The sequence below is a fragment of the Sitodiplosis mosellana genome, unplaced genomic scaffold (assembly GCF_009176505.1).
Source record: "Sitodiplosis mosellana isolate CC-2019 unplaced genomic scaffold, AAFC_SMos_1.0 Smas_scaffold_6099, whole genome shotgun sequence".
NCBI lineage: Eukaryota > Metazoa > Arthropoda > Insecta > Diptera > Cecidomyiidae > Sitodiplosis > Sitodiplosis mosellana.
This window is the reverse complement of record NW_022601340.1, coordinates 794895-937647: the sequence shown is the minus strand read 5'-3', so window position 1 is coordinate 937647 and position 142753 is coordinate 794895. Positions and strand designations below refer to the sequence as shown.

At 36.9% G+C, this 142753-nt stretch overlaps 13 protein-coding genes and 1 long non-coding RNA gene across 43 annotated transcripts in view; 9 read left to right on the top strand and 5 right to left on the bottom strand.

Moving 5' to 3' along the window:
• Positions 1-21471: 21471 nt before the first annotated feature.
• Positions 21472-61127, top strand: LOC129573512 (5-hydroxytryptamine receptor 2A-like). 8 transcript variants are annotated; one of them, XM_055454051.1, is made up of 11 exons: positions 21477-21551; positions 23218-23516; positions 30177-30775; positions 38690-38950; positions 39342-39475; positions 39660-39769; positions 40432-40621; positions 40833-40967; positions 41156-41368; positions 41919-42230; positions 52741-61127. In XM_055454051.1, the coding sequence occupies exons 3-11, from the start codon at positions 30703-30705 to the stop codon at positions 53050-53052; spliced, it is 1740 nt and encodes a 579-aa protein (XP_055310026.1). In that variant the 5' UTR covers positions 21477-21551; positions 23218-23516; positions 30177-30702; the 3' UTR covers positions 53053-61127. The 8 variants fall into 8 exon arrangements, with proteins under 8 accessions (XP_055310031.1, XP_055310025.1, XP_055310026.1 ...); XM_055454052.1 differs by having other exon boundaries at positions 21479-21709; positions 30180-30775; XM_055454049.1 differs by having other exon boundaries at positions 21479-21709.
• A 692-nt stretch (positions 61128-61819) lies between these two features.
• LOC129573516 (NADPH:adrenodoxin oxidoreductase, mitochondrial) lies at positions 61820-64231 on the bottom strand. The gene is made up of 4 exons (XM_055454063.1): positions 64129-64231; positions 63629-64044; positions 63305-63461; positions 61820-63124 (listed from the first exon to the last, which is right to left on the bottom strand). Exons 2-4 carry the CDS (start codon positions 63901-63903, stop codon positions 62018-62020), a joined length of 1539 nt encoding a protein of 512 aa, XP_055310038.1. The 5' UTR covers positions 63904-64044; positions 64129-64231; the 3' UTR covers positions 61820-62017.
• Positions 64232-65927: 1696 nt separating this feature from the next.
• LOC129573517 (cytochrome P450 4g15-like) lies at positions 65928-69935 on the top strand. Its single transcript, XM_055454064.1, has 9 exons — positions 65928-66619; positions 66799-66999; positions 67174-67221; positions 67343-67544; positions 68065-68191; positions 68513-68644; positions 68814-68990; positions 69248-69500; positions 69634-69935. The coding sequence occupies exons 1-9, from the start codon at positions 66472-66474 to the stop codon at positions 69795-69797; spliced, it is 1452 nt and encodes a 483-aa protein (XP_055310039.1). The 5' UTR covers positions 65928-66471; the 3' UTR covers positions 69798-69935.
• Positions 69936-70097: 162 nt separating this feature from the next.
• On the top strand, positions 70098-71690 carry LOC129573518 (vacuolar protein sorting-associated protein 72 homolog). The gene is made up of 2 exons (XM_055454065.1): positions 70098-70258; positions 70379-71690. The coding sequence occupies exon 2, from the start codon at positions 70393-70395 to the stop codon at positions 71548-71550; it is 1158 nt and encodes a 385-aa protein (XP_055310040.1). The 5' UTR covers positions 70098-70258; positions 70379-70392; the 3' UTR covers positions 71551-71690.
• On the bottom strand, positions 71686-74798 carry LOC129573520 (cytosolic Fe-S cluster assembly factor NUBP2 homolog). Of its 2 annotated transcripts, none has more exons than XM_055454068.1 (5): positions 74662-74798; positions 72824-73002; positions 72600-72669; positions 72004-72435; positions 71686-71917 (listed from the first exon to the last, which is right to left on the bottom strand). In XM_055454068.1, exons 2-5 carry the CDS (start codon positions 72932-72934, stop codon positions 71745-71747), a joined length of 786 nt encoding a protein of 261 aa, XP_055310043.1. In that variant the 5' UTR covers positions 72935-73002; positions 74662-74798; the 3' UTR covers positions 71686-71744. The 2 variants fall into 2 exon arrangements, with proteins under 2 accessions (XP_055310043.1, XP_055310042.1); XM_055454067.1 differs by having other exon boundaries at positions 73137-74663.
• Positions 74799-74995: 197 nt separating this feature from the next.
• Positions 74996-89527, top strand: LOC129573509 (serine-rich adhesin for platelets-like). Of its 11 annotated transcripts, none has more exons than XM_055454035.1 (9): positions 74996-75146; positions 79530-79704; positions 81319-82324; positions 82411-82546; positions 82686-82976; positions 83096-84875; positions 84954-86451; positions 86557-86804; positions 87049-89527. In XM_055454035.1, exons 2-9 carry the CDS (start codon positions 79674-79676, stop codon positions 89211-89213), a joined length of 7155 nt encoding a protein of 2384 aa, XP_055310010.1. In that variant the 5' UTR covers positions 74996-75146; positions 79530-79673; the 3' UTR covers positions 89214-89527. The 11 variants fall into 11 exon arrangements, with proteins under 11 accessions (XP_055310010.1, XP_055310013.1, XP_055310009.1 ...); XM_055454038.1 differs by having other exon boundaries at positions 75035-76003; XM_055454034.1 differs by having other exon boundaries at positions 75035-76308.
• A 1054-nt stretch (positions 89528-90581) lies between these two features.
• Positions 90582-91949, bottom strand: LOC129573519 (la protein homolog). Its single transcript, XM_055454066.1, has one exon. The coding sequence runs from the start codon at positions 91821-91823 to the stop codon at positions 90729-90731; it is 1095 nt and encodes a 364-aa protein (XP_055310041.1). The 5' UTR covers positions 91824-91949; the 3' UTR covers positions 90582-90728.
• A 238-nt stretch (positions 91950-92187) lies between these two features.
• Positions 92188-100017, top strand: LOC129573511 (ATP-dependent 6-phosphofructokinase). Of its 3 annotated transcripts, none has more exons than XM_055454045.1 (12): positions 92188-92534; positions 93171-93335; positions 93520-93617; positions 93727-93826; positions 94199-94497; positions 95349-95457; positions 96575-96763; positions 97009-97098; positions 97248-97430; positions 97517-97680; positions 97761-98603; positions 98823-100017. In XM_055454045.1, exons 1-12 carry the CDS (start codon positions 92532-92534, stop codon positions 98962-98964), a joined length of 2385 nt encoding a protein of 794 aa, XP_055310020.1. In that variant the 5' UTR covers positions 92188-92531; the 3' UTR covers positions 98965-100017. The 3 variants fall into 3 exon arrangements, with proteins under 3 accessions (XP_055310020.1, XP_055310023.1, XP_055310022.1); XM_055454048.1 differs by having other exon boundaries at positions 92279-92418; XM_055454047.1 differs by having other exon boundaries at positions 92299-92418; positions 93149-93335.
• On the bottom strand, positions 99808-102503 carry LOC129573521 (uncharacterized). 2 transcript variants are annotated; one of them, XR_008688597.1, is made up of 3 exons: positions 101901-102503; positions 101595-101806; positions 99808-101502 (listed from the first exon to the last, which is right to left on the bottom strand). It is a non-coding gene; the product is annotated as an uncharacterized LOC129573521 (long non-coding RNA). The 2 variants fall into 2 exon arrangements; XR_008688598.1 differs by having other exon boundaries at positions 101629-101806; positions 101901-102481.
• Positions 102504-102532: 29 nt separating this feature from the next.
• On the top strand, positions 102533-105295 carry LOC129573515 (GPI mannosyltransferase 3-like). 2 transcript variants are annotated; one of them, XM_055454060.1, is made up of 3 exons: positions 102533-102676; positions 102756-102928; positions 103048-105295. In XM_055454060.1, exon 3 carries the CDS (start codon positions 103081-103083, stop codon positions 104659-104661), a length of 1581 nt encoding a protein of 526 aa, XP_055310035.1. In that variant the 5' UTR covers positions 102533-102676; positions 102756-102928; positions 103048-103080; the 3' UTR covers positions 104662-105295. The 2 variants fall into 2 exon arrangements, with proteins under 2 accessions (XP_055310035.1, XP_055310034.1); XM_055454059.1 differs by having other exon boundaries at positions 102533-102928.
• Positions 105287-116354, bottom strand: LOC129573514 (protein spinster). Of its 2 annotated transcripts, none has more exons than XM_055454058.1 (9): positions 115004-116354; positions 111357-111714; positions 110579-110754; positions 110310-110457; positions 109564-109825; positions 106461-106559; positions 106142-106258; positions 105911-106052; positions 105287-105817 (listed from the first exon to the last, which is right to left on the bottom strand). In XM_055454058.1, the coding sequence occupies exons 1-9, from the start codon at positions 115260-115262 to the stop codon at positions 105717-105719; spliced, it is 1662 nt and encodes a 553-aa protein (XP_055310033.1). In that variant the 5' UTR covers positions 115263-116354; the 3' UTR covers positions 105287-105716. The 2 variants fall into 2 exon arrangements, with proteins under 2 accessions (XP_055310033.1, XP_055310032.1); XM_055454057.1 differs by lacking the exon at positions 109564-109825 and adding an exon at positions 108419-108680.
• Positions 116355-117234: 880 nt separating this feature from the next.
• LOC129573503 (uncharacterized) lies at positions 117235-125014 on the top strand. The gene is made up of 10 exons (XM_055454025.1): positions 117235-117625; positions 119545-119728; positions 119878-121664; positions 121856-122123; positions 122318-122481; positions 122624-122894; positions 123084-123613; positions 123710-123855; positions 124069-124165; positions 124311-125014. The coding sequence occupies exons 2-10, from the start codon at positions 119632-119634 to the stop codon at positions 124488-124490; spliced, it is 3540 nt and encodes a 1179-aa protein (XP_055310000.1). The 5' UTR covers positions 117235-117625; positions 119545-119631; the 3' UTR covers positions 124491-125014.
• Positions 125015-130241: 5227 nt separating this feature from the next.
• On the top strand, positions 130242-139878 carry LOC129573502 (uncharacterized). Of its 7 annotated transcripts, none has more exons than XM_055454023.1 (8): positions 130242-130362; positions 131078-131165; positions 131219-131305; positions 137718-137932; positions 138089-138246; positions 138623-138853; positions 138937-139208; positions 139291-139878. In XM_055454023.1, the coding sequence occupies exons 3-8, from the start codon at positions 131242-131244 to the stop codon at positions 139542-139544; spliced, it is 1194 nt and encodes a 397-aa protein (XP_055309998.1). In that variant the 5' UTR covers positions 130242-130362; positions 131078-131165; positions 131219-131241; the 3' UTR covers positions 139545-139878. The 7 variants fall into 7 exon arrangements, with proteins under 7 accessions (XP_055309998.1, XP_055309994.1, XP_055309995.1 ...); XM_055454017.1 differs by lacking the exon at positions 130242-130362 and adding an exon at positions 130392-131008; XM_055454019.1 differs by having other exon boundaries at positions 131078-131305.
• A 359-nt stretch (positions 139879-140237) lies between these two features.
• The window catches only part of LOC129573551 (alpha-1,3-mannosyl-glycoprotein 2-beta-N-acetylglucosaminyltransferase), a 4483-nt gene continuing 1967 nt past the window's right edge, over positions 140238-142753 (top strand). Inside the window, exons 1-3 of the mRNA XM_055454196.1 lie at positions 140238-141949; positions 142460-142658; positions 142749-142753. The exon at positions 142749-142753 is cut by the window's right edge and continues 224 nt beyond it. Coding sequence (XP_055310171.1) covers positions 141329-141949; positions 142460-142658; positions 142749-142753 — 825 coding nt within the window. The 5' untranslated portion in view covers positions 140238-141328. The remainder of the gene's footprint in view (positions 141950-142459; positions 142659-142748) is intronic.

The following is a 142753-nucleotide window of genomic DNA, read 5'->3' as shown; positions in this document are numbered from 1 at the left end:
GAGCGTACAAAACACGCGTATACCACTCCGAAAATGTAACGGGTATAAAATGCGCTTTAGTTCTAAATTGACTAGCCACAAATATGCAACTTTACAGAAGAAAGGTGCGTGTATTTCAAAACAAGGAACAAAAACATACAAACACACACAAGTGTGTCTCAGATACAGTTCCATTAATATGGATTCGAGATGCTGAGAATATTCATAAATTTTGGGCAATATTTTGAATTTCTCAAGCAAAACACATTTTAGTTAATTCGTTTTCATTTCAGCTTCATTTATCAGCCGACAGCACAAACTTCTCCTAACTTGATTCATCCATCGTCGTGTTTTGATACAGTAAAATATGCCGTAGCCAACACACGCCAGAGAGTATGAGAGAAAAGTGTGTGTATACAATATTGCTTTTGAGCCAAGTGGCGGCAATCGATTTCATGGCTTAGGCTCATTGAATGATAGAATCGTTACAATTTAGAAGAAGGATATCCGCCAATATTCGAGTCAGTGAAGTGTACCTCTTGTATACATCCACGCTTCACGTGCTTATGCACATTACGAATGTTGTTGCTTTTTTTTCTCTTCAGCGTGTGCTGCTGCTTCGTCAGAATGGTATAAGTCCAAAGGTATGTTGGCATCCAATTTTTATGGCTTAAAATCATTGTAATAGACTTAACTCAATCGAATGTAATTAATGCCGTGCAACCCAATTAAATAATACATGGCTTGTTGTTTTTCGTCATTCTTTTTTCTCGTTCTTCATTTGACTCGTTGAGATGCTCAACGGTCAAAAGGAATTGTTACACCGAACCAAGCAATTTGATCGCATGACGTTACACCAGCCACATACACACACAAAATGCCTGTTTAGGCACTTATGCGTTTAATTCTACCGTTTCGCAATTGGTCTGAAGTGTTCTCTTCCTCTCTCTCTCTCTCTCTCTCTCTCTCTCTCTCTCTCTCTCTCTCACTCTCACTCTCTCTTCATATAGTTGAACAAGTTGATTGTTTCGATTTTTCACGGGCAATCAATTTGGCAATTTGCTTCGTGAATGGAATGGAACAGTGTTACTGCTTTCAGCTTAAAAAGAAACAGAAGCAGCAGAAGAGAAAAAAATCGCTGAGCCCACCAAGAACATACACACCCACACAAAAGAGGTACAACAACAACAACAACACAACAACAAGTGACACACAAAATGAGCGCAAGACATGCGAAAATCGCAGATCTGCGATTATTAATAATAATAACAATTCCACATCTCTCTTTCTCACGATGAGCATTTACAAAAGATGATTGGCAAAAGACAAAACACTTTCATCTGCCATTGTTTCACACATACCACTCACTCTCACTCTCACGGAATTGCAACAATCGCCTCAATAGTGCTCACGTTCGACACATTTTTTACATGCCGCATAACGATTGAAAAGGAATGTCGAGCCAAGCGATTCAATGAGAACAATGGATTTTCACGCGTATGTAATTGTCTATCGAAACGAGCTGTTGCTTTGTTTTTTCTCTCTCTCTCTCTCTCTCTCTCTCTCTCTCTCTCTCTCTTTCTTACTCTTCCTGGTGCGCTCTCGATGATGACAAACCCAACGTGATGACAAACCCAACGAGCACATACAGCCCATATCTCGTTTTCAATAGAATGCACAGAGAGCAAATGAACGAAGGAAAGAGGGAGCAAGCAGATAACGAATGTGAGCTGATGCTAAAAACAGAGATTTAGCGAATCATTGAAATTTTCGCCAATGTGATTTGAAACTATAATGTGTGTGTTGAATGTGATAAAACTTTTGCCATGCGTTCGCTGAATCCAATGTTTCGCGGTGCTTAATCTTCCTTGTGTACTTCTTATTCTGGCCAATGTCGGGCCACCCAACAATCTTTTAGTCTTTCCAATTGCTCGTAGATTTGTATGCGAATGTAGTTAAGTGGGTGTGTGTGTGTAGTGCTCTTTCGAAAAGACAATCAACAAGAACATGTGTGCCGTGAAAACGGATAACAAAGCTTAATGGCTATGAAAAACTTCGAATCAGCTATTAACCAAATTTCGGACAAGTGGCGTCGTCATGGTAATTTGGCCATTTGTATTTTGAAAAAAAGAAGAAGAAGGAGAAAAGAAAAAAAAAGATAAAAGATAGAATGAAATAAGTGTTTATTTTCTTAAGCCATAAGAAGGAAGATGTGTGTACCGCCAACACCGTATAGACATAAAGGAACATTTACGCAAGTTTTCGCTCACTTGTTCCTTCCATAGTCCATGTAGCATAACGGAGGCTGCTTTTGCGTCGTATCATACACAATTTTTTTTCTTTCGTTCTTCGCTTCTTCATCCCTGTGCTTTTCAAAACGGTAATTTCGATTGTGTTTCAGTGGAGCACAACATCATAGTCTTCGTGGAAATCCATTGAACGAAACAAGTGAGAGCACGAATGTTTTTTGGCTCTCACACGAAAGATACTCTCGCTCGGTCGGTCGGTCGGTCGGTCGCTCGCTCGCACTCTACCTCTCTCCACCAAAAATGAAACATGAAATTTCGACACCGCTGTTCTTCATATACACAGCATGACAGTGGAGACGTTCATTTCTTTTTTTATCCAAGGTGTGTTAAATTGCCATTTTTCACAGTTTTTTTTTTGCTATTTAGGAAATTTTTCCACTAGTTATACCCTTGATTCTGCAAAAATGCCAGACAATTTGATGGCACAGAGGACAATTTACTCCTCTTCTATATTTTTTTGTGTGTCTCTCTCGCTTGCTGAAATTTAATTAACACTTGGCCTCTGTTTCATTTATTTTTGTCTTATCCGCTGCTTATGGAGTCAAAATTGATTCCGTTGCGTGTAACCAGGCGAACATGATGCCATTCATATTTGACATCCTCAGTAACAAACAAAACAACACAAAGAAAGGCAGTCAATGACAGATAGCTGAGGATATATGCTAAGCATAGAAACTCAGTAAGCTGAGATTAGGACATTTTGACTTTATGACGTGTGATCCATATAAATGCATGATGAAATGCACGAAATTGTATGTGTGCCATCATAAATTTGTATGGACTACACGTCATAAAGTCAAAATGTCCCAATCTCAGGTTGCTGAGTTTCTATGCTTAGCATATATCCACAGCTATCTATCATTGACTGAAGAAAGGTGACAATTTATTCAGTGTTTTCTTTTTTGCTTTCATTTCAATTTGAATGTGAATTTTTCCAAATAGAGAACAGATTTTTAACAGTTGATTAGGCAGTTGATACGAAACATTTTGGTTGCAATGTCAAAACCCAAAATCGAGAGTTTCGGTTTTGACTGTTTCGCCACAGCTTAATTTTTTTTTTTCATTTTGTAAGCTTAAATAATAAGCTTCCAATCTCTTTGTTCATCGAGCCTATTCACTCCTCAATATGCATGGCTGTTTTCGCATATGTTTTGCATGATTTAACATTTTTATTTATATTTGTTCATTGCGTACTGTATTAATAAATTGACGATGATGTCGAACATAATTCAGACGGCAGACGGATTCTTAACAGGCAAAAAGAAGCATGCGTTCTGAATGCGAACGAGTGTGAGTGGAATCGGCTTAAGTTCGAAGGATAAGTGTTAAAAATAAGCCTAATCACAAAGGTCAAAAGAATATTGAGTAATTGGCAAGGTCGTCGTGCACATCGTCTATCACATAGAATCAAAAGAAGACGCAAATTTGTTTTTGCCATGAGAAGGAAAAAAAAAATCCACATATATGAAATCAAGTGATTCTGTGAAGAAAGCTTTTGAGTATGCTCAAAATTACGTGGTACTTAAGCGCCATATTGCGTGGCGCCATTTCATATTGAAACAACTCTTACGTAAAACCAAGTGAAATTCTCTTTGACACACGAGTAAAGTGAATGTGAAGCGCTTTTCGACTTTTAGCGGAACGAGGAAGATGCAATAGCATGCGAGAGCGCTCGGCCGAGAGTTCTTTCAAGAAGCAGCACCGAAAGACGGAGAGAAAGAGAGAAAGGGAGAGAGAGAGAGTGAGTTGTTTAGAGAGAAAGAGGCAGCAGCTAATTGAAAATATCCAACCTTTATTTAATTTTCATTTTTTGGGTCATATGAAACCCCGTGACATCTTTTGCATTGTATTCAATATTCATCATGAATATCACTCGACAAATATTAATCAGGTGTCGCTTTCTCATAATCAGAACGCCTCCAATTAACACGCGGGTTAAAACACGCATCAAGGCTGGATTTGGATATGTCGCGACATTTGAGGTGGCGAAACTTTCGGCTTAAAAAACAATTTGCTTCGATATATTCCACGAGAATTTCATATACGTGCGTGTCTGTATGGAAAGAGGCATTAAGGCTGCTGTTGCTGGCTGGCTGGCTGGCTGCATGTGAGAATGAGAAGAGAGATTTCAAAAGAACGAATAATCCAATTTGTTTATCGGGAGCTCACATGCGACACTCGTTGGCTCATTGTGTTTGAGACAAGGTATTTTCCGAATGGCAAAATAGAACAAAGCAACATTGCTTTTTTTCTCTCGTCCGATACTATTCAATGGAAGCAATGTTTACGTTGAAATTATAAAGCGTGACATCTCGATTTTCGTCGTGATTTTTTTTTTCCGCGTCGTTCTTGTTGCTTTTATTTCAAATGTTTTTGGAACGCTTGAGAATTTAGAGTCAATTTGACTGGTGCTCAACTGAATAAAATAAACAGGGGAAAAAATGCCGAAATTTCAAATCAAATTGAATAAAAAAAAATTGACAAAGACTCAAAAAGAGAAGAAGAAAAAAAATTCCGCTGTGTGCTAAAATGAATCAACACCAAAAGACCACTTGAAATCCTAACCAAAATGAAGATCTAAATACAATACCAAAACAATTTGAGAGGACTTAAAGCAATTGCCAGTGACTGCCAGTTCCCTCGAAAAATCGAAATCTATAGGCCGCTTTGTGAAATATCGTGCCCGGATTTATTTTATCCACCGTCAATCACTGCATTATCGAGTATATATATTTTGGTAAAACGTCTACAAAGCTTATTGCAATAAAATTGAAAAATAATGAAGAGATTTTGAACTCTTTTATGCGATGTGTTGTGCTCCATTTTTTATGCGTGTTTGGCACACACACACACACACTAGATATCTATATGTACTACATACACATAAAATTTATTTCCTACAGGATGAGTAAATCGATATGGAAATAATCATGACCATTATAGCAATTCGTCACCTGTGCTCACGACGATGATGACAACAACGAAAATCGCGTATGTACCATAATTACAGGAAGTGTTGTGTTTTTTTTCGCGCGCTTTTTTCTATCCTAGAATCTAGCGCCCTCACTTCCCTCCACCCCATACACGGTAGTAACCAGCGTGCCATCAACAGTATGTATCCATGGCAACCCCATTGCCATTTGCCAATCGATTTCGCACATTTTATTATGTCGTTATCAATTATTGCATGATTCAATGTTATAAAGCACGAGAATTGTATTCATAGAGCTGTGAAAACAATAAAATATACGCCTACAATTCGCCGTTGTGCTTGTGCTCGCTCTCATATTTTCGGAGCAACAACGTAGCACGTATAAATGTGTATAAATTCTTTTCTCTTTGTTTTTTTCTTCTCATCTTGTTCCAGTGGCGCGTTGTGCGCAGTTTTCCGAAACTGCACATTTATTTCCACTAAAGTCACATGTGCCATCCTCAGGGCAAAAGAAAAGTATGCCTTTTATTTACTGTATAAGTTGTTCATTTTATCCAGCAAACTCTCCTCCTTTGGCAATGTAGCGCATTTGTACAGCCGATAACAGAGACGAACACTCATCCGTTTCGGTTGCTTTCTCTCACTCTCATTGTTTTTTTTCCATCATCATCATCTTCTTCTTTTTCTATTTCGTTTCGTTAGTTTCGAATAACTTAAATCGATATGAATGTGCCAGAGAGTTCGAAGGGAACTTACTTGGCACATTCGTTCATTTACTGCAACTTAGTTCGCTTCAGTATTTTTGCGGGCATTTCTCACAGAATTCGGAATATTTTCATATGGTTGTGAATGCTGTGAAAGAAGCACACACACATACATACACACATACATAGACGCTCCATGCGACATCCGACTTGTAAATTCTTGTATCGTCCAAAAATTAGACGCATCCATTTAAAGATTTAATGAGTTTACGCATACAATGGCCCCCGGTTTTATTCAGTAATTTTCAGTAAAACAATTCACGAAACTCATTCAAGCGCCAAGTGCATTGGAATGCTTGTATCGCCGTCGTCATTGTCGTCGTCGTCGTCGTCGTCGTCATCGTAGTCTTTGTCGGCAGTCTCTCTCTGTATCTGTACTACGTTTAGTTCTGAAATTGTCGTACCGAAATGTTTTTCTTCGGTGAAGCGTACAAAGCAACAAAGTACTGCATTAAATGTTTTAACCTTAATGCATAGCCAAAAATGTTGTTTGGGGTGGAGACCGGGATGAGAATGGCAAACGTTTGACCCGCACATAAATAATTGCATTGAGAACAAAGACATCAGTGGTAGAACATTGTATATGTTCATGGTGTGGTATCTGTTATACATGTTGCATTCCTCCTTTGAATGCCTTCAAATGCGGTTTCACATACTGTAAAATTAGGGAATACGAAGAGCCAGTGTGTCTCGCGTTTCATCGAAATAACTGTTGCTTATTAGCAGCTGTTACTGTTTGACTTTTTTGTGTCTTCCTTTTGCCTGCTCTCTCTCAATCTCTCTCTCTCTCTCTCTCTCTCTCTCTCTCTCTCTCTCTCTATCTCTGCGTGTGTTCCGATCGAGGTTTTTGTGGGGTAGAGTAAATTTGCTGTGGTGGCGTGTAGTGTTGACATGGAAATACTGTAAAACACGGAAATATTTCGCGAATGAATGAGTTTAATACCAACTGGCGCACAAATGACGGGATATAGTATCGACCGCGTTTTTTTGTTCAGCAAACGATAAACAGAATAACGGAAGAGAAGAGTAGAAGGAACAACCAGATTTTACGAACAAAAACATTAAAATTGGTGGGAAAAAACTAGGAAAGCAGAGTGTTTTAATATTCCGTTGTAGACGAAAACATCACATTTGTGTGATGTAAACGATGCGATGAATAAATGATTTTACGGATTTTTGAACTTGACTGCATGTTCGCTGGATGCGTCATCACTGTGATTATGGCATTGCAAACGATCACATTGGAATTATTCAATTGGCACAATCAAAAGTAGTATATGTAATTATACTCTATCTCTCTCTCTCTCTCTCTCTCTCTCTCCCTACGTAATAACTGGTATTCATTTAATCAATACAGCAATTAACTTTAAAACTTAAAATCGTTCGATCGACTTGTTATGAATAGTAGATGGAGAATGGGAAAGTGAGTGGATCTTTTTTTCAACTTATCAACTTAAGCACTATCAAATGACATTGAACTCACTCTGGTGGGTGTTGTCTGCCACGAAATTATAACTTGCATCGCGTGGTGTGTGTGTATCATGCGTGGTGGATGGAGTTATGTGATGTGGATCTAGCCTCAAGGTTGTCGACAACATAGAAAAATAACACCAGAGAGTCGACCACGATTCCGAACGAGGGGAAAATCATTGAAAATTAATAGCGCATAGCAAAGCGATTGTCGATTGGTTGATAACAGTAAACATATTGTATTATTGTTTGTGTTAGTTGCTATTATTCATAAAATCCTCGGTATTTTTCGTTGTTAATTACTTTTCCTTTTAACAGTTCTGTACATGGTACAAAGTATTAACACTGATTGGAAGCTGATGGAAATGAATAAAGAAACAATGCCATTGAATAGAAAAGTGTGATAGAGCTGAAATGATGTTGCTTCCCCTTGAAATTGAAACTATTAGATTACAAACAGCGTAAGGCCAACAAAATGAAGCTTGACAGTAAATATTTGCGTTTTACGTGGGACGAACTGTCGCTGTCATTAAATATTACACGGTAGTGTTTATGAATTTGAGTCGCAGCTGATTTTAAATCCTGACAACACAACGTAGATTTTCAAATAAAATACGTGTGCGTGTATGTGAAGCTAATGTTTTGTATTTGAAGGCAGCAATTTTGAAATTCAAGCAACTGGTTTCTTGTAATGCGTGCGTCTAATAAAAAAATTCGACACCTCGTCGAGATCATGTGGTGGTGTTGCCATCACCACACAGGCAAATTGTTTCCCTTATAATTTCGCACCCTACCGCCCATTCCTTCTTCCAACTCACCCCATCTCGAACTAATAAGCTGTCAAGAGTTATCGAGCTTGCGTGTAGTGTGCGTGTGTGTGTGTGTGTGTGTGCGAGTGAGTGTGCTTTACTACAACGAATATGATGGTTGAGCCGTCAAAACAAAAAGTTTTTGTGAAAAGTTTGCTTTGACAGTTCGAAGCAACCAAAGGCACAAACTTTTTACAAAAACTTTTACTAAAAACTTGAACAATTGTATTCGAGTGGCCGATACCACAGAAGAAAACAATACATACACACACAAAATGCGTAACCCAGTCAAATATTTCGCTTTCTCTTTCATTCTTTCTTAATACGTTCCCAATGAGAAAACACATTACAGACGAAATACGTGTTTTACCGTTGCTATTCTTAAATGCCGTACATGGCATCCAACCACCTTTGGTTCACTCTCATACATATGTTAAATGACACACAAACACTGCGGATTTCCAAGTTTAATGAAATCGGGCCCGTCTCTTCGTTCAGCTCAAAAGAAACACAATTTCAAAAGAAAGATAAATGCTCAATCTATTCGAGATAAAGAGGGAACCATTGCTGTGTGTCATTTGGACACGGTGTAGAATGAATGTATGTGCGTATGCCACTTGCTGCTCCCACTCCTGTCGTTGCTGCTATTTTTTCCTCTACTGTTTGATGTTGTTATTTAACTTCTTAAAACTTATTCTTCTGACTTCTTAAACTTGTTTTGGCGCTCGCATGTCATACAAAAACATAAAGTCTACCGTCCTAATAAATCAAATCACGCACCGTTGAAACGCATTTATCCGAATCGATACTACTATCGATTCACACAGACAATCATGCTGCTCAATGTCAATTTGATGTAGCAACCGTGGTTTATATTATTTTTTTTTTCATTCGCTTTCGCTTTCATATGACAATTCTTTGTCGATTTTGTCAAGAGAGGCAGAGGGAGACAAACCTACAAAATCAGATACTAAAAAGTCAGATGGCAAAAAAAGAGAAATGAAAATGAACCCGAAAAAAAAACATACTCGTTAATTGATTTCAACATTGTTCACAGACAGAGCGATATAACAAACGAGTATACTTGTGTAAGAATGATAGGAAAAAATACGCGTGTAGTCCATGGATATGGGGAAAAAGCGGATAAATTGTACTCGATGGGTACTTTTCGATACAGCCGAGCAAAAATGAAAGAGTGTGCATGAGAGTGAGGAAGAGTAACAAAACAAGACCGCAGAGCTTCGCTTCGCTCCGCTCTGCGTTCTTGAGTTTTTAGTTACTTAATCTATTTTGTTGTTTCACAACAAACTATTTTTTGGCGCACTACATGAAATGTATTTCATCAAAGTAACTTTGAAGTAATATATTTATTTGCAAAATGAATTACAAGATCTTGGTTTTATTTCTTTTTTGAAATATACTGCCCTTGGTTATTAAATAAAAAATATGAGCATTGAATCTAAAATCACTTTAATTCTGTACAAGACACAGAAAATATTATACGAAAAATTAATGTAATTTTTAAACAACATTTGATAATAAAAATTTGATTGGCGCTTTGAGATATTATGCACTTATTTGTCGTTACTGCCACTGTTTTAAATTAAATAAAAAATATGAGCATAAAATTCAAATTCACCATAATTTGTTTCAACACTCAAAAAGTCAAATCTAGACGAAAAAAAAGCAGATTAGTAGCTCTACATTTCATGTAGTGCTAAAAAAGGACACAATAATAAGCGTGTACTTGTCCTTTTTGCCCACAGCAGACGTCGAAAAAGGGAGCTTTCTCGAAATGTCGATTTTCCAAGCCATTTTTCTCACATTTCATGTGTTCGAAAAAGGAATCGCCTGAAAAATGTAGTCATCCGAGTTTGGACATTGCTTCACCAGGCCACTATTAAACGCGCGACCGCTTTTTCTTTTTCTTCTTCTTCTTCTTCTTCCCTCGGCCGGGGTACGAAAACAAAGCAAATTTTATTCAACGCACTTCAAAGTACCGCAACGTTAGATTTATGCATCTTAGCGGACGGAATTTAAGATATTCCGTCTTTTGTTGCTATTATAGCGGGCTTGAAAGAGGATGAGGAGGTAGTGGACGGAGCGGTCGCAAGAGGATGGGAGAGAAGGGAGAAATAAGTGTGCCATTGGTCAATGAAGCTTGTAACAATTTATGTCGATTGCAAGATGGATTCTATGGCTGCGAATGAATAAAAGCAAACCTGCCATTGAGAAAGCGTATTGATAAAATGACCATACAAAAAAAAAAATCAAAGATGGCCAAAGCAAAAGAAAAGAATCATATATATTATATTGTGTACACAGTTGATTCGGCCATAGGGAATCGAACGCACAAATATTGAAGTGCCAAACATCAGCAGAGAAACGATACCATCAGAAATTATTATATGGTATAATCGATCAGATTAAATGGAAACCACCCACTCTCTCTCTCTCTCTCTCTCTCTCTCTCTCTCTCTCGAATCCAAAGCGTCTTGCATGCGCCCGCACAATTATTTTCTGTTTATTCAAAAATATTTGTGCACATTAGCCAATAGCTGCGGCGTTGTGTCATCACAAAGAGAATATGACATTAATATAACATCTAACACCAAACTGCAATAGTTATTTGTTATGCGAACACTCAAACGGCTATTGTTGATGTACGGACTAATTCAGTAATCCACAGACATGCAATGGCTACTGGATGACAAATCTACAACACACTCAAGTGCGTGTATTTGCGCGCACATTAACAGTGGCCGTTTGAGCGTTCGCATAACAAATAACTCATTGCAGTTTACTTTTGAGATAATTTCGCCCAAAAGTAGTTGAAACCGCTATATTCAGTCTAGGTAATATTACTCACTAAAATACAACTGCTGGAAAGAGTTCTAGGTGGAGTTAAATGTTCACACCTAATCTTATGTATTGAAACTCCATATACATGCTCGGAGTATGTGTGTCATTGACAACGAATTATCGAACGAAATCTCGGTCGCGTTCCAACCGAAATTCCAAATAATTATTTATGAATTATTCAAATATGTACAAACCAAGAGCAGAGATCACTTGGCGATATATATATACATTACACGAGCAACAAGTTGATTTAAGATATGGTCAATCTAAACTAATAAATAAAAAACAACCACCACCGACATCAATTAAGTGAATATGAAAAATAATAGATACATGAGTGGTTCCAGAGACGTCTTTCAAGTGATACTTCAGATGAATTCTATCATAACATTTCTTTGGCCACTTTGCACAAGCGCATAAATTCAGCTCTTTAGCTATTTCTGAACAGAGTGTTTTTTTCACTTGAATTTCGTCCAATTTTTTGCTTCTTTGTCGTCGTCATCGCCTCACAACGATGAAAAAACGTTAATGATAGAAAGGAGAGAGAAAGAAAGAAAGAGAGAGAGGCTTAGAGTGAAAGAGGTTGAGAGAGAGAGAGAGAGAGAGCGGAAGAGATAAAGAAGGGAAGCTCGCTTCACTGTTTAATCAATTACGGCAGATCATTTGAGAGCTCTCAAAGATGCATCCGAATATCCAAAGGCATTTCGTATTTGCAAGGAAATTTATAAACCGTATATTGATGTCGTTTCTGTTCGAATTCTGCTTGCTCGATTTCCTACATTTCGTCTTATAAATCACATGGCTATATTCTCTTCTTCTCCCTACCGTCTAGGTAGGTTTTGATATTTTGGAGCAGGAATGTGAAGTTAAATCCCCGATGTTATAAATATGGTTGAGTCTATACATTGATATTTCAATTGGACCAACTCATTAAAACGTTCTAAATATAGATTTTCAGCTATATTTCATTTTGATCTTTGATTACATACAGTCTATCCATTTCATCATAAAATCGACACTCTGAAAGTAAGAGTGGCACTTATGGGAGAAACACACATGGGAAAAAAACTGCGCGGAAAAAAGAAACAAATAAAATTGTGAGCCAAATTGGCACATCTCCAACGTAAATCAATTGATAGAACTCAATAAAAAAAAACTACGCTACAAATATACCGCGTGTATTCCCTACGCACGCTACGTTTATACCATTTTAACGCTTACGCTTATTTTATACATAGTTTAATACAGAGTCGAAGGTATATTTAAGGCATATTTTTAGCGAATACGCTAAGTCAAAGTATTCTATCCGTATGCTTTGCATACGATTCACGCTAAAAATATGCCTTAAATATACCTTCGACTCTGTATTAAACTATGTATAAAATAAGCGTAAGCGTGAAAATGGTATAAACGTAGCGTGCGCAGGGAATACACGCGGTCTATTTGTAGCGTAGTCTTTTTATTGAGAAGAACAAAAAGACAACAAAATCATTGAATATTTCGAGCAACTTGTTTCAATCGTGTGTGGCTTGACTTGAAAACAATTAACTTTACGGCGATACAGCTTCTCTGCATAACTCTGTACAAACATCAACCGATGGTCACTGAAGTTTCACAGCACTTGCTCTAACAACATGAACCAAAAGTACGAAAATCATAGCATTTCGATAAATGCATTGAGTAAACAATGTTTACTAAACATTTCAAAACATCAATGCGTATTGGCTAGTGCGTGGTTATAGCTCACACACAAACGGCTATTGTCGCTATAAAGTTGATTGTGTTCTAGTCCAAGCCACACACGATTGAAACAAGTTACTCGAAATGTTCAATTATTCAATGAGTTGGTTTAGAGTCGGTATTGAGTACAAAAGACTCACATTTAAAATGTATTCTGGCAATTTCTCTATGATCTTAAAATAAAGTTGAACTCAGAACAAAGAACACCCTCTCCCAAAATATTCTAAATGAGAATTTCTCATAAGTTTGACTCTTACTTTCAGGGTGTCAATTGTATATTGTGTTCGGTTCGGCAAAAAAGAACGAGCAAAAAAAAAATTGCATGTTTAGATGTGTGCAGCTTAGAATGCGAGTACTAGAGCGGTGTTACCCTGCTAAGTATATATTTTAACATTTTGCGTTGTTTCAATTGATTGCCCGTATCGCATGATCTGGGAATCGGTTGTGGAGAAAATTCTGTTCGTTGGTTTCCTTAGTGAAGAGTCGCGCGCGTTTTATATGTCGTACTATCGGTGTGTGTGTGTGTGTGTGTCTCTTATTTTTTTATCTTTCCTTCTTTTTCTTCTTCCTTTTCTTCCTTCACACAGTTGAAATCTCAAATTTCCACCTTAAGAAATAGACGACGCGAGTGACAACAAAGTTTTTTTTCTTCCCGGGTTTTTTTTTGTCCGCTCATCTCGGCATTCAATACCGTTTGGTTGGTGCCGTTGGCGCTTTCATTAGAAAAAGGATATTTATCGGCAAACAGAATAAAGAAAAACGGAAACATGACGCTGATTCTCTATGTAAAAGTACTCTATGCAATTGCCAACACTTTTCGCACAGTTGCGTAGCGGATGTTCTATGAGTCGTGAACGAAACGAACGATTGTCGACGCTTCCTTTGAAACTATTTTTTCAAGCGAGCGCGACATACACACACACACACACACGCACACACATACACACACACACACAAGCGGAAGTTCGTCAAAGAAAATTTTCTCAATCGAACAGCAAACGAACACGAAACACTCTTTTGCATTTAAAAACAAACCAATTGACATATGTTTGTTCTCTTTTGACGAATATATCAAATTGTTTTTCCATTGCTACATGCATAACACTTTGTGTCTCATTTCATCCCTAAACAGTAATATAATGCAAATGCTAAATTGAGGGAATTTCTCTCTCTCTCTTTCGCTTTCGTTTTCTCCTTTCCCATCATTTCTGTTTCTCTGTCGTTCTTTTTTTTTTTGTTCGCATCTAATTTTTTTTTTTGTTTCACCCAGATGAATAATACCACATGGCATTTTCGATTCTGTATTTGCTTGACTCAGGTGGTTCTTAGTGTTTTGTGGGCTTATGTCTTCTATTCAAAATAAGCATAGAAGTTATCACTCAAGTTTTCGAGGAAGATGGTCTCTAAGGGCTTTGTTCAGAAAACAGTCACTTTGTAATTGAAGTATTTTATCTCACAAATCGTTCCCTATTCGGTTAGTATAGAAGATAGTTTAACAAAAAAGAAAAAAAAAACGGGAGAGAAAGAGAGTGAGTCCCATAAAATCTTTCTGTGGGACCAGTTAACTGCAATTTAAATTCATTTTTTTCTTTTTTCTTGATGGTGTGGTTGTGGCGAGTTGCCACTTTCATTTGAAGATAGAGGTAAATGGTAGAACACCGAAAATATCCTCTAACATCCGCAACACAACGCAAAGCGTCATACTTGATTTACCAGACACAATTCAGACACAATTGCTACAGTCGAACGACCACCACATTCACACAACAAACCACATACATCCCCATCCACCGTTCAAACTGTATTACATGAAAAATTCCGTGCTGCAACTTCCTCCGTTGAATTTTCAACAAGTTGGGCAAAAGTGAGCGCAAAATTTCACACGCTCTTCCACCTCTGAGCCAGTGGTTTTTTGATCTTTTTTTGAAAAACCCAACATTTTATTTGAAATTTATAGCGCGCGCAACGCCAGAACAGAAGTTTATCAATTACATCAGGTTTGGTAGAGTGAAAGTGGTTTTCACACATGAACAAGTTAATTTAATCGTCATGTACTGGAGAGAGAGCGAGAGAGAGAGAGAGAGAGAGAGAGAGCGAGAGAGAAAGAGAATGAGTGAAAAGTTTTGGATATTTCCACTGAATTTCAATAGCATGTCATTTTAATTTCCTTTTCCGAGCACTTCACTCATTTACATGGTCTTTAAAACATGTATTATTGGTTTTGTTGTTGATGTACTCCTCTGTGTTGTGTTGTTGTTATGTTGTATTGTAACCCATTCTCACTTCTTTTTAATAAAACAGCGTTGATTACCGCACAATGGAATGGTTGTTAGTATAAAAAAATTTGGAAAAGGTTTTTTGTCAGTCCAACCATATCAATTGCATGGGAAAATACGAAGAGAGCATACGAGCATTCCTTTTTCGAAACAAATGTCATGTTTTATTCATATTTTCCATATTTTCCATACGGTAAAGGAAGAGAGGGAAAAATGGGGTATATTAAGATTTTTCTTCTCTTTTCCAAAATAAATTGCATAAGGTTACAGAACATTTAACATGATTAAAAATTCATTTTGAAATAAATCAATTATACCATTGGAAAAATGGGGAATCATAACAAACCGTCCACACTTTTCGCCCCCTCAAGCCATTTGCTCTCGCTGCTCCAACAAATTTCACATAATTTCTTGCACAACGAAGGAACAAACACACGCAACACCTGGCATACACTAGAAAAATCCTGCCTGATTGCATAAATTTGTGCGCCGTTGTTTTTTGTGTATGTGCGTGTGTGCGTGTGTGTGCTTGTGTGTGTGGCGAAGTGAGCCGCGCATGTATTGGCATATAAAGGTGAGAAATGATTTCACGACTTCTTCGTATTGTAAAGTCGATGTAAGCATATTTTAACGCACATGTTTTCTCTTTCTCTGACTTGAAAACGATCGAAAACGGGAATATTGGGTTTCACACACAGTGCGAGTGAGTGAGTGAGTGAGTTTGTAATGTGTTGATACATGCAAATGAGGATAATACAAGGTAAAATGGTGTAAGAACATAAGTTATTCTCGGTTTGGTTCATCTCTTTTCTGGTTTTGTGAACTTTCTATGTCATGCCGTGTGTTTTGCGCGCGTTGCTTTGCTCCAAACGTTTTCAAACACAAATCTTAATCCATTTTACACATTTTCACTCACTTTCTCTCTCTCTCTCTCTCTCTCTCTCTCTCTCTCTCTCTCCCGTTTCTCTCTCATTCTCTCTGTCAGACTCGATGGGAGCCCGCATTAGACGCGGACGCACACATCCTCATGGGTGTAAGTCATCATAACATTTATATGGCATTTCAAGGCTTCAGCACTTCACATTCAATTTCATTTCAATAAGAATTTTATATGAATGTGTTGCGATTTTTGACTATAAAATCGTCGTAGAAAACTTTCCCAAAACGAATGAAAAGTAAAAAGACAAACTAAAAAGGACTCTCTCTGTATGTGTTTCATGTTTGTTTTTTATTTCTCTCTCTCTCTCTCTCTCTCTCTCTCTCTCTCTCTCTCTCTCTCACTCTTTCTCTTTCTCTGTATCCAATACTTCTCTCCAGTGTATTTTGGTTTGTCATTCTCGAATTTGGAGTGCATTTTAATCAAATTTGATTTAAGAACTTAGTGTTTGTGTCGGTGACAGCAGAATAAAATAGCTCATATATATATTGACATGAAGGGTGTGCGCCTTCTCGGTCGGAAAGTTCATAAAAGCGTTATAAAAGTTCAATGAAAACTTTCGATACATGCTCTCGAATGTCAAGCCTTTGAATTTTCATGCCCCAAGAGTGCTGAGTTTATTCATTTGAAAGTTCTTTTTTTATGTGAATAGTTCCGTGCTCCGACCATTTCCACCATCACCAAGCAGCACAAGCACACCAAAATAAGCTGCTTTCACTTCATTAAAGAAATCCGCTTTGCAAATTATCACAAAACACTTGAAAAAAAAAAAACAATCTGGTAGTAAACTTTGCATGAAAAATCAAAGTGACACATTCATTTTCGATGTTATGTTTGATTTCCACACACACAGCCACGGAGAGAGAGAGAAAGAGAGCTAAATAAAGTTGAATTCGAAAGCGGCGAATGTAAAAACAACTAACGGTCTAATTAAATCGGAAGAACTATTACAAAAGTCAGAAAATAGAATTAGCAATTGTCCCAATCTAATTAGGCAAGTTTGTGAATTAAACATTAACTTTATTGCCATCGAAAAGTTGTGCGCTAAGTTTGTAGTCAATGTTTCAAGCGAAATATCCCAAGGTTGACTGTTCTGCTTGACGAAGCCATAAAATATACAAAACGTCTGAACGTGATTTTTTCTTTCTTTCTCGCTCTGCCTCGTTTCTTTTTCACTTTTTCTTTCGGCTTTTGTTGTTGTTGTTGTTTTTTTTTTTTCTCGCTTCTTTGGTGAATCTGACGCTCGAAGAGAACTTGAAGTCCGATTCAATTTCATGCATACGAAATGCTAAATGCTCCATGTGCGCCTGCTCATTGAAACTGCCATCGGTTTAAGACATTTCCAATTGAGTGCTATCGCACGTGATTCGATGCCTCGCTTTCTTTTCTTCTTCTTCTTCTTCATCATCATCATCATCATCATGTTGTCATTTAGAGGGAGCAAGTTCGTTTGATTCATTCCATTCAAGTTCCTGGGGTTAAACAGCGAATTTTTCCCTGTTTCAGCTATGTATGTATTGATTCGCACAGAGTAATAATAAGGTATTTCCGATATCTATTCCAATTTCCTTTCGCAAAGTATCGCATTTCCACTTGGAAAGTATCATTTCTTGTATGCATTTTTATCCTTTTTTTGGCGCGCATAATTTCATTCCGATAATGATGATAGGCATAGCACAGAGTAAAAAGCGAAAAGCGATGATATTTCAGATCGCATTCCGGTGACCCTCCCACGAAGAGAGATAAAAGGGTTCGGCAAAAATTTGGAGCCATCGAAAAGCAATTTTTGTTGCGTAACAGTGGTTAGCATTCGAAAATTTTTCATTTTGAAAAAGCGATCGGCATTTTTGAGCGGATTTGCTAACCAATGCGATTTATTTGATGATTTAACAATTTGGAATGTGATGGCTGACATTTTCATTAACTAAGTTCCAGCGAACGAACAATAGATTTAAAAATAAACGCACACACACACACCAACAAACGTTGATATAAGATACGTTGATGAGTTCTCATCATCAAAAGCTGTGCAATCGGTTGACAAGATGTGTGTATGTGTTGATGATGATGCCTGTGACTCATTCACTTTTCACATGCGTTCCAAATGAAATGTGCGAGATATTTCAGTTTCATGTCCACTGAATCTGGGGAAAAATCTGTGACTGAAGTGGTTGTGATGCGATAATTTGGCGTAATCTGAAAATCGTCATCAGACTCTGTTTAATGTCACTGCTGCTGCTGTTGCTGCCACTGCGGTGATGGGGACCATTTCATTTTAATTGTTGCGCGCGTGTTTCATAGAGAGATTGGCGAGCGCACCAGTGTCAAGAATAAAAGAAAAATGAAAATGCGAAAAAAATAAACACATTCTTCAAACTTATCACCAAATCTGTTTTTCCCTCGGAATAAGTAATGTTTTCCATAAAAATTCCGTAATCTAATAAGTTTTCGAGTGGATGATTTGAATGTGTTTAGAGTGAGAGAGAGTGTGAGGGAAAGAAAGCGACGACAAGGTTCAATGTTCCATATTAAAAATCGTGATACATTCCAAAATCCGTTTGTTGAAGCCGTGTGCTGATGCGATGATAAACATTTTTAAATGGCGCCTTTTTAAATGATCATGTAGTCTCCCGCTCCCTCACGATTCGATGTGGAAGGCGGAGGCTCTCTCTCTCTCTCTCTATGTGTCTCTCGCATATTTTCGCCAGCAAGCGTGAGAGAAAATGATACATTTGTAAAAGCATTCCGAGCGTTCGTTCATTGCGCACGGTCTAATTTATTACAATCATTTAAAGAAAATCGCTCCAAAACTCTCGTCCCGCTCGCTCAAAAGTGTTTTTAAGAAGAAAAAGCAAAAGAATAAAAATAACAACAACAACAACAACAACAACAATACCAACGACTACGACAACGACGACGTCCAAAAACGAAAAATAAAAGCGATGAAGAAGAAAAAAAAAAATTCCACACTCGAAATGTCATTTGCAATGGAAGTGAGAAAAAGATTGAAACTGACACTGAAACTGGAACTGAAACTGAAACTGAAAAGGCAATTGTCAGTGCTCTCAAAATAAAGGTTTACAATTTGCTTTCATCCTGGCTTATAGAATGTAGATAAAAGCTCGTATTAATGTGTAAATGAGTTATAAACTCAAGGCTGGTGGAAAAACATGCTGAACATTCGTTCAAATTTTCACACAAAGAAAAGAGAGATACGATATACATAGAGAGAGGCCACAGCAGCAGCCTCTCTTTCCAACGCTTGAACGAAAAGGTAGACGACGACGACAACGACGACGATGCCGAATGGGAATTGCGCGCGAAAACGGGACAACCGAGCGACAAAGTGAAGAGAGCATAAAGCAAGAACAAGAACAGACGAACGCATCGATGTGGAGAGTGCGTGAATCAAAGAGAAATTATATATAGATACATATACATACATTTACTTTGTACAAAAATACACACACAGTTCGCCCAAGGAATGGAAGAGAGAGAAAAACGGACTCTTTTTATTTGAGCGTGGTTTACATTTGGCAGTAAGTGCACGTATATTTCGTGGGTTCGAGGAGGACCGATAATGTTTATACGGGCACATAGCGTGGTCGATTCGTAGCTCGATGATTTTCGAAATGGGAAACGGCAATGATGACAACGTACTGCCGAAAGTAAATTTCTATTAAAGAAACATTTACCCCGAAAATGTAACTATTATTCGAGATATGATTTTTATGTGCCAAAACAAAGTAGCTATATGCTCCGTATATTCCGTGTCTCGTTGTTTCGTTTCGTTTCATTCTATGCCATTTTTCGAAGCTGCGGGCTTGGAGCTTTTCGGATTCGGATTCGGGAAATGGCTTGTGAGTTTACCATGTTTCGGAAGCACGCAGCGGCATAGAGGTAGAGAGAGAGAGAGAGAGAGAGAGAGAAAGAGAGAGAAAGAGAGAGAGAGAGAGAGAGAGAGAGAGAGAGAGAGAGATAGTGGGAGTGAGATAGAGTGAAAAAATAACACACGGATAAAGTGAGCTGGGGTGAAGTAGAGAACCGAGAGCAACGAGAAATACACAATGTGTCACGAAAACGAATAAAACTTTTCAGAGCATTCGGGCTGCTCGTGTCAAAAGTCGCATCGTTTCATCCCCCCCTCCAAAAAAACATCAGAAAAAAAACAGCTTTGCCATTTTTTGCCAAAAACTGTTTTTGCTAAAAACCGAGCTACGAACATTGTCACAGCGTATACAATATCATCGATGTACGACCGATATGCACAATGTAAAATAGAATGTTCGACTATCGAAATGTTCAATCTCTCGAACATAGATTGTGAAATAATGTAAAATGACGGCGAGACAAATCGTAGAGCGCGCGCGAGAGAGCGACCGTGTGTGAGCATGCACGATGTACGATGTACGATTCGGAATTATCTCAGTATTTCCGAGTGGCTAACGTTCGATGCCTCTGCCCGTTGTCGTTCGTACGCGCGGTCTCTCGCAGTTTTTCCGTGTGGTATATGCCGTGCCGTGCCGTGCCGTACTGTGCTGTTGCTGTAACTCCTACTGTTGCTATTGTTGCGATGCTCAGCCGTTATTTAAGCATATTAAATAAAATTAAATGACCGACCTATCTAAAAATCAAGTTTGTATCACAATTCATTAGCTTATTGCTTATTACGTACTTAAAATAACGACAGGTCGATCATTTATAACTTTTCGTGTGTCCCTTTTTCCGTTTTGCCCCCAAATTACGGGAGCATGAGGCGAGATAGAGAGAAATTGTGAGAGTGCATTGTTTTTGTTAATGAAATCATACGCAAAATTTCGACAGCTTAAAGTAAATCACATCTCAAATATCGGTTTGGATGTTGCGTGAGCTGTACGATGTACTGATGCTGCTGTTGACTTGGTTCGGTTGTCACTGTTCGTTGTTGCTGTTCTCGCTAGTATGTGCAGCCATTCTCGAGATTTTGTACCAACACTTTTGCTCTGCTGCTTCTTTTCCTTTTGGCTTTGGCTTTGGCATTGGCTTTGCCTTCGCTGAATGCTGCCGATAGCTTCGTTTCCATCGTAAACCGTGCTCTCTCTCAACAATACACACAGTGGCGATGCGATGTGTACGTTTTTATACGAAGGCAAGCTAGCAAAGCAACCAAAGCATACGAAGCGAACAACACACGACACGACGCGATACACACACCGAGTGTACGATGGCTATGATGCCATAGAGCTTGCTGCTGCTGCTTCTGTTGTGGAAAACAAAGCATTGGTGTGACGGTGAGAGCCAGTGAACGCGTATTTATATGGTGTATTCGCTTGCTCATCCACTTGGAATATTTCACGATACTGATATCTCAGGCGTGCTGCCGTCAGCATTTCACTTTATTTTCAGTTAGGGTGTTGCTTTTCAAGCATGAACATGGGCCGTAAATTCGTTGTGATTATTCAGAATAGCAAAAAAACAGAATTCGTTTTCGTATGTTAGTATAAAACTGTTTTGTTTTAATTCCGTTGATGGAAAAGTAAAGAATACTGGCGAACGACAGAGAGAGAAAGAGAGAGAGAGAGAGTAAAAAAAAGGAAAGAAACGAACGTCGAAACGGTCCAAAAGTTTATAGCCGAAGCAAACTAATAAAAAGTAAACTTTTTTTTTCTGTTTGTTGCACTGGTTCTGTTATTGTTTGAATTTTTTTGGTTTTTTCCCTCTCGAAATCGGTTTTCGTTGAGATTTACAGTTTCGTCATTTTAATTAGTACTTTTTGCCAATGAATAAATATCAAGGCGGTGAAAATACAAAAGATACGTAAGCACGACAACAAAGAGCAAAAAAGAACGATCCGTTGCAATTATACAAAAGTAAAAACGCGAACAGAAAGAAGAAAAAAATAAGTTAGCGAAAATGAAAAAAAGTCCAGCAAAAAGAAAATAAATAGAATGAGCTCAAGAATTATGTAAATTCTATTTTTGTTTTATTCGAATAAAAGGGAGGACTTGAAAATAATTTTTGGCTTTGAGTTTGTTGTTTGCCTCTGGTTGATGAATTTTTTTTTTTTGTTTTCGCACGATTCAATTATTATTTATTCGTGAGTTGTCGTCATATGAGTAAAACGACAGTTTTCCGTGTCCCGATTACTCGTGTGATGGTGGCTGGAATCAAAATCAAAACAATAATATAAAACCAAATAAAAAAAGCGCACGAAAAACGAACAACGAAGGAAAAATCATAATAATAATAATGATGATAATAACAATAATAATAATAGTAAATAATATATAATTTTGATAAAGCAACAGTGGTATTGTTGCCAAAATACAGAAACGTGAGAAAAAGAATGCAGAAAGAAGGACAGTGACACACGCACACACACACACACACACACACAGAGAGAGAGAGAGAGAGAGAGAGAGTACAGCATCCAGAAAGGTTACTTGTTATCTTCTATAAACATCTCCAAATGAATAGTACACAAAAATATATACGGTATATATATATATATATATATATATGTAGAGCAGGAGAGCTAGAGAGAAAGTGGCTCTTATTATTACTCTCCTATCTGAGAGACCGAGTCGTATTTTCCATCGTGAATGTAAAAAGAAGTAGAAGAAGTCGACAACGAAGACGAAGAATGAGAAAAAATAAAATAAAATAAATTGTGAACAAAGTATATTCTTTTGCCTCATCCTCTTCTTTTTCTCGTCGTCTTTTTTCCTCTTCATTTTCATTTTCGGTCGTTACAGCACGAACGGAGAGAGAGAACGAATACGAATGCGAGCAAGTGTGTTGCGAGAGTGTTTTCTTTTCTTGTAATTTAATATACGCTATCGTCACTATGAATTGTGTGATTTGTTATTTTGATATTTGTCCTGAAATTAAAACAAATATTGCGGTTTTCGGTCCTACTTATGAGACTATTTGGATTTCTTGACAATGAGACGACACAACACACAACACGACACGACCGTTTCTGTCTAAATCTCTCCCTCTCTCTCTCTCTCTCTCTCTCTCTCTCTCTCTCTCTGCCCCTGTGTCTCTGTCTCTGTCTCACTGTGTGTCTCCCTTTTGCGTGCGCCAAATTATTGTTGTCTTCCTCTTCTTTTTATTATTATTATATTTTTTTTATTCCTGCTTAATGTACCAAACAGCCACCACATTAATGAGAGAGAGTGAACGAAAAAGAGCGCGCGCGCTCGCCTCGCACAATCGTTGTCAATAGTCTATTCGAACGAAATGTTGACCCAAAGCACCAAGTTGTTGAAAGTGTGCTAAAGCCAAAAACGCGCGAGAATGGAATGAAATGGAAATCATTACCAAAAACGACAACGACGACGAATGAAAGGGAAAGCACGGTCAAAAGCGAAATGTGCAATGCATTTCACTCGATAGCAATTGAATTGAGGGATTTTTTTTTATTCTGGGGGAGTGCGAAGCAAAGAAAATTCAGGTATGTGTTCAGAAAAGATTAGCTTAATAAATAATTTCGTGGAAAATATAGACCTTTTTCTGTGTATGTATGTATGTGCGAAAGAAATGAATGAGAGCAAATAGACAACGAGCGATAGTGTATGCGAAAGGGAGATAGAAGCGATAGAGACATAGAGTGAGAAAGACGGCGAGCAATAGAGAGAATAAGTGAGCCTCAATCTATTTTACCAGCGCAAAATCCATGATTGGAGTCGTTTTGAAAAGGATGGTATTAGTGCGGTGCAAGCCTTCGAGCGCATAAATATGATCAAAAGTAGTTTTTTGAATGGAAGTTTTTGATTTCAAAACGCACCAATCTATTAATATATGTATGAGGATTGAGCCCGTTTAAATAGCATTTGAGAAATTGAACCGATAAGCATTTCGGACCAAATGTGAAATGTGGAGAGTGTGAGAGGGGATCGAGGAGCAACCACAACATTATATGCGTATACATATTTTGATACAAAGTGGCAGTTGGCGCGTGTGTGCATACTTCATCTGTTCATCGTTGTGCGTTTTATTCAAGACGATGTATGCGTTGTTCACTTCTTTTCTCTTTATTCTTATGCACTGTTATTGTCGCTGTTGGTCTCGTGTATATCGTTTGGTCTAGCGCGTCCGACGGCTGCCATCAGCGCAAAAAGGTAGAAAGAAGAGAGAAAACAACAACAACAACAATAAGAAGAAGCCAACGATGAAAAAAAAAATCCGACGCCTAATGTCTAACACAGTCCGAAATGCGAATGCTTTCCACCAAATCAAATAGAAATTCCATTCCGCTCGGGCTGTGCCAAGCATGAGCATTCAATTTATTAGCTAATTTAACAAGAGCGAAATAATACACATACACACATATATATATACAGCATACACACCTTGAGACGAATGAATGAACGAATCTTTCATCGGATTCTTCAATTCGCACTCCCATGAAGACGCACACAGCCTTAGCCTGATTCCACGTTCCTTTGGTTCCCACTCAATTTCCAAAAAGGGTACAACTAAAGTAAATATCAACGTAAAGACATCAACCACACTCCACTCCACTCCACGTTCTCACCGAACATAACAGCAACGGGGGAAAAAAAAATATCTTTACGTACGTTCTCACGCAATCGCACTCTCACATTTGTGTGACACCGAGTGAATGAAATCAATTTTACTTATCTGGAATCCGGATTGCCAGAAATGCTGCTTTTGGAATCAAATAAAAGAGAGCAACAGCACAGGGAAAAAAAATTATCGCATGTGAGAAAAAAAGAAGTGTAATACACACGTTACTTTGCTCATAAGGCAACGACGACGACAAAAAAATATGATGATGATGATGATAATAATACGGAATTTTATTGGAAAAAGTTCGAATATAACTCGATAAATATTCATGTGTGGTATAAGGATCAGGCTTTAGCCATTTTCATGCAGCGCATGATATTAAATATTGCCTAAACGACGGTGCCGAAGTTGACTAGAAGTTGTTATCATTTTGATTGATCTGAAATGATTTTTTATTTTATTCGTGAATAAGCGAGACAATTTATAATTGCTAAAACATTCGACCGTTCTCTTCTTTTTTTCGGCACATTGTTCGATAAATAATTCCAAATGAATCGCTTTTTTGTCGCTGTTTTGTTCAATCATTGAATTCATGTCACATCGCGTGTGATTCCTCGTTCGCTTCGCTGAATGAGTGAAGACAAAGTTTGGCTGAAGCACATTTTACGGTTGGAAGGTAAGAAAAATCTGGCGGCTGTCGTGTGATATTACGATGTTGAACTCGAGACGATGACGATGACGATGACGATGATGATGACGACGACAACGACGGATGTTAGACAAGTGCATACGATGTAATATGAGGTACATTCAGTCATGCGCTGGTGCTTTTATAATAAAGTAAAGTTGGCAGGAATTTTTTTTCCTGTGCCAAGGAAATTGCAATCAATAAACGTTTTTTGTTGATGTTGTTGTTGCTTCTTGCATTGTACGAAAAATTATTTTAATGGCAAAAAACAATTAGGAGCTATTTCACTCATGTTTTTTGCCACGGATTTTATATCCGTGATGCGATTTGCTATAAAAATGCTTCTCTCTGCGTTTCGCAACTAAACGCGAATCGTGAATAGTTCAGCACCAATAAATGTTTAGAGAGACAGAGTTGCCGATTAATTGATGCGCATACGCATTTTAAACCCAATTTCGAGCAAGTCTGAAGTGAGCATTAGTGTATATATATATATATATATATATATATATGTTTGTATGTATGCCGAGAGTCGCCAAAGTGAAAAAAAAGCAGCCCATTTTCAAAATGGTTTCGAACTATACATTATGCTCCTTCCATCACTATAGAACCAATCCTCTGTGTTCGTTGTATTTTATTCTATTCTATTCGGCTTTTGTTGTTTTCTTCCTTCGTTCGTTCGTTTTGTTAAATTGAATGAATGGTAAAAGACGGGGGAGACAAATGGGAAGACGCAGTCTATTTTGTTCAGTTGATATTGTTGGGAGCAAAGCCAAACGCATGGCAAAAAGTAATGTGTCCGTATTTATTTGCAATGTTCCCACAAATGGTGCGAACAAGAGATGGTTCTTTTGCCAAGGCGCGCACCACACTTTCGCACACACATCGAGAGAAAGAGAGCCAAAAAAAATTATATGAACAAGTTATGGTACGCCTCATTTGGAAACGGTTCATGAAGTCATGATCATGCTAAAACTACTGAATACAATTCAAATTCAGTTGCTTTTGTATTCAACTTCTGAATTTTCATGAAACTTTCATAGAGTTTGATTGTTTGTTTGTTGTTTAAAATTTTTCGATAAAAATTTGTGAACAATTTATTCAGTTGTGTGTGTTGCGTATGTGTGTGTGTGTGTGTGTGTGTGTGTGATGAATGTTCGTTCTGAACACATGCATGCACATGCACACACTGCTCACTCACTCACTCACAAGCACATCATCCAGAGTCAGAGTCTAAGTCTCAAACTTAAGCACATCGACATTTAACTTATTCATACAAAGCCAATGGATTTCAATAGACGAAAAGTTTTTGTCAATTATTTTCTTATTAGTACACAAAACATATCGCACTCACACACTCATACACATGTCGAAGCCCAAGATGAAGAAGAAGGCAAAAGCATGCACGGGCACTACGGGCGTGCACACAGAAGATACACACATATCGAATGAAATAAGAGAAAGCACACCAAGGCACAAGGGAACAATCGCTCGAAGGGGCTTCTTCACATGTATCGAATATAATATTTTGGCGTGTTGCCAATGTGTACTTCAATGTGCTTTTTCGGGGTGGGCGCTTGAGCGCTGTGAGTGAGAGCTTTGAGATGAAACATACATGTTCCAGATGCTTTGGATGATGTCGTTAACACCGAACCAAAATCATAAATTCCCCCCCACCCCCATTTTTCTCTCTCTGTTGTTAAGGCATTCAACATCATTATGAGAAGGGTGAGAGAGTGAGAGAGCGATTGGAATACGGCACGTCATCTCAAAATGTGCTCAAAATGTGCTCAAATGCACATTCATTTTTAATCGCCCTATTGCAACAAACATACGAGCATACAAACGTACGCTCACACACACACAGAGAGACACAGACACAGACACACATAGACATAAATACGACATGTACAGTATGCATGGTGAGGCATGGCATGGCAACGTCTTAAGGAATTCGGCATGCAAATTTGGTGCATTTTTCATCAGGCAACATACAAACTGCATTTTCACTCTCTGTACTCATCGGAGAATTCGTGTAAGCAAACAAACGACAAGAGGAAACAAGGAAATATGCAGTTGTGTGAGAGAAGAAAGAGAGCATGCAAATAACAAAAATCCTGCGGTTTGATGATATTTTATCACTTTGTGAAGAATTAAACTGACTTATATTCCAACATTGAAACGCTTTATGGTGCATCGAAAACAATTTTTCCGTCCTTAAAGAAAAACTTATATAAACTTCCTGGCTTCAGAAAATTCGACTGAATGGAAGTGTGTGTGTGTGTGTGTGTGTGTGGAAGAGACACGAGCGACTGAACGAGCGCGCGTACGTTGTTGGCCCATTTCCAGCAATAAAAACTTTTGATTGGCACTTTTCTAGCACAACAAAATAGTTTAATTTGTTTTCCGAATGGGACTACTGCATAATACACACCAATCGCACTCACTTAATTTGACACTCAACGACGGTGGCGATGGCAATGGCGGCTGAAGCAGTAGCAGCACCGAAGACAGCCACAATAAGCCAACGATGGCTCATAGAATTTGATAGAACAATCGAATGACGAGCCAACGAACAAATGAACAACAAGCATACACACGATACAAAACCTCCCCGACAGAATATTATACGCATTAACCTTGATGCACCCCACGCAAAAACATACCCGCGTTTGTGTATATTTGTGGTGAACGCACTATGGAAACGTCTAATGGCAAACAAGTGGAGTCGCTTTATCCCGCCACTTGCTGACTGTGTGTAATGCTCTTACCACCAAAGTGTCGAAGCAATCATACCCATTGCGAGGCACTGCTTTATTGTGCTCGTGTCGCGGCTTGGCTTAGATTGGCTTCGCCCATGATGCTATGCTATGCTATGCTGTGCTGTGCTGCGCTACGATTCCACTTAGCTGTGTTCCATAGAGCGATTTTTCCACTTTTCGCATGTACTCCATAACGTCATTTTCGACAAACAGCATATTTCCACGTACCGTGCATTCAATCAAATCGAATTTGTGTAATGGTTTTCGAACCGCAAATTTGTACAGTGCTCTTTGACCCGGTTCCCGCTTCACATCGCTGAATGTGTGTATTGTGTCAATTCCGAAAACAGGCTAAAATAAATTTACAGCTCACGCGCGGTCTCTCTCTCTCTTTTTTTTTCTCTTTCGCGCTCTCACTCAATCTCACGCGCCCGTTATTCACTCTCTTCATCTTTTTCTCCATCCATCTATCCATCTCTGTTTCGCCGCCCGTTTACCTTTCCCGTACCACCACTAATCTAATTTGCATTGTTTCATTTTATTTCAGGTTGTAATGAATAAAAAAAGACAACACCAATCAGATAGAAATACACTTATCGTAGTCGGCTGCCCCTATTCATCCCATACACATACATTTATCTCTCTCTCTCTCTCTCTCTCTCTCTCTCTCTGTATTTATATATATAAAAAACGTTATCTACATAGCGAATGAATATCACACTCACACACACACACTATTCTATCACCTCTATTCACTATATTTTCACACATTATTTTAAAGATGAACGGAGCACGATGAAACAGAACTTTGATTCTAAAAGTAATTATAGATGACCCAAATGGTAGCAATCACTCGGTATCTCTATCATTTTATTTGTATTTCGTTACATAAAATAGTTCGCCAAATGCATTTTTCTCTCCCTCTCTCATTGCCTCTATCGCTTCGTTCTCTGTATGTGGTGTCTATGTCAGTCTCTCTGTCAACTGGACAATACACGAGAATACTACACGATATTGGACGCATACAGAGCCGATCCGAGTGGAGCAGAGTAGAGCATCCAATCCACGGTGTAGCTAGTACAACAGGCAAATGAAACGCGCAATAGAGAACAACCAAACAACCAAACTATATAGTTCCAAACTAGACGAAGAAAAAGGCGAAAGCATGAAAGGCAACCAAAATACAGAAACAAAACCACTTTAAAAGATATAATTAATGCAATTTTGTTTTCAGTTGATTTCAATTTATATTCTATTCTGTGCGCAAATTAAAATATCTCGGCAATACGGTTCCATAAAATAAACATACATAAACCTATGGACCACAACGAACAATTGTTGTGGTGAAACGAACTTTTTTTTTGTGTTTGTTTCACTTCTCACTTTCGCTTCTATTTTTCTCTTTCTCTCACACTGTTTCGTTCTATTGCTGGTGATTAATTTCGTTTTATACGGTGGCATTCGTGCATATTTTTGCCTGGTTTTTCATTAACATTTTAATCCAAAGCACACAAAGCATGAAAGATTTCCAATTATCGTGGATTGAAATCACATAAATGTGCATCCAGAGGGCGTGACAGTTGTTCGACATACACACTCATTCATTCATTTCACTTTTGGCGCTGCTCTGCACACTTTGTGTCTATATTGGTGCCTGTACCTGTATTCTGTTTGTCTATATGTGTGAAATGAGTGGGAAAAGTGGTGATGTTATTTATCTATATAGAACATAGACGGATAATTCATTCAAGATAAAATGTAATTTTCAATGAGCGACGCTTGGCTAGAGCTCGGCGCATGATTAACTTACTTTCAATGTGTGAATCTAGTAAAAGCTCAAATTACCGTTTCGATATAATTCATTTATGTTCGTTATTCCCTCTCTCTTTTTTCGCTATCTCTCTCTCTCTCTCTCTCTCTCTCTCTCTCGTGTTAATTCCTTTATTCATCACTCGAATTTTAATTTGGAGAATGTTTTGAGTAAAAGGATTTTTTTTTCCTTATTCGGTCTATATTTTTTTTTTCTGTTAAAAAAACGATGTGAATTAAAACCATACATATGTGTGTGTAAATACATGTATCCTTTGATTGTGACTCGGTATAATATTTTAAAGTGCTTATTTAAATTTAGAAGCGAGTGAACGAGCGACGACCACGACGAAAGACGGCATGTTTTATAAAACATAGTGGAACCACCGATTTTTAACACATACACGCGACATACGAAAAAAAAGAGCAAGAAAATAACCGTGATGAAAATGAAAAAAATATTTTATAAATGATGGACTCAGAACTGAGGAATTGAATTTTGTGGTGCGTGCGTGTGTGCGCTTTTAATCGCTTCGGATTAAGTTTCACATCAATGAATTCAAAATAGTTCGAATGCCACACTCATGACAACCACCAAACACCAACGGCATGATACATTTATTCGAATTGAACAACAGCAACAGCAACAGCAACAGCAGCAGCATAAGCAAATAAGAATTTACAGTGTGTATAAATACGCACGAATTGCACAAGTGAACGAGCAAGAGGGATAGGACGGGAAGGTGAAGCGAGCGGCGGAAGAGAGCGGCAGTGGAGACGACAGCGAGCTAGAATCATCAAACAAATTTTAATTTCGATAACCAGATTCAAATGAAAAAAGCTTTAACATGGAATACCTAGAATCATCTATGAAACCATCGTCTAGCTCGATCGACAGCGATTTGGCAGCGGTGGTTAAAGGTAAGCCTCAATATACCATGCATTATATACACATACATTCTTTCATTACTGTCACCCATCATGTGTCGAAATTTAGTTCACTTTAAGACAACCGTGCAATGCGTTCATTTCGATTCCGCCCTTGACTTACCACTGAATATATATAGAAGAACCAAATGCTCTAGCTATCGATACTCTTGACATGTTGATACATTTCCTCCTCAAGAATGCTTTTACACTCTCAACACTACTGACTCCTTCACTACACACATTTTACCATCCACACACACATACCGTATCTTTTGCTCTTCATTCTGGACATTCTGTTTACTTGTCACTAAACACGCTCTGCATTTTTCTGCTTATTTATTTTTTATTAGTCAAAACCGTTCGTTTAATGGAACCTTATTTAAACAGGAGCAAAAGCGTAGAAAAAACAAAGAACGAAATGGATCAAATCGATTCACTCCTTGTGCTCTTTGAATGTGCACACACACACACATACACATACACGCAGGAAAAAGAAGAAAATAGATAAATAGAAAGTAAAGGCGAGGAAAAAAAATTGATAAAAAGGTTTCGCAGCAATGCTACTGAGCCAGCTATTGCCAAATAATTCTTCCATTTCGCTTCACACACACACACACACACACACACACACACACAAAATGCACCACCACTGAAGCGAGAATATCCAAAGCAATTGACACAGAAAGTTGTCAATTTTGCGGCACGTTTATTGCTAATCCGAGAATAGGCAATGTTTGCTGAAATCCTTTTTTTCCACACGTCAAAGATACACTATTTGATTATAATTTTCATCGCTGGATAGATTTTCGTAACATCTGTGCTGAACTCGTTTTTCTTTTCTCGTTCTATATATTTTTCTTTCTGCGTTGCTTTTCTCTCGTCACCCTTTGTCAAATCGCCTCAATTCATATCGAATTAGAGCTATAGTTTTGCCATTGGCTTTACCATTTTATTGCACACATGACTTTTTCTCCGATGTGTTGGACGAACACGACACGAGAAAAGGATACCAAATGAAAGTACACATTTGCGTCGGAAGACGGCGCTTTGAACCTACCAATTACATCTCCAACGCAGACTAGAGAGAGAGAGAGCGAGAGAGAGAGAGAGAGAGAGAGAGAGAGAGAGAGAGAGAGAGAGAGAAGGGGAATTGAAGCAAAGAGAAATAGAAAAAACAGCAAAAAGAAAACAAATAAACTTTCCTGATTTGAATGAAAAATGTTTTATATATTTATGGAACGTGAATGAATTGTGCGTAAAAAACAAAGTCTTTTTTTTCTGGTTCGTCTTTGAAAAAAACCAACTGGTAACTTAGTTTAGTTACAATACAATTCTGTGATCAGAATCGAACCTAAAAGAAAGGGAAAAAAACCCGAAAACAATGCTAACTAGCATGCTGCTAGTAGCAAAATTGGCTGAAATACGCTTCGAAAATGAATATACCAGCTCGTCACTTTGACGCAATTGTGTGTGAGTCGAAAAAGTCGTTTCTTCTTTCGCTTTTGCGTAATCGTTTGCAAATAGTAGCGCGACGGCTTTGACAACAGGGAGCACAACAGTTGTGATGACAAAAAAAAATTCCATCATAATAAAACAAGAGATATAGATGCAGAGTTTTTTTCTCCTGATTAAAATACAACTAAAATCGAACAGAGTTAAATATGAAATTGTATTTAGTTCAACGAAGATATTTATGAAAATGCTTTCATTTATTCGGCATAAAGAAACTCAATTCAGTTGATCGAAAGCAAGGATGTTTCCCGGGCTGGAATTTTAAGTCATTCCACCAAAATCGTTCGGAATTATTTTTTTCGTACAAAAGACCATATTAGAGTGAAAGAGAGAGATTCCACTATTTTTCAGCGTCCCACCGGAATTATTTCTCACACAATCCACTCTTCCTTGAGTTATCGGAATAATTCCGGTGGGACGCTGAAAAATAGTGGAATCTCTCTCTTTCACTCCAATATGGTCTTATATACGAAAAAAATGATTCCGAACGATTTCGGTGGAATTCTTAGAATTCCAGCCCCGTTTCTACGCGCAAAAACTGAAATACACCTAATGTTGTTGCAATTTCACCTCATTTTTACCTTTTTTTTTGAAAGAAAATTCAAAGAATTTAGGCAAACTCGCACTCTTTAAAATTGAATCGAAATTTGAAGAAGAAGAAAAACAGCAAATAAACCAAAGTATACCCAATATCAAAATTGAATTGAAATTCTGCAAAAAAAAAAACGCTCTCACACGTTTGTTGTGTCTCACAAAAGCACCAAGACTTTTGCCTAACAAAAATAGAATCGCAAGTGTGATTAAATAAATTGATTCTAACATCGGTGATATTTTTAGGCGTATTGCCGAAAGTAACGAGACTCGGTTATAATCATCAACGCGATGGCATGTGCTGTCTTTTGATAATGAAAATGCTATATACGAATTGGCGATGACAATTGCCAAGTAGTCCTTTGTTTGGCGCAGAAGCTGCATCCAAATACAATACGAACAATCAAACGTGTGCACAGACAAAAATCTATTGTTGAAATTCAACAATATTTGCGATAGAGAGAGACACACACACATATATATATATATATATATATATATATATATAGAGAGAGAGAGAGAGCTAAGTAAAAATTGTCAAATCTCAACGTTTGTTTCGAATATATCCCAACAAAAGCGTTTTTCGCACGTACTTCAAACAGCCATTAATGTCTGTGTATGTACTTTGAATTAAGATTTTCCCATTTTTTTACAATATTTTAAACGCTGATTTGTTCAAAGAGCGCATCCTTTTCAAGATGCGCGCATGTTATATAGCAGCAGAAACAGCACATACGCGACGACGGTTTTGTTCTCATGCGTCTCTCCGGCATTATTGTTTGCGTATTGAGCTCACTGTGCCATGAATAATATTTTTCTTTTCTCGCTCTCGCTCTCGCTCTGAACTGTTTTCTATTAGGCTAGTCATTGCCTGAAGGCAAAGCCAAAAGTCTGAAAATATTAGGGCAGAAATGTAATCGTTCTGATTATGGTTCAGTGAGAGCAAAAAGTGGAAGCGAGAGCGGGAGAGAGAGAGAGAGAGAGAGAGAGAGAGAGCGAAACAGAAAAAAATGGCATTGTATACGTGCAGAATGTGCATGTGTTCAGACGCAAATAGCTAATTCAGGTCAAAAGAACAATGCACAAAAGATTATGTGCAGCTCGATGCAGAAAAAAGAGGAAAACACAAGAAGCTACTTTATGCTTATGGATTTAGCGACTCAAAAATTAGCAAGATTTCGAAACAATAGCTGCTCATTTTTGAAAGTCTTTGGCAATATCATCACACATACACAGCAACATACGCACACACACACACACACACACCAAAAATCGAGCCATTTTGAAGCATAAAATACCAAAAGTGAGTCATTTCCACAACGAAATGCTTCAACAGCTCAACAATGACCATATTTTTCCGCCCCGAAAACATATCGCTACTGTGATATGAACCACTAATCTTACATGAAACAATGGCATGAATTTCGAGGCGTCTTCGTGCAAAATGATACGTTGTTATTTTTTTTTCTCTTCTTTTTCTGTATCTGTCGGTTTTGCTCCCCTTTATTTTGTATGCAGATTTCCGAATATTTACTTGAGATTGAAAATTCAAATGATATCCTCACACGCACAAAATAACCCATCTTTCCGTACATTTCGGCTCCATGCATATAATCACAAATCATATTTATGTCTTTATAGTAGAGAGGAAAAACGACGTTCCAACCAGACTATATCGTCTTCACTCAATAAAATGAAGGGTGTGCGAGCGCAAGGCTTACCGCGAAATTACCAAATCTAACAGAGTATTTCGGTGAAAATTTGACTTTGAAATGAGGAGAGAAATGTATATGATATTTTGATATAGCACCCACCGCATCCATCGAAAGCGCGGAAATGCTCGCAGATTTGAAACAAGTATCCTTTCATCAATGCAAATTCTTGTGTGTAAAGCGACAAGAAAGAGAAAAAAAAACCAGAGAAAACGGAAAAGAAACACACAGAAGGAATGTGGCATTTATTTTTTTGTTGGTTAAAAGTTTTACAGTGTTATAAGATTCGTTGCCATGAACGGGTTTTTATTCCAGTTCAAATTCGTGCTTTGATTCCTAACGCAACAACGTTTGTTCTTAATGAAGCGCAAGAAACTCACACATGCGCTTGAATGCACGAAATGTTTCAATCAAGGGAAAAATTATGCTGAAAACAGTATTCTCTTCCATAAAATTCAGTTCAAACGACATTTCCACAATTTAATCTGTTTTTCATATGATTTTATTTGCTTTTTTCTCCTCTTCCCATGGAAAACTTTTAGAAGGATTTTCGATCAAACGAATAAGCACATAACGACATTTCAAATTTTCCACTCCTGTGAATTTCCCATAATATAGCATTTGAAGTGTTTTTTTTCTTTTGCCTTTCTCCTTTCTTTTCTTCTTCTTCAAACTAACCGTAATATTGCCAAGGCATTACGCATACATGTAAATTAGTATGTGCGCCACATATTTGTAATTCACTCACTTTTTGAATAATTCTCATCGACTTTGATTATCTTAAAGAAAAAAAATAACTAGCTATCGGTCTTTAATAATTCAGTTTGATTGCTGTGAGTAAGAATTTCATCCAAATTACTTTCTTTTGATGTGTTTCGATAATGAGATGAGTTCTGCTTCAGTAGATAACACAAAGAGTCCATATATACAATTTTCGCCTTGGCATTCGATGGAAAATAGGTTTTCTCTCTCTTCTTGGTTTTTTTCTTACCATTTACCGTCATAATAATGTCCTCGCACATAGAATAAACTCAATGCGTTTATGGGGGATGGTATTTCTAGGAATCCATGGAAACACCACAACCACAAATGTATGCGAATCGGTTTGTTACTTCTACGAACTAAGAGAATGTGCGAACAACGTAGGTAGAGAGTGACATCGAGTTTGCGTCATAACATTTGGATTTAATTTTATCCAATGAGCATTGTGCAACCGACTCAACCGCGGTTCTCACTCTGGCACAACGAGGAATTTTGACACACACATACAAACTCTTGGATATTATGTGAATGCGTTACAGAGTGAATGTTTCGTTCACTAGAAAAATTGACGCTTTTTGCACAACCCATAACTTCTCTGCATATGAGAAAAACTTATATTTAAAAAAAATAATGTTTTGTGTGTTATTTCATTTCCGACAATTACTTAATCTCGCATAGATAATGGAAGTTGTGCAATCCATGTAAACGCAGCTGCCATAAATAAGAGGAAACCAGTTTTTCTCTCGAATAGAAATGTTGAATCTTGCCTTGAATATGACGACTGAGTGCATGCGTCGACTGAGCATGGTCTGTTTCACACGAATATTATCACAATTCTCATTGAGATGCTTTCGTTGAGTCTTTTCCTTTTCGAAGTAGAACAAAATTAAATCGAAGAATTTTAAGTTTAAAACGTGATAATTCTCGAATATTTGACAATCGGGTGGAGATCAAACGCGAAATTTGAATTTTCTCGGCAGGCTGCTATTCCAAGTGAAAAGTTTGACTTAAGCTGTGCTGCGCAATGGCGAAATCGTATAGAAATTAGAGTTTGTGTGGTTTTTTTCTTCACATTTCTTTGCAAAATGAAATAAGGCTGTGGCAAATATTCATGAAAAATTAATTCTTTTCGATTTTCCGTCGGGAACACTGCAGTTGGCTAAGTATATTGAAAAAAAGCATCGAATTTGTTCCCTCTCATCTTGAATGGAAAAAAAAACGGTTGCCATATGTGGATAAATTGGTTGCTAAAATAAATATGAACGCATTCCCGTTTAATATTTCAAGTGTAACGTGTGCACGATCGCTTGAACTGTGACGTTCATGCATCGCAAGAAATTGCATATTCATTTACGTTTATTGAAACGGAAAGGCCCTGAGATAACAGCGAAAAACTGTAAATGATTGGGTGATTGTCTGAGAATGTAAAATTTTCTCTACCCCAAAGTATGCCGGCAGTGGAAAGAAGAAAAATTACACTGGTGGTGGTGGTGGTGTACAACGTGAATGAAGTGAAAATAAGCATAAAAACCTTAACACCAATGTTTCAACACTCAGCAAAAATCTATCTAGCTGTGCTACCATTTTATGTGGTTTTATCGTGAGTTGAATGCGACGAATATAAAGAAGAACAAGGCAAGATAAAATAAAAAAATCAACCAGTACGAGCATCAAGTAGCCAGATTTCCCTTATAATTTTTGGTATTTCGTTAATATGAATAAAACAGGATTACAACAATACTTGTCTGCTTGTGTTTTACACTTGAACGATTTCATTTAGCTATAGGTCTGTTACGCTTCCATCTCCCTCCGCCGTCGTCCAGAAGAGAGAGAGAGAGTGAGAGAGAGAGAGAGAGAGAGAGAGAGAGAGAGAGAGAGAATAAACGAAGGAGCGACCGAACGAAGAGAGCATCCACGATGTAGGGGCTTTGTATAAAAATAGTCGAATTATTCATTTGCTAATACGCAGCAGGAAGAACAAGTGAATAGTATAGCGCCATTCAATTTTCTTCTCTCTTGTTCGCTTTTTATTTTCGTGTTTTCTCTTCTTCATTCAGTGTCTCTCTTTTTTTTCTGGGTACTATCAGAATTTATATATACTTATATCGTCCAGAGAACAATAATACTGCCAATATGATAATACTGGGTCAATATCATCTCTATTGAAAAGTGTTTTCGCTTTCAAAACACAACAAAAAGAAAGAAAGTATGCAGAGAAAAAAAGATGAATAGAAAATTCAACAAAATTTTAATATTAATAATAAATCACGTGGCTATAAATCGATTTGATTTGTTGAATGGTAACATTAATTCCGATTTAGCGCAATATCGATGTGATTCAACATTCGAAATTCCAAAGTGAATATCACAAATAAAATGCCAAAACTTGGCTATTTTTCCATTAGTGAGGAATGCGCTTCTGAAAATTTCATGTATATATATTTTATGGGATGTATGTGCAGAGAGTGAGTGAGTTGGACTAGCAGTGCTTTAGTTTCAACCACATTTAATATAGCGTATACATACATATATGAAAAAAAAGGTACATTGTGGACAATTCTTTTCAATGAACTCTACTTGATTCGCTGGAATGTGCGTGTGAAAATGTATTGTAAAACCGCAATGTGAAACACCGCTGTATGTTGCGACCGACCGAATATCGTGACAGAAAGAGCAACAGAGAGTGTGAGAGGAAAGAAAACAAAAAAAAAAACTGTGCTGGTTTGACATCGTCGTCGTTGTTTGTCGTAAGGGTGTTGCTGTCGCTGCTGTTGTTACAATTTATAAATGTTGTTTTCCTCCTTACTCTCTTTCGTTCATTCTGCTACGGAACGCATAAATATACATGCTATGCGCACATGCTGGAACCCCCGAGAAAAACTCAGCATTCCGCATAGATTTATTCAGTCATTTGAATAGATAGTATTTTGTGTATGAGACAAATTATATGTTTTCGTTGGAATCTTGTACAATTTTTATACACATCCTCAAAAGCATTCGAAACAAATCTTACGTTTATTTTTTTCGATTAGAAATCTTATCGGTTCGTTTTCCTCTCTCTCTCTCTCTACTACTACTATGTTTATGAACACGGTAACATAAGTGCCACTAAATACGAAGGGTGCGAAACTCTCATGATTGATTAGAAGTTGATGCCCCATTCTTGCTGCACATGATGAACAGCAAAGGCTTTTAACTTCAACCATTCAAACTTCATTCACTTAGCATATCGTCATTCAATTAACATTTTTTCAGGTGGAACACATATTTTACGCATGATTCATTTTTCTTTCCCTCGTTTCTTTCTTTTTTTTCTTTCTCTCAACAGACGCTTATGACATATTTATTGATGGCGGAAACTCCGAAACATATTTATCACCGGATTTTAAAATTTTAAATAATTCGTTTTACTTCAACGGGTCATATGATGGAAATTTGAACAACACATCCATCTTAACTCAAAGCAATATCATCCACAAAAATACTAGCGAAATAGTAAATAACACAACAGGCGAAGATTTTACCAAGCTTGTGATTATGGCTGTTACGTCTATAATATTAGGACTTGTGATATTAATAACAGTTATCGGTAAGTGTCGATATGCCGAAAAAGAAGAAAAAATGTCTATTCTCATTCTTAAACCTAACATTATTTATATCGTGATTACGATTCTTCGAATTGGTAATATTCGAAAGGATGAAAGGAGGCATTTTAGGCATTTTTCGTGCACATAGTATGTGTCACATACATTTTCCCCAATACGATGTGAATACAGCTGAATGCGGCATACGGCCAATGCGTTAAGTGAAATTCACATCGTTGCATTGGGATGAAAATGCTGTGTTCATCCTCTCAAAATAACCTTAGTTCTACCGTGGCCTTTGAGACTACGACAACATTCCGGAATGCACACTTTTGCTAATTGCTTTTTTATTTTCCAACACCATTTCATTTTCTACCCCGAAAAAAAAAAACACAGGAAATGTATTTGTTATAGCTGCAATTATACTGGAACGAAATCTACAAAATGTCGCAAACTATTTGGTAGCGTCGTTGGCCGTTGCTGATTTGTTTGTAGCTTGTCTAGTGATGCCCTTAGGAGCCGTTTACGAAGTAAGTTTCAAACAAATAATTGCATACTTTCCCTTGCCGACTCTTATCTTCCCATCAAAATGTGAACGTTATTGATTTTTTTTCTCTATGGATAGAATGTTGTGTTGGTCAAATGTTTATTGGTTGGTACCTTTCTGTTTATTCCATAAAAATCTGACAAAACAATTTCAATATTACGTTACAGATTAGTGAAGGTTGGATACTCGGACCGGAGCTTTGTGATATATGGACATCGTGCGATGTTCTTTGTTGTACTGCATCGATATTACATCTGGTAGCGATAGCTGCTGATCGGTAAGTCTTCATATTATCCATACACGGTCGCTATATTTAATAAAGGGCACTTTATGAACACATATCACCCTGAAGTGATGAACAAAGCAAACCATTGACGCTGACTTCAACTGCGAAGAAGTGAACAGATACGTTTTTTTCTTTCGTTTCTATGCTCAATGCTCATCCAAGAATCCGTGCATTCGTGCACTTTACGCATGCGCTTGCTTATTCTTTAGTGCTGGTGCCCCAGTACTATATTCAAATACATAGATGCGTGTAATGCTCGAAAAACAATTTTCACTCCTTAAAACTGAAGATTTTCATTATTTTCATTTACTCGAATAAACGGGCGCTGGAAATTAAGTCGATTGTATTACGAAACAAAAAAAAAAACAAACATTTATCAATACTCATCAGCCCCTTGGCTAAGTCTCACCAACTTCTGTTTCAACAATAAAAACCACTTGATAAATTATTTTAATTTTTTATCCAAAAATTCATTGTTCAACTGAATGGTCTGGTATGAAGCAACATGAAACACATGCTATACATGCTGAATATTCCGTTACATACAATGTACGGAAATTGCCCTCAATATGTTTGACAGCATTTAAAAAAAAAAAATTGAAATTCATCAAGTGAAAAGTGCGGTTCAATTAAATTGATTGTCTCAATTTCAGATATTGGGCGGTCACGAATGTTGATTATATTCACTCGAGAACCACTGGTCGCGTTTCTCTGATGATATTTTTCGTGTGGATATCGGCCGTTATCGTTTCGTTGGCACCACAATTTGGATGGAAAGATCCCGAATATATGGAACGAATAGAACAACAAAAATGCATGGTATCACAAGACATCGGCTATCAGGTTCGTTTCTATTCAATGATTTTCCACCGCAAAATAAACAACGCCATACACACACACACACACAGAGAGAGAGAGAGAGAGAGAGACAATATCTCTCTCTCTCTCTCTCATATGGGCGAAATGTGTATTGTGTATGCACCACATTGTCCAGCTCTTTTACATACATTTGTATATATGTCTATATGACCCGTCATTGCTCTTCTTTTTGCAGATATTTGCCACGTGCAGTACGTTTTATGTACCCCTGTTGATAATATTAATTTTGTATTGGAAAATCTATCAAACTGCGCGAAAACGAATTCATAGAAGACGTCCAAAACAGATACTTTCTGCCAACAATAATCAGGTAGGTTGCAACATTGAATTGAATGGAATTGGCTTCACATACATATTTTAGTCTAGCCTTCAATCTTTCTTGTTATTCGAGTACCATTTCCAATTAAGTTGGAAATATTTGAACTCTGCATCTTTTGCCTGCTTTAAAAAAAAATCTGTTTTCTTCTTCTCCTTCTTCTCCTTCTTCTCCTTCTTCAGGTTAATAAAACAATGAAGAAGTCCAATCCACGATTACGATTTCGTCTAACATCCAACTTTGCCAATCACGAAAAATCAGCCGTTTCATCATTAGGTTTAGTCGAAGGAAATTCCACAATCACCGTTAATACAGTCGGCGACACGGACGAAAGTAGCACAGATAAAAAAGGAATTGATATCGTCACTACCACATTCAACGACACGACGAAAGAGGTAAGCCAATCCAATTACAATTTGATCTCTAAATTGATGAAAAAATTTGGTGACCAGCTAACTAGCTTATGCTAGATCGAAAATCAAGATACGCCAAATTGCTAGCTATACAATTGCCGAAGCTGACTCTGTCGCTGCTGCTATGGTCTTTGTTGTTTATCCGAACTCACAATGTCTATGGAACGATGTGATATGTGGTGCAACTAGTTGATGGCCGCAGAAGTTCTGTCAAAATTCATACACAACCAACTTGACATTCAATTACATAGCTCAGCTAACCCATAGTACATCCATCCATGGGCTAGGTGCGCCACCAGCGCGAAAAAAATATGACAGTATATGATTTATACACAGCACATTGTTAGTTCGGTTTATCTATTATACTAGGGTGGATGGATCTCTGCTAGCAATGCATATTTTATACCATGAATGCGTTGAAATAATCCACATTTTTCAATATTTCTCTACCATAACACTCTGCTGCAACAAGTTCAAAACTCGAAAAGCTAAGAAAAAAACCGTTCGCTTGTCTTTGTGTTGATTTTAAAAGGTTACGACGTCACCTTCGTCTGAAGCAATAGTTACAGTTTCACAGCAAGTGACAAATCAAAAGTCTCAGCCCTTAATGCAGCAAATGGAACCGCAAATACAATTGCAGACGGAACTGGATGCGCGAAAGGAGGGTCAAAGTAAAGAGGTTGAATGTGGCTTAACAATAAATGATCCGAGCATCGGAAACGTTAATGCAAATCCATTATTGGTTTCATCTTCTCCATCACATCCAAACCATCAAAAACATGACGAAATCCAAAAAACACCGCCATCAGCGTTGGGAACGACGCACCAACAAAGTCAACTCAAAGTAAGTAGCTAGGCCAGTATTTACTTTATCGTCTTTTCTTGTGTTCTGTTGAAAATTCTATTAACGATTGACAATGACGAAATAATATGAAATAACGTGGCATCTGACAAAAGGAGGGGAACATACAATACTTTGCCTGCAAATCTAACATCAGCAACTTCATTCACATCGATACTCTATGCTAATTGAGTTTGCATCTGCTTTGATTTCGTTGATTCAATTTCCTAAGTCAAGATGTCTGTCGTTTCTAGCATTAAATTTCTCTTCATGTATTAACATAGCCATTATTCGTCGTTTCCGTTGAGATTGAACAGTAGGTTTTGATATTATCCAGAATAAACATACTTCCTTATTCAATATAACAGATGAAAAAGACACAAAAATTCTATCCAAACAAAAAAACGTCATTTTTCACTTTTCAACACATATCGTTATGTCTGATTTCTCTGTTGATAGTCTTATAATGGAATCATTTATTGTCACTGACTTAAGCGGTCAATAAGCTTGCACACACTGATTTAAGAACAAAAACCAAAGGATAGCACAATCAAAGAACACTTTTGAAGAAAAGCGTTTGACATAACTTCTTTAAAAAAAAATTGGATTGTCGAGGAAAATTCAATAGATTTTCATCTAAATTCTGATGAAAACCATACGCGCATGCATTATAATTGGAAGAAGAGAAGTATCGCGCAGTATAAAACGAACCCAGAAGCTTGCGAATAGTGTGGTAAAGCTTTTTAACTTAAAGTGGTTTCCGATCTATATGTCAACTGTTACAGTTGAACTGTGCACCCTTGCTCATATAACTATTTAGCACAAGCGAACTAGCTCCGTACCTATAGCTCGCTCTATACGTTTCTACTGTGTTTCATTCATACGATTTGTGTTCGCACAAAAGTTACTGTGTTGAACTGATTCGCGTTGTTTTTGAACACGGTACAAATTTTTCAGAAACACAGGCAGTAGACATCGATTCGATAAATGAGGGCATTCACAAAATTCATTCAAAACGATGTTTTTTTTCTTCAACCAAGTGTTCATAAGACCGCCAAAAGAGGGGATACAAAATGGATCATAACTAATTTGGCACGCTATAAACTGTAAACAATTGTTATATCTAGCTTCAAAGTTGAGATTTGGTGCAATTCGCGAAATTAGGTTCGTGAAATCACGTCATTGCACGAAGCGTTCCAAATGGTTTAAAAATTATTTTTAGTTTTAGCCAATTTCTCTTCAGATAAGTTAGGGTGTGTCCTTTTGATTATCGTTTTTGTCTTTGTATTCATCTCGGGAGCCCAACAGATCGGGTCCAACTAAGCAAGTATACATTGTACATGACCAAAAAACTATACTTCACAGGGCGGTTTTTTTTGGCAGTTTTCATCATTTTTTCTTCTCTGAATTACGATCACGAAAAGGTACACAAGAGCCAAAAGGTATCCTGTGACTGTAAGAAAATCTATTGGAATTACGATGAAAAACAAAAAAAAAAAAATTCGAAAAAAAAAACCGGTAAGCGATGAATGTAAGTGCACGCAAGACCATTTGACATTTTCTGAGGAAATATTTTCCGAGATTTTCAGAAATTTTCGTTCTTTTGCGCGAAAAATTACCCTGAAAAATTCCCAGTTCTGTAAAGAAAAGATGGCACAGTAGAAACGTGATTTTCCGAGGCATTGTTTTTGTTTTTTTTGGCGCATTCTCCCAAAGCTCCCTTCAATAATAAATAAACACATCTAAAAACAATAAATTTATGTTAAAATCGAATAAACCAAGATTACAGAAATGGTCACTTTTCGTGGAGCATGTAACGGTTTCACTGTGTAGTGAGTACGGCATTGTCATACAAATTATGCATCACACGATGCGATCCCATTGTGGCCAGCAAAACAATAGGATGTTTGAATATTTTAGGAGATTGTTATTCATGTCCGTGTGAATCGGTGAAAATATTCGAGACCGCTGAAATATTTTTTTTTTTTTTAAATAAAATTGGAAACAGAGCGATGTCCAAAATCATGTGCCATACAATGTAGATACCAGAAAAGACAATCATGATGATTAGCCAAAATTAAAAACAAAAAGAGTAAAAGAAAATAGCGTGGAAAAGAAATGCTTTGGGAGTAAAACATGAAAAATTGAATCTCCAATACGCACCACGAATTATTAAGGATGAAATACGATGGTAACCGAAATTCATCATAATCCGTTCGCATCCTTACAAAATTCGTAATCCAATTTGACCGTCTTTTTTTCTCAATACTTTCTATATGTAACAATTCGGCGAATACATCTCTGTAATTTTGGGATCCTTTTCACCACTTAATTAAATATTTCACTGTTGCCCTTATCTTTCAAATATAACTCAGTGTTGCTGTGAAAAAAAAAAATGTTGGACGGAAGGGATTTGTTCTCCGTTTTTTTTCAAAGAGCAAAAAATATATACTTTGGTTTTGCTCTCAGGGTTTCATGCAGTGCAAAAAAAAGGTACAAACGACGTAACAATAAAAGTGTGGTAAAAAAGCTACTCTGCCCGATATTTTGTTTGTCGAACAATTGCACAGTGTTCCACTACTATTGCAATAGGTGGAAAAGAGTATTAGCACATAAACACACACAAAAAAAATTACAATTTTTCTGTTGTTGTTGTTATATAAACAACTTTTGATATTTACAAAAGCGCGTTGGTACAGTCGTACCCAGGTTCCCCTACGTTGAAAAGAAATACGCGGTGAAACTCGGCAAATACATTTGCTACTTAAAGTAAAGCGCTTCGATTGAAACAATTCACTGCCCACGGAAAATTGCTGTGGCTTGGTTGCAATCAATGAATGAACGAAGCACATAAACAAGGGGGACATAGGAAAATATTTGATGCAAAATTTTATTGACAGCTTTTTTTCCGCTCTTTTTCGCTAAACGAAAGAGAAGTGAATGAAGGTTTTCCATTGAAAAATCCCAACTTATATCCTGGCTGTGCTACAATGACAATGTATCAATCTCCATCAGCAGCTTGATAAACCGCACATTCTCATTGGAGTGCTTCAGTGAAATCGACAATGCCGTGTTGCTGACATGTCTTTTATTGGTACATTTTTTTGTTGCCATTGCCGTTGCTGTTGCTGTTTTTGTGTGTGTGCATAAGGACGACAATGCGAACAGAGTAAGCTTTTATGCGAGTAAATTTGAGGCAATTCCACGAAAAATTTGGATTTCACATTCCGTGTCTTTATATAGAGATTTGTTTTTAATTTTCTAGGATGATTGATTATAACGATAAGATGGACCAGATTTTGACTTTAATCCAGTGTGCACGTGTAGCACGTCATGGCTCCAATAAAAAACTAGTTTCATTCATTTTATTTTGTTAATTCTTTCTTGTTACAAGCAAAGAGGCCAAACGTGGCATTATGTGTCAAAATCTAATGGAAATTAAGAAAATGGAATGCTTTTTCGGGCCCCAGTCACACGCTATTCATTCACGTTAATACACACGCTGAACATCAATCTTAAATCAAATTTACTGCTTTGAGAAAAAAGCAGAGAATGTGCCCAAAAAGTATGAGCAGAAAACCATTGACGAGTATCACTGACACCGACTATCACTGAATGAAGTGAACAGATCGATGTATTTTATTTTATGCTCGTCGAAGTGAGCACTGGCACACACGTGTTTCCTTCAATACTTTACGCATGCTCTCAGCCATTCAATGCTGTTGAACACTTGCACTGCTTCATTATATCGAAGTGGCATCAGCTCAAAAGAAAAAAACAAGACCGCAGAGCGTCGCTCTGCTCCGCTCTGCGTTCTTGAGTTTATAGAAACTTTTTCTATTTTGTTGTTCCACAACAAACTATTTTATTGGCGCACTACATGAAATGTATTTTATTAAAGTAGTCTTTGAATTATATTTGTGATTTGAATGTCAATTCCAATTGTAATTTTAGTTTGGTTAAAATTATTTGTAAATCCACGAAATGAACTTTTCTGATGATGAAAATATTGACGTTGTAATGCGTGAAATTATATCTGTTGAAAACATTAAAATTAAATCAGTATCAAAACGGAAAAAGAAGTCTACCAATTTCAAGAAGTCCAAAAAGATGAAAGTAGAACCAAAAGGGTCTGAGAGAATGGATAGTGATAGTGCAAATTCATTAAAGCGTAAGAAGAATGTTCTGGATTCATCGTTCGAGAATGTTCTTTCTTTAAAGAAGAAAAAGAAGTAATATCATAAATTGGAAATATGGAAAGCAATAAAAACATCTTGTGTAACCTTATTCAGTTGTTGTTGTTTTTTTAATTTTTCATTTACATTACTATTTTTGTTATGTTTTGATATATACAAATAACAAAAAAATAATAACGAAATGCATTTGTAGTCATCTCTGTTTTGCGAATATCGATTCGTAAAGTAAAATGAATGATAAAAGTATGATGAAAAGATGTATAATCAAAAAAGGGAATTGATTCTTGATAGTACATATGATATTAAATCAATTTAACTAAACCATTGTTTTATTATACGTTATTCTTCATTAATGTAACTCCTTTAAATCAAATAAATAATATGCGCATAGGATTTATCTCAACCATTACTTATACTAAAGGGTAAAAGAGTACTATACGAAAAAAGGAAAAAGTAATGTAAATTTTAAATAACATTTGATAATAAAAATTTGATTAGCGTTTCGAGATACTATGCACTTATTTGTCGTTACTGCCACTAGTTTGAATTGAATAAAAAATATGAGCATAAAATTGAAAGCCACTCTAATTCTGTTCATGGCTCGAAAAAGTATTAGAAAAAAAAACGCAGATTAGTAGCTCTACATTTCATGTAGTGCTAAAAATGAGAGACCTTAAAGCGCCGAGCGGCGGCGTGCAAAGGAAATTGGCCGCCCGAAGCAAATTCAAAATGCCGCCCCAAAATCAAAATTTGAAGAGCAAAAAAAGGTCATCACTTTTAAAACTCAATTCTATCTAGTGCAAACTCCAATTTTACCAATTTTGCCGCCTCCAAAAAAATGCCACCCGAAACAAGTCGCTTCGCCAGCGTCGTGCTTTACACGCTACCGGCACCGAGTTTTTTTCATACCTTTTATGTTTGAAAGTTGAGTATGCTTTTTGTCGATTCATATTTTTGAAAAGGCGAGAATGTTTTCTAATGATTCTGTTGGCGTCAAATTAGGGTATATTTATATATTTATATGCCAAAGAAATCAAATCATTATCTCTTATCAGTTCCGCGAAAACAGGAGAAAACCGCAACGAGCCATCAAAAATGAGCATTGAACATACTCACCTTTACCATTCACCATTTTTTAAATCGAAGAAACTTACTCTTCTCTTTCATAACAAATTCAGTGAAACATACACTGCTCTGAATCTCACCTATAGATCTTCTAATAATACGAAAATTTCCTTTTCTTTGAAATGAAAATTCCATATCTGAAATGTTGCTATCTGGGAAATAACACTTTTAAGGTGCTAATTCTAACGCCAAGTGGTGAATTCTGAATACTGTTGGAATATTTTCGGAATTTTGTTCAGTTTATTTCTTCTATCGCGAAGCCAGGGTCACCACAAAATATCCTGAACCATTTGATACTGCTTTGAATGAAAATCACATATGTTTTTGCTTTGGCTATGCTTGAGACATAAAAATGCATTTTAACCGGATTTTCATTATCATAATATAGAAAGTCAACTCTTCAGAGTTTTCAATACGAATTCCAATCTGGAAGATGCCAAATTTATCTACAAGACTTTGGCTTTACGATGAAGTCAAGATGATCACTGGATCACTTCATCTCCAGTCCACATATAACTGGCAAAGTGACAAAAAGCGGCAAAAAATGCCCGTTTTTCAATGAATTTTTGTTACTGTCCATTTTATGTAATAGTACGACACCATTTGAAATACATGGACGGAAAGTGTTGACTATATTGTGAACCAGGCTATATTCTATTAAATGGGGTTTATATTCTGGATCAGAATTTCTTATCTAGAAGAATTCTTCTAGATAAGAGCCACCATCCATGCACGTATAATATATCATCACTTTGCCTTCATTTTGGATTGAAATATTGAATTCTATCCCAATTCCTTTTAGACTTTTCCATCTGCGACAGTGGAATATTATACCTTCAAGCATTGCATATCACAGATAATTTCTACAATAATGATTTTGTCCCATTTAAAATGAAAATACATTTTAAGAAGTATCAACACGATGAAAATATGGCATGCATATTAGTATTTGTACGGGCAAAAAAGGGGCAGAGATGTTGAACAGCGAAATTCGATTATTATTCATTTATTTGCGATGAAATTTGCGCCAAATTAAAATGCTGCACATTTGCTTTTGATCAAAATGTAATTTCGCTTGTCATATTCATATATAAATGGAAATAAAAATTCCTCAAGCGCAACAACAACAATGTAATACCAATTACACAGACGCGTTGAAAATAGTTATTTAAAAAGCAAACGAATTTTTATCCAAAATTTAACCACTTTCGAAACAAACTGGAAAATCAATATCAATTAAAAACTGTTATCAGATCAAAATTCCAATAGCGCCATTTAATATTCAATTAATAATTAACCAATCACAATAGCTGTTATACATAGTTGCCGTTTATTTGGTGTTGACGTAAAAATAAATGGCTTTAATTGTTATATCGATGGTTCTGTTAGCTTTTCAGAATTTTTTTGTTGTTGTCAGAATCGATAACAGAATTTACCAAAACGATTAAATTCTTTCTCTGTCTCTCATTGCGTTCGCTGGGCTAACGTAAATGACAAGCGTATTGAGGAATACTGAATGAAATTGAGATTTTTTTATATGTAAAGATTTTTTTTTTGTGGAGCCCACCTTTCTGGAACCTTCGACCCTTGTACATGTCCTTTAGACTATGAAGATTTTTGAAAAACGCCTTCGATAAATCCACATACGAAAAAACGACGGTAACATAATTTCGTTTTTGCAAATCAGCGCAGCTTGAAAGAACTCAAAACCATCAACGTATTGAGTCACTTGCAATCTGTAAAAATCAATTTGAAGTGAAACGATTTGGTGTGACAACAAACGATGTGCCATTTGTCTGGAAAGCCAGGGCGCAAATGACTCTCTAGAGTAGGATTCCATGATGCGTAGACTCTGCATGGCAACGCGCCAGAGTTGATTCCTAAATATCTAAACACTTATCCTCTTTCCCAAATGTAATTTCTATTTAACTGCGCATTATGTTGGTGTGAAATGAAGAAATAAGATTGAATTTAGAAGTCTTATAAGAGGAAATCTTATATCGTTTGATAGAAAAATGCTGCAAACTTTTGAAACGCAATCCATTCACCAAGAGAGTAAACGGAAAGGGAAATTTGAACAGTGGACAAGTACACTTCAATACAATACTATTAAGCAATTTCCAAGTTTCGAAATCTCTTAAGCATTCAGCGAAATATCATTGCGATTGCTTTAGTCTGAGATGATTTCTATGGATTCTATAGTTTGCCACATTCTTCACACGCTCCCTCAAACATTGGACATACTGACAAACGAGATTGAGATGAAACCATAGAATGTCAAAACGCTTGACGAATTAGAAAAAAAAATATAACAGCATCAATAATTCTTGTCCGTTGGAAAATAAAATGTGGAAAATCTGTTCATTTACTCCATAGAAGTAGTTGCGAGAACACGCAGCCTGTTGTGTTGTATCTCGCATTAAATGATAGCCATAGTGAAAACAATTCGACGTGATTGCCCGTTTCGCTTTGGGAACGCATTTGTCTTGCTGTTTGCGTTAAGATTTATATGGGTACACAATTAGTGATTTGAGATAGTAAAGAGCACAACTATGGGAAAATTGATGTGCTATGTATGTAATGAATCCGGGATTAGGGGAAAAGAAATCGACACGCAAAATTTACGTGCGTTCAACAGAAACCAATTTTGTTGTGATTTGTAACGTAATTTTCGCGTGCAGATATGATTTTCCCAACAACATGCGCATTGTATCCAGGATTTGCTTCCTCATTGCGATACACATGAATGTTACTTTTCATTTTCGATTTATGAAAATGGAGCCTGATTACACGTTTCGAATTGAACTTGTTCAGCATGCGTGCTGAGTATTTTGATTTATACATACTTTTGCTGGCCAAAGTTTGCATGTCAATCCATCAACATGACAAATAAATAAAAATGAGAGTGATTTAAAACTAATATCGTCGACAAAGTTAACGACGACAAACCTGGGAGCCATCACTTCAAAATGTCCGATTTTGAGTAAGGAAAAAAAGCGTTCGGCGAAAAAAAGTCTGACGACATTCGATTTGATTTGACCGACCTTGTGTTATTTCTGTGGAAATGAGGTTTGCCAGCGTGTATCTCTATGGTAACATTTTTATGCTGAAAATATATTGAAATTTCTCATATTTTCCAATATCATCTATTCGATTCGCTATTCCATTTTGGATGGACATTATTGGATGAACAGCGCAGCAAACTGCTCTCAAATTACTTTGTAACGCATTTTTTCTTTCTTACTTAAATTCTTGAATGTCATTTATGTACTTTCAAAGTCTGCGACACATATGTATGAATTCCAAGAAATGTGTGCCCCGTGGCAAAGTCTGTGGCAATGAGCCATTTCGCTGAGAATATTGTCAGATTTCATGGAATTTTTATAAAGTTAAAAGTGATGAAAGTATCCGTCGCGTCTATTCATTCATATTTGTATGGCATTGAGTGTTTTGTGCGTTGCTCGAACCGAAAAGGCAAGCGAAAAAAAAAACAATTTCGGAGAAAAAGAATATCGGCTGTAAATAATATATATACAGTGCACACTCTTGGTTGCCTGAGCTACCAGTCACCTGACAGCAATGAGAAATATTAATATTGCAATGACTGCGCTCTGTATGGCACATTGTAGCTCTCTCTCTCTCTCTCTCTCTCTCTCTCTCTCTCTCTCTCTCTCTCGCTCACTTTGTATTTGAATCTGACCATACGAAGACGAATGGTCCTTGTGGACCCACATAAATGTACATTACATACACTCGGCAATGCATGACTCAATTCGTTTGGAGCATGATTTGCGTGGGAATGTACAAGTGTAAATGTTTTATTCAGATCAATTTCTTTCATTGAGTTATTGCCGGTCATTACACCTAAAATTGTCTCTTTTCCCTTTGTATTGTCTATAAATTTTCCATGAAATTGGCACTTAAAAGAGTTAGGCGAAGGGAGTGAGAAAGAGCAAGCGAAAAAGAATGAGAAGAATGGCTTGTAATCAACCGAAACGAATACTGTTTCCATGAGGTATCAAAAGACATAAACAGTGGTCGGTGGTCGGTGTTCGTTTACTTTGATGAATACTTCCGTTTTCTCAAAATCCAGGAAGAATTCAGCGCGAATGCTTCAAAAGTCAAAATCATTCAACGAATAATTGAAATTTTGGGGTAAATTTTTGACTTTGATTTCGTTTGCCTCAAAAATACAGCTGGGAAATGTGATACATTCAAATTGAGTAATACAGCGCATTAAAATCATCCACACAACTCTTATAGATTGTATCAGTGGGTTTTGAAGGCTATTTTTCCAGACGAATTCAACGAGAATCATCGAAATATTGACAGAATTTCCCATAAGCATCCTCTTCAGAGTTATATTCGCGAGAATACCGTATATATTACTTTTGCCAGTGCGTTTGTGGTAATTCAATATGGGTTCAGTCGCACGAATAGGTACCACAATTCACAAGCGTTGAATTTTCTCCATCAACACATCACACATTTCACATGAAACAAAGAGGACGACGACGACGACGATGACTACAACGAAATACAATATGATGATGCTGTTGCTTTGATGGTGTGTAATAAACCAAACCGTGACATCTTGAGAATTCTTTGATGCGTACGGCACTGCAATCATCCCATAGAACAATGAACATTTTCTGCGCAGAATATAATGTACGATAGAGCAGAGAGAGAGAGAGAGAGAGAGAGAGTGTGTGTGTTAGTGGCACATTCCATAATGGTTCGTTTATTCTATATTCGAATTGTTGAAGCAATCGCATAATAATCGGAACGATTTATTATTTGAGTTGTATAAAAATGTTGTTACATTTTGAAAAAAGATTCTTTTATGAAATATATTTTATTTTCACGCGCCCGCGAAAAGAATGGAAGTTGATATTCACTGGTGTTGAAAAAATAGAGTGTAAATATTTATCATACACCGAATCGAATACGGATGGGTAAATAAATTCGGCATATATTTTCAATTTAGTCAAGAGTTTAAAGAGAGATTGTTCCGTTGAATATGTTTCTTCGTGATTTGTTTTGTATTTTATGGCGTCCCCCCCCCCCCCCCCCCCGAACAATTCATATTCTGCCAATTTTATTGTAATTTGTATGGATTCCTTTCTTTCCCGACATATTTTTCATTTCGATAATTTTTCTGCTTCTTTTCTTCTCTGTGTGTGTCTTTTCAGAGTTCGAAATCTCGCAAGGAGACAATCGAAACGAAGCGAGAGCGAAAGGCAGCCAAAACGTTGGCTATCATAACGGGTGCGTTTGTGGTGTGCTGGTTGCCGTTTTTTCTAATGGCTTTAGTGTTGCCGCTGTGTGGTGAAACGTGTTCCTTGAATGATAAAGTCGCTTCGCTCTTTCTGTGGCTCGGTTATTTCAACTCAACACTGAATCCCGTTATTTATACAATATTTAGTCCCGAGTTTAGACAAGCATTTAAACGAATTTTGTTTGGATCCCATCGAACAGGATACTATCGGGGTGGTAAGCTCTAGTAGCTAGTTGGTTTTACTTATTACTAAGTTTATTCGAAAAAAAAAACAAAACAAAAAAAATCATAAATCAAATACGAACAACAACAAGAACAACCAAAAAAAAAGAACGAATCTAATAAACAAACATAAAGAACACAAAAAAAATTAGAGTATAGAAATTGTGAATGATAATTTAAAACACAAAAAAATGATAATGATAATCTTTAATAATAATAATTGGAACACAATAATGTCTATAAAATTCACGGGAACCAATGAGTGCGATGACGCGCGCGCGCACACACACACACACCCTTAAGCTATCATTGTGCGATGCGCGCTGCATGGCACACGATTGGCTCGAGGGATTTCGAACAAAACAAAAAAAGAAATTTGATTAGTCTAGTAATTTAGCTTATGACAATGATTTACTGTTACTTGTATTGAGGCAATATTTGTCAAATAGCACTGCTTGACGATAAATTGTATACGTGAGCGTTTGTTTTAGCCATTGAACATGGAATCGATGAATGTTGCTTATTTTTTTAACGGTTTCCAAAAGTGAATAAGAGAAAATAGCAAAAATAAAAAGGAATACAAACAAAGACCATAGTAGGAGATGATGAAAAAAAAGAAGAAAAAGAAGAAGAAGAAGAAGAAGAAGAAGGAGAAAAACGCGAAGGAGAAATTAAGCCAACTAGATTCCAGCCTTCAATGAAAAGCACCGAGACTCTTGGCACTCTTGCGAGAAACAAAAAAACAGAAATTTTATTCCCATTAAATAAGCGATTATTTTAATATTTTATGTCGACAGTTTTTCCGGTGTAATGCATATGATTATGAGTGTGTTCTTTTAAGCAACATTTAGACGAAAGAAAAAAAAATCCAATTTCATGAAGTTGCCGGAAAAAAAAGAGGCGTATAACAACGAGAAGGTTTGAAGAAATTAAAAAAAAACGAAGATATTCGATGTGAATCTCTTCATTTTTTTTTGCCAAAAAACACGATCCAACACTTTTTTTTCTAATTGAAACGATCTAATCGAAGTCCAGTTCATTTAGCTCTGATACTTTGTGGTTTCCATGTTGAAATTTTGCCACTTTTTTTATCTTAAATTTCAATTCGAAATCATAAAGTACTTCCATGAACGAATGGAAGGAATGAGGAAAAAAACGACCGAAAGCTGTCCATTTTTTAGGGTTAGCCCTCAAGTGCACCACGGCTGATAACAACCAAGCTCATTTATAAAAGAAACGTCTATCATCAGAACCGTTTGGTGCTCTTGTGCTCACTATAACCAAAAAAGTCACTTTTGTTGTGGTGTTCAACTCCTTTGCCAATTTGTTAGCGCTTTGAGCCCTACCAAGAAAACATTTATTTTCCATGGTTTTTCTCTCTCTTTAATTTTTATTACTGTGTTTTAAACGACTTTGCCACTTTTTAGGGCAAATGATTCGTTTTCAAAAAAAAAAAAAGTGACCGGCGTCGTCGCAGTCGATATTTTGATGATGTATTGATTATAATGTTCAATGTTGGCATCTTATCGTCTGACGGAAAAGTTTTTTCTAGTTTTTTTTTTGTCAAAATCTCTAGCTCCGCCATCAACACTAATCAGACATTTTTGTTCCGGCAAAAGCAAAATCTGAAAAATATCAAAAATCAAAATAAAAAATGGTTCAAGACTCCAAACAACTGGACGGAGGTCACTTTTATTTGAAACACTAATCAAATCTCACCAAAGAACTTCCAATGAAACTTTTGCTCGCTTAAAAACTTTTTGATGACTATTAGCTCAACTGAAACAAAATTTACTCTATTTCCTTTTTGAATAATTTTAACGAAGAAAAAAAAACACGACAAAATTTTTAGTCAAAAAAAGTACATTCGCCTTAAGCCTTTTGAAGAATTATGAAAGAAAATATTTTCCAATGAATTGCTCCATTAAACCACACACATGTTCCGTTTGTTCTTTGCGTTCAGAAGCGGCTGTTCTTCATTTCGTGTTAATTTCGTTCAATTTTGGGAAATACGTGCAACCAAAAGAATGAAACAAAAAAAAAAATAACTCAAGAATCATTTTAACACGATGGAACAATGGGCTAATGCCTTTCGCCACATATTGTTTATTTTTTGTTGTTGTTTAGTCTTTATCGAAATTGGCACGTTATCCATTTGCATTTTTGATTCATGCCAAATACCGCCGCCCCATTCTCTAGATTTCTACGCACGCTCGCACATCAAATAGCGATGAAACACACACCAAGTGCTCATCGTCGTTGTCGTCATTTTCCTCTGTGCTGCCAAAATCTGGCTCATTATTACACTGTACAGCAAATCGCATCTAAATAGAAAGACCACACACACAATCGCTCGCATTTTTTTTTTGCTGTACGAAAGACATAGAGTATTATGTGGCGCGCGTGGAGAGACAATTGGACTATGCTATGCAGCATTTAACAGTCATCGGAGTTAAAAGCATGTTGACACATTCATTTCCTTATGATTTCGAGCAGACACACTGGCTGATGATACTCAATTCGGGCTACTTATGATATAGAATAAAAAAAACAACATGTCAGGCAAATGAAACAGAACAGCAAAAAAAAAAACAGCAACACAAACGAGTAGGGAAATATGTTTTGAATTTGGATGCGATTCTCATCCTCACTAATCTTTCATCTTATGATTGAGCAAAAAAAAAACTTCACTGATTTACTTAAATGCAAAAACTAACAAACAACAATTCTTATTCGTTCCGTCACTATTGACACAAGAAGAGAAATGATGATTCTTGTTCGCTTTTTTTTTAGTTTAGTGTTTAGTAGTTACAAAAAACTGAATGTATTTAAAGAAGAAACATGTTATGCTTGAAAGTACCTGGTTACAACAACAACAAATCGACAATGAATTTTATTTTCGACACATTTCAACCCAGCAAATCATTAGAACAACCAAATAAAGTCTTATGCGATCCATTAAAGGGGAAAAGGAAAAGGAAAAAACTTACTACTTTGAGAAGGAATACTTTCAATGACATGGGGTAAATCGGAAGGCATTCTTCAATATAAATGAATTCATACGTAGTTAAAATGCAAAGCAGAGTGAAGAAGGCGCAGCAATTGCATTAATCGAGGAATTATCTCTTTTGGATCTCTCTCTCTCTCTCTCTCTCTCTTTCTCTCTCTCTGTCTCATTTCAACGGAGAAATTACGAATCGCATTGAATGCAACAGTTAATTTGGGCTTTTAAATTACACGCAAACTTTTCAAAGCGTGCGTATATTCCATTCGAACGCATACACATGCGCGCAAATTCTAAATCAATCGAGTCAGCATTTATGTGGGGCGCAAGAGCTGTACGGCTATAACCCCCCGCATCGTCTCAACCCTGTGAGAGACTTACTTTATGTTAATGCTCTCGAATAAAAAATTCGATGCACGCCAAAATCAAACTTGATTAACGGATCAAAAGTGAGGCATGTGATTAATGATTTCTATGTAATTATCTCGATTACAATACGCTGAATGCCACCCCCTCAAATAAACACAACAAGAACAACAACAACAAAATGCGCATGATGTGCACAATGAGTATAATTTTGAATTCTCGTTGTACACACACACACACACACACACACATAAAACCCGAGAAAACTTCACATAACAGCTTACACAGCTCATTTCCTTGCGTTAGCATGAATAATTTTTTTTCCCTTGATTTTTACTTTGAACTGACTATAATCAAAATAAATAATAAAACCGAGCAGAAAACGAAACAAAAGAATGTACTGAACTACAACAACAGCAACCGAAAAAAAAGAAGAGAATAATAATAAATAAATAGGAGAGAATGTGTGTGACGGCGTCGTTAAAAAACGAAGAGAGAAATATCAGCAGTTTTTGGGCAAGAGCATTTCCGCGGGAGGATGATGAATAAAAAAATCTAGCTCATAATTCATATTCATAGGGAATACTTTGTTCTGTTGTTTTTCGTTTTTCTTTTTATTTTAAACAAACGTTGTTGTTATTTCTTTCTCACTACAAACCCTCCCCATCCCCATCCCCTTTCCTTCATCTCTTTCTCCCTCTGTTCCTCTGTCCCTATCTCTCTCTTTCTCGTTTTCCCATCTTAAAATCTGATGTTTAACCTTGTTTTCGTGTGACGCGTTGAAAAGGAACATATCTATTATCATTATTTGTTGACAGATTCACCCAGTTCGCAATTACATTTGAAAGACACAAGCACAAGTGGAAAAAATTGTATTGCGGTTTTATTTTCTCATTTTCTCATCTGTGTTTTGTTCTCTTTCTCCCTCTGTATGTGTGTGTGTGTGTGTGAATCCACGAGTATAAATGAATTTCTAAACTGGGAAAAAACATAAAGAGATTGTGTGTGTGTGTGTGTGCATTTGATGAATAATTTCTCGTCTCGCTTTTGACGGAAACTATTTCGAACTTCATTTAAGAGGCTACTTAAGCTCACTTTAGATGCAATTTTCTTTATTAATTTTGATTGCTGAGAGCTGAAGATGAGGAGCGAAATGAAAGGAAAAAATGGAAACAACGGTTAAACGGCCGGTATTTTCCGATGAAATTGTTAATTTTTTTTTTTTGCTCATTTCACTCCATCTTGCTTTATATTTCGGTATCTGTATCCTTCTCTTTATTTCTCTTCATCTCTTTCTATTATTTTGTGAGAAAGAACCTTGTTGTTCGAGTTATACGTGATATTTTAATGGATCGAGAATAAAAAAAAAAAAAACTAACCATAATATGTATAAATGTTTTATACACATGGAATGCACCACAAAACAAACTATACGTAACAAACTAATTTGGCGGCGGCTCACCAAGGATATAACAAGTGAAACAGTTTTGTTTTTCGTTTGTTTCGCTTTGATCCTCTGATATTAAAAAAATATATAGTTGAGACATCCTTTAGATAACCAATTGTATCGGTTGACATTGATAGCGCAATTTTGACTTAATGACCAAACACAAGTTGGCTAGGTTCTTATTTCCAAAATGGAACGTTTATACTTTTTAGCATAAAATTATTTTAAATATGATGAAGAAGAAGAAGAAGAAGGAAAACTGGATCGTTTGAAGAATAGAAATATTAGAACGAAAAACAAAAGTCAAAAAAGGAAGAAAAAAAAAACCCTAAAAAAATGAAGTAAAAGTATCGATGCATTAGCCACACGAATATGGCTGATGGATGAATTGTAGCTATCGGAAGATGTCATCGTACATGACAGACAAACATAGTGGCGCAACATGGAATGCGCATGAAAAATTAGTTTACATAGGAACAAGTAAAGAAATAAAGAAGAAGAAGCAACAGCAACATGACACATTGTATAGAAAACGAATACTGTCCTCGTGCCGGGGATAAACTATATATATATATATTTCGCATAGATGGACATGGGGAGGTTTTAGTCTCTTATTATTGTTTCTTTTTTTCTATTCGTTCTAAACTAAAACACACTCCAAGTCACTATTCAACATTGTCGTTGGATAGTCGCCATTTTACCGATTTTCATCAATGCCTTTTTATCAGCATTTAGCATATGCTATGATTAATTCTTATCTCGCGCTCTATTCTATTTCACCACACACACACACACACACACACACCGTATACGCCAGGCAAGGCAGTCAGTCAGTCGGTGGATTGAATATTATGTAAAAATGCAATGACTTTTTTTTCGCCAACTTTCGCCGTGTCTCGTTCGGAATCACCGGATTTCGGAAATAATTGCGGTGAAAAAGGTGAAATTTCAAGCCATATCATTGTGTCGGTGATTTCCGCAGGAAGTATTTTTGCATGCGCTCATCGACGTAATTAGCAATTCATAAAAGTGACTTGATTATATACGGTATACGTACGGTATTTTTTTTCCTCTGTACTCTCCTCTCTCTCTCTCTCTCCATCTCTCTCTCTCTCTCCATCTCTTTTTTCTGTGTCGTTATCTCTCTCTCACTCTCTCTTCCTCTCCCGCAACCTTTCCCTTTTTCAGTCATTCTCTGTGCATTCTGTGGTCGCTTTATTGTGCATACTCTCGTATTCATTGATTTATGTTTTATTCCACATTTGAATTACATGAGAGAGTGAGTGTGAGGGATAGAGAGAGGAAGAGAGCGAAAGAGCATGAGCGCGAATTTTAATGCAGATTAAAGAATTTATTAGATTTTTGACGAAAGTTGATGTCATTTCCCTTTGCCTGTCTTGCCTCATCATCCCATCATATATTATACATGGGTAAACAACACACCAAAAATTCGAAAATATGAAGCTTACACACAGAGTGCGGACCGAGTTGGTGAAGAAATGATGATACTTTTGATTGGGAATGTGTTTGTGTGTTTGTGCACGAGACATACACACGCAAAAAAAAAACTCTCAAATTGACATGAAACGATACTTATGATGTGATGAAAGTTAAGTAAAGCAACACATTAAAACACAAGCTACACGCTATAGTTCTTAACCAGAGAATAAAAGAGCTAAGCGCATTTGCTGCGTTGAGTGGGATGAAACTGTCAAGAGAAAAAATCTAATAAGTTCTTACTTGAAAGAAGCACACAGACAGACATTAAATGGCATACAAAAGAAAGTTATTTTTTTTTGCAAAAACTTGATATGAAACGTCATTGAAGTGTATTAACGAGGACTTTTATGACGTATCCTATTGACTCTATATGCTGATTAATATGCATTGATTTAATTATGAAGAAATTAAACCAAAAAAAAAATCTAATGAAATAATAATAATAGTAATAATAATAAGAATATATGAAAACAAAACAACAATTCTTCAAACCAGATTAAAAACATAATAATAATAAAAAGAATCCGTTTATAAAATATAAAAAAAAAATCGAAGCCAAAAAAAAAACCAAATAATATCTATTTTTTAACGATTGTGTATCATTGAATAGTCTATTGATTGTAGTGATTGAATACTGAATTGATTAATTGCCAAAACAAAAATAATTTGAACAAAAAAACTTATATATATATGTATATTTAAAAAAAAGAAGAAGAAGAAGAAGATGATGAAACTTAAAATCAAAGTGAAAACTTTTTTCCAATTTCATGCCATTACCGCTCCCATTCAAATCTCAATAATACACATACACACGCATACAGAGCAAAATGAAAACAACACAACAACATCAAACAACCAAATGACGAGAAAATTTATTAGCTCATTCATCATAAAAATTCAAATAATGAACATGATAATAACTGAACGAAATATTCCTTTATCACATTTACATGAGTCAATGTAGAAAGTTTTATATTATTTAATACAGTAATCAATAGAGAAAATGACAGAAGCAAAACCAAACCAAACCAAACCAAACCAAAAGAGAAAAAAACAAACGAGAATAATAAGTAAAAAAAAAAAAACTTAAAAAAATTCTATAAATGTGTTGTAATTTTATAAGCGACATCTTCTTGTATCAAAATAACACACAAACAAAGAATAACAGCCGCAAAAAGCATACAGAACGTGCGCAACAAAACAATGCCCGCACAGTTTCACAGCTAAGTTGGCTTACATGGAATTGGGTTGCGGCATAAGGACCAGCGCGCCATTTCACCTGCCATCGAAGCATCGCCGAATGATGACGCATCGACAAGCGAACAAAAGAAGAAAATGATATGATATTGAAAAATAGAGAATAGGGAACAACATCATAGAGAGGATGAAGAGAGGAAAACAATGCGTCGCTCGTTCACTCTCAATATTTCGTCATGGTTTGATGAAAATGGGCGATTTTCCATGCAATCATACGATGTGTGCGTGTGTGTGTATAGTTGCGTTGTTCCAGGCAATGCGAATCATAATACTGATAACAACAACAAGAAGAAAGAAAAAAAAAAAATAAAGAGAAAATTTCCCTGCGAACGCATTTCAAAGTGACGAGTGAGTCTATATTTCACTGATACACACACAGCAAACACTTTTGAAATGTGAATTCAGGGGAACATTAAGAATAATTACGAATGTACATACAGAGCATAGAAAATAACAACAACAACAACAACAAAAAAGAAACAAGTTACAAAATAAAGTTATAAAAAAAGACATAAAAAATTGTGTGTGTTGTTTCTCTTATTTTTCACATTCTTCTTCTTTTCGCGCTGTTGTTTGCCTACTCCTATGTTGTTGGTTGACTCAGTTTTTAATGAGGTAAGTCGTTATTGTTATTTTTTTTCTGAGAAAATGCCGTTTGACTTATGCCAGTAGCGAGCGCGAGGAGTATAACGGCGACTGGGGTGATGACACCATGATGGTGATGGTGGCGGCGGCGGCAGCGGCGGCGACGACAACAACGACAACGACAATGACGATGAATGTGCTCGCCATTGGATGAAGGGAATAAATTTTTGTGGCGCGGCAAAGGTGAACGAGAGTATTCCGTTGATGAAACAAAATGGCTCGCCGTGGGACGATGCCTTCTTAAAAATTATCTTTTTCTCTTATTCGGTTATTTATACATATTTCTTGATTTTTATTTTCGTTTTTATAGCAAAAACATGCAGTCGGTTACAGTATATATAAATCGCATTCCAGACCAAAGTGGATTACTGCTTTTCATTTTTCTCGTTTTTTTTTTATTTGTTGGTTGTTGTTGGTTGTTGTTTTTTTTCCTTCTCTTCACTAAAGAAAATCTATACAAATCTGATTTAGACGGCATTTGGAGTCTCATCCGGTATCGTGGGAATTTCTTTCGACATTTCGCAGACGCAACAGAAATGAGGAAAAACATCATTAATTTTATTGTGCTTTATTTTTCACTTCACATGGAAACTTAGCAAGTGTTAAGTATTATTATTATTTTTCTTACAGAAACAAAATTATGATTTGTGTGAGGGCATTTCGAGTGTATGCGATACAAAGTATACCACCATACGCAAGAAAATAGTTGTAATTGTAGAAGTTACAGCATTCTTCGGGCGAGGAAATAAATTATTTTAAAATTTTCAGCATTTCTGAAGTGTGCAAAAGTTTTTCGCGTGGTTTTCCACTTGATGCACCCAATTCCGTTTCGTATTTGTCGATTTTGATCCAGTCTTTCCAACTTATAGCTGCCGAATACTTGGTGGTATCTAAACCGGGCTTCGGTGAACAGTCGATGCGTTCGCTTTGAATGTCTTCACAAATATTTTTTGCAACAAGGAATGAGTTGTTCATCGTTGTAAGTATCACACCAGTGGGTCCAGTTCCTAACCACCCGCTGACATATAGTCCACGTTCATATTTATCATCATCGTTGCCACTGGACGATGCAACACTATTTCGATCAATTGACTTAAGAACTCTGCCTTGATTGTTGCACACCAAACCTTTGCCAGTATCGAAATTCAGCAAATCATCGCTGTGCGTAACATTTACGCTTCTATAACCTATGCTCCTTAGTATTAAGTTTGTATCCAGTGTTTCGATATCGTTTGTCGGTATTACTGCTTCCGTATCAGACAATCGGTTTGCTGTTAACACAAGTCGTTTTTCACGGCCCGCATTCTCCACATGCTTTGGACTACGGAAAAATATGGGTGAAAATTGTTTGGTGGTCGATGCGAGATTCGTAGGCGATGCGTGAACATTCTTCAGCATTAATTCGGTGATTCGTTTTTTGGGGCGAGGTAGTTTGGTTACGGTTTGATCATCGATGCCAATGAAGTCAGTTTTACGCCAAACGGTTGATACATTCGATAGATTTAACATTTCACGGAGCTCTTTTATCGTGAATGCGGCTTGAAGCGGTCCACGTCGACCAACCAAATGCACATTACGAATATTGCATTCGGATAACGTTGATAATGCTCGACTTGTGATATCAGTTTTGCTAAGAGTATCAATTGGCGATAACAAAATGCGAGCAACATCAACAGCAACATTGCCTTGACCAATCAGTGTGATTGTTTCAGCATTTTGCAACTGATTTTCTATCAACTCATAACGTTCTTGACAATCCGGCAACCCATTATACCATGCAACGAACTCTCTGGCCGACAACACATTCATATCTTCATCATTGATTCCCATTTTACGATCTTGTTCAGCGCCATAACACTGCCAACAACAATAATAAAGAGAAGAAGAAAAAAAAATGAGAGAAGGAGATGGAGAAAAAAAAACATAATATACAATAGGTCCATCGGAAGAACATAATTTAATAAACCCAAAATTTGAACGGATTTTGGCATAACACATGCGATTTAATACAACACAAACACATATATACACACTCACCAATACGACGACGTTGTATGCATTACGAATGTCTCGCAACGAAACATCTTTGCCCAACGATAGATTCCCAATGAAGCGAACACGTGAATTCTCCGCAACTTTGGTGAATGTATTTATGACATTTTTTACTTCGGGATGATCGGGCGCAACGCCAAATCTGTACAAACAAACAAACAAACAGAAAGAAAGAAAGAAAAAAATCAAGAGAAGAAAATAGAAAAAAAGCAGAGAGAACACATGAACATAAAATTCTTCCACCAGGTGTGTGTACTCTGGATATTGTGTACACTGTATATGTATACGTATTCAATTGCAATTACATGCCTAACCAATCCAAATGGAACGGGTAATTTCTCGATGATATCGATTCGTGCACTGGATAATGTTTTCAGAATGTGCTGTGATGCATAAAATCCGGCTGGCCCCGCTCCAACCACACATATTTTCGGTTCAAATGGATTGGACGATGATGTCGAAAACTTGCGCAATTTCTGCAAATTATAGGTACTTCGATTGCTACCTGATACCGTCGTCATCTTTGTCGTCAACAACCATCCAATGCTCTTGGAGCCAAATACAAACAACTGACTACGATACATGATTTTGAATCATGAAAATGAAAATAATCAACAACAACAAAAACCCAATTTTCTTTTTGTATTGTAAACACCACCACAAATTAACTCTGGAAGACGCTCATTTATGTGCGTCCATCTACTTTTGAACAGACGTCACATTTGCTGTATAATTCACATGGAAAAAACACCGGAAAAAAATTAGAAAATTTTTTTAAAGTCTAACGAGAGAGGCGAAAATATATTTACATAAAACTAGAAAGTGTGTACAACATATTATTTAAATATTTGACATGACATTTGAGCTAGTCGATAGATGATATGTGGTGGCCTCTATCAAACGTCAACACATTTTACAACTAACCGACGAGATTGTGTGTGTGTGTGTTTCATAGCCGTAAGAGCAAGAGTGAGCGAGAGAGATAGAAAGAAAAGTTTTCTTCTCAGAGAAAGGGCTCACCGGCAATACAGAATCCACTTCATTTCGATGCTCATCGTAACGGAGACAACATGACAAAAATCGGTGTTTGCTTGTATATTTTAGCGAAACGCAAACAAACTTTCTGCAGGCGACTAGTTGGTTTTGCTGAGCACAAGAAAACACATTCAATCACATTTTTTGTAAGCCCGTAAAATTGCAGCAGTCAGCTACACACACACACACTGAGTGGAGACGGTTTGCGATGCGAATAATAACGTCCATTGATGTTTGTTGCGGGAAAAGAAAGAAAAAACAAACACAACAAGAGAAAGAAAATCGCTTAGAGATAGACAGTGATAGAGAGCAAGAGCAGAACCAATGAATAGATTATGAGAATCTATTGTCGACTGTATGGTCTGATAGAATTTGAGGCTTTTGAAGAGTCAACTCTGGTGAAGAAAGGAATGAGAAAAAAATACTGCAAACCACTTGAAACAACACATAAACGATGGTGCATTAGATGCAAATTGACTAATCATAATTCACTGCCATTGAATGTGTGTATGTGTGTGTCAGAGAGAGAAGAAAAGAGGCTCAACGGCATTTGAACTACACGATGTCCTCATGCACTTTATTTGTACAGGCTTGTTGTGCTGTTTTTTTTTGTTTAAATTTTTGTTTGCTCATTTGTGTCGATACTGCTGATGCTGTTGATGCTGCTGATGCTGCTTGCATTGGCCACGTTATCATTTTGGCAGTTGTAACAAACGAGCGCCACAGAATTTGCACAAACAAAGTCTCTCTCCGTGTTTGTATCGAACAAATAACATCGAGAAATGTATACCGTACGTATGAAGGTGGCGAAGGTGGGGGAGAATCGACAGATTATGTTCTTTGGCCGTCGTTTGATAACAAAAAGGAATCGGTTTCATTAGGCTCTCAAAAATACACTTCATCTTGTGCACAATGCCGCGCTCATTCACTCTTTATACACATGGAACATGTATGGAGCTACAATGCATAAAAGTCATATGAATAAAGCTGAAACCATCAACATTCGTCCTGCCGTAACAACGCATACATGCACTCTATTGTCACTCACTCGAAATTGCAGTCACCCCCTCCCCCCAATCCAATGTGTGTGTGTGTGTGTATTTGCGTGTGTGCAATGGAGAATAAGCGAACGAGTGAACAAGAGTGATTGTACATTCAACAACTTAAAACAGGCAGCAGTTGCTTTTAATGTGTCTCCTTTTCAAATAATTAATCGGATGTGCTTACGGGAATAAATGAATTGATTCTCTCTTTCTTCGTGAAACCCGTCGATCGTTGTCAATGAATGAACAACAAAACCACAATCGATCCCATTTGTAAACAATAGTTGATTATTGCAAAAGAAGATCAGATCCCTTGATAACAATGATATGCATTTAATCTTGACCTTTACCCGTAATCCGACCGATTCTGGAGCGCCTTTTTTAAATCAAACGTCTCCGTAGCTCAATGTTCATTCAAAGCTTTTCGTCTCTATCTAAATTCTCTTTTTTTTGCTACTGCTGCTACTGCTATGCAAACGCTTCGTTACTATCGTGAGATGCGAAACGAGATGTGTTCATTTACTTCGCATGTGACGATATTTTCTGAAATGAGTTCAACGTGAACACAGAGAGCGAGAGACATGAATGCATTTTGCCTTAACCTATTTTAATCCGTTCACTTTGATAACATCCACATCCCTTTGCACTTTGTTTTCCTGTTCGGTGTTTGTGTGTGTGTGTGTGTATGTATGTGTTTGTGCTTTTTATTTTCGTTTGTTGCAATAAACGCCACTCTAAATTTTCTTTCTAATAATCTAAACGTGCGATTGATAACTCGTTTTCTAGAAAAGTCTATATTTAAGCATTGGTTAAACAATGTGGCAAAGCATTACGCTTTTGCATTATCGCCAATGAACGCCAAGCGTGTGATTTCATTTCATCGGAGGAAAATTAATCGGAGTGAACACATCAAAATCGATTGCAGCTCAGTGCAAGGCTGTTTCGTTCTTCGTGTGTAATTAGTCGGTTGTGTCGACGGAGTGTATGTGTATGTGTGTATATGGTGAAGGGAAGGAAAAATAAAAGAGCAACAGAAAAGAAAACCGTTAACTGTAAAATCAAACGGATAAAAATATGTTCATTTTATGTATACTGTTGGCCATTTTATGGCTGTATCTAATGTGGACTCGACGCAATGTCTACATATTATCATGGAAAATGCCCGGACCCCCCGTTTATATACCGATTATTGGAAATATCTTGGGCATGTGGAATGAGGAAGGTTTGTCAAATAATCAATCAAACTTTTTGTATTGTGTGTGCGTTCGCTCGCTCGCTATGTTCTGATGCCGTTGTTGTAGTTGTTGTTATTCTTGTGGCTGTTCGTCTTTTCTTCATGTTTTTCTTTCCTATTCCACTTCCTTCTCATTCTTACAGAAAGTTTTTTTTTTTGCTAAACAGAAAATTCAAAGTATTTGGATGAAATTAGTCGAAAGTATCCATCGCCAGCTCGCGTGTGGATGGGCCCGAATTTATATATTTTTGTACATGATGCCGAGTGTGCGGAGCAAGTATTGAAAGGTCGAACTACGATGAGCAAACCGAGCGTATATGAAGCAATTAGGGATGTACTAGGAGGCGATGGCCTTTTCTCGAGTAACGGTAAATATTCCTTTTAAAATATATACAAATAATTTAATGAAGAAGAAGAAAAAAACGAAACCGAATTCTTTCGCAACATCCTTTACTGTCTTATGCACTTGAATCCTTTTCTTGTTGTTTTTTGGCATTGGCGTTGGTGTCGATGTTCTTGGATTTACGGTTAATATGGTATAGGCGAAGCTTGGAAACTGCATCGCAAGCTCATGAGTCCATCATTAAAAGGTTTGGATGAAAAGAAAAAAAATATTCAATTGAATTACATAAAATTATTATTAATTAAACACATTTGTTGTTATTTTAATTAATTATTACTTCTCACCTCGTTTTTTTTTTTAATTAAAAGACTCGACCGTTTTCAGTCATTTATCCATTTTTAACTTTTACATTCGCGAGTTTTGCACTACAACACTTGGTGAGGAGGCGAAAAAGGGAAAAGCGTTTGATGTGATGCTGCCACTAAATGTGTGCCTGCTCTCAATGTATCTGGATGCAACGCTCGGTATTGAATGGCACCAGAAATCGGCATACTCAAACTTCTTCAGTGAGTAAGTATTTTATTATCGTCGTTGTCGTAGTACGTTTTTTATTCCTTTTTACTTGTTTTTTTTTTTTTAATTCATGTTTTTGTTACAACTCCCCATTTTAAATTGCTGACGAAAAACTTTTCCATTTTCATGTTCACGTTCATGTTCATGTTCATTTTCATTTTCCCATTTTCGCCTTTGATACGGCTCACAACATGAAGCATGGCATGCCACGACAGCAGCCAATTTGGATCTCTCGACAACTCTCACTCTCCATTGCCATCCACTAATTCATAAAAATCCATCCATTCTCGCTTGCTACTGCTGATACCAAACGACAAGAGACTCGATTTCTCCTGTCGCATATCATTCGTAATCGATTTGGCAATGCCGTTACTCCTAACTAACTATCGATACACTCAATTCGCTCGCAATTTTAATGAACCATTTTCCCCGAACTTTTGTAATATCGACTTAAAGCTTTTACATCAAATATCGATTTTTAATTAAGTACATAAATCCTTTTTAATAATTTTCACAGTGCAATTTCGGCGGTAATAAAGCGGATGTTTCGACCGTGGCTGCAAGTTGAATGGTTCCGTAAAATCACAAACTACCAAAAGAAAATTGTGTTCTTTCAAAAGTTTAGTGACGAAGTTATGGACAGGGTAATGCTATTCTCTCTCTCTCTCTCTCTTTCATTCTATCACATTCAGACGTTCGCTGTCGCGAACTCTTTCTCTCGTTCTCTCTCTTTTGCATGCTTCCGTTTAGTCAGGCAATCATTCAGATCGACATATACACACAGAAACATACACATGCTCGGCGTTCGCACTCAGTTCAATTATGCTGCTTCGTTGAGTGTGTTTTGCGAATTACCAGTGTTATTGTATTGTCTTAGTTTTCGAAAGTGTTCAGTTGAATTGCACTTTGAAAAGGAGTGAAATGCTTTTCGGGCGAAATTTTATTTTGCTTTTGAATAATTTCAGATAATTAATCGGTCACTCGAAAATGGAAATGACGGCAATACCTTTCTCGATAAGCTGATTACAGTGTCGCAGCAAAACAAAAACTTTACGCTTCAAGACATCAAAGTCGAAGCTCACACTCTCTTAATCGGCGTAAGTTTCCGAATTATTCCGAGTTGACGGAAAATTTCATGAATTGAGATTAAGCAATAAACGGAATATTCGATTTTTTTTTTTTCGATTTCTTTCCTTCCACTTTTTCACTTGTTTTTCTCCTATTTTCTACGGTAGTGTTTTGTTTTTTTCTCTTCCAAAATAACAGGCGAGTGATACGACAGCCGTATCCATATCGACGCTGTTGCTGATGTTGGCAATTCATCAAGATTGTCAGGAGAAAGTGTATGAAGAGCTCTTGAACATAATGCCTAATTCAGATGTTGATCTAACGCCAATCCATATTAATAAAATGGTATATTTGGATCAGTGTCTGCGGGAAACGGTATGTGTGGAAATGAACGTAAAAAAGTCGTTGTCATTCAAATATTCATTACTAACTGTCAATGTACATTGTTTGAACGACAATCAAACATATATGAATATCAATGTTTACTTTAGATTTTGTTCTTTCTAAGAGAACAAATGATGGAATTTTATTCAAAACAAAGTCAATTTTGCCAAACATAATGATCAAATGGCTGATATTGTTTGAACTTAGTTTCGAGTTTATACATTTAATTTAATTGAATTGAATTTCAGCAACGCTTATTCCCAACTGTGCCCTTGATTGGACGAACCGCAACCAATGAACCCATCAATCTGAAAGGATACGAAATTCCACCGAATATACCAATTTTCATTGGTATTCGTCAAATTCATCGTAACGAAGAGTACTACGGACCCACGGCCCATCTGTACGACCCAAACCGATTCAAGCCAAACGAACATCATCCCAACAAAGATCAACAAGGAATGTACTTGCCATTCTCTCTAGGTCCTCGAAATTGTATCGGTAAATGCGTCTTTTCATTTTGTGTATTCTTCCGTATTTTATCTATTAGTTTAAGAGAAAAGTAAACCGCACCACTTTTTTTGCTTTCTTTCTTTCTTCCCTTCATTTTACCTCAAATCCATTCATTGAACAGGCTACAGCTATGCAATTTACACAATGAAACTGGTCGCTGCTCACATTCTTCGCAATTACCGCCTCAGTACACCACTGAAATTACACGAACTTAAGGTGAAACTTTCTGTAAGTTTTCGACTTGTTAACAACCACTTGATTGAAGTACATAAGCGGAACGACTAAAAGGAGTTTCACTTGCGAAAGAAAAACTTTCGACTTGAAATGAATATACATATACCTAACACCGGTAAAATGTGCTAATTTCGAAAATGTGCACCAAATTCAAATAAAAAAAGCGTATAAACCTGGAATTTCTCATTATTTTTGTTTCTCTTGATTTACTTGCATTGCTTCCCTCTTGCCAATACCTATGTCGTTCGAATCGGATGAGTTTTGAAATTATTTGAATGAGTGTGTTTGTTGCGGGCACCTTGCCATTTAGACCAAGAGATGGCGCAACTCATATCATTCTCACATACTCGCTCTCTTTCACTCACTGTGTCGACAAAACAAATCGACCAAGTGACAGCCGCTGTCATTGTCGACATTCAGTTAACTATCCAACACCCAGTGCATTCGAGAGAGACAGCCGAGAGAAACAAAACAATATTTTTAACACTTTTTCCAAAATAAAATTCAACGAGGTAAGTAAAAAAAATTGTGTATGATAAAAGTTTGAGCGTATTCAATATGCCTCAATTTGATTGTGAATTTCAATTCAACATGCTAATAAACAAACTAATGTTTGATTGTGTTGTATTTAGCCGATAAAAGCAAAATGGCGGCAACCCGTGAACGTCGAACGAATGCTGGAAATCGGATAAGTAATTTACTGAATGAAGAGGAGGAAGAGGAAATTTACAAAACATTGTACGGTGGCTTTCACGAGACTGAAGATGACAACGATTACATAGAACTTAAGCAGCAGGACGATGATGATGACTCAGTCGATTCGGATTTTTCAATCGACGAAAATGACGAATTGATTTCGGATACGGAAGAAGTGCCGGAGCGACGAGCAAAACAATCATCGCTAAAGGTGTACAAAGATCTGAAAGCACCGAAAAAAGGGCAGGTTGGTCGTCCAAGATTGCAACCGGCTGCATCGACGGCGGTAAAAGCAAATAAAAAACCAGCTGCCACAAAACGACTCAAATCAAAACGTATGCACCGGTCGTCGTTCACCGTTTTGGATTCCGGTAAAATTTCCTTGAGACATTCAACTGCTTTAAAATCAGCCGCCACACAGCACAGGGTCAAAGAGCGTAAAGAAGCGATGCGAAAACGTGTAAAATCATATCGCATCGTTGATGTAATGCCAACGCAGAAAGAATTACTAGCCGAAGCCGAAACAACAGCAAAAGAAAATCTAGAGTCACTTGAACGATTTAAGAAAATGGAAATCGAAAAGAAAAAAGTGCGACCAACGAAACGTATTAATCCCGGTCCAATAATACGATATCATTCCTTGAGTATGCCGGCTATTGAAGCCGCCAAGTCGGCATTAGCACAGCAAAAGAAACGTAACTCAAGCAGCATAACCAATATGAATGGTATGGATATTGATATGGAAATTGAACCGACCACCACTAAAAATGACAGCAGCAAATCATCAAATAATGAATTCCTAACATCGGACAAACGTGTCGAACGAACATTTGTTACATTTGAAAATGATCTGAACGATGAATTTTTCAAAAAGATTTTCAATAAGCCGAGTGCAAAGCGAAAAACCGATTTGATTTGTCCGCTCACCAAACTTCCAGCCAAATATATTGATCCACTCACAAAGCTTCCATATCGAAATGTACAAGCACTGAAAATCATCCGAGAGGCCTATTATCAATTGGTCGAAACATCAAATGTGCCTGGCAGCGACGAATGGATCCAATGGAGACGAAAAATCAAGGACGCAGCCAATACAAAGACCGAATAAATGCAGCCCAACTCAAAACACTTTTTTCGTTTAAAATCGCGTTCACTTTTTTTCTTTCTTCTTTATAAGAACCAATCTTTTGTTCATCTTTCATCAAAATCATCGTGTATACTTAATAAAAAAAAGAACAAAAAATTCAATTCATTTGTGGCTTTATCTTTTGGTAATGATAACGACGTTGTTCTGAACATAAATTACGATTTGATTATTTTATTCTTGACTATGTCATTGAAAACGTCAGCAAATGTTGAATTTGATAATCCGCTCAGCACTGATTGTGTATTCCTAGACAATGTACCTACACGTGGATCAATCGGAAGTGTGCCCCAAATTGGGATATTTGCATAACTGGCCAGTGCTTTTCCACCTGTTTGAACGAAAAGAAAATCAATTGATTTTGTTCTCAAAAGGAATATGTTCTATTGTAGATTGTGCGCGCGAATTTGAACTCACCATCAGATGAAAAGATCGGTGTGCATTCGGAGCAATTTGGACAGGTGAACCCGTTCATATTCTCAATGATACCGAGAATTTGGATTTTGGTCTTTTTACAGAATGTAATCTCTTTGCGTACATCTTCGAGTGAAACTTCCTGTGGTGTGGTCACAATCACGGCACCGTCACATTTACCGGTGATTTCATTCATGCATTCCATGATGGTGATATGCTCGTCAGATGTACCGGGCGGTGTATCAACAATTAAATAATCCAAATCGCCCCATTCAATGTCGTTAATGAATTGTCGAATCATTGATGTTTTCTTAGGGCCACGCCAAATGATTGGATCATCTCTGGAATTCAATAGGAATCCAATGGACATGATGGCCAGACGCTTGTCATCGCCTTTAAAAATCGGCACCCATTTTCCGGACTCACTCTGATACACTGTGTGTGTGAGACAACAGAAATATGAATAATAAAACATGAAAATATGATAGAAAATGAAACAAAAATGATTTAAAGTCAGAGCATTTTGTTGCTGTTGTAGATATTGTTTCATTTCAAAAGTGTCTGATAATGATATGTGACTAACAAAGTTGTTTCCGTACCGCTGTTATTTTCCACATTCAGTAAGTATGGAATGCTGGGACCGCAAATATCTGTATCCAAAATACCGACCTAAAAAATACGATACACACGATTATTTTGTTGCTATTTAATCATTTCAACTTCTCAAATTCACGATAAATTTGTGGTCATTTCTTGGTAGTACTGCGTGCAAAAACAATTAATAGCAAAAAAAAAAGAAAAAGGAAGTGAGTAAGAAACTAACCCGCAAGCCGGATTCCCATAGTGATAAGGCCAACTGTGTGCTTACAGTTGATTTTCCAACGCCGCCTTTTACTGATTTCACCAAAATGATATGCTGCACATTGTCCACCATTCTCAACGTTTCAATTTAACTTGTATTCGGGTTTTGACAGCCAAGTTCGTTTTGTCTTTTTTCTCTTTCTACAGTTTTTTAGTTCATTCGAACAACAATAATACCAGAAGAGAGAAAAAAAGAATAATAATCTCACAACCAAAAACGCTCGAATCGTGTGTTGCAATAAAACAAATATACAATAAATTTGACAAGTGCTCACATGAAACGCACGAAGCAAACAACAAGCGATTCAATTTTGACAATGGAGAGAATACACTCAAGTGGATGTGAACTGTCAAAACCAAGCGTACCGGTTGTCATGAAATTTTTATCACGCTTTTTATATGGTTTTCTGTGTTATTTCGAGTATTTCAATTCCGATTCCAATTTCGTTCATTGTAAATTGTTCAATTCATTCATTTAATTGTTTTCAACTTGACGTAGTTTTGCTTTTCTCTCTCTCTCTCTCTCTCTCTCTCTCTCTCTCTCTCTCTCTCTCTATCTCTCTCTCTCTTTCTCACTCGCTCATTCGACCCGTGTCTTTGATCACGAACCGCGATTTCAAATGTTGTCGAATGAAAAACGTAGAATGACGTTTTCAATTGTTATTTTGGATAAAAACAAACAACAAAACACACCGCAAAACGATATGAACGAGAAGTGAACAATGAGAGAGAGAGAGAGAGAGAGAGAGAGAAAATAAATAAATCGGGGTACCGATTGACTCTGGTGGAAGCCAGCTGAACTAACTCGCTAAACGCGAACAACAGCAATCAACAATGTTATGAATGGGGCATTTGAGCGATCTGTCATTCGCAGAATTGCGCTGTTCGAGCGCTTATGTGAGTATGGGATTGTGCGATGAGTAATGAAAACACATGTTTTCAAACTTGTTTATTATTCTTTTTTTCTCTCTCCTTTGCACTCTCGCATTTTTGTTCCATTCGCAAATATGAATCCATACCAATCGATGCGAAACGACATACACACTCATACCGAAAAAAAGAAGAGGAAAAAAGAATATCATTATTCATTTATTTATTGAGTTTTTCTTGCTTTGTGCTTCACATGCACATGAAATCTTCAATGATGAATGATATGGACAATAAGTCGCATTTGACCATTGATAATGTATCATGCCCTTTTTTTTTTGCTCTGGCGTTTAATGGAAGGCTTCCAAACAGTGTTTTTCCTTAAAGAAAAATGGAATAGATGGAGCAAAACTCGCTGTCGTCAACAAAACGGTCGTTTCTCATCAAAACAGAAAAACAAACCTCAGAGCAACACACCGAAAGCAAGGCGAACGAACAACAACAATATCAACAGCAGCAGCAGCAAAAAATGGCAAGCATTTTCGTCAGAGTGTATTGGGACTCTCTGTCGAATTAAATATGATAACAAGTCTTTTTTTCGTTCATATATGTAAATATGTAATAATCGGTACGTTATTATTAGTACAAACATTCGTAGCACGGTGCGGTAGTTCGGCACCACGAACAGAAATATGTGTGTGCGGATGTGTGTACACCGTGCACACACAGAGAGCAACCCAAAACGAGTGAAAACGAGATAGCACGAAAGAGAGCCAGAGGAGAGGAGACGATGCGGCGATTGAGTGTATGATTTCGACGTAAAATCGAGTGTGTTGAATTGTCAATTTTGAATCGCAATGCATGTGTACGCGAATGAGAGACCCATAGACTGATTCGAAAAAAGAGACTTGGCACATAAATATCGTTACATACATCGGTCGTTTCGTTCGTTTCGTTTCGTTCGGTCGGTCGGTCGGTGTTAGTCGTCCTCTGGTATGTGTGCGAGAGTACGGCATACGTTCTCACAGTAAACAGGAAAAGAGCGTAGAAACAAAATAAAAAGAGAAAAAGGAAAATGACGACGATGACTATGACTACGGCAGAGGCGGCGACAACGACGACGACGACGACGACGACAGCGACAACAACAAAAACAACAGCTACAAGCGAACGGCGACGAACACAAGAAATATGCTTAGCTTATTTTATGTGGATTGGGCCCGTTGCGGTCGGTGTATTGGTGAAGAATGTCTGCTGTATACATGTAAGGTGGTGTTTCCCAGCTTCAACTTTTGTCTAAGTGTTTAAGTTGAACGGCGACTGTTCTTCGACAATGTTCACATAATTCATTTTCCTTTTTGTAGTTTTTGTTTTTTCGCTTTTGCCTATACATTGTACATTTTTACACACTGCACACAGTATAGAAAAACAGTTTTATTTTTTTGTTTTTATTTTTTTATTTTTATATTTCTGTTCCGTTTCTGTGTTTTTATTCTGCTGTTGATCATTTAAAACGATATTCAAAAAGAAAAAAAACAAATCGTCGGTTTCTTTATCATCACGTACATATTTACTACTATTACTTTTCGATTTTTAATTTTGCGATCATTCGTTCGTTCGGTACGTTTGTTCGTTCGTTCGTTCGTTTGATTGACCATAGAGACGATTTGATGATAGTGAACGCAGCGAACAGAGAGATGGTGTCCAATCATTTTATACATACATATATATCTCTCTCTCTATATATAATCGTAATAGAGTAACTCTTAATTATCAATAAGTGTGTATTTCCTTGAATGTTTTCGTTACGCGTTGTTATGACGTTACGAGTAAATTTAGTAGTTCGTTCAATGGTCTGTGTTGGAAACGAATGAAAGAAGAAATAACAAAAAAAAACACTGAATTTTACTGACGCAACAGACAATATGTGTGTACAAAATATTCAAAAAATCAAATCAATCCGTCATGACATCGTCATCTCATCTCAAGTGTGGCAGTGAAAAGTGAACATACATATAATAAATAATTTGTGTGTTCGAATCAAAGGGAAAAAAAGAAGTTCGTGTGATTCTGGTTCGATTTGCCTGCTGTGTACTCTGTTTTTTTTTTGCCCAGTCGTTCGAAACGCCAAAAGAGATCTCTCGTCGTAGTCATCGTCGTCGTCGTTGTCGATACTCATATTTAGAGATGGTGTATACTGGATTCGATTCGGTTCGGTTTGTACGCGTATAGAGAAAAATGTAGTATGCAGCAGAAAAATAACCAAAAAAAAAAAGTATGTGCGAAAAACGGATGCATTTGACCAATCAAATGTGTCGAAAATGGCAGGAAAAAATGGCCAATTTTTTTAAATATAGATTTGAATTGAAATTTTACGTTTGTGTATCGCCAATATGAAGAAAAACATATAGAATTGTACTACGTTTTTTTTTGACGACATATACAAACAAAAACACACGACGACACACGGTGTAATAAAGAGACAGAGAGCGAGCTAATCATTTTCTATATAGATAAAAACGAAGAAGCAGAGAGTACATAAATATAAGAGTGCAGAGAAAGGAACGGTGAGAGGTGAAGGTAAATAAAATAACGTGGCTGATAGAGAAGGCAGAAGTCTCTACGTCTGATTTTTATATCTATATAAAATATGTGCACATCGTCGTCGTCGTCGTCGTCGCCGTTGTCGCCGTTGTCGCCGTTGTCGTTGTCGCCGCCACTGTTGCTGTTGCTGTTGTCGTTGTCGGTGCCCAAGTAGTGTGTTGCTCTTTCTTTCTCTCTATCTCTTTCTCGTTCGCCCTCACTGTGTAGTGATTAAGGTGGCCTGAACAAAGAACAGACGGCGCCGCAATGCATGTGCGCTAGTGTTGGTGTTAGTGAGTGTGAGTGAGCCAGTGCGAATACGAATGTGAATGCGAATGCCTCTGTCATCATCATAATAGTAGTGTGCTGGGCAACAAGTAAATATGTCTGACTTTTTGTCTGTTTCAAATGCTTAAAATATTCTCGGTGTCGCACAACACACAATATACACGACAAACAATTTCATGTGATTAAATAAGCGGCAGACGATAGCATGTCCTAAGTACAAAAACAAAGCATCAACCGACAGCGAGAGGGAGAAAGAGAGAGAACTTTACATGTGTCGGAAAATTTTCGAATTCAAAAAACTAGACAATCGACTGATCATCCGACGAATGGATCCTGAAATTTGTACAGTTTTCTAGAAGAAGATGTAGCAAGGGAAAAAAAAACATGAGAAAATCAACAACAGCTGACTGATAAAAAGGTTGTGTGTTGAACAAAGCAAATGGGTCGACACAAATGTGTGATCAATTGAATGGCAAAGCCTCCGGTTGATGAGCTGTCTCTTGGAGAGAAAAAAAAAATTGTATGCAAAGTCAACCAGACACACAGTGTACATTCACACAGACACAGACACAAACTGCAATTGGTCAGACTGATTTTTTTTTTTAAATTCAAAACTCCAAATTTGGCAGTGCATTCGATGGCGTCGGCCACTAAAAACGGCACCAATATAAATAAAACCAATCGTTTTAGAAAGTGAAGCAAAGCAAAGGCACAGCCGAACAATAAAGTGATGCAATGCGATGGTGCAGGTCCACCTTAACGAAGCTTACGTGCATTCTTCAACACACGCAAAATTCATTGACTGTATACACACGCGAAAAAATGCTCTTGTATAAATAATCTTTAAGCGAACTACATGGCTACAGCTTGTTGTTGTTGTTGTTGTTTCTTTCGTCTTTCGTCTACAAAACAACAACAAACCATAATCCACTCTCTGGGTTGCCTTAAAAATTCAGCCCAAAATCAACACACGAAAACTGATTCACATTCAAATCATTTCAAGTTTGTTAAATCAAATGAAACGAAGAAAACGAAGACGACGACGACGAACATATTAAAAGTGAATTTTTCGGAAGTGAATTTGAACATAATTATTCGGTTGTACGAAGAGAGTGTGTGTATTTTGGTATCAACAAATGTGGCTGCCGTCTCTATCTCGTTCTATCTTCCTGTTGCTCCCTCAATACATAATCTGTTCAACAAATTTTCATTGTGAATCTCTTGTGTATTTTTTTTTTACTATTGCGCTTCCACACGACACCAACAGCAGCAACAAACGACGACGATGACTTACGGATCATTTGCAAGTGTAACGATTTCATAAATACATAAACATGTGTTATAAATAAATCGGACTCGGAGTAGAGCGCAGAATGCATACACATTCATGTGTCCGTATTATTCAGCATTATTCATTCCACACGCAAAATACCATTGTTTATTAACATGTAGTGATCGTTATATATATACATATTAATATATATATATATATATATGTAGACCGTTTTACTCTTTACAACTACATAACGTTTTATCACAAAATTGATTGCTAAGTAAATTACTTTATGAAATAACACACGAAAGAAAAAAAAATAAATAAATAATATGAAACGACTGAATAACGACGACAACGACGAAAATTGTAGAATGAAAAATTGTGTGTGATCACAAACTGTCGATTCACAATCGCCTTTATCGCGTTTAATAAATTTTGTTTCGTACCGACCAATCAAGCAGCCAACCAACCAAAACATCCAATGAAGTGCCACCAAATTAGATTTGAAAACGTCGTTTTTTTTTCTTCTTTTCATTGCAATTTCATCAAGTCAAGTTTCAATTGATTCGTTTTGGGTTGTCAGTTGCTTTATCTAGCTGATTATTTTGCTATTTTTTTTTTTCGTTCATGTTTGTTCGTTCGTTCTTTCGGTGTTTTTTTTGTGCTGCTGCTACTGTTGTTGTTGTATTGGTCAAATGATTGAATTGAATCGAGTTGACATTTCACACACATATCAAAGCTATTTTTGTAAACTGATGAATCAAAAAACGGTGATTTTTTTAATGAAACCAAATAAAAGAAGACGCTTAGCTAATCCTTCGGCTAGTGAATTCACCAGATTCGCTTTTTTCTCGTTGTAGTTCTTTTCGTTTTTGTGTATCGTTGCGTTCTATTCGAAATACACGGTGAAAATGTTTTATTTTTAGTGTGCATATATAATAAGCGAATCGAAATGCGTGATTCCTCAAGTAAAATCGTGCATTCTTTCTAATTGCGCGATTTTCGCCTGTTTCTCTGCCTGATTAAATCGTAACGTTTTTTCATTCTTTTCTTCTTGTTTGATCGTTGTCGTCATCGTCGCCGTTGTCCAAAATATCCCACCTGATACATGTATTTCTACAAATGTGTGTGTCGTATTGTGTTATGTTTTGTTTACGTATATTTTTAATTCTTGTGATACACTTCGAAATCGAAATAAAGAAGAAGAAGAAGAAGAAGGGAAAAAAAGACGAGCAAACACCGTTTTCCGATGAGTAAGCAAGCGCGCTCGCGCTTATAGTCACTTGATATATCGCACCGGCAATCGGGGATTCTCCCATTAGAGTGTGAATGCTGTGAGAAAGGTCGGAAACCGGACTTTTTGCCACACTTTAATAAACATCTCTTCTTCTTTTTTCATTCATCTTCCCTTTCGGTGTCGCCTTTTTTAGAGGTTTTATTTTATGGCCAATAAGAAGAGCATAAACCATACACAATAAATGCCATTCAAAGCACTTGTTTTGGTACTTTGACTTTGTTTTTTTCTTTTCTTGTTTAAGATACAACGACTTACATGCTTGCGTTTTATGATCAACAAATTCAACAAAAATACACAAACGAAACATAACAATGAAATTGGGCTTAACTGTTTTTGTTCTTTATACATTTTTTGCAGGTACACAACCAGAGAAAACAATTTCTTCTTGTAAACATCGCCCGATTTTGGGCTATTTAACCGTCGATCGTAGTCACATCAGAAAATTACGTTTTTATATGACTGTCACGAAACAACACTTCGAGCGGATCCATACTTATAAGGATGGCAAGGCGAAAAGGAGCGTCTAAATCAAGTAATTTCTTTTCATTTTCTTCTTCAATTTATTGACGTTCAAGAGTAGCATAAATACGATGGCATTTAATCGGCTTCGCATTGCTTCTTTGAAGTGATTGAATGAGTACCTATGGTAAGGATAGAAAGGAAAAGAGAGAGAGAGAGAGAGAGAGAGAGAGCGATTTCGGTTTTAGATTGGGTTTTTTGACGCTCATTTTCAACAACTTTGTTGTTCCTACTTTGGCTGTGGCACATCATGCTGTAGCCAAAGCCAAGCCGTCTTCGAATGTACGAAAAGAGAGAAGAATCATGAAAGAAAATGGAGATTCGTATTTCTTAGCAAATCTCCATTGTGTAATGAAAATTTCCAACTAATGGGCCGGGGTCCTTGGTATAATTTGCATTTTGAAACATACACTTCAAACGAAAATGACACACGGCGATCTTTGAACGCTCTGTAATTACAATAGGTTTAATACACAGACACGCAGGGAGAAAGAAGCACACAGAGAGCGGAAAATAAAAGAGAGAGTCCAAGTGTCTAAACGTCTAGAAAATGGAATGGAAAAACATCGAGAACTATTCTAAATATGTTGTGTTGCTTTACGAGGCTGGGTGCTTGTTTAAGTGTACTGTGTGCGATGCATACAGATGCACAACAAACACATAGACACACACACACGCACACAGCGTGTGAGCGAGAGCAAGCGCAAGAGAAACAGCGAGAAGAAGAAAGACAGAAAGACGCACACACTTGTAGTTTGCGTGGCGCCAACTTGACGCGAGGAAAGTGATATGAAAACAAGATAAGAAGAGCAATGCAATAATACACAGCAGAAGAAGAGCGCGCAGAAAAATCAGGAGAAGCCTTGCGTGAACATCATCATCATCATCATCATCATTGCTGTTGTATGATGCTTGTTTTCGGGCTGACAACCATCCAACAATTCGAGCGAACCATTTATAAACACTATATTCGACAGCCTCAGGAAAAAGCACAGAACATCATGTAATTTCACTCTTCAGACGGCCCGAGAATAGAATCGAATATGCTTACGGACGAGATGAAGTGCGAACAAGCAACAGATAAATATTAAATGATAAAAATTCGAAGCGAATACGAAGAAAGAAAGAGAAAAAAATATATATCAGAAACACAACGTGCAAAACGATAGCATTGCTTGAGAGTAGAATTCATTTCAAGGTACAAGTAATGTGTTCAAAATGCAACGAAATTCTTCTTCATCATAAATCCAACACACATCCCATGTCATGTATTTGGAGAGCTCATCGACTCCAGCTCGTCGATATGCTCTCGAATCGAATGCAAACGAATTTCTAATGCCACTTGAAGATCAATTGCTTTAGCAAATAAATCGTTTACGTACGTATCAAAGAGAGCAAAAGTCGGATGCATTAGTACTTTTAGCCCTTTTCAAGGCTGTGTATGTGTTCAATCTCTTCTCCGAAGTTTCGCACAAATTCTTTGTAAACTGCGAGCAAACTCTTAATGGCCAAAGGGCTTTCCCAAAATTGTAAACACTCATTCGATGCTTGTAATAAATGCCATAGTATCAAACATAAGATAAAAGCAAGCACACCACCGAATTCAACAAATCATTCTCATTTTCAGATGATTCAGATCAAGGATGGAGAGGTCGTCAAAAGCAGAACGAAACTCACAACCGGAAAATATTAGCTAGTGATATGAGTGATGCGAGCAGGTCGTCAACGGCCGTTTCCACAAACGATAGCCATACGAATGTTGAGTGCCAAAAAGCTACTACACACAAGGAATCAAGTCCTCCAGATATATTCAACAATTCGAATAGTTTAAAATATTTACACAAAAAATTCAAACGCGTCGCAAGCGCAATCATCGAAGAGCATTGCGATAAAATCAAAGCGAATGCAGCAAATGCCAATTTATTATCGACGGAAGGTTCATCGTTGAAATATGATGCAACCTTGGCGTTGCCACACAATTTGAATGGTGAAACAACGATTGCGACGAAAACGGTGAATGAAGCGTTGGGATCGGCGTCGGCTACTGTTGTGCGATCATCGCATATCAATGAATGTGAAACAAATAGTCAAGATGATGTCGCCACTGCAGCAGCAGCAGCAGCAACAGTCTCCACAAAAATCAGTCGACAGTTATTGCATGGACGGAATCACAGAATCGGCAACGAATCCAACCCAGAAATGCAGCTCATAAATGCTTCAGCGAAATTCGGCAACAATGTGCTGCGAAATGAATTAAGCAACAAAATTTATGCGCCACACAAACAATACGAAACGGATTTGATAAATAATTTAAGTAAATGCAAAAATGATATTTCAACTAGGCTATTGACGGTATCACAGTTACAACAACAAAAGACAAACAAGCACTATGGATTCGATTTGCTGCTGGATGACATTGGAAGCAAGGTGAATCTAGTGTCGGCCGGTGATGTGCCACAAAATTCAAAAGAAAATTTAATCAAGAGTCGACAATTTGTCACCCATGAACTCACCGAACGCATACCGAATGCCAGTTGCGAAAGTAGTAGTGCCAACACGGCGAATAAATCATCCGTTCGACGGAGAAATAACGATAAATCATATCGCCGAAGCCAGTACCACAAATATGGCAGGTGCGTTGTATTCTCTTTTTTTTCTTTCTTCTTACTTCAAGTGTGTTTGTGCCCAGCATTCTCATGTATATGTTAACTTATTTCAGATCCACTGGTCATGGGGACAAAAGTGCAAACAATAACGCTCAGCTGCCAAACGAAGACGTAGATCTCGACATATCACAAAGCACTAGTTCTGATCTCGAATTGAGTAGCAGCAGCACAACTGCCAGTTCCGATGTTGTAAGTCGTTGATAAAAACATAAAAGACATTTTGATTACTGTTGTTGTATTCAACTGAAATCAAAATGAAACGACGTAGAATTTCATTGATAAATTCCCGGTTACTTTGTTCAAATTCTAATTGTTATCACAATCGTAGATAAGCCGATCGACAACACCACTGGAAGAAACGCAGAGTAGTTCATCTGTGCCACATTCAGCGCTAAATTACTCATCGTCTGGCCAAGGGCAATCGACGGCACACTCAATCGCATCGTTGTCAGCGCCCGATCGACCGTACAAACCGAAATTTCATAAAGCCGTTTATTATCAGAACAACAACAATAACATTAATACCAATTCCATATCACAGAGTAATGATTTAAATGCCAAAACTGTGGGAAAAACCAAGCACGGCGAAGCGATTAATGAAAATTCGATATCACATCTGGTAAGAAATGTTCATCATTACTTTTTCAAATGCAAACAATATGCAGTCTTAATTCGTCGACAATAAGACTTTTTTTATGTTCAACTCGCTAAAATGAAACCCTTTTTTCCTGTTTGCAGTCAACGCAAAGCGTAGAGTATTTGAAAGAACACATTTCGAAAATCATATCACAAAATGAGGCGATTATGGAAGGCGTTGAGCCGGCACTGCAGAAGAAATACCATAAAATAACCGGAATACCTCGTGGCGGCAATCCAAGTGGAAATAGTATGGCTGACATGCAATTGCTGCAAACATCGGCATTGTCATCAATCAAACAAAATCCCGATGAACTATTGATCAAAGTGGGCCCACACGAAACCACCTCAATGGAGGTTCAATTGAAACAGAAACCATTTCCGACACTTCAGCAGCAAGCCTTGTCATCTTTGCTCAAAAAATCCCACCCATCATCGACTGCAACGAAAACCTATACCGCGCTCAACTTGTCATCCGATGCTCAACCATTGAACCTAACCAATTCGGCACGAGAGTCACAACGAAAAAAGTCCACCGGAAATGAATCGATGCATTCAGGCAGCCCGGTGCCATCGACATCAAATCTCTCCGAATCGAATGCGGCTGCACAGTGTGGCGGTCCATTCTTTGAAAATCATCATCCACAAAATCCGGAGCGATCCATAATCAAATCGTTGTTATTGAATTCGCGTGGTTTGGCTGTGCCAACGGCCGGTGAATATATCTGCCCACTGTGTAATATTTCCTTTCGAAGTGCCGATGATCTGCAGAATCACACAAAATGCTACTGTCAAGGAACACCTCAAGTGCCAACACAAGCCAATGGTAGCCCACAGAGTGCACCAATCAGTCCGGTTGGATCGCCATCGCACAAATACTTTCGATCGAATTCGTTCAATTTGTATCGCCAGGAGAAGTATAGTCCAAACACTCTAGCCAAATTAGCCAGTTCCAGTTTGCGGCATCATCGAACACCGTTGTCGTTAGCAAAATTGGCAGCTCAACAAGCAGCTGGTTTATTGGGTAAAGTACCGCCAGATGCATCGGCTGCCAACTATTCAGCCGGTGGCAGTGGTGGTGCATCGAGCAGCCGCACTGGAGCGGAACAATTCAAAAGTGCCAGTAATAGTTTAGCCTCACCGTCATCGTTTGCCAATGTGGTAGCGACCGAAGCGCAATCGGTGTCATCACAATGTGTACAAATAACCAAACAATTGATGGATGCTTCGTTGCCGTCGCCCGGCCCATTGCTGGGCAAAACACGGCTTGTCGATCACTACAATCAACCGCGAACCGCCATGAGCAAACAAAAAACCATTGAGTTTTTGGTTGTTCCAACGGAAGCAGCCATATCACTAGTTGACTCAAACAAAACGACACCATCAAAGGAGCCACCTATAACACCGATAAACCTTGATGAAGCATTCACATCGCGAACGCAGAAAATGTTGCAAATGTGCGGCGGTGAAATTACAATAGTCGAAAAGACCGAAGAAAAAGTGCCACGTTTTGGATCGTCGGGCGGTTCAATTGTATCAATTTCATCGTCATCACCCGAATCACTGCCCGAAAACAGTCCGCTTAGCATTCGAACCGGGCTTTTATCTGGCGGTTCGATCATCGAATCACCGATTTCGGCCAAACGAAAACCCAGCAGCACCACAACATCTAATGTGCCAGCCAGTCCAGCAAATGTCACACCAATTCTTCCAATGTCACGCCTGAGTAATAGTCAGAACATGATTGCGAATTACTTCCAATTTCCACCGCCACCAATCAATTCAATTACCGCGTACAATCCGTTGACGCTACCACCGAAACAGCCCGAATTCAATTCGGATATTCCAGCGGCCATTGAAGCAACAAAAATTGTTCACGGAGGTAAATGTGACATTGAAAATTTGAAATGACTTCACAATTAGATTCATTTTGGATTTGTTTTTTCTTTTGTATTTTTAGGGAAAATCATTCCATTTGTACCCGGAATCCCTGGGCCAAACTCATTATCTGCAAATGCTCCGATGTCGCCGATTATTTCGTCGATACCACATGAAAAAGGCTCAGAACGAATTTTTAGCCCAAATCCAGCTGGTCTTTTTGCTGGCAATATTTCACTCGGTACAACACCGTATAGATCGATCAATCTGTCGATTTCATCGGCCGTAGTGAGTCCATCAGCATCAGCTGTGCATGCAGCCAAATTATCAAAATCTCCTGAACCACCACCGTCAAAGGCTCTATCAACTATAAAATCACAATCGTCTTCCGAAATCAACGACAGCTCATCATCAAGTGCAAATCATCCACATAGTCTGAGCGCAGTGCAGCAGCAGCAACAGCATCATGCATGGACATCGACGACACCAAGTCGCGACGGAAATCAAATGATTAGTGAAAAACCGTTCAATTTCATGCGAATCGCCGACAATTTAAGTCCGCCGAAAATTCGCATCGAAAGCAGTAGCAAAGTAGCACAAGGCAATTTAGAGGTGAGTGCAACGAATTTAGAGAAATTAAAACCGAGACCGAAACTATTGGCTCAGATGGCAGACGTATCGCCGTTGCACATAAATGTTGAATCAACGCCAAACGATGCGTCTCCACCGAATCTACGAAATGTTCATGAAACAACGCCCGAGAAAATCAAAGTGCCACCGACTGTTGTTGATTCGGACAAGGGTAACACACTTCTCACAAAGCATCTGACAACGAAATTTTTACGCCCAAGCAGTTTACCACTGAAACCGGGCACATTTACACCGAAAAAACACCATGGAATCACACCAACCGCAAATACATTACCACTTATTTCACCGGAAACACCAAGACCATCGAAGCATTGCGTTCAACTCTATTTAAATGGTCATGCGTACACATACCTTGGATTGAAATGTAGCACCAAACCATTTTACTGTACGGTGAATCGGCCACAACCCGTTTATGCTTTGTTCGCCGGTCGACCCGAATTATCCATGTACAGCAATTGGCAAACATGCGCTGAAAATAATCCACATCCACTTGGATTTTCGCCGAAAGAAATGATGTCACTGTACGATTCCAGACAAAGATCACACACCAACTATCAAGGCAGCAAATTCACAATGTCAAGTAAAACGACTACGACTTGTGCACCGTCAGATAAAATACACGACCCGCTTAAGGTATTCGATACAAACGATACCATTCGACAACGCACTGAAGACGCTTCAAGTGATCTGTCGGATAAAACGAAAGTGTTGAATGAAACATTACCTAAGACGAGCGGAGTTAATTTATCAACGGTGCCTGGTGGATATAAAAGCAACGAAGACTATACGTATGTACGTGGCCGTGGCAGAGGACGATACGTTTGCATTGAATGTGGAATGCGATGCATTAAACCATGCACACTGAAGAAACACATTCGAACCGTGCATAGCGACGTTCGACCATACACATGTCGCCACTGTATGTTTAGGTAACGTATAATTTAAAGGATAATTTTTATTTGAAAAAAAAAATTGATTTTTCTGTGATCAAAATTAAAAATGTATCATTTTAAAACAAAACCGAAAAAAAATAGCTTCAAAACGAAAGGTAATCTCACCAAACACATGGAATCGAAGGCTCACTACAAAAAATGCCTTGAGAAAGGCATCAATCCACAAATACCAATCGATGACGATGTCAACTCGGAAGAAGATCGCCCAGCAAATGCCTCACACGGACGCAATCTTTCACAAACAAACGACGACTGCGATACTATATCAGACGACTACTCTGACGGAGATGGAGATGGAGATGACTTAGAAATTGATATGGAAAGCAGTGGTAAACTAGACATTTATATTCATTGCTTTTTTTTTTAAGAATGAAAAAACACACAATTTGAAAAATTAAAAAAAAAATTTGGATAGCCTCATTCACATAGACCAGATTTAATCTTTATTCGTGATAAGCACATCAACAAATGATTGTTAGTTAATTCATTCTTTCATTTTATCAAAATATTTACGATAAAATAATTCATTCCGTTCGGATTCATTAAATAATCCACGCATATGTTTATTCGTAGATAATGAGGACGCAAAATTGCCGGATCATGAAGCTGCCCACTGCCTATTATCGTTGTCACAGCGATCACCGTGTGAAGAATCGAATGTATCAGCAAAATCCCTGGTACCCAGCCAACCAACCACATATCCATACGTTCAGAGTGACTTAATCACCGCGCCCAAAATAAACCAATCGAATAAATCAGAATTTACACTGAGTCTACATGATGGTTTTAGCAAAACCACCGATACAGTCATATCAAAGATGAGCATACACCTATCACCTGAAATAAGTGCGACAGCAACAGCAGCGGCAATAAGTAGTAAAATACTGACGGAAACAAAATCCAAACGTATTACAACGGCCAGTTCAGATGCTATTGATTTGAGTAAGCCTCGAAATGTGCCAAACGCATCATCATCATCATCATCATCGTCGGAATCAAGAGATATGGAAACAAAATCAACGATGACACAACCATCGTACGTTGGTGCGGCCGAGCTAATAAAATCACTGATGACACTGAGCGATAAAGTGCCAGCCATACCGTCGCCGTCATACGATTTAAATTTAACACCGGCCAGTTGCAATGGTCAACAGCCAAATCTCACCAACAACATGCACCTGCAAACCTATTTAACGGAAAGTGCACTGCAAAAGTCAAAAATGAAACTCAGTCAAGTGCACACGTTGAATGCATTCGATGAAAAATCAAGCCATACATTTTTCAAAGAATCGGGCCCGGCTTTCTTTTCGATGCTGTCGAAAAAATTGGATCATATTGAAATAAGTCCGCGGCCACGATCGGTGATTACGGCCAATTTGGATAGAAATGATGCTAAAATGACGATGACGGAAACGAAACCGACAAAAAATGAACAATGTTTACCAGAAAATATGTCGATCGACAATCAAGCGGTAAATGATGATGCAAAAATGAACATTTCGTCGGAAAAAGGTCATATAATCGAAAATCCAGACAAAGATACGGTCAAAGTTGAGCTTCACATTGCAAAGCCAACCGATGAAACACTTGATCTGGCCAAAGGGATCAACGATCAATCGGGTATGGAAACGCTGGCGGAAATTGCGGCCAATTCAGTCAAATTGGATGCATCAAAAGCAGCTGAGACGAGTGTAGCCATTCATGACGCTTCCAGTTCGGCCCACAAAGCATTATCAGCAACCCAAAGCGATAAAACAGTTCGCAAAGAATCGAGTGCAAAAAATATCGCGTCTGAGTATTTGAAATTGGCTAACGAACAAGATAATGCGATTGATGACAGCAGCACATCGTCTGATTCGGATGCAATGACTGATAGCGGTAGCAAACAGGTGAGACGATCGTCGGTAATGTCGTTGGTACCGGGGCAAGATGCGTTGATGTCGGCACGTACGGTTGTCGTTGGCGAAGATGGCTTCAAAAGTAAATCGGCCAATGCAAGTGATTTGCCAAGAGTTGCATTGCCTCGTGGTACTTCCACGGCCGCGGTATCACGCACAAATGTTGCATTTATTCAAGAAGACGGTGGACCGTCACGATGCTCACTCTGTCCAGCTAGTTTTCCAAAGAGCCATCAATTGGTGTTGCACATGAACATCCATTATATGAATCCAGAACGGAAATTCCGATGCAATTCGTGTGGCATAAATTTCCAAACACAGGGCCGTCTACAGAAGCACATGCGATCCGAAACACACAGTTCGAAAGTAAATATTGTCGAAACGCAAGGTAATTCAACGTCAAAGAATCCACGACCGTTCGAGTGTTCGGATTGTAGTCGAGCGTTTCGAATTCATGGCCATTTGGCCAAGCATTTACGCTCGAAAACGCATGTGCAACGATTGGAAAATTTACAAAAATTGCCATTTGGCACGTATCAAATGATTGAAGAGGCACGCATCAATTTGACCGACATCGATACCACCGATTGTGATAATTCGCTGGCAAGTCTCAAAGCGCTGGCGGAAAAATTAAAAGTGGAATCCGTGTCAACGGAAAAGCGAAAGGCCAGCACCGAAAGCTATGAGTCGAATTCATCGATGGGTGGTGCCAAGGATCACACACAATCAACGGCGAGTGATAACACCACTGACATTAATACAGGTTCCATGATAAAAAAGCGAAAATTAAACGACAGTTGCAAAGATACACTGACAATCAGCGATGGTGACGACAATTGACCAAACGCCCTACGTTTAGCATATTAACAAAAACAAACACATTTCTCACTGATTAACGATATTCTTTTTTCTTACATAATCGCAAACAAATAAATTGAAGACGATTTAAAAGAAGAAGGAAAAAACCATGAGATGAACGAAACAAATGAAATGAAATGAAATTGTTCTAAAATGAAGAGAAAAAAGAAGAGAATTTAACATTTATTTATGATAATAAACTTTAACTACATCGTGCCAAATTTATGTTCTGATCAGTCTTTTTCTAGTTATTAATTGATTTTAAATTGAAGTATAAACAAAAACAAAACAATAAATGATAAATCGTTCCAATTCTGTAATAGCACATAATTGTAAATCTAATTGATGTGATGTAAGATCTAGCAAAGTTGTGAAGATCTAAAAAAAAAAAAATTATTTAGATGAATACTGAAATGAAAGTGAAAAAAAAATACAAAAAAAAATTGTACATTTACTTTGACAGCAAAAAGTGAAGAAAAAAAAAACCAAACAAACAAAAAATGGGCGATTTCATAGTTATTGTAATCTTCGCTAAAACAAATGAATTATTGATAGGAAAAAAAAATGAAATTAAATAGAATATCATGAAGAAAGCGAAAATAAAAATCGAGACACATACATGTAAACTGAAACAAAAGATAGACGATCAAGCTTTTGACCATATCAAAATTATTTAAACAAAAGAGAAAAAAAAATTGAGATATAAATATTTTAGAGCAGTGTAGATTGTTTACACCTAATGTTTTATTGAAGTTTACAAAGCAGATTTTCATTCTTATTTTGAGCGCATGCAAACGATGCTAGAAATAGAGAAAGAACTTTCGATTTATGATGATGATGATGTTATTATTATTATTATTATTATTTTTTGATAAAAGTAATATTCCAATATATGTATTTTTTCCACACTCAAAACAAACACAAACAAAGAAAATCGTTTTACAAAAATCTACCCAAGACAAACAAATTTAAAAATAATGAAAAAAAAAAATCAAGAAGAAAAGAACTATCTATGTTGTCAAATATCACAAGCTCTGAATAGCGATTCCAATAATAAACTAATGAATATATTTAAAAATCGAATTAAAAACTTCAATTTAAAAATGATTTGAAACCAATTGCGAACATTATTAATATTATGAATACATTTCATGATTTCGTAATACGTTTCATCATTTTTGTGTGTGTCATTTTGTCCGTTCCTGTGTTCTGCTTGAAGAAGAAGAAGAAGAAGAAGAAGGTGATTTCAACTGAAAAGATATCAAAATGCTGATGCAAGCGATGATTCATCAATACAAAAACAAATCCAAAGAAGAAGAAGAAGGAAGAGAGAAAAAAAAACGCTCCGTGTGTCAGTGTCTGAAATTTATAGATTTTATTATTTAAAAAGTGTATGGAATTTGAAAATCGGTTGTACAAATTTTAATTTGTAAACGAATATATGATGCCTTAATGTGTATGAATCAGAACGATGAGCGCACACGGGGTAGGGTGCTCTTAATTATCGGCTTTTCGTTTTCGGCTTCCAAATTTGTTGTTTCTGTTGCCAGCTTTGCGACGCAATTTCATCTTTTCAACACAGTCGGCCAAGTATTTTTCTTCGTCTTCGCCTTCGAGCACGCTGACCGGTGATTCGTTTTCGCCCAATTTCAATTTGCCACCATCCAATTTGGCCAGCAAGTCTTTGGCTCCATTTTCGTTGGACAATCGAACGTATGCACGTTCTTCGCCAGTTTTGAATTCAACAAAAGCAACATCACCTTCTAACGATTCGATTTTCCCTTTGATGACATCGCGTGTGGTGTCCGGTTTGATTTCGGTGATTAATAAAACGGCACCTTTTGCCAGTTCAATTTCTGGCTCAAGTTTGGCATTCTTTTCCTTCTTCTGTTCTTGACGCTCCGTCTTTTTGCCGGCATAATAATCGGATTGCCATTTTGTGATTAAATCCGTATCCTTGTGTTTAATGTCTTGTGTTAGGAATGCGGCACATTGGTCACGTGTACTGAATGTTACAAACACGCTACCCTTTGATTTGTACGTTTTCGTTGGTTTGTCCAAGTATTTGCGGATGACAACGTGCGACACTTTTGGATAGTCTTTGAAAAATTCAATGAAATCCGGCATTTCCAATTCCTTTGGGAAGCCTTTGACATATGCGGTGCGTGACTGAATTTCTTTGCGTGTTTCTTCATTCTTTTCGGGCAACGGCCGTTCTGGGTGACGACGAATGCTTTGACGGTCTTCGCTGATTTCCAATAAACCAGAATCGGATTTATCCAGAGCATCGACGATTACTTTGACGTCAGTGCTCAACGATGCCAAACGCTTGAATGTAGTCAATGTTGTGATCGGTACCCATCCTTCGTTCTTTGCTGTTTCGGCTTGTAAAAATTTGTCACGGAACAGATTTGCATCACCAAAATAGTATTCAACCTGGTCAATGATGTCCTGTTCAAGCTTTTCCGTTTTTACTGCTGTCGACTCTTCGGCTGGTTCAGCAACCTTAACTTCTTCCTCTTCTGCGTCCAATTTTGCCTTCTTTGCCTCCGGCTCTTCAACAACATTGTCAATCGGTTTTACTTCTGCCATTTTTTCAGCGCGTTTTTTCACGATAAATGTTAAAATTTTAAATTTACGATGTGAAGACCACGTGTAGTATGAGCACAACTAAAACGTTTTGATATCATCGCATTTGACACATTCAAATTGGCATGAAGTACAATGCGGAACGAATGACAGATTGAAATACCGATACACACCAAAGCTCTGCGCGCCATTCAAACCGTTTTAAATTTTCGTTTGGGATTTATGCACGGCTATAAGAAAAATTTCAACAGTTTTTTTAATTCCATATGAACCGAAGCGATGTGAATGTAAAATAATTTTTGTTTTTAACTTTATTTCGATTTTCACCGTGTGCATTTGGTACATTTGTGTATATTTTCGGAGGTAGCGATGGGTTTTGGTGAGCACACCAACAGATGGCACAGACGACATTTATCCAATGTTTGTGTACATAAGGTCACCTTGAAATGTCAAAAATATGTCACCTTGTTACCTCATTTTTGCGTAATTGAAGATCAGTTGATTCGCTCGTTTGGTGTATCAAGTTTGGTCTCTCAATCATACTGTGCACTCTCCGGGTCCATAACACACTAAGAAAACTATTTATTGACTGCTGCAAGTAAGACGTATATCGGCTTTGTCAGTCGCTTTTCTAAAATAAAACATACATTTTGGAATATAACTATTGAATTTTAAAATAAGTGCTGTGTGAATACTGATAATTTCGTTCAAATGGTAAGCCTATCGCTGAATAACAAAAAAAAAACTGTTACGTGCCAGTGTATATGTATATGTGCTTTTCATTCTTTTTATAACAAAGATGTTTTAAATAAAGTTCGTTTTTTTATTCTTTTTCCTTTACATTTTTTTCTTTTCTTCTCTCTTCTATTGTTTTTGTGTTCGTTTTCCTCACTGTGCCTTTGCTTTTCATTTCAAAATAATCACACACAACTATTTTTTTTTCTCGTTAAAATCTCTATAAAATCTCTTCGTTTGAAATTATCACTAATTGTTTTGATTGATTATACGACAAAAACAAACACAAACACTTTATGCATGCAGTTCTTTTTGACTTGATTTTCATTTTTTTTTTTTTTTTGCTTTTTAATTTGACACAAGTCTTAATCTGTATTTAATTTTGCGATTGAATTGGTTTGTTGATATATATTTTTATTATCGTTATATAACGATAAAAAAAAGACCGAATTGATACGCACAAAATTTATTTCAAAATGCTTCTGTGCACATTATACATTTTACAATTTGTTTTCACTCTATTCTGATTGGCGTGAAATGATTTTTTTATGAGTTTTGAAAAAGAAAAATTACGTGTATTATTTTGATTTGAGTCCCCCTGAATTATTAAATTAGACTTTTGAGAAGAAACCGATGGCTGAATTAAGAAATCACCGCTTCATTGCCCGCGGGTCACACAAGGGCAAGGGGCTGGCTGTGCTAACAAGTGGCGGTGATTCGCAGGGTATGAATGCAGCCGTACGTGCATGTGTGCGTATGGGCATTTATCTCGGTTGCAAGGTACGCACATTGAATTCGATATCTATCGAAAATTGATGAAATTTTTTTGTTGTTCATTGTTGTTGGAGTGTACGTGAGCGTGCGCTTGTCCGCCAACTCCGTACCACTCACAATTTCACCATAGTGATGCAAGTTTTATCACATACACACTTCGTATCGTCCGTTCATTACTTTCACCATTTAGGTATACTTCATACGCGAAGGCTACCAAGGTATGGTTGATGGCGGTGAAAACATCGAAGAAGCCAATTGGGCATCAGTATCAAGCATCATTCATCGAGGGTAATAAAAATCAAGACGAAGCAGAAAAAAAAAATACAAACAAATCATGTATTCTCTCAGTGTGATTAATTCTCGCTATTTATCATCGGTATACTTTTATCTTGAATAGTGGCACTGTCATCGGTTCTGCTCGATGTGCTGCATTCCGTACACGTGAAGGTCGCTTGCAAGCCGCAAACAATCTCATCAAACATGGCATCACAAATTTGGTAACGTCATTTACTTAGTTTACTTGAAAATGATGAAATTCCAATTGCACACATTTCTCAATCCGTTGCGTACCCTTTTGTACACATGACATGCGAATGGAATTTTAATTAATGTCTCAATTTTTTTTTGGAGTTTAGACTTTGTTTTTATAAGCTATTCTTATTTCTATTCCTCCGAACATTTTTATGTTTGGCTAATTTTTTTTTTATCGAGTGCAAATAATTTCAAATTGGAAGTAATTGATAGCGATGACGAGTAGATAAATGACCATATCACTAATTTAGTTATATTCCTAATTGAGTTTAATATTTTGTGCATTTTTTTTGTTGTCTTCTGTTTTTGTGTATTGAATGATTAAAAAACGCGTATAGGTTGTCATTGGTGGTGATGGTTCATTGACCGGTGCAAATTTGTTCCGTCAAGAATGGAGCAGTTTGTTGGACGAACTGTTGAAAGACAAGAAAATTGACGAAGAACAACGCAAAAAATATGGTGTTTTACATATTGCTGGCATGGTTGGTTCAATTGATAATGACTTTTGTGGCACAGACATGACCATCGGCACAGATTCGGCATTGCATCGTATCATCGAAGCCATTGATGCCATCGTCAGCACAGCATACTCACATCAAAGAACATTCATTATGGAAGTCATGGGACGGCATTGTGGGTGAGTGTCTAATTTCCTTATCCTTTGCTAAATGTTTGATCAATTGGAAGAAGAAAAAAAATTAACGTGGATGCAAACACTTTGGCAATTGTTTTTGCACGCGCAAAAAATGACTCAGCATATTACGATGCACGCATACGCAAACTTTTTCGATGTATTGTCAAAGTGTTTGCGCTTCAGCGCCAACGTTTTGCCAGCGTATCGTTTCGCATACTGCGTAGTGTAGCTTAAGCATCTCGCGGCCTGTATCTAAATATAAATTTTCGAAGAGAATGAGAAAGAATGAAACATTAGAGAAAAACGAAAAATAAAATACCAATTAAACCAAAATATCGTAGATATTTGGCAGTGGTTAGTGGTGTAATATCAGAAGCCGACTACATATTCATCCCTGAATCTCCACCGCCGACCGATTGGCCGACAAGACTCTGCAATAAATTGATTCAGGCAAGCTCAATCAATGTGCATTTTTTGAGATCGACTTTGCTGTTTTGTTGTTGTAATCCAATCCGCGCCCCTCTTCTGTGTATCACTCACTAATGCTATCGAGCCTCATTGTCCGAAGCATCACATACATTTGTCATTCGATTGTTTCTTTTTTAAATCGTATGCCAGTACTCCTCCGTATTACAACACCTCCAATCAAATTCAATTCAACTCAATTCCAATTTTTGTACTGAACTCAAATCGACCACAGGATACACACAATATACAAACCTAGATACAAACTAAATCAATATGATACAAAGCATATTTACGCAGCTTCAATTCACAAACGACACACACACACACACACTCACAATACATACACATTTAACAGTTTTGTTTCGTAAATAACCCACCAATTACAGTTACTTGGCCGTTGTAGCGGGATTGTGTGGTGAAGCCGATTATATATTTATCCCAGAGGATCCACCAACTGCCGATTGGCCGCAACGTTTATGTAAACAATTATCACAGGCAAGAATAATTTCAATTTCATTTTCTAATTACAAAATTCGTGTTTTTTTTTCTGTTTGGTTTCGTTGTCTTGATTTAATATTATTGACGTTTATCTTCTAATCTGGATATCAATGAAATCTTCTGTTATTTCTACACAATTAAATGGCGCATATATTATGTTTCGATTCTTCTGCTATGATTCACTAGAAAACAAGTGCATGACTTTAATTTAATTTAATTTAATGAGTACACACTTTTTTTGGTTCGTACTTTGATGTACAATTAACGTAATTGTGACGATGAATTATTTAGATAATCTGTTCAATTTTCGATGTTTTTCTTCTGTTCACAAAGGTCAAAATTTGCAAACAGCTTTGCTCATTTCTTCGACAATTGAAATTGATTGAAGATAATGTATCAATGTTTTTTTTTTGAAAGATACAGTCACACACGCACACGCACACGCACACGCACACGCACACGCACACGCACACGCACACGCACACGTCAATTCTCTTTTTTTGCTCAATTAAATTCATTTTAATCAATAAATCATAATATTGCCGCTTTTTTTTTACTCAAACACCCCCGAAATCAAAGTTCCGAACCTTTCACATTTTTATTAATCAAGCATCAATTTCGATTCAATCGATTCATTGCTTTTGAACAATCATTTTCGAAAGTGTTCGCATCAATATGCTAATTATTTTAAATCAATTTGATCCTTTGCCCCTTTCGTTTCTTCTTTTGTTTACTTGCAAAAGGTTTTTTTTATTAACTTTTGCGAGCGTTTAAAATAAAATGTCATCAAATTAGTTATTGGCAATTATCGATGTGCCAAAAGATATTTTTGGCTTACATTATTCGAATATTCCTTTGTCTGGGACAGAAAAAGAAGACATCGAAAGATATAAACGATTGAGAATTCGATATTTTCAACTAAATGTGCTTGTTGAAAAATGTCTTTTGTTTTCTTTGGATAAATCGATTTTGATTTCATTTTAGATAAATTTCTTTTTTGTTCATTGAACAATCATCAACATGTTATCTATTCGAAATGAATTAATGCAAAATTATATAATACTAATTAATTATAAGAGCTGAATAATTAAATGGAACATTTGTCGGTAATTAGGAACGAAATGCTGGTCAGCGTTTGAATATTATCATCGTTGCTGAAGGTGCCATTGATCGTGATGGAAATCCCATTACCGCTGAACTGGTCCGTCAAACCGTCGTATCCCAATTGAATCAAGACACTCGTATCACTGTATTGGGTCACGTACAACGTGGAGGCAATCCAAGCGCTTTTGATCGTGTTTTGGTACGTTGTTAATTTTATAAATACATTTGGCATACAAATTAATTGGTTTCAATATCAATTCCATTCGTGCTACGAATTAATTCGATTCATACTCTGATATCGATTTCAATTTGGGTTAATTGAAATTATTGAACATTTGAATAGCGATTATTTAGTGCAATGAAATGGAATTATGAAGAAATTTTGAGTAAAAATTTTTTTCGATTGGTACTTTATTTTGAAATTATTCATTTTATTTCAATTAGGGATGCCGTATGGGAGCTGAAGCCGTTATGGCTTTAATGGAAGCTGATGAATCCGAAGTTCCATGTGTCGTGTCATTGGATGGTAATCAAGTATGTGTCGACATTGATCTTATACAAATTCCAAATGCTAATTAGATTGTTACTGTAACTTGGATAAACTGTTGGATAAATACCAACTGCTAACCTGTAACGAATCAATTTTACTCATATAATTTCATTGTGATTTTTTTTTACGATAGGCTATTCGTGTGCCATTGATGGAATGTGTTGAACGTACACAAGCCGTTGCAAAGGCTATGGCTGAGAAACAATTTGAATTGGCCGTTGAATTGCGTGGACGTTCATTCGCTCGTAATTTGGAAACATACAAAATGTTGACTCGCTTAAAGCCACCAAAGGAAACACAGGATGGAAAACCAGCCGTAAGAGATATTCATTTCAAAGTTGGATCTTTCTGAACTCTTAAAATATCGAAATCGTCATTGATTTTTGGCTAATTGTCGTTTAGGATGGATATCGTTTGGCTGTTATGCACATTGGAGCACCGGCTTGCGGTATGAACGCAGCTGTTCGTTCATTTGTGCGTAATTGTATCTATCGTGGTGATTCTGTCTTCGGTATCCACGACGGTATTGAAGGATTGATGGCTGGAAATATCAAACAGATGCATTGGTAATATTATCGCTCCATCCAAAACTCTTATCGCCTCATCGAATGAATGTTCCATTATTAACATTTCCAAATCGTTTCAGGTCTGATGTGACTGGTTGGGTTGGTCAAGGTGGTGCTTTCCTTGGCACCAAACGTACCCTTCCCGAAGGAAAATTCGATAAAATTGCAGCTAAATTGAAAGAATTCAAAATTCACGGTCTATTGATTATCGGTGGTTTCGAGGCGTACCATGCTTGTGGCCAATTGGCCGATCAACGTGAAAAATTCAAGGAATTCTGTATCCCAATGGTTGTCATCCCATCGACTATTTCGAACAATGTTCCTGGAACGGAATTCTCACTTGGTTGCGACACCGGTTTGAATGAAATCACCGAAATTTGCGATCGCATCCGTCAATCGGCCCAAGGTACAAAGCGACGTGTATTTGTCATTGAAACCATGGGCGGTTACTGCGGCTACTTGGCTACATTGGCTGGTTTGGCTGGTGGTGCCGATGCTGCATACATTTTTGAAGAGAAATTTTCGATAAAGGATTTGCAACAGGATGTACAACACATGGCATCGAAAATGAGCGAGGGCGTTCAACGTGGATTGATTTTGCGTAATGAAAAGGCATGCGAAAGCTACAACACGGAATTCATTCATCGTTTGTACACAGAAGAAGGCAGAGGATTATTCTCGTCCAGAATGAACGTATTGGGACACATGCAACAAGGCGGTTCACCAACACCATTCGATCGTAATATGGGCACCAAAATGGCCGCTAAATGCGTCGAATGGATGGTCGAACAATTGAAAGCATGCACCGGCGATGATGGCACAATCAATGCCGATGGACCAGAAAGCGCTTGCTTGCTCGGCCTCGTTCGTCGTCAATACCGCTTTACACCAGTCAAAGAACTTATTCCTGAAACGAATTTCCAGTGAGTATCTGCCGAATGTTTACTTTTATCCGAATTTTTTTATATTTGGACAATGCTCAATGAAGATACGAAACAAAAACGGAGATTTTTCTTCTCCAATCAATGAAATATCAAACATAATGATACACGCAACCACTGGGCTTGTGTTTGGAAATGCAATTTTTTTCTCGGATTGAACCCGGCAAAGTTTTTTTAATTCCAAATTGTTCTCAATTTCAGGCAACGTATCCCAAAACATCAATGGTGGTTGAAATTGCGTCCACTTCTGCGTATTTTGGCCAAACACGATTCAACGTACGAAGAGGAAGGAATGTACATCACAGTTGAAGAGGAGTGTGCCAGTGAAGCCAACATTATTTAAAGAAGGAAACCAAATCGACAATTCAGTTTTCAAGAAGACTATCTCTTGCGAACAAATATTTAAACAAAATTCAACACACTAATCAAACAAACCCATTAATTATTGTAAAGAGGACAAATGAATGATGATTTAAAGCCAAAAAAAAAAACGAAATTTTTTCGAAAACTACTCTGATAACATCTCAAACACATCTCACTGAATATTACAACTGCCAGGGAGAGAAAGAGAAAAATAATAGTCGGCATGACAATACGTTTTTATCGATTGTTTATTGGTGTCGTTGAAAAACGATGCGTTCGCAATATGTACGTTTGCGTGGGTGTATCGAAGCAGATGAATATTTTGTGAGTGAAAATGCTTTTTCATATATTTATTGATGCACAATTTAAAAACAAACAAATATTTCATCTCATGTTTTCAACACATTGAACAATGAATACCTTGCAAATACTTCGATTGGGGTGTTGCACCGCTGCCGACGCCACCACCACCATCGCTACCGTCGAATCTGCTCTAAACAGTTAAATCAACACAAACAGTCTAAAAAGAATTGTTTTTTTTTTTTAATTTATATATTCCTTTTTTCGTCCACATCAACGAGTATTTTAAGAGATATAACGAGAGCCGACAGAATCAATGCGGGTGTTTAATTGTGTTGTGTGTAGAACAAAATTTATTTTTCTATTCCCTCAATTGCAAGAGAAAAAAAAGAAAAGAAAAAAGAGTCAAGAATTTATTTTTTTTTTGTTTTTGTTTAATTTATTGTTTTTAATTTCTAAGTAAACCAATTTATTTATATGAAACGAGGCTATGCCTTTTGTTGCAGAGAATATTGTGACGAACTTTGGTGACGAACGATTTATTTTATTGAAAATTTGAACAAACAACAACAGAGAAGGACATTTTCAAGGAAAAGTAAAAGTAAAAAAAAATGTGCACATGTCCTACTTGCACTTTATTTAGAGAGTCATGATTTTATGAATTTATCCAAATATTGTATTATATGTTGTTAAACTAAATGAAAAGTATAATAAATATTTCATCATTAGTAAATGGATTGGTTTTTGTTTTGTTCTAATCTCTTTCGTGTTTTTTTTTTCGGTGAAATTTATCAACCAAAAAAATTGTTATTTGAACGATGGTAAGCGTCAACCAAATGATTAAGCCAATTAGTTACTTTGAAAAATTTTGCACGTGTTAACTCTCAACCGGGCAAGTGGGTCCGTTGTGGTCCAAGAAGGTAGTTTTTCAATAAATATTATATATAAAAACTATATTCTTGTGCGGAAAAGGTGCTGCATTGTATTCTTCGATTCTTTCCACGTATTACAACAAACAAAAAATTGAACATCGATCATTAGATGACGCTCCGTGGAGCTAAATCGATTTGCTGGATACCATGGTTTTATGGCTGTAAAATTGGGAATACATAATATATCATCCAAAGTAGTATTATTCCAAAAACTAGAAAGATGAATCATTCCAACGCGCAATATACCGATAAAATTGGATGAACCTTAGAAAAGTTACAGAGACATGTTATTCATTTGAATTTTCGTCAAATGTCAAAAACCGCAAAAAATAGCCATTTCTCCATCAGAATTGGTAATATTTTCTGTGTAAAAAGCAATGTATCATAAAAAGTAGTATATAGTGGGGAAGTAGAAAGATGCATCTTTCAAACGTGCCATGCTTTAACAAAATTAGTTCAGCATCAGTGGAGCTATGGTGTATACTCAAAATTCAGCTCTTAATATGTCAAATTGTATGTACTACTTGAAAACCACAAAATTTGGAAAAAAAAAACAGAGTATTATATCTCTGTTGGTTTTCATTCAATTTTATCGGCATATGGCACGTTTACAGCCATTAAACTATGGGTCCACTTTGGTCCGACTTGCCCGTCTGCGGGTTAATTGCTATCATTTTTCACTATCAAATTTTCGATTCAAATGGTTTTATTTATCAACATTTTTTCGCTCATAAAAAGTCATGTTCATTTTTAACTTTCAACCCGTACATGCTCTGGACCGACTCTACTCGTACATCTGGGCAATGAGTGTTCAAAGAGCTTTTTCAATGGAACTGGCAGTTTTACCTTAAATTTTTCTCTTAATATGGAGGGCAATATGAATTTGGTACTGTGGATGCGTTACAATAACTCATCACATACTCATCAGCAGCTGATATCAGCAGCTGTCGTTAGTTAGTGCTGCTGACATCAGCTCATAACACGCTCTGGTTATTTTATGAGATGAACGATTTTGATTTTGTTTTTGTTGCTTTGCTTTGCTTGTGCTTTTCTTAATGTGGGTATTCTAACATTTGGGATAGGATGATTTGATTGATCCAGTGGATTTATGGTGTAAATTTTGTGTTCAGTTGGACAACGGCTTCTTTCCGGACGAATTCGCACATCTCAATTTTTCGGATCTTCTGAACTATCTCTGTTTTTTCGATCAACGTTTTTGGGTCATACAAAGCCAACCAACATTCTTTCCAACATGCGACACATAACAAATCAGTGGTTGAAACATCCTGAAAGTGATGAATTAAAATAAAAAAGCATTTGCATTTGTCAGTCAACACGAAAACGACTATAGACAGAAATCTTTTTTTTTAAGACGTACGATGTCATTTGTTTGCTTTATAAATTAAATCAACCGAGCTGGAACTATGTTTTAGAACTATGATCGCCTGGCCGAATGATGTTACGGCACAAAGAACACAATCTGTAATTTTTTGGCGGCAGTAGTTCACTTTTGAAGACCAGTATTCGTCCTCTCAATGATGATAATGTATTCCAACAGGAAAAACATAACAATTCATCAGCTGGAACATTCTGAAATAAAGTGAAAAAATTCAAGTGAACAAACATTTGCATTTGTCAATATACACACGAAATCAACATATGCCAAATTTATTTAATTACATACAATGTTACCAATTTGCTATATTAATGCAATGTAGTCATCTGGAATGAATCAAAACTATAGCCTGCCGAAGGCTGAGCGCGACAAATGAAACAAATCATATTATAAGTTTTCTTTGAAGTTTGATATTATTTCTCTTTCTATCTGGCTTTCCTCACGTGCCTTTTGGGGATATTGTCACTGCACTTTTTATTTTCGTGTTTTGTTGTTGCGCGTGTTTGGTTAAAGCTTTTTATTTTGCTCTTTTATGACTGCTGGAAAAAAAAAAATTTCACACAGCCAGTTAAGCAGCAGAGTAGTGAATAAAACACATCAAAAGATCACAAGTGCTTTAAAGCACATCAAACATTACACTGGCAATATGAATGCGTTGGTACTTTTTCTAGCTCGAGAATGGATTATTGCAGGTACATCCAAACCCTTCTATCTCTCTCTCTCTCGTTCGCTCTTTTTCATTCTGTCATTTTCTCTCTCAGTCACTCTGTCACGTTTTTGGCTCTTTTGTGTCAGCTGGATTTGTGAGATAAAACTCAAAAAGTGTTGCGGTATCATCGATTTTGAACTATTGAGAAAGAACATGAACATATAAAACGTCATCAATCTGTCAGTTGTGCGCTTCAGTGAGTGCGCCCTCTGACACATTCAGTGCATTTAATTTGAATCATAATGCACATTTTTGTTCGTTTGGAATTTTTCCATATAAATGCAATTAAAAATTAACAATTTTAAATTCGAAATGAATAGAACGTTTTCAATTTTGTTATTTTAATACAAAAAATGTAAAAGAAAATTACAGTTAAAAGAAAAAAAAAAAAGAAAATCAGTTTTCAGTTGCATATCTTTGCTCTCATTTGACAGATCTCTATTTATCAAAAACCAAAGTGTGCGGGAGCCCACTTACAAGCCGAAATTACGTCACATCAGTGTATGCGTGTGTATACAAATTATTGTTTTTTCAACGGCAAAACGTCATAGAACCGAGAAGTAAACACACGATTACCGGCATTGAATATCGCATCAAATTTTGTTGTGTAAGAAAAAAATCGACGCAAACATTCATGCATTTTATTCTCAATTTTTTTCCCCAATGATTATGGTTATCATCAAAAATGTGTTCGCTGCTAATTTTGTGCCTGTGTTTTCGTTTCAGAGATAAGAGCGAAAGTGGCAGCAGCCATTGGCAATGGTGCAATACGGTGTGTTTGCGGCATTTTTGGTGATTCGAATATTGTCTGTGTTTGTGGTGAAAACATGGTATGTGCCAGATGAGTATTGGCAAAGTTTAGAAGTGGGCCATAAATTAACCTTTGGATATGGTCACTTGACATGGGAATGGTCAAAGGGTATACGGAGTTACGTACATCCGTTGAGCATAGCCGCATTGTATCGGGCACTCGCTTGGTTGGGTCTAGATCAAGTGGAAAATTTGGTGTTGGCACCGCGCATTTTACAAGCACTACTATCCGCATTCAGCGACTACTGTTTCTATCGATGGGGCGAATGCAGCAAATGGTCCGTATTTTTGATAGTAACATCGTGGTTTTGGTTTTACACGGCCACCCGAACGCTACTCAATACGGTCGAAACATGTTTAACAACGATCGCACTGAGCCTCTATCCACGCCAATATGAGCCGGATTCGCATAAATTCCTATGGATCGTTGCCCTGGTGTGCTTTATACGGCCAACGGCCGCCATTTTATGGTTTCCGTTGTGCATCATTCATATGCGAAAGTCCATTCATTCCGTTGCCGAGCTATTGATCAAGCGGTATTTGCTGATTGCGTTAGTTGTTGGCGCAATTGCTTTCGGATTGGATTCGTATGCATATGACCGTTTCATTGTGACACCGTTTGAATTTTTCAAACTCAACGTACTCGAGGAAGTAGGCAGTTTCTATGGAACACAACCATGGCATTGGTACTTTATTGTCGGTTTGCCAACTATTCTTGGACTAGTTACATTACCGTTCTTCTTCGCTGTTGTTCAAACACTGCAAAACCGAGAAGTCTACCCGGATCGATTCAATCTATTAATCGCCACACTTTTCACACTCATCGTATACGGTGCGCTTCCACACAAAGAGTTTCGTTTCATTTTGCCGTTGCTGCCGATTTGCTTGCACATTACCGCTGATTCGATGAAGAACTGGAGCCGCGATGCATCACGTATTACCATTTGGATTGTTGCTCTGCTCTTGCTCATTTCCAATGCAATTCCAGCCGTCTATTTGAGCTGGGTACATCAACGCGGCACCATCGATGTTATGCTTCCGATTGAGCGCATTGCACGCGAATTTCGCGATACGGATGGAAATCAGGCGAAATTCTTGTTTTTAATGCCATGCCATTCAACACCGATGTACAGTCACGTTCATCAAAATGTTTCACTACGATTTTTAACATGCGAACCCAATTTGAATGGTGAAAAAAATTACATCGATGAAGCTGATCAATTCTATACCAATCCAGCCGTTTGGCTTCGATCTCACGTACCTGTTCATCCAAAATCAGCAATGCCTACGCATATCATCCTCTTTGATAAATTACAACCGAAAATTGGTGACTTTCTCAAAAATTACAAACTTATCGAAAATATCAGCCATGCGGAATACACCGATAATCGTGTCGGAAACCATGTTCTACTTTACGAACGTATCGCTGATGTACCACCACAGAAGAAACCTAAAGAAAAACCTAACCAATTCAACCCACCGAAAAAATTGGACACTTCAACACCGTCAACACACCGCGATGAATTTTAAACTTGAATAGTTTCATTAGAATTTAAAAATGAATTAGTGCAAATTAAATGAAAAAGCACACATAAAATGTGTTGTCAATTAGTGACTTTATTTATCAATTTTCAATTTCATTATTCCGCTAAGCACTGTCTGAATCACTTTCATTTTTGCAGGAAAAATGAATCCATATTGATTTATTAAAAAAAAAACGGATCTTTCCTTTCCATACAGTTGGGGTACACAATTTGATATGATTTATTTTAGTATTGAGCATTTAAAGCATTTTCAAACTATATTTCCAAATCATAGGCATCTTTCGACTTCTACAACATTTTGCAATTTCGCATTTCAATTCAAAAATTGATAAAAACTAGGTTAAGATTCAGAAAATTGTTGAAAACAGAAAAACAAATGCGTCAATCGCTTCACATAAAACCAATTGTATTTTTCAAGCGCACGTGTTTTAAAATTCTCTTAGAAATAATGAATAAAATTCGGATTTAAATAAATTTAATCACATTCGAATAAAAATTCAAAATCAAATAATATTTTTAATTTTTTTTTTTATTACTTACCTTTTCGAAAGAAAAAAAAACCTGTAATTTTTCTTTGAAAGAATTTTCCTTTGCAAATAAAAACCATAAAATTTACTTCACATTGTTCAGTTTTATTTCAGCCATTTGCATAGTTTTTTTTCTCTTACGAATAACCAAAAGCTATAAATACAATTTAAATTTCTTTTTAATTTAAAAAAAAAAGGTAATAGTAGTTGATTCATGAGAAATGAATGAAAATGGAAACTACGAACAAAAATATTCTGCATGCCAAAAAAGAATGAAAATAATGTAGTGAAAATCATGACTTTGCTTAAACACATTTCATGCTCTGGTTTCGAGAAGCGGCACACAATTATTGCGAAATGATTACTTAAATGAGGCTTGTTTTGAAAGAATTTTTCTTTTACTTGTTGCTAGTTCTTGTCTTTGTTTTCGTTCATTTTGTTTTCGTTCATTTATAATTATAATTAAAAACTCAGGTTTTCTCCTTCTGCTCTACAAAACCATTGCCTAATCTCTTTAATCACTGAAATTTTCGATCGCTGGGTTATAACGACATTCGCCATTGGGTTGGTCATGTGATGTTGGCTGAGTAGAGGTCCCTTCGTGAATTTGACTACCTGTAAAATGTACAAAATGAAAAACGGTATTTAACGCCATTAGTAAAACCAAACCAAACATTTTATCGCATGAAAAATGGTGCTGCTAATTACCGGAAATCGCCTCCTCAACTTTCTTCTTATCACCTAATATGTACATCGAAGATATCAGGAAAAATACACCACCAAGTATTTCTATAAAACAGGTAACAAACAATGCATATTGCAACGACCGGAACTCCACTAAATCTTTGTTCTGAAAGTGGATAGAAAACGATTTGTGTGATTAAGCGTTTTTTCTTCCATTTGGATCTAACGATTAAGATCAAATCGAGTATCACTTACCTCTGGTTGCGGAGCTGTGTGTGCCAACGCGTGAGCATCAGTCAAGTTTCCTTGATGGTAAAGACCACTGGACACATCAGCTCCATTTCGCAACGCTCTCTTTAACGTTTCGGAAATCTATAAAGGGGAAAAACAATTATTATTCGAATTTGTTAAACGAAAAATTAGATGATTTATTCGGTTAATGACAAAAAAACAGAGTTTTTTTTTTTTAGTTTCGGAATTTGATTGTAATGAAAAGTGCCGAAAATTATTGGAAAAGAAAAATTTTATTCTCAAAATCTCGCAAAAGCAATGAAAACGATGAATGTTCACTTACCACACCAATAAGATATGGGCTACCCGCGTCACCGAAGGCATGTGATATGAGGATTTGGAAGGCTTCTGCTGTTGATCGCCGGTTTGGCAACACAACATACTGAAAATAAATAGAATGTTAGAACAGCAATGTCATGCGATCTCGAGTATTAGGCCAATTGATTTGCTCTCTACATCATCATACGGCAATTTGACAATTCGTTTTTATTTTTGTCTCGTATTTCGAGAACAATTAAGAATTTTATCGATTCAATCTCTTAAACCAGGAAGTTGACTGATCAGATTTTACAATTAACAGAAATGATTAGAAAAGAAAAACAGAAAAAAAAAATAGTACAATGAACGAATTGAACGGACGTTGTTATACATGCTACTACGCAATGGAGATTAGTGGACAAATTCCGACTAGTAATTAGCAGATGTTAATTAATATAATGACAAGTATGGTGCGCTATAATTGTCCGTTTTGTTGTATTCAGTCCATAATTATTTGTGTGCATCAATTATTTCGAACCATTGCAATACCAACACCACAGTTTGTGTTTAAATCATTCACGGTGTAATTATCAGTTTTTTTGAATCACTTCATCGCATTTTCTACTAAATTGAAATACTAGTACAAATTGCTCAAAACAACATCTCACCCGCCTGGTCATTTACAAACAATAAATCTGCGCATTTTTACGGTTAAAATCGAAGGCAGGAAAAGGTGTGTGCGTTAAATTTGCAATTTGCAATTCACAATTGCCTCACTTACAACTGTCAAAATGTCGAATTATCAACTCATTCGATGCAATGAATTGCAAATTTTCAATTACCGACAGATAAGTATAGTATTTGTTTTAATTCTCAAATGGCATGCAAGGAATGATATATCCAAACAACCTTTGATCTGCTTAGAAAAAATATTGACGCATGGGATGAGAATTAGTTTTTTCTTGAATACATTCATTATTCTTTGCATTAACATTTGGATTGTTCCAGGTCTTTTGACAATTATAAGAAGGACAGTACGATGAATAAATAAATTTGTTTGAAAAAAATGTTGAAATTAAATGAGAAAAGTGTGTGTTTTTTTACAACCAGCCAGTTTTGAGCCAATTAAAAGTTATTTTATTCGTGCCATTGTTGTGTGATTAATGGAACTAAAAGAGTTATTTGATTGATTACATTTAACCCACACATTAATTCCCCATTCAAAAATGATGTTTGTTTGTTTAGTACCAACTACAATTTTTTTTTTTTGTTTGTTAATTTTAGAAAAATGTGAGGTATAAAGGAGGCTACCAAAATCTGATTCAATTTGTTGGAAATGGTTAGTAATGATAGTAGTATTGATAGAAATGATGGATTGTTAGCTACATTCACAAGAGACGATTTTTTGTGTGTGTTTTGAAAAATTTTAAAAGATCCATTAGTGTATTTGCCCAAATCCGAAGAAGATTGTTCAGCAGAAAAGAAGAGACCAAAATATGGTAAAAAAAATATGCCAAACCAAACGCATTGTTTTCTCTTTTTTGGTTTAAAAAATTGCGGTTGATTTGTTTTGACATTCCGAACTAGTTTAACATTCACTTGTGTGCGCTCTCGAGCCATAACAACAAAAGATGAAAGTTAAGTGTGAGAAACACAGAATTTTCGGTAATTTTGTTTTCTTCGTAAAACATTGGAACCATCCACCAATAAAAATGAACGAATAGCGAATACTAGCGTAATTTTTAGTTACGATTTCGTTTCGTTTCGTTTATAAATATACATGTATATGGAGCTTTTGTTTACTTTGATAAGATGAAGGCGTTCTAATTTGGAACACGAAAAATGTAAATTTTACACAAAATAATTACGAGAAAAAAAAAACAAAACAAAGAATTGTTGAGGAAGAGCGAGAGAGCGAGCGAGAGAGAGAGAGAGAGAGAGAGAGCAAAAACCAATTCTAAATTAAAAGGAACACAATCTTACCAATAAAATATCAGCGACGATTGCCCAATTTAAGTTCAGTGCAATCTCACCGATGAACACTAATACATAGGCAATCGGCTCGTTTTGGGTAATCATTATCATACCACCGGCTAACAGCGGTGCGCTTATAAATAGACCGCAAGCGCAAACGATCGGATCATTTCGGCTCGAGTTTTTTTTTAGCTTTTGCGTTAAATAAGTACCTAACGGGACTCCAATAATGCCAGAAATCATTGTTATCGCGCCGAACCGAAGGGACACACTGCAAAATGGAACGTATGATAATAACAATTGATGTAATGGATTAATGTGTATTGTTTGTTTGTTTGTTTTTTTGTCAGCAGGTATTAAAAAAGCAATTCTTTGTTTTAAGATGAACGAATTTGAGAGCTAAAGCAATACAATGCATGTATATATTTAGTCAAGGGCGTTTCGCGTGCTACAAAACGTGAAACCGGAAAAAAAATCGCCTATGATATATCATATAGAACACATTGCTATTTTTTCTCGCTACACGTATTGCACGATAAATTGTGTGCGGTAGTGAAGCTGCAGCACATGTTTCTTTTTTCTTTACAATAGAAAGTTGATTATATTCTTCATTCTGTTCTCCTCACACGCAGAGAGACAGATGCGCACGCTTGTCAGATCGAATGATTGAAGCAATGAGAATAGAAATAACACATACACACAATTTGCTTATGAAACGGAATTTTTCGATACAAAAAAAAAAAATAATCCCTTGCGCTGAAATCCTGTCGAAATGCAATGGTACATTATACAGATGCAACTTGGTGAAAAGAGAATATATGAAAGTACGTCTATTTTGTTTTGAAAATAAGGTGGTTTTTAAAGGTGAATGCGAATGTTAGAAAGTGATAATAATATAAACTTTGAATGAAGAAAGCCTTACTTAGTAGCTACTTTCGTCTAGATGAGAGAGAGAGAGAGAGAGAGAGAAAAAAAATAACCTAATTAGAAATTAATCAGTCCGCGAATCGTTTTTTTTTCATCTTCTCGCGGCACATCTCTACGTTTTCGAATGAATGACGTCATTTTTTCTTTGGTCTTTTTCTATGCGATTGTCAAATTTGCCGCATTTCGATTCACTTTCACTCGGCTCAACACACATGGTTTGTGCTTACCAACAGTATATCAGCAACAATGGACCAACATAAGTTGAGCGCTACTTCTGCTAAGAAAATGACGAAAAAACACCAACCGTTGCTGTAGCGAGCTATTAACAGGGCTACATAGACCAATGGTCCTGATATGAATAATCCCCAAGCGCATATTAGTGGATCGCTACTGTGATTGATCTTGCGAAATTGCTGGGCCAAATATGAACCGAACGGAACGCCAATCAGCCCTGACAACATTGCCACTATTCCAAATTTGTACGATACACTAAATACGTCAAATGCAAAATTTGTAGTTTTTGGTTGTTTTGATTTTTTTTTTAAAGTATTTAACCTATCGAATTTAATGAAAGAGAGGGAGAGGGAGAGGGAGATAGAGAAGAAAATCGACAGTCAATCATTTTTCTCATATGGATGTTGTTTGTTGTTGCTCATTTCCCTGTGTTCTGAAGCGTGAACATATACGTATTGAGTATGAGTGTGTGCACTGTGCAGAATAGATATTGGAATCTATTTTGTGACAATATTTATGCAAAAAATGTACAGCTGAATATCGCATCTTGGGAATTGGTGATAATAATGACTATAAGCGGTTTCGGTTTAAATGGATTTTTTTTTGTTTGTTTGTTTGTTTCGCATTGAGTGTCAATTTGGGATGTAAAATTCTTTGCATGAAAGCTGTCAATATGGATGTGTCATCTAAAGAAAGAATTTCATTTGTTTGCATATAAATTCATACGATAGAAACTTACTCGTCCAATTTCATGTCCTCATTTCCATATTGCAATTTCAGGCCTTTCAACATGAAGTTAGGACCCCACCAAGCTAAGGCACCTGTTACAAATGCAACGCACGTGAAACCCAGTGTAGACAACATAAACGATCGATTCTTTGATAGATCTGTGTGGACAAGGAAAAAAAAAGAAGAGAATGTTGAAATGACCTTCATCGAAAAGTGTCTAAAACCAATTATTTGGCCATCATGAGTGTGTGTGTGTGTGTGTGTGTGTGCCTTCTTTACCTTTCAAGTCTTCTTTGTAGGATGTGCTTCCTGTATGGCTGCCTTCATGTTGGCCACGTTCGGGCTCCTTAGTGAAATAAATTAAAACTACGGCGATTATACCTAAAATTGGTGTGACACGCAAAGCCCATCTCCAGCTACCCATTAAAGCAGCGGTCTTTGAACCAATAATATACCTATTGTTTGTACACAACAAATTGTGTGTGACAAAAAAAAGAGAAGTGAAATCAGAATGAAAACAAATTTTATTTTATGAAAACAGAGCTATAAACAGCGGCTACAATAATTCTTATCTTAATTACAGAAGCGATTCTACGATTTAGCGCGAATGTATGTTATATGTGTTGTGGCATTTTGCCAGACATTAAATAAGTCATTTAAATTACAATCCAAACATTGAGTTCAATAAGTTTATCACATGCTTTATATATTGTACGGATGGCAAACAGAAAAAAGGTGAAAAATCCACGTATTGTGTGTGTACACTGTACATTTTATGCCAGTCTCTCGCGATGTTTGTAAATATGGAATTCTATTTAATTGATAGCATTTCATTCCTTTCGAAAATATGGCTATTATTCTCTGTCTGTCAACGTAATGTAATAATCGATACTTCGAGGTGAAGGGAGAAAACAATGTGTTACATGAAACAGTTCAATATGTTTCTTACGTTTCAATATGTTTGTCATTGAGGTATTGCATTTCCAGTTGGACCGTAGAGAATCGTATTTCTTAGGCAATAATCATATCGATCGAAAAAGAATGTCAATCAACTTACCCACAGCCAGAGCCAACCGGTATGGCAAAATAGAAAAGTGCTAGCATTTTTGAGCGGATGTCATTGATGAACAAATCGGAAATGATAGTGGGAGCAATTGTACTGTAGGAAGCCTCACCAATTCCGACCAATGCACGGAATATCGTGAATGTTGTGTATGATCCCATATATGATCCAATCAATGTGGTCGCACTCCACAGTGCAACACCCGCGATCATATTCCATCGTCGTGAATATCGATCGCCTAAATATCCAAACGCCGGCGCAAATATCATGTATGATAGGACGAATGTGGTTTGTAAAAGACCCGATTGCTCGTCATTCATTTTATACTCATCCTGTATGTCCGTCAGAACACCTGGAAAAAATTAATAAATACAATTTTAATGACATATGAAGAAGATTAAACACATTTATAATTAGTTGTCCGTTTTGACGACGATAAGCGGCAATTCAATTAAAGTGTAGATAACATATATTACTAATTACTCTATTTTGACGTAGCCAATGGCCTAAGTGATAAATAATGAGTGTGATTCGGATTTATATTTATGTTTACATCGAAATCGGTAGCATTATCATTGATACGATCGCGACTTTGGTCAAGCATAGCATTTTTCTCTCAACAACAGTCAATAATACGTAGGAAATTTTTTGTTCTCTTGCCATGATTATCAGATATATTTTTCCGCAAGTAGTTGACGTCACTAGACTCAAGTTGAAATACGTGGTTCCTAAATTTGGACGAATCGAGTAATAGTGTTATCATCAATGGAAACTGTGCAACTGGTCATTTTCATCCAAATTATAGTCGCACACATGATTCAGCACATCAATTTATAGACTTGGCGATGAGGTAAGCAAGTGGATGAATAATCGTGCGAAATATGGCAACCAAAAAATTCATCACATTTAGTAACAATCAACATAAAAATCTACCATAAGCGATAACAATTTGACGAGGTGGCAAATTGGCCTCTCTTCTTCAAACACATACCATACTCGCTACGTTTGATGCAACGTTTATAACGTACATACAAAACAAAGGATCATCTTAAAATAGCACGCACATACGAAATATGCGTCCTCTATAGCATACGAAAGCGAGAAAGAGATAGAGAGAATGTGTACGATCACTGCTTAAATATCGTACGATGATAATTTAAGTAAATGATTAAGCGAAAGTGAAGTAGTAATGACATGAAATGTTTGTTTATTTACATACACCGTCATTTTGAATACATTATGCTGTTGTATTTGATTTCCATCCGTTTCTCTTTCAAATAACTTGGCGTTTTTTACTTTTATTTATTACACACAAGTGCTAAATGCTTTGTTGCCCTAAAACGGAAATGTGTCTATTGAAAATTTGTTGTTGTTTTTGTTTTCTGAAGAAATGAAACGTGTTCGTTTAATTTTATCAACAAATTTCATAAGTAAACCTTGACGACTCGTGTAAATTTTTCGACAATATTTGTTTATCACCGGCCGTCTGAAAACTGTCGATTACAATCGTAGATTGCCAATGAAATGCATTTGAGTGGCATAAAACGAGTCTGATAATTTTTACCCGTTTTGGAATATTTGATTATTCTGTTCTCCATCTCTCTTTTTTTTACTCGACTTGCTTAATAAAATTCAATTATTTCGTTGCATCTGATCGTTACTTGCTATGATTTATCTCCAATTGGCATCCACACTATCTTGACCTCTGTCGCCAATTTTCATTCGATGAATAATGGCATGCATATGAATAGATTTTTTTTCTACTCTTTCTTTGCACGTTTTTCGCTTAGCTCGTGCGCATTTTTTTTCTTCTCAATCTCTCTCAAATCAATGTTAAAAAGTTGCTAAGCAAAAAATTTTGCCGGTTGGCCTATCTTTCGATAGAGCGTTCAATGCTTTCTTTTTGATGATTTGATTTTTGCGTTGAACAATCAATTGGACACCGATTCAAATATATTTGATTTAATTGATATCAATAAAATCATGTTGCAAAAGGTTAATAATTATTAAACGGTTATTAAATTATATTTAGATGTTGGTCGGTGATGAGGGTGCAAAGAAATGTGTGACGTTAAACGGATAAATGTTCTTTGAAAAGAAAACGGAGACAGACATTCTAGGTAGATAGAGATAGACTTTTTGGACAGACAGAGGCAGACTCTCTGGAAAGACAGACTCTCGGGAAAGACTGCGATGTAGTGCGAAATTGATCTTTTTATATATTTTTTAATTTATCAAGAAAAAAAACTGTTCGATTTAGAACTTGGATCTCGTGAAATGCATTGAGAAAATTATATTTGCTGCCATAGGTGAACACAGTGAATGATTGAATCGAATTCAATAGCAACCGAATACTCGCGCCACATACATGACATATGCAACGCAATCAACGCGCTACTTATTTTTATATTTCAACTGACTGAAAAGTAATTCACATGTCGTGAAAATCGTGTATTACACTATTGGGCCCGTATCTTGTGTCATCTTATTGCCGCTTTACATTCCTGTCTTGTGCATTTACATTTATCTTCTGCATACGCACAATTCATCTAAACGCAATTTCGTAATGGCTAATTATATAATAATTGACCATCTCTCTCTCTCTCTATCTCTCTTTCTCTGAACGTAAGAAAAATATTCAAGAAAAAAAAACCGTCCGATTTTCATTCTGAAACAACGGGATTGACGTTGAATTACCAGAAAAATGAGTGACTAGTTTGAACGTAGAGCTCATTGAAATAAAACACAGGGTAAAAGCAAATCACTGATAATTTAGCTCAATTGTAGAGTAAAAAAAACGAGTAGCCATTTAAATTTGAACTTTTTTTTTGTACACAACACAATTTGGAGGTATTTCTCTCACATTTCGACTGAACGAAGAAAATTAAGACCAAATTATAATATTGCATCCGCTGAAGCATGTTAAATGAGCAAGTTATCTGGATTTCCACTGTTTTTTTTTCTTTTTAATTTAAAATGATAAATTGTCGCCTGATTTCTGAGTAAATAACGTTTGGGGAATTGGGAATAATCGTGCGGTTTCTCCCTCTTCATTCCACTATTTTTATGAAATGATTATATTAGATTCCAATAATAATTGTTTCATATGTGGCTTTAGCCTGCATTCAAAACATTATTTAAGTAAACAAAAACATAAGGGTCTGAATCATCGGAAAAATACAAATCGGATGATTGTGTTCGCTGTTAGATTTATATATATATAGTCGTAAAAGAAACCGTTGTCTATGCAAAGATCTGTCAGTGCACCGATTACACATGTAATAGATTGACTATAGTCATCCGCTGTATACGAAATACGTCGTATGCTCAATGAAACAATCGGTTGCATTTGTAATACTAATCGACGAGAAGAAATTATGAGTTGAGCGTGAACGTCTCGATGTTGTTGAGAGTGAATGAATGGGAGAGAAAGGAAAAGAGTAAGTGAACGAATAAACAAGGGAAAGTAACAAGGAAAATTATAATTATGCCGTGTGCCGGGGCTATAACACTGTGTGCGATTAGTCAAATAATTCAATAAATACGTTTACGACATTCTATGGTGATTGCGTGGTATTTTTTTTCCCCTCCTGTTTGATCCAATAATGAACGAAAAAAAATGAACAATCTATTCGACTTACCGGCTATTGTAAATCGATCCATGTAATTGATAAGATTCACAAAGCATAATACTCCAACGCAAAACCATTCGCTATATGTTATTGAAGACAACCCGTTGTATTGGTGTGAATTCCGTGAATTTGGGCGTTTTGAATCATCACCGTTGACATCGTCACCATCGATTGAGGACATTACACTACCCAATGCATTTATACTTTCCGTGTCCGCATTCATCAACTGTTGCGATGAATTTGTGGACGTAATGTTGCCAATAGCCATGTTTGTAATTTGGTTTTTTTTTTCAACGGTATTAATCGACCAAAGCTAAAACCGTTTGAATGGCCACTTCCTTTTTTAGCTAGTTCTTGTGTGTCGCTAATTTAATTCAGCTTGTATTGGAGTGGTTAACTTGGATTAAAAACGCAAACTAATCGATATATGCGCCAACCGATTCAAATTGTCAAATGTCAAGTAGTGAATCCCAAATATCCATACAAATCAAATGTAAATTTCAAGAGAAGAAAAAACAATACTGCAAATCAGGTGATTTTCCTCCGTTATTTCCGTTTCGTTATATTTTGTCCTTCTTCTTATTTTGACGTCAGTCTTAGTCAAAACACATACTTTACGCTACAGATTGTACAACAATAGACTAGCGCGCCGTGCCCACTATAAATATTTTTGTATAAGTATTTGCACTTATTTACTCATAAACACAATTTGCCCCGCAATAAACACTATATACATACACACTCCGATTGTGCAAAAAAAAATCGCGTGTTTCCGAAATTTGTTGCAAGAGTCAGATGTTTGCTTAATTTTGTTTGTGCATTTGTTGCCGTTTTGATATACATCAAAAATCGACAATGTCATCGATGGCCAATCGCAACTCTTCGATTACAATTTTTTGTTGTTCTTTTTATTTAATATATAGGTGTTAGCTCTCCATTGCAATACACGTGTGCTATACTCGAGGGTGGCGAGACGTTTTTTTTTTTTTTTTGTACTCTTTTCTCTCTTTTCCGAATCGAAAAATTTGTTAACTGGGCCACGGATACAAACCGAACACGAAACACACAGCCACACATACAACTTTTTTTTCACTTATTTTTGGTAGACAAATTTTTTGGAAGAAATTTTACTACACCCATGCCACACAAACACTACACCGAAAATAATTTTAATTTTATTTATTGAAAATTATAAAACGGATTCCGTGTGGATGCGAGATTAAATTGAAACAATTTTTTTTTTTTTTAGAATGTTTTGGTGGCTACATGTCAACATGTATATAATCGGTTGCGTTGTTTATCTCCGTGTTAAGTACGTGTTTATAAGGCTAGGCTTGAATCGTTACTGACATTCGTTTGCATACACATTTTCGCTTATGTAGAATATCGTACGATATTCTGGCGACTCCATGACTCATATCGTGTCATATCTCATATTTTTCAATTGAAAGCCACCAGATGTCGTCTTTGTTCCAAATCACGCCACTCTCATTCGGCTCAAACGAACCATTCCGATGACTGAAAACAGAACTTTTCATTCTTTTTCCATTCAACGTCACAATAAAATCGAAAAATATTTTTGCACTTTGATATTTTTTTCCCATTCGAATGACTTTTTTAACCATAAAATAGAATTTCATTTAAAAAATTGTGTGATTAAATGAAATCAATGGATTGCATGTAGCTTTCCAAGTGGAGACGCCCTTTCAAATGAGTTAAAACGACTTTTTCAAAAGATCCATTCCAAAATAATGCAACTTTACAAAGCGTTTTCAAAGTGTTTGAATCAAGAAAAATCTGAATTTTTACAAATTATGACAGAAATTAATCCGCTTCTTATGTGGATTCAAATAAAATTCAATCTTTTCTGATTGGTTACAATTTTAATTGGTTTGAATAAAACCGGGGCGAATTAACGAAATTGTAATGCAGATCAATGGTAAACCATGTAAAAGCATCCAAGTGTCAAGTGTTGGCGTGTCATGGATATCGGCAGATCAAAATCATGCACGAAGAAATGATCGTACGTAGCAGCAGTGCAGAGTGGCAGGTTTAATTTTCTTCTCTACTTCTGCATGTATACGAGTCTATCCATGGATGTTGTGTGTTGTTTTCTTCACATTTCTCTTTGGATTTCTTTCTCTCCATCTCGGTCGTTTCGTGTGTGCTTTCTTTCTCTCTTTCCGCCGCACCATTCCGGGCGGCCCGTGGTATGCGCGCGCGAATGAGCTCTCCAGTATAGCGCGAACGAAAAGAGAAAAATGAAAGACTGAAGAAAGCGACAACGTCACATTCATCGAAACGCTTGAGGTAACTCGAGTCACATACGCAACGAAAATTTCTTCTTCTCTCTCTTTTTTTTCTCTGTTGTGTGTGCTAAACATGCACACATATACTGCTATATTATTTCAATTGAAAAGTATTTTTCATACGCATCACAAGCTCAGTGGAATAATGTTGGGGTTTTAAGTTGAACAGAAGCAGCAAGAAAAAAAAACACAAAATTTCCAATGAAATTTCTATCAAGTGACTTTAGATATATCAATGACAGTGATTTTTTAAATTCATTGCAATTTGCGTGCTGAGTGGAGAAAAAAAAAGAAAACAAATAAAATCAGTTCGCGATCACAGGTAAAACGAAAAACAGAGCAAAAAATTTGTTCAGAGCTGCATTCTGTATCCAGAGTGAATGTGTGTACCATCCAGTGTGTGTTGTGCTGTTTTTTTTTTCTTCTCTTGCTTCTTGTAAGAAAATTAGGTTTCGTATTGGCTTTTGAAAGTGCTGTGTGTACATCTCATATAAACCAAGAAGAATGTTGTTCAAGTTTTGACATAAAATAAAAACGAACGAAAAAAAAAACACATCGAGAGAGAATATATGTTGCAATAACAGTTAATTTCTTGTTGGGTGAATAGAATCCAGTGGAATTAAAATATAACACAATTATTTTTTCTTCTTCTTCTTCATTCATTCTTAGTTTAATTTTGTTTTTTTTTTCGGGCGAAAGAATAGTATGGTAAAGAAATGGATGAAAAGATCAACACAGCAGCTGTGGTATTGTTTGACTTAAGAATGCGTTGAAAGATCGAATCGATTACGACCTATAATGAAATTATACATTTCTTCGTGCTTATGTGTGTCATACGTATATTGCCATGTATTGGCAATGCGCTGTGGACAGGATGGCTAAATTGCCATCGCATTTCTTTTTTTCCATACGTCTGGTTTTTTTTTTCTTTTTGCACTAAATGCTCGATACTTTTGTAGAACTTGAAAAATTCCATGTATGCGGGTTACATGTATTTAAACACTTGATAATAATTGAAAAGCATTGCATGCAGAAAAGAGCAACTTTTTCGTAGGTTTTTTATTTTGCTTGTTTTTTTGTTCGTTCGTTCAAGTGAAAATATTATGTTGTTGAATGTGAACAAAGTCTTTTTTTTCGGGTTGATACAAGTAATGCGACAAAGACGACAACGACGACGACGACGACGACAAAAAAAAAAAGAAATTGGCTGCGCTGCAATGTGAATTTAAACTGTCGTGAATGTGAAATTGTAACAATGGATTTTCCCAATTATTAGTCACACCTATGATTTTAAACTTCACGTTATGCAACGTCCTATTTTATTATTCATCGTATACCGAAACTGAGCAATTTTTACTGTTTACATTTGTTTGACAAATATTTTGCTACGAAAAAAAAAACAACAACAAAATCAAAAACAAAAATTGGCTCCATTAAAACCGTCAAAGTATGTTGTTTCAACAGTCATTGACTGGTATTGTCCATGCTGTCTATATCCAGTATGGCCATAGCGTTTGACGTCACATAAAAGCTATGAAAAAACCGCTATTCAAAATACCATGAATGTTGCAACATCAACATCTCGCATCCGTCATCGGTTTCTCGTTGTTGTCGTCGTCGTCGTTGTGTTGGTTCAGGACGGATTTTATGCAGAAAGTTGGCAAAAAATCGGTTTGTCCACGATCACCTTCATCATATATATTTACATAAGTTGTGTACCACAAATCACAAGTCGGAACAATTAATTAAAAGAGTCGCATTTTACATAATTTCGGTTAGTGTTATGGGCACTGAAAACCACGGCATGAAATAAAATGGTATAGATATATCATTGGTATCTTGTTGGCATCACAAGAAAGTGCTGATGCGAGAGCATTTCGCAGCAAATACACAAACACACACACACACCGACAAAAGCATTCGCAGTTTGCCATTCATAAATCATCACTTTATTACCGTGCAAAATTAGTCACCAACGCCGTGTGCACAATGTGCGTTACGCAACTAAAGTAAACACACAAATATTCAGTTATTCCGACTTGCTTCCACACATTTGCACCAATGTAGACTTAGCCTTAGGTCAGTGATGGCCGATATTTTTCTGTTGACTAATTTCGGCGTTTGTGCAAAATTACAAAGCAAAATAGAAAAAAAAAACTTTTCCTTTTTTTACCAATTGATTCACTAAATTACCAAAGTTTAATTTAAAACACTTTTTTCTCGCGCGGTTTGTTTGTATAGATTTTTTGCTGGGAAAAATTTGCCGTAATTATTTCATTTTGGCGAACTAAATGTGTTTTATTGCGATTACGAGCTACGATATATCCCATGAACATCAGAAAGATGACAATTTTTAAACGAAAAACCATTGGTCTTTGGATCACATTTTCTCTTCACATCATTTTATTCACAATTTTTACCGATGGTAAGTCGACACTTCCTATTTGGATAATTTTCCACCACGTTTTTTTATGGTTTTAAAAGCGGAAATTTCATTTTCCATAATTGTAATGAAATGATTAATTCAAGAAAAAAATTATTTCATTTTAATAAATTCAATTTGTTTCGCCTTAGCTATTGAACGAAAGGTGATCTGCAAGAAATCGAATAAAGATCCGAAAATCAATGATATCAATTACGAATTCCATGCGAGTTCACCGAATGAAAATTGTGACGAGGATGTGACGGATCATATATTTCCGACATCCACATTGAGAGGCAGTATAAATGACTATGAGTCGATACATGTGATTGGAACGAGTCTTTTAAAAGATTTTGATGGATTATCATCAACGAGACGACCGCGATCAGAAGACTCGGACGAAATAGTACCAACAAGCATATTAAAATTCGATCCACAGCATCCAACAAACACTGATGTGGCCGAACAGAGACAGAATAATCCGAATGCGGATATTCAAGACATCATAACTGGCATCGTGAAATTATTGAATGGAAATGTGAATGTGCAAGCAAATACGCAATATTCGCCACCACCACCAACCCGAAGATATGCAACGCGTATAAATAATCGTGGTCCGCCACGTATTTCCGAACTGCCAATCATTCTTCCCGGAATCGATGATAAATTTAGTAATATTCCACAAAAAACGACGCCGTATCCGAATGGAATGAGAAAACCACCAACGGTACCATATCCATTTGACTTGCCACCACCTGAAAAACCACTTCGAAATGAGCATCCAATGTTGCACAATAAACCGATGCCAACGAATCGTCCGCCATGGCATGGTTCACGAACCCGACCACCCATACAAATTACAAATACAAATCGATTGCAAATACCCAGTCGCGTATCACACTTGCCACCACAACCGTCACAAGATCTCCGACCGCCGACCATGTCTGTTAATCCAATGACTGCATACAGTACCCGAATTCCGGAGATCAATAAAATGCCAGAGTTGTTTACAAACGAAAAACCAGCCACAAATCTGATGGAACAAATTGTAACGAAGCCAAGCAATCAACCGGAACAAATTCCAAGAGAAACGACAAGAAAACCAGAGAAGAAAACAACCAGAATCCCAACGACAACTACACCACCAATCATCGAGATTATGAAAGAAATGCAGGTAGAGCCTGAGTTGCCAGTGAGCCATCAAACACCGATTTCAACACCCATTTTGGAAAGATCAACTGAAGCACTAGCGCCAGCACCGGCACCGGCTCCATTCTCACATGCATCACAACCAAAGCCGCAGCCACAACCAACAATAACCTCAGAAGAAAGCATGAAAACACCAGAGTTAACTCAACCGTCTATACTAAAAGCTCCCGAAACTTCGGTAGAAATCCAAACGACCGAACCAATCCAGCCTTCGGTTAAGAGTACAATTTCACCATCACGAGTGCAAAAACCAAGTTCATCCATCGAATCAACCGATTTCAAATCATTTTATGCACGACCTGGAATTGTGCTTGACGATACCGATTATAAGCCTGGCGCACCAGGAACACTGGAACCATCAACGCAACCAACCTTCCATCACCACATCCATCGAAACACAGGCGTCCAATCATCGGCAACACTTTCGAATATTTATGCTGAAATATTCGACGTGACACTATCAGCCATTCAGGGTCAGCCACAACATAATAAAGTCGTCGATTTGATTGAAATTGGAAACACTGATCCGGGCGCAACGGATGTGGTAGCAACCAAATTGTACGGTGCTTATGGAAATGATATCATTGTATCAGCATCGGATGATAATAGCTTCGTTTCAATTGATGGCAAACGAACGTACATCAATCTTTTTGGCGAAACGGCCGAAACTGAACATTTGAAGAAACCAATGAAAACTCAAAACGATCAACGAGTTTATGCATCGAAAACGGTAAACAGCTGTTGTTATTCAAATTTTCTTTATGTACAATAGAAACGTTAACAAAAGCAAACCCTCTTGCTTATCGTATAAACGAATAAAATTAATTATCAACTATTCCCGCCATGAAATAAGAACTTATTATGATTTTTAAGTATGTCTACGTGTGATGTGTGTAATAATATTAGAATAACATTTTGCAGGTAACACCATACGGCGAGAAAACCAATTCAATTCCAACGAATCGAGGAAAACCTAATCAAGGCCAAACCCAAGCTCATAAGCCATTTGTCAATCACACAACAAGTCCACACACACCATTCTCCATGAGATATAACTATCGAACGAAACCACAGCAAAATGCTGTACGCATCGATACATGCATCGTTGGTGATGATACCACTTGTGACATTGCACAGAATGAAGTGTGCAAGACCGACTTTGGCGTTTCAAGTTGCCATTGCCGACCAGGTAAATTGAATCATTTTTTATTTAACTTTTCAATTCGAATTTGATACTGTTTTTTGTTGGTGCTTATTTCGATGGCAATTTTCTCTAAGCATTAAATTGCATCAAATAAAGTGAAAGACTCTATTATTTGGAGAAAAAAATTATTTGAAAATTTCGAATTCAAATTGATTTTTAAATGTTTGTGCTTCATAAAGGTTATTCTCGTCGAAAGTACCGTGATCCATGTAGAAGAGTCGTATCGCTAATCATGTCGATGCGCATTGACAAATATTATGACAAGCCAATCGTTTGGGATAAAGTTTATGCTGATTCAAATAGTGAACAATTCGAACATATGAGCTTTGAAGCTTTACGAGCGGTAAATTTATTATGAATTATTTATTAGAAATTAGAAGAAACCCAACGTTGTTCATCGAATAAAACTTCTTTACCGTTTCTTTTTCTAATAACAAAAAAAAAACATTATTATCAAATAAATAAATTCGCAATCTATTCAATAGGTCGATTCAGTGATGTCGATGACACCATTTTCGGATGATTTCATAAGCGCACGTGTGCACAATATTTATGCGGGTAATGCAAGCCAGGGTTCACCTGGTGTGTTTGTCAATATGACCATACAAATCGATGGTAATACGGAAAGTGCTCGAAATTATATCCAATCGGATTTGCAAAAGCAATTGGTTGCTGTAATTCATCGTCGCAATAACAATATTGGAAATTCCGCTTTGTACGTTGACCAGCCGGCCGGTTCAATATCGAATCTTTATGGTACGTGCAAGTTATTTTTTGAAATGTGTTTTTTTTTCTTTTTTCCAAAAAATTACTCGTTTTTAAAACAAATAAGTGACTTTTACCTTTCAATTAGGTATTTTCTAGTTTTCAAATTACTATTCCGTATTCAAGTACCAAGTTGATGTTATATTGATGATAAAATGGTATTTTTCCTTCGACTTCCAGATTTTGATGAATGTTCATCGGCCGAATTGAATGATTGTCACGCAAGTGCAAATTGTTCAAATAATTGGGGATCGTTCTTGTGTAAATGTGCACCGGGATTGCGAGATCCATGGTCGGATCAGATCCAAAGAGCTGGCCGTGAATGTATTTCATGCTCGAACACGTACTGTAATAATCGAGGAACTTGTCAATACGACGATAGCGGTACGCAATTGGTGTGCGTTTGTGCAAATAGTTACTATGGAAGCCAGTGTGAAATCGACGGTGATATTTTGTTTGTGTCAGTTGGCGCTTCAATTATCGCTGTTCTGATCATTACACTGACGCTGGTGTGCTTAGTGATGTGGGGTCGTCGCTGGAATCAAGAGCAAAAAGAAATGATCGGTAGCCCCATCTTTAATTATATAACACGAGCCAATTTAGATACACACATGAAGACGATGCAATCGAAAACATATCAAGCAGCACTCGAAGATCGAATGCGTTGGGCACAAATCGCCGATGTTATGGCCCAATCAAATCATTATGCGGTAAGCAAATTGTCGTAATTCATTGTATTAAACAATCTCCAATTGCAATTCAAATGAACAGAGAATAGTTGATAAAAACCGATCAATTTGAAACAGGTTGAGCCAGTGGCGCCACAACGAGTGCAGCCAGCACCAATGTACGTGTATCAAAATATGCGACATCCAAATACTAGTCTCTCAATGGCTGGAACACTGCCCGTGCGTAATCGAGGTTTGAGCGAACTATCGATACCAGTTTCAAGGTAATTCGACTTTTTTTTTCGACCATCCCAAAACAAAATGTTAAATTTTTTCCAAAATTGAAAGCTTAATTAGTTTGAATCATCTTCGCAAACATTCGCATTAGAATTCGAAATGTACAAAAAAGGAAAACCAACTTTTATTTCTGCATAATTATAATCGAATTGACTGTTTAAAGTTTTGTTAAAATCACATTTTCGTCCATAAAATTTCAGAATGGATATTGATTCATCGTCGAAGATGCGAAGACACGAGAATACAAGCTCAAGTGAAGAAGACGATTTGGTGGACTTACTAGGCAATACGTATCAGGTAAAATACCAAATATTCGAAATGTCAATGGCGATTCTCTGTACGATTAAGCTTTGGCTATACGTTTGGGTTTTAAGTTGCAAAGTTTTTTTTTTTGGCATTTATTCCAAATACGATTAAAAATGGTTAAAATTGGTATTTTCAGAGTCCGACCGGTATCTATTATGACGTGGATTGTGAATCATCCGATCAACAGCATGGAACGTCAACATTGCAATCAAATTTAGAAAGCGGTGGACCATTGTACAGTTTGTCGAATGCGCCTAGAGTTCCAATGTCAACATATACACCGAATCCACATCCTCGCATGTATCCACGAAACTAAATCGCCTCTTCTTTGTCTTCCTATTATTATTATTTTTTATACTTTTGGAAATAGAGCATCAGTGTGGGCAACGTTAATGTCTTAATCTGTTAGGTTCAACACTTCTGAGCGTATTTATTTATTTATTTTTTTTATATTTGTAAATATTTCAAAGTATTTTTTTTGTGTGTGTAAATCTACGCGGCGCACGTTTATCCAATAAGTCTATCGGCAAAATATGATCGATCCATCAAATGCACTGATTTAGAATCTATTTATTATTCGCATTCATTTAATTTTATAATTTGTTATCTATTTTTGCTGTTGATTACTATCACAATTAACAGCGCCATAAAATAAAAACATAGAAATTTTTTTTTCCAACGAACAAAACTCAACGAATATTGAACTTTAAAATGAAAGAAAGATTATATTTTCGAAATTCATCCTACACAAGTCTATAGTTAATTTAATGTAACATTAGAAACGTATGTAAAAAAAATAATAACGACTTAAGTATGATAAACGAAGGTCATAAACCGAAATGTGTTGTTGTTTTTTCTTTCTCCATTTTTTCTTGATTTTTTTCTGTTCATTTGGAATCGAGTATCATTTTCACAGCGTTTTGTATCACGTTTAGGCTTTTTTTTTCTGTTACTATTTGAACTTGCCGCACGATCAAAAACATATCCAATTCGATGAGCATCCATCATACAAATCGTACGGTGTTAGAAATTGACATCAATTATAAAAAAAAGCGCTTTCTATTGCTCTTGTGCTCTGAACCACAAAATCATAAACATCATTTGATCGTCGTATTCATTTCCATGAACTTTTCGAGCAAAAACATAAGCGTTCAATTCTTTCCTTCTCTTTCTCTCTCTCTCTCTTGCTCGCTCTCTTTTTCTCTCTTATTTAAACGCATGGTTAAATGCCTAACTATTTTGCGGTTTGGTTAATTTGATTTAATCAAACGAAGCGAAAAATGTGTCGTATTAGAAAAATCAGCCGTTATTAGAATGATTCTTGATGCGGTTGTTGAGTTGTGTTTTTGTTCATTGTGAATTCTCCACACCATTGTATTCAATGGAGCAACTGATTCTCACCAGAAAATATTCAGTGACTAAATGTACAGCCATGATCCAGTCCTCATTTACAGAGGAGAGAAGAAAAACGCTGAGACAGAGAACAAAAGATGTTCAACAATTTCAATGTGATTGAAAATGTGTGAATAAAGTTTGGCTGAAAGCACACATCATCTGTGGCACGATAAGCAAGTGCCATTTATGATCGTGATTTAGATACCATCGCTTGAACACATATGTGGGTAGATTTTCACTTTCACCAAGCAAAAGCGTTTGCACAACAAATTTAATTGACAATGACACATTAACTGGATGCAGTATGTGTACACATGGTTTGACGAGCGAGATATCAAACATTGTCGTCCCCAAAAGCCATATTTCGCCTACAATGTACGACAACAATGAAAGCAACATTGACTACACCAGCAAAGAAAAAAACAAACCGCCGTGTATTTTAAAATCGGTGACTATCAATCCGAATCGGAGTATCATGCAACAAAAAAACTTGACTCATTCGTGGCTCTATGTAAAAAGCAATCGTTAGATTCGCCTCTTGGTATTTGTTGTTTTTTTTTTGTTTGTTTGCTGCTTGCATTCAATGGTATCATGTGTATTTCTTTAATGCGCTTGTATTTTCTGTTCGCTCAGTGTGATTCAGTACCCGACATCCGCCGACGCAACATTGAACATTACTCATGCCGCATTACAATCGAAATGGGTGAGAAACTGCTGAATATCTGATTTTACGATATAAGCTCGGTTTTTTTTTTCTTCTTCAACAATATGTTTTCGTTTGAATTGTGAGTATATAGACGATCCTATCCGATCTTGTACAATAGGGAGAAAAAAAACGTGCTGCTGAACGCGCATCGCTGCCAATGACAACAACAACGACGACGACGACGACTAAGACTACGACGACGACGACGACGACGACGACGATATTCGCCGAGAAAAATATAAAATATTGTACGAAAACTGTATCGCCATTAATACGAGAAAAAAAAAGTATTTACACAACAGTGGCAGCAGAGAGTTTTCGCAGACACCTTTACGATATAGCTCCACACAGAGCCTTTCCTAGCTTCGCTGGCGCCCTGGTTCAAAATCCTTTGGCGCCCTTTCAAGCTGGAATTTTTAAGGGGAGTGAAAAAAACGTAGAAATGATCAAATTTATTCAATTTTTTTTTTGAAAAGCAACAAAAGAACGATACATTAAAATGACTTACTACATAAGAATGTATTTTTTCTTCACACTCAATATTATAGCGACATCTCTTATTAAAATAGCTTGTAGTAAATGCATTTATAGCATTTCCCTGTAGTTGCGATGTTGCCTATTAAGTTCCCTTGTAGTACTGACACATTCATGTTTGACACTTGTTAACTACATACCACAGGGGAATTTAATAGGTAACATCGCAACTACAGTGAAATGCTATGAATGCGTTTACTACAAGCTATTTGAACCCGTGAGCATAAAAACAACGTATTGACTCTTCGCCGATGAATACGAAACGCAAAAAAATCGCCGAACAAAGTGAAACACCAATCTGTTATTGGATCAATATGAAGCATGAAATCGTTGGCTACTATTTTATTCACGTTGCGCTTTGTTTCGAAGCGCGGCAAGTGTTTTATTTTGTTCCAGTAACAGAACGTTGTATCACTTTGTTCGGCGACGCGCTCAATGTACTGTTTTGGAAAAATATGCATGATTTGATACAGTTTTGAGTCCATTGGTATATTAAACTATTCATTTTAACACAACACCCATTCTATTTCGCTCACACTTACGCGCACTTTAACGTTGCTGAAACATGTACGTTCTTGTTTCTTTACTGCGCACATCTTTTTAACAGTAAAGCAGACTACTTTGTTATACGGGTAAAAATTGCACGTAAGTGTGAGCGAAATAGAATGGGTGTTGTGCGTCCGTGTTTTGGCCATGTATAGATTTCACTATATAAACCAATGTATTCACAGCGGCGTGAACCCGCGTTCCGAGGATTTCATACAAACTTCCCATGTAGACGATCCGAAATAGGCAACAGTCGAAAAAAAAAGTTTAAATTTTTTTTCGATTTTCATATAGTATTTTTTTCTGCTCTATTGGTGTTATCGGCACATCGAAATTCGCGCTCCTTATCAGTTAATTTTCACTTCATAGACAAATCACGACCAAAACCACCATTAAAATGAATCATCATACCAATGGACTCAAAAGTGTATCAAACATTTTTGTTTCAATTAAATTGAAACACAATTTCTATAGTCAGCCGATATTTCACGATTCACTTTCAAGCGAACAGAATTTATGTTGCACTCGCACAAAACTGTATCAAATCATGCATATTTTTTCAAAACAGTACATTGAGCGCGTCGCCGAACAAAGTGATACAACGTTCTGTTACTGGAACAAAATGAAACACTTGCCGCGCTTCAAAACAAAGCGCAACGTAAATAAAATAGTGGCCAACGATTTCATGTTTCATATTGATCCAATAACAGATTGGTGTTTCACTTTGTTCGGCGATTTTTTTGCGTTTCGTATTCATCGGCGAAGAGTCAATACGTTGTTTTTATGCTCATGGGTTCATTTTAATAATAGATGTCGCTATAATATTGAGTGTGTTGTTGTCATATTGAATCAAATTTGCTACATCGCTTTCTATTGATATGATTGCCAGATGATTCAGCCTATCTTGACCTGTTGCATAGAAATGCAAATAGAGATAAGTTTTACTCAACTTAAGCTTTGAAAATGATCGCTCTCTCGTTGCAACGCGAACTGGGATCGCCAGCAGTATGTGAAGCGCAGTAACTGCACTTGAAACTAAGTTTTCCATTTTTCGCTTCTAAATTGAATTTAGTATATCGATTGCGTGAGTAATATTATCTTGTTTCACTAAAGTTGAAATCAATGCAAGTTATAGAAATAGTTCATCACCATCGATATTAGATTTTCCATCATGCGTAGAGGTGTCAATCGAACAATTTTCGAACAAATTTTTTCTTCCAAATTTCGAGGTGAAATTTTTTTTGGGTACGTTTCGAAAAATTTCGAACAAAATTTTTTTTCGAACGAACAAGTTCGAACAAACGTTCGTGTTTGAAAAAATTTGTTGTTCGAGATTGTTCGAAACGTACCCAAAAAAATGTTCAGGTCGAAATCCGGAAAAAAAAATTTGTTCGAAAATTGTTCGATTAATTTCGCATGATTCATGCGTTGAAACAACTTCAAGTTTCTTGCATGATTTCTGCAAACTGCTGCTCTTTCGGATTGTTTCATAGTTTTCAAAATTATGAAGAAACGAAAATAATTCGCTGTATTGCTTTAGTGCTTTAAAACGATCAGTGATTGAATCAGTTGCGGATTCAATGATTGGCAAGAAAGCTATTGTTCCAAATTCCTCTGTATTTGTAACAGTTGTTCTAGCCGCTCGAGGTTTTTGATGATCAAATTTAACTTCAATCAAAATGCGTTCGCAAATTTCCGTTGCTTCATGGAGAGCCTTTTCGCAGCCATTTTCAGCGCTCGGGCACTTTTCCCTCAAATTGACAATTCCTAATGTTCTTAATTCGGAGGCGAGAGCGCCAAAGGCACTCGAGCCCTTTTTTTCATAAATATTTCTTCTCAGTTTGGAATTCAAGGGCGCCGAAAAAAGGCAAGGGCGCTGAATGGAAGCAATTCTTTATTTTAAAATAGAAACTATATCATTTCAAAATGAAGAATTGCTTTATTAATTCCTGTTGGCGCCCTTGAATTTCAAACTGAGAAGAAATATGTATAAAAAAGAGCATTCGAGCGCCTTCGGCGATTTTAAGCCTTATTTAAAAACATCAACAGTTTTTAGTTCAAGGGAAAGGCGCCCAAGCGCCTTCGGCGCTCTCGCGATTATTTCAAGTAAATTCGGCAATTTTGAAATATCAAGCGCCCCCGAGCGCCTTCGGCGCTCGTGCGCCCTGGTTCTTTGAACCACTTGAACCCCCGCTAGGAAAGGCTCTGGCTCCACACATCATGCACATTGTACCGCGCGCGCGTATCAACCTAAATGAGCACATGTGTATTCGGCAAGACACACGGCACTACCACTGAACGCACCGAACCGAATGAAACAAAAGCAATGCGAGATAAATCCAGTTCCAATCACAACACACACTTTTCTCAATGGATTTGGAACGAGGTAGGCTGTTCATTGAGTACGGCTCAAGGTTTGACAAACTTTTACCTGAAACAAACTGTGACAAACTTCCTCTGGTGGTTCCTTTTCCATCTTTTTTACATTTTTTTTTCCTTATTTTTTCAAATCTTCTGAATCGAATAAAATTGATGACTATCTCGCTTGCCCCTTGCATAATTCACCGTCTACAGCCGTAGGCTATACAGTTGCCCAAAAGACGTTTTCCACATTAATTTTTCGATATTAATACCGTGCCGCACAGGTGTGTGCGACAGGGGAAATGCGAACAAAACTGAGAAGTACAAAGATGAAAGAGACGCCAAAAACGGCAGGCACACACAACTGTGCGTGTTAAATAAACCGAGTCACATATAACGAATGTATGAGTGCCTGGCTATGTCGATGTTGTTGCTCTACAATGTTGTGTGTATATCTGATGTTGTGTAGTGTGTTGTTTTTTCTTCTACTTCTTCTTCAATTCATATTCATCATCTCCCGTAGTCATGGTTCAGCTCGCCGTATACACTTTTTGAGACTGAGTCGAGACGAATAGCGTCAGATGGAAATCAGTTATAAGTGAATTGCCGTGATGAGTGCTTAGAAACCTGACTTGTCTATTTAATTGTGAGCGATATATATATGTATTTTTTTTTCATTCTTCTACTGTCGTTCTTGTTGTTGTTGTTGTCGTTGATTCTGCGCCAAATCGCATGCAAGAACATTGATTCCATAATAAACAGTTTTTTTTAAAAATTCTTATTCGATACGATCAATTGCGAACGTGCACCGTTTTCGTTCGGCCTGTGTGTGGTGTGTGGTTTGTTTGTTGTGCGAAGAGATCTTGTGTGTTTGATTATTCGAATAACTTTTGCTGTTGTGCGTACACTCTGACAAACGGAAAACGGACACCAATCGATGTTTCAGCCACTATGAAACTATGTAGTTGACCAGTTTTCAGTGTTTATGTTTTGAATTTGTTTCATTTAAAATTCCTTTAAAACGAAAATCAAACAGAAAAAAAAGTTAAATAAAGAAGGAAAAGAAAAATTCATAAAAATAATAAAAAAAAAAACATACCGCATGCAGGAATTTCCATTGAAAAAATAAAGAAGCAAAATAATAACATAAAATATATCCATGAACACGAAATAGAAGAGTTTATCATAATATAAACGAGTTCAGTTCTGTTTTTTTTTTCTTCTCTCATCTAAATCATCTTTCTCCATCTTCCAATCATCTTTGGTGAACACACATCAAATGCGTATGCATGGTGTGTGCTGTCGAAAAGTGACTTCCATATAGACAACATAGTAAACCATTTTTATGACCGAATATTTAGAGCGAAGGTGAGCGCGAGAGAGAAGCAGCACCAAGCACCAGCACCAGCAGCAGCAGCAGCAGCAGCCGCCGTAGCAGCAACAGAAACAGTAACATCGAAATCATCCACCACTAGAGAGATACATATAAATATATAATTTAGGGCAGAAAACGCGTATAGTCATCATGAGTGCAATTTATGAATTAGTTATTTTGTTGGCAATTTTAGCAACGATCGTTGAATCAAAAGGTGAAACATTTTATTTAAATGTTTATTAATTGCAATATATTTTCAATAATTTTGTTACAGTTTTTGTTGTTGTTATTGTTTTGTTTTTCTATTATATTGTTAAGTTGATTGGTTTTACATATGTTTTGATTGTTGAGTGTAAGTATTTGTGTACGCGTTAAATAAGCGAACGAACGACCGAAAGATAGAATTCAAATTTGCATAAGGCATTGTCTGCATTTTTTCCTTCAATCGATGGTATAACACGGTTATTGAGTTGAGCTGTACGAATCGCGGATTGGTGCTGGTTATGGGTATTTCTGTTGTTGTTTTTTTTTCTCTCCTTTTCGATATTCGTGAGTATGATTCTCGTGCGATCGCACTATATTGTTGTGATTGGTGCGGCAAAAAAAAAACCCGACCAATGTTCCACAGTGCATCAGCGAGCAAAAGAGATGACGAGATGCTGTGAACTGAAAGGTGAACACTTTCTAACCGATTAGCGGCACAATAGGAGATAATTGTTTAAATTTGAAAATAATGACGGCGCTGTGGTTCTCGTTTGCAAACGGAAATGTGTCTCTTGGTGTGTTGAGCGCGATTATCAATTTGAGCCAATCTAACAGTGAAATTGTTTGTCACAAGAGTCATTTTGCATGCGAAGGAAACAATCTTTATCTCGTTTCATTCGACATCGTTGTCGCCATCGTCATTGTCGTTGTGTCGGATGTTGTTGTTGTTGTTGTCGTGACAACGGTTGTGTATATTTGTCTTGCGTACGGCATGGCGTGTGAATGTGTGCGTGTGACGAATGAATAAACGAAAAACAACAACGTTGCCCAAGAGGAGATCCAGTGTTGATGTAATTAACTGCTTTCAATGACATTAACAATGATCGCATTTTAAGTATGAGCCTACCATTCAGGCGATTAAGCGACTGCATGGCTTTGTCAATTTGGTTGGTTTCTTTTTCGCTCTCTTCAGTTTGCAGCCGAATGCACCAAGTAATTTAGCATTTCGAGTAAATAGTATGACAAATTGGAATTCTTTTGAATTGGCCACAGTGAAAGTTAATCGAAACTCGAGACATACGCGGAACGGGTCGTTCAAGAGAAATTATTTGGTCTGAAAAGAAAGCACAAGCTCAGTTTTCTTGGGATATGAATGGAAACGAAGTAGAATAAACAAGTGATAAATAAATAGAGCTGGCGCACGAGCGCATTCGTTGAAATGTTGTTGTTTCTGTCATTACTTTTTCGGAAATCCAATTGACATTCTGCTGTGTTTAAACAGTTTTGCCTTATGGCACATGCACACACACCCGACCAATTCAACAAAATCCATCGTTTCTCTTCAACAACACTCCAAATTTGAATGTGAAAGCCCAAAAGGTGTGGGATCCAAACTTGTACGCCCCAATCTTGATGGTTTCGATACATTTTGTCATCATTGCCGTTGCGGTTGCTGTTGCTGCTAGTTACCAATTATGGACAAACAAAAACACGATCGACAAGGAGAATATGAAGAAAAAAACATCGACAGCAACAACTGAAAAAAAAAACTCTGCACATTGAATCACAGTTCAGTTCCACATACACACACACAATACATACGATATGAATAAGTTCGTAAACAGTTTAATCGAATGGAGCGTATCCAATGAAACAAATTGTGAATAAATGTGTTCATAAGAGAGAAAATTGTATAAGTTTGCGCGAGTGCGGGCGCGCACACGGCGCAAACGAGAGACAGCTAGCCAACTCAACTCTATGTCGTGTGTGCATATACGAACCGATTCAGCCGCGTACACACGATCGACTCACACACATACACGCACATAATCCAAAGTATCGATAGACTTGAAGAGAAGAGGAACCGTTGATTATTATCTAACGTGATTTACAGGTTTTTTTTTTCTTCTTCGTTTGCTTCATTTTGTTCTATGGTCGAACGGAGTAGCAAAAAGTGAAGAAAAAAAACAACTATATGCTCCAACTTGCAAACAAAACGGTGGTTGACAATATCATCTCTTACATATCAAATTGTAATCGTTGTTTCGCCTAACGACAATGGCAACGGCCACAACAACAACGTCGATGAAGACGACGACGACGACGAGAGCGGAATATAGAATATTGAAATTTAATATGCACGCATAATTTACGGCATTCATTGATGGCCGCGATTCAACTTACCTTTAAAGCCAATATCAAATGATCGAAAACCATAAATCATTTTATTTTCAATTTCATATTCATATCGCTCAAGACCGACTCGGATTCCGTCGATTATGAGATTGATGACGATGGTAAATTGCACTATTGTACTATTGTTGAGAGGCCAGTGTGTGTGTCTTTTTTCTTCTTCTTCTTTGTCAATGTTTTTGTTATTGTTGTTGCCGTTCTTGTTGTGTAAATGAAGTCATTGTCACTGACATTGTCATACATACATAGTATAGGAATTAATGTCTATTGTTAGCGTCAATGTCGTTGATTCCACGAAAGATGTGAATTCCCTGGCAAACGAAAAACCGGATAATTGTGTGCCCGCTTGAAACACAGCGCATAGGTCGTCAGCTCATCTTCTTAATCTCTTCTCTCTCTCTCTCTCTCTCTCTCTCTCTCTCTCTCTCTCTCACTGTGTCTTCGTCTCTGTCTCACCATTCTATTCTATTTATCGCACAGCCGCATATTATATACACACAATTTTTTTTGTTTTCATTTGTCGCTAAAACAATTAAAGTATTTTCGATCATACGGGAAACGCTAGTTGGGGTTAACTTGATGTCATCTTCTGCTTAAAACAAACATACATTCGTTTCAAGGTATTTGAGAAATCGTGATGTGTCTTTTATTTCAACCGTTTTTTTTTCGTGTACTGTTCACAGTTCACTGTGTGTTGGTCGTTTGTCATCGGTTGACGATTTCGTAAAATAAATCACGTAATCATCGCAATTTCGTGTTAGTAGTGTAGCATGGACATGAAGCTATAAAAGGAGAGTGAGAGAGCGGCGAATGAATACGAGCGCTTCCTTCTGTTCTGTTAATTAAAGCAATTAACCTCTGGATGGTGATTTCGTATTGTTCCAGTGCGCGTGTGTTGGCATCATTAGAGCTGAGCTCATGAAAAATGGTCGCAATTTCGGCGAATGAGAGCGGTTGCGGTGCATGACACACAGAGAAAAAGATCAATTCTTCTTGCCGAAGAAATGCAGATCATATCTAGATCGGCGTGTGTTCTCTTCGGTGGTTTTTCTTTTTTTTTCCAGAATTTACGGGAAAACGGCGGTCATGCAAAACCGTGCGTACCCAAAGAATTTTGGAATAATTTATGCGTGAACCATGCGACTCGTAATGAGAAAAACATTGTGACTGGACAAAAAGAGCAGCAGCAGCAGCAGCAGCAGTTCGCGAAACTCACGTTTGCCCAAAATAAAAAATAACACAATCTATATAGGTATAACATTATTTTTTTGTGTGCTCATTGAAATTTAAGCGCATGTTGTGTTAGTTAGCCGAATCATAGGACCGTGTTATTTGGTTTTACCGTTATTCATGCTCTCTCTCTCTCTCTCTCTCTCTCTCTCTATCTCTCGCTGTAATGCTGGCTGAAAAATACGCGGAGATTTTTCATTCATTTGCTTCTTATAATACAGCTTCTTACTTACGAATCTACTTAGTTCTGTGCTTTTTTTTTGAGAATCACGTAATTACAAACTCCTCAACGTAACAAAGCAACAATTATTTCGCGTATTTCTCTATTCTTGCGCTGGATTTTTTCACTTCGGCATCACATACACACAAAACTCTCCAGGCAGCCCTGAGCAGCAACAAAAAGCAGCAACAACAGCCACAGCAGTCGATCATTGAAATCGTTGTTGTTGGTGTTTTTTTTTTTGGAATCACTCGTCTCGAAAATCAGACGATCAATCACTTTGCAGTTTGCATTTGAATGATTTCGCCTACGCTTTCGCTTAAATGGGCTATGAAACGAATACAGTTTTTATGTGCTATGCTGGTTTTTTTTTCATTCGCTTTTTTTCTCGGCCGTTTTTTTTTCGTTCGTTCGTTCGTTCATTCGCAGTCATAGATTTTGTTGTTCCTATTGTTGTTGTTCGCATTCGAACGCTATCGAAAGATTATAAGCCACCGATGTGGTTAACAAAACTGAAACCAAACGCCAACAAAGTAAGAAAAAAAAGAGTCTAATTTGAAAATTAAATTTTAACAATATAATTACGTAATGCGTTGCGAGCAATTAATTTGTGAGGCAGCAAAAATGTGTAAAACGAATTCAGCATCGACGCAATTCGCATTCATTTGTTGCGCGGCAGCGAGGGAGAGAGAGAGATATGCGATGTGTTTTAAGCGCGAATGAGGCTTCTTCTGTTTGTTTTTTTTCTCTCTGTGTGTGGCTGTTGAAAGACAACAGCCACACAGAATTGTGAGTCAGGCTGATATTTAGGTATTCTGTGTTTTAAACCTTATCAATTATGCTAATTGAATCTGTGTGTTTTTTTTCGTGTTTGTACACATAAGTTATACGTACAAATAATATGCTATTTTGTTCGATGCGATGCGATGTGTGTGCGCGAGAGCAAGAGAAACTTCAAGACCGAATATATGTATGATTTATGTTCTCAGTGAAAAGTCTTTGCGTTCGAGTGTTTTTCGTTTTTGTGTTGTTGCTTTTTTTTACATAATGCAATCGTGACGAAAGTCATTTGTATTGTATTTTAATTTACAAAACCGAGAGAGAGAGAAAAGAAATAAATAGACGATCGGCGCAAAGTTCTTGGCACACATTTTTCGTTTTCCGACAGTTTTAAATTGAAGCAGGCGTGTTACGATCGCTCGCTTCTTGGAAAATGTGTGTGTGTGTGCTGTATCTTCAACATCACTCAATTCTCGCTCATCGTGACTGTGTCGAAAATACACGGGGTTTTCAGCGCGTCATTGAGGAGACGTTTCAAGTCATTCGAACATACAACAAAAACCTAGTGATCGGCGATTTGTGTGTTGATGTAATTGATTTAAATGCATCCTGTCTATTTTTGTGTCGGTTTTGTGCGCTGTGCAAGTTTATCCATGTCAAACGAAATGACTTGTCGAGATAAATCCTTTTATGTCTCGCCATCTCAGGCATTTCGCTGTGTCTCCATGCAGCAGCAGCTTTGACTGTTTTCTGTTTGTATACTTGCGATGATGATTTCGTTTCCAATGAAGTCGAATTGCCATAACTCCAGGTGGCTGCTGCCTTTTTTTTTCTCTCGCCCGTTCGTTTTGCACAAAATCGTTTGTCGTTTTCAAACCGCAACTACAGCAACCGATGAGCAAAGCAATTAAAATGCGTTCCATGGCACAACGTTTCCATGAAGAAATGGTATCTTGGTTACCGTTTTTGGTCATCGCTTTAATCTCTGGTGCCATTTTTGGTGAGCGAGCTCACAGATCGTTGACTGAAAGAGTGTGCGCTTGAGTGTTATTCTATCTGTCTTTCGTTATCTCCTTTTCTCCCTCGTCTTTCTCTCTCTCTCTCTCTCTCTCTCTCTCTCTCTCTCTCTCTCTCTCTTTGGTCTCTCGCCAAGTTTTATATGGCAAACTGTGCTTGCGTCAAAACTAATCGTCGTGATTTTGATTGAGCCAATCGTTTATTTATAAACGAGCACAGAATATGTACAATCGATCGTACACCAATAGCTTTATGTGGCCCGATCCACAGTGAAGTGAAAAGTAATAACCCCGATTTTGCGGCGATCGTCACCTTTGATATTTCCAATTTTCATTGTTTTTCCATTTTGAATGGTGTGCGATGATCGTGTATTGTTTCCGTTCAGGTGACACAATACACTCAAACTTGTGCGCGCGCATTCGCATTCACATTCACATACAAAATCAATCTCAAAAGGTTGGATGGAATGAAGAGAACATAAAACACAAGCGACTATATTTCGTTTTTCGTGCACAAACATAACCATCACGTACGTATCAAAGAAATTGATGAGGTCACAAAATAAGCTTGATTGTATGACTAATAAATCAGTAAATCTGCAGTACAAAACAGCCGCCTTTCTTTGAAATCAAGTCTCATTTCGGGTTTGTGCGCGTTAAGCTTCTTGTGTTCTATTCCATTTATCTTTCTCTCTTTCTTTTTTTCCTCTTCTTCTTGTTGTCAATTCGAAATGTTTTATTTGAACTCTCTAAAATCGTTGCCTTGTTTGAATTGTGTTCGAATCCAAACCATATAGTTCCCATAAATCCAAGTAATAGGATGTTTCAGCACATTTACCGTTGTATTTCGACCCATGTTTGCGTAAAAAATCGATGATCAATCCCAATTTTATTGTAACAAAATGAAAAAAAAAAAATTCTTTTGAAAGTAGAACAAATTTTACATGTTCGAATTTGAATTTAATTTAATTTCTTCGTTTCAGGTTCCCAAAAAGTACAATGCAGCGAAGATCTTATGAAAGTCGATATTGTTCTATCGGAAGAAAATATCAATCCATCGGATGTATATTTAGAAGGTTTGAAAGGATATCCAAATCCAAGATGCCAACCAACAATTAAAGACGGTGTAGCCCAATTCCAATTGCCACTGCGTGACTTTTATGAGTGTGGCGTTACACGAGTCGTCTATAAACTTAATGTAAGCCATGCCACATTTCAAATCTAATTAACCACTTCGCTTCTACTTGATATATTTTAGCATAACAAAAGGGCTTTAAATCTTTTGTCAGTGTCTTTTCCCACACTATGACTGATGCGCATTTATGTTTGGTTGTGTCTTTTTCTCTTTTTACAGGGCAAGAAAGTGTTCTATCACAAAGTTATAATTGAAACACCGACGAGCAAAGAGTTCGTTAGCTTTAAATGCATTACATCAGTGCCGTACAATTTGACAAAGACACCGCACAACATCACGAGACGCGATGTGTTGCCCGTCGGTTTTGAGGAGCCAATGTATGTATATATATATATATATATATATAGAAATGATTAATTTGCCTATTGTTTGCGCAGAAAAATTACCGTTGATTTTCGCCTTCTTCTTCTTTTCGTTTTGAATGAACATTTTTTCTCTCTCTCTCTTGATTGACGATTTTTTGCTTCGCAAAATTCTTTTCCAAAGAATAAGCTAAGATTTAAAAAAATCATTTTTACTTTTTTTTGCAAGTTTGCATATTTACTAACTTTCATTTTTTAAATGATGAATAAATTGTTCGAAACAAGAAAAAAAAATGTTCTTTGAGTTAATACTTGATTTTATAATGGAATCAGTGACCCCTTTGTCATATTTAATCCACTGAATTTCTCCTCTTTTTTTTTGTTATGGCAGAGAATTGGACATTACACCATTGCAAGATTATCATGCGCCAATTCCAATTTTGGGCGTTGGTGTGCGGCAAGGCGGTGAGCTCGTTGACGGTGAATTGAATGTCAGCCCGGGCACACCACTCTCCATGGAAATCTATTTAGACAAGAATTCAGCGCCAGTGTACGGCTTGGGAGTGACTTACATGCAAGTTACTGACACGAAAACACAAGAAGAAACCATCATTTTTAATGGGTACAATTTGCATTCATTCATAAACACATTCTCACACACTTAAACGCAAATTACGAATGAAAATACTTTACCATCACATTCAGATGTTCGGTTGATCCATTTTTGTTTGAAAATTTTAACACGGTTGATGGTGATTTTTTGACGGCCAAATTCCGTGCATTCAAATTCCCTGACTCAACGTACGTGCAATTCCGTGGAACAGTCAACGCTTGCATCGATAAATGCAAAGGTATTCCATGTAGCAACGGTCAAATTGGCTATGGACGACGAAAGCGAGAAATTGCATCACAATCAGCCGAATTGGAATTCTCAATGTCAACACTTATTCGGGTGGTTGGCGAACCAGTGAGCAAAGGTAGAGTTTTTCAAATAAAAAGATTTTTCCATCACACTTTTCTAATCGAATTTGGTTTGTTTGTTTTTTTTTTTTCGTCTAGAAATTGCCAACGATTTGGATTCCAAATTGGAACAATTAAAAGCGACAAATCAAAAATTGCAGCGCAACAGTCGCGGAAGTGTGTTTCAAAGTATCCATGACAATGAATCGGCGTTAATTCGTCGGTCCAGTTCCAGTGATATCGCCGAAGAGCCAATTCAAATTCGTGCTCAGGTCGAGAACTCAGCTCCCAAATTATTCACAATCCAAATTACGATCGTCTCTCTTCTTTTTACCTTCGTCCGATTGGCGTAACAATAATGATATTTAAAAACGCCCTGCTGATTTAGAAGAAACATCAGAAACAACAAAACAAAACAAAAAAAACGAAGCCCCTAGTAACCAATTAAATTGCAGCCCATGATATGTTTTATAATTGACCCATTTATAATCTAATATATCTTTTTAAAAGTCATAGATTTTAAGTATATATGTTAAAAACGAAACTAATTGAATAACAAGCAAAACATTGATTGTCCTAACCGTTATACAAAAAAGAAGAAAAAGCAAAACAAACAAACGTGATATTGATTCATTTTGGCATTTCGATAGAACGAATAAAAACGTCTGATCACAATAACAAACGAAATTTTTTTTTTCTATTTCATTTCTGTGTTGTTTTTTTTTTCTGCTGAAGAGAAGCAAGTTAAGGAAAAGATAACTTGCACGTACGGTTTGAAGATATTAAAAATCATTTTCACATCTAATATGTATGGGTAGAAAATGCATGTGCATGCGAAAAAAAATGCATACAAATCCACATTCCAAAGTCGTGCTAAAGTTCGATGTGATATGAAAAAAGCACTGGTTTTATTTTTTCGTTGTAAGGTGAGCGCCCAATATTTTCTTCCATCCATGCGTACATGAATGACATATGTTCTAGCCGAGCGCCATATTTATTTTTGTTTAATTTGACGTTTGGTATAAATCAAAGCCAACGAAGCCGATGCCGTCGACGTTTCTCCGTTGCTCCACTACATACCGATATGTGTGTATGGCTAGTATGAACCAAATAGTCTATGGTACACATAAAGTACACACAATTACTATACACGATAGAACAAACTGAAACGTCACATAAAATAGAATAGAGAAAAAAAAAGCACAACACAGCACAGCATACTCGTTAAAATTGAATCCACGACCAAAAATATTGTGTGTTGTCTCTCTTCTCTGCAACACACTCACATACATGCCAGCGAGCGCTGATCACGGAGAGCACTCAACTGTGTAGATGAATTAAATAAAAAAAGGCAGCGAGTACAGAACGAGTGTAATTCAATCGCTGGATTCTATTGATTAACAATAAGCAAATTTTAAAGTGAGAAAAGAGAGATTTTGATGTGTGTTGCTGTTGTGTGTGTTTTTTTTCCTTGTGGCAAAAGGGGTGCATTAGTGAATGGAATCGTGATCCAAATTTCGTGCGTGTCAAAAAGTGAACTGATTTCGCAAATCGACAACCATTTTTGGGTGAATTGAGAGAAAGTAGCAGCAAAGAAAATAAAGCAGAAAAAATTTCAACACTCGGACAGCCGAGAGATACAATAATATACGGAGAGTTATCCCAATTCATTGCGAATATTTTAATTATTTGCTCAAATACTATCAGCACTTTTTTCTTGGTCTGAAATAAAATTCGAGCTGTGACAATTTACTAGTTGATTGGTGTATTTAATTTTGTCATACGGTTAAAATTATTACATAAATTCACCGAATATACGAGCACCGACGGCGCTTTAATTAGGTTATTGAAATGTCTAATTGAATCGGAAGACCGAAAAAAAAAAACTCCAACACAAACATCACACGAAAGAAAAACAACAAAGCAAAGCCAAGACACTATACATCAACAACAATAAAAATTTTGCCGTTTTAAGCCCCGAGTTAGTAGCATAGTAAGCAATCAAAGACGTAGCATGACACGAATGCCATGCTATTATTGTAAATAAATGATAGTTATTCACATGAAAACTAATAATGTTATTGGAGCAAGCAAGGCATACAATCACAGCAGTTTATCTATGTGAAACGCGACCAAAATGCGAACGAAAAAGCCATTTCTTATCGCATTATTCCTTTGTGCGTGGACAATCGTTTCGTATTATTTGTTGATACGTCAAACGGATTCGTCGAATGGCAGCAATCACCAAACAGCAACCGGAACGGTCGATGCACGCCGCCATCGTGATAGTTTACTCAGGCAATTGGATCGGCTCGAATCGAATATTGAAGAGGAGAATGTGATACATGATGTTATGGTGAAGAAGCTCATTGAAATTATACGGTTAAAGGATAAAAAAGATGGTGCAGCCATTGCAGCCAAAGTGACTCAGCTCAAGAATGTCACAACAAAACATAGCAATGGCATCGATGTGATTCTCGTTGAGGCCAAACCACATCCAAACGCTATCGATAGCTTGGATGCACCAGACATTCTTGATAATGAAATCAAAGCATCGAACACCGAAACGGAGCTCAATGACATTGATGCACCCATTATAAATCGATTGAAGGAGCTCAATCAACGCAAACATGACTTTAAAGGTCCCATCATACCCGTTGTCGTATTTGCATGCAATCGAATTTCGGTGAGCAATTGCTTAGACGATTTAGTCCAATATCGAACCAGTGCCGAACAATTTCCTATCATTGTATCACAGGTTAGTTATTAGAATGAAAACAAAAAACTAAATTCTAGAGAGAAAAAACCGAATTGTCGCAAACTTTTGTTCGAATGTCGCTTCCACAAGAGAGACATTTAAATAGCATGGAATTGAGACTTGACGATAAGCCACAATAAAAAATTTATTGAACAGACATTGTGATGCCAACGGGTAATATTGCAACGGCCAATTGCAACATTGTTCACTTGTGTGCCATAGCAATACTCACTCGAAGTGCACACAATTTCAGCTGTGTAAACACATTTCTTCAAGTGTAATTCCCATCAAGTTGAGTAGTCAACACTCGAAAATGCGTGTAATCAAACAGAAGGCGGTTTTATTTAGTTTTTGTCACTCGTTCTTTTTAATCAACTACTCGACATTCAATTGTTTTATTTTTACTTATCGTTCCTATTGTTTCCGTTTTACTGCTGCTGTTGCTTTTGTTGCTGCTGTTGCTTTTGTTGCTGCTGTTGCTTTTGTTGCTGCTGTGGGATTACTATGAAGGATTGCAATGATGAACCCACCAAAAAAGTGATCGAATCATACAAGGATATCACATTCATGCGTCATCCCGATCAAAGTGATATTTTCGTATTACCAAAAGAGAAAAAATTCAAGGGATATTACAAAATTGCACGGCATTATGGATGGGCTCTCAACACCACATTTAAAGCTGGTTTTGAATACGTTATTATTGTTGAAGGTATGTGACGTTGCGATTGATCGATAAATTTATTCAGACATTGCGCACGATTAACCAAACAATCTGTTTCTCATCCCTTTTTTTTTTTAGATGAC

Coding starts and splice junctions, on each gene's coding strand:
- LOC129573512 (XM_055454056.1), top strand. CDS start 30,703: ATGGAATACCTAGAATCATCTATGAAACCATCGTCTAGCTCGATCGAC. Junction 38,951..39,341: donor GATATTAATAACAGTTATCG/GTAAGTGTCGAT, acceptor AAAAAAACACAG/GAAATGTATTTGTTATAGCT. Junction 40,622..40,832: donor CACAAGACATCGGCTATCAG/GTTCGTTTCTAT, acceptor TTCTTTTTGCAG/ATATTTGCCACGTGCAGTAC.
- LOC129573516 (XM_055454063.1), bottom strand. CDS start 63,903: ATGTATCGTAGTCAGTTGTTTGTATTTGGCTCCAAGAGCATTGGATGG. Junction 63,462..63,628: donor GTTCCATTTGGATTGGTTAG/GCATGTAATTGC, acceptor TTGTTTGTACAG/ATTTGGCGTTGCGCCCGATC. Junction 63,125..63,304: donor CATACAACGTCGTCGTATTG/GTGAGTGTGTAT, acceptor TGTTGTTGGCAG/TGTTATGGCGCTGAACAAGA.
- LOC129573517 (XM_055454064.1), top strand. CDS start 66,472: ATGTTCATTTTATGTATACTGTTGGCCATTTTATGGCTGTATCTAATG. Junction 67,000..67,173: donor TGGCCTTTTCTCGAGTAACG/GTAAATATTCCT, acceptor AATATGGTATAG/GCGAAGCTTGGAAACTGCAT. Junction 69,501..69,633: donor AGGTCCTCGAAATTGTATCG/GTAAATGCGTCT, acceptor TTCATTGAACAG/GCTACAGCTATGCAATTTAC.
- LOC129573518 (XM_055454065.1), top strand. CDS start 70,393: ATGGCGGCAACCCGTGAACGTCGAACGAATGCTGGAAATCGGATAAGT.
- LOC129573520 (XM_055454068.1), bottom strand. CDS start 72,934: ATGGTGGACAATGTGCAGCATATCATTTTGGTGAAATCAGTAAAAGGC. Junction 72,670..72,823: donor TATGGGAATCCGGCTTGCGG/GTTAGTTTCTTA, acceptor CGTATTTTTTAG/GTCGGTATTTTGGATACAGA. Junction 72,436..72,599: donor GAATGTGGAAAATAACAGCG/GTACGGAAACAA, acceptor TCACACACACAG/TGTATCAGAGTGAGTCCGGA.
- LOC129573509 (XM_055454035.1), top strand. CDS start 79,674: ATGGCAAGGCGAAAAGGAGCGTCTAAATCAA. Junction 82,977..83,095: donor AAAATTCGATATCACATCTG/GTAAGAAATGTT, acceptor TCCTGTTTGCAG/TCAACGCAAAGCGTAGAGTA. Junction 86,805..87,048: donor AATTGATATGGAAAGCAGTG/GTAAACTAGACA, acceptor GTTTATTCGTAG/ATAATGAGGACGCAAAATTG.
- LOC129573519 (XM_055454066.1), bottom strand. CDS start 91,823: ATGGCAGAAGTAAAACCGATTGACAATGTTGTTGAAGAGCCGGAGGCA.
- LOC129573511 (XM_055454045.1), top strand. Junction 95,458..96,574: donor TATGTAAACAATTATCACAG/GCAAGAATAATT, acceptor GTCGGTAATTAG/GAACGAAATGCTGGTCAGCG. Junction 96,764..97,008: donor GCGCTTTTGATCGTGTTTTG/GTACGTTGTTAA, acceptor TATTTCAATTAG/GGATGCCGTATGGGAGCTGA.
- LOC129573515 (XM_055454060.1), top strand. CDS start 103,081: ATGGTGCAATACGGTGTGTTTGCGGCATTTTTGGTGATTCGAATATTG.
- LOC129573514 (XM_055454058.1), bottom strand. CDS start 115,262: ATGGCTATTGGCAACATTACGTCCACAAATTCATCGCAACAGTTGATG. Junction 110,458..110,578: donor CTACAAAGAAGACTTGAAAG/GTAAAGAAGGCA, acceptor TTGTCCACACAG/ATCTATCAAAGAATCGATCG. Junction 105,818..105,910: donor AGTTGAGGAGGCGATTTCCG/GTAATTAGCAGC, acceptor TACATTTTACAG/GTAGTCAAATTCACGAAGGG.
- LOC129573503 (XM_055454025.1), top strand. CDS start 119,632: ATGAACATCAGAAAGATGACAATTTTTAAACGAAAAACCATTGGTCTT. Junction 122,895..123,083: donor TTCAATATCGAATCTTTATG/GTACGTGCAAGT, acceptor TTCGACTTCCAG/ATTTTGATGAATGTTCATCG. Junction 124,166..124,310: donor TACTAGGCAATACGTATCAG/GTAAAATACCAA, acceptor TGGTATTTTCAG/AGTCCGACCGGTATCTATTA.
- LOC129573502 (XM_055454017.1), top strand. Junction 137,933..138,088: donor GAGTCGTCTATAAACTTAAT/GTAAGCCATGCC, acceptor CTCTTTTTACAG/GGCAAGAAAGTGTTCTATCA. Junction 138,247..138,622: donor GTCGGTTTTGAGGAGCCAAT/GTATGTATATAT, acceptor TTGTTATGGCAG/AGAATTGGACATTACACCAT.